The sequence below is a fragment of the Poecile atricapillus genome, chromosome W (assembly GCF_030490865.1).
Source record: "Poecile atricapillus isolate bPoeAtr1 chromosome W, bPoeAtr1.hap1, whole genome shotgun sequence".
In the NCBI taxonomy this organism is placed as follows: domain Eukaryota; kingdom Metazoa; phylum Chordata; class Aves; order Passeriformes; family Paridae; genus Poecile; species Poecile atricapillus.
This window is the reverse complement of record NC_081288.1, coordinates 3,580,917-3,724,457: the sequence shown is the minus strand read 5'-3', so window position 1 is coordinate 3,724,457 and position 143,541 is coordinate 3,580,917. Positions and strand designations below refer to the sequence as shown.

The following is a 143,541-nucleotide window of genomic DNA, read 5'->3' as shown; positions in this document are numbered from 1 at the left end:
AATCCTGTGTTGCCTCTCGAAGTTACAGTTCTCCTAATTAATTGGTGCATGACACTTTCTATCCAGGGTCTACATCCCCTTCTTCCCCTGCTTTTTGCTGATTATATTCTGCTTTTTATTTCTTCTCGCTGCTTTCATCTTGCTCTTCACCCAAGATGAACACCATGCTGAACACATGAGTGTTTTGGGCATCCTAAAAAAACCTCTTCCTCTCAACCTTGCCTTTTCCACTCAGGGGGCTCTGTCTCAATGTTTAATCCCATTTCTCTCCACAGCTTTGGGAAACCTACTGTGCCACCAGCTGCTGTGTCTCTCTTCGGGTCTGTTCTCTCAAATGCTGTTGCAGGTGATGTTCACGAGGCTGTGAACAGCCACCAACTTCCAGCCCAGTGATAAATATAATTTTATCTGTCATAATGAGGCTTGAACCAGTTGGCTCACATTTGGTGCAAGACCATTTGTGTCAGAAATGATCTCCTTTAATTTTGAGAAGGCTTGGAGATGTTTTTTCTGCTGGCTTCAGGAAACTTGTCTTATATCTGACTCATGCTGATGTTCCTCTTAACAACAGTTGCATTTTCTGTAATGTGTTATGAAGATGAACTTATAGAAAAGTTCATTTGACTTTGTTCTTCAACTCTGTGACCCATGTTGATTCTCAGGTGCTACAAATACCTGCTCTTAGCTTGACTACAATCAGCCTGACTTAATTTTAAAACTGAGAGGGTGGAGAAGTTATATGAGCCAACAAAACCGAGCTTCTAATCATGTTTTACCAATAAATCTGAAAGAAACATTGAGGCCCTTTTTCCTCTCCATTTCTCTGTCACTGTAAGGTAAACAACATCAACTCTGCTTGGTAAAGGGTCCTGAATTTCTTGGATGTGAAAGGCTGCAGAAATACAGGCAGTTACTACTGCAGACTCATCCTCGTAAAAGGTGTTCTGGGTTTGGAGAACATTCAGATCTAGTTTCCCTTTTAAATAAACTGGCTCACATGATTACCTCTGTAATGAGCTGGGACCTACAAAAAACACGCTGTAACTACCAGAGTTCAAGAGAGGCATTAGTACAAAAGAGCTCCTTTAAATGCCCCGGAGCCAGATTTACAAAGACAGATAAGACACGGCCTGTGAAAAATCAGACACCGAGTTCAAATCTCAATTCTCCTAGGACTCATATGTATTCATTTCTCCTCCCTCCCTCCCTTTCCTCCTTCCCCGCTGCTTTTGCCAAAGGAGATGAGCTGGTTACTGTTAATGGCATCATCCCGAGCGTTTCTCGTCTTGCAGCAGCGAGACTTGTTAAGGAAAATCCCCGTGTAATGGCATTACTTGGCACTTTTGTACAGGACCTGCAGCTGGGAGCTCCGACACCATCCACAGGCACAAACTGATCCAACCCCACAGTGCATCACCCCCCTTTGCCAAACACCATGCCAGGTCCCGTGGTGGAGTGGGAGAAGAAAGCAGCGGCTGGTTCTGCCTTTCTGACTGCCTCCATCCACACCCTGCCTGGGGGTGGCCAGAGGAGCATTTTTTGCAGCCTGTGCTGGTGGGGCACAGCTGCAAAGCGGGGGGTTTGTATGAACCCTTCTCCATTTGGAATATTTCCTCCTTCCCTCTCCTCCCAGTCCAGTGCTCTGAGAAGAAAAAAAAAGTGATTATCCATTGCTAGAGAGATTTCTGCCTGTGCATCCCAGTGGTGGGAATTCAACTGTGCAACAGGTTAAGAGCTGGACAGCTCCAGTCAAGGCAAAGGTGACCAGGCTCTGTGGTCCCACCTCTGCACACCAGGTCTGCCAGCGTGGGGGAGAAGCATTTCCCAAAATCCTGACCCTGAGGCTCTTCTCAGCTACTGAGATCCTTCCCTTCCACCAAGCAGCAGAGGAAATGCTCATGCCTCGTGCAGGAAATGGTGCAGCTGAGCAAATCCTCCCTGTCCCTCCCTTAAATTATTTAATGTCCTACAGGAGCAGATGACCCCTGCTAAGCAGACTGTCAGGAGAGCAGCAGCCTTTGATGCAGTAATTGGAAATTTCCATTCTTTGCTTGCAGCCCTGAAAAACAGAAGAGTCTAATATACTGGGAAATCTCCATGCTGAGCTAGGAAATTTCCATGATGGAAATTTTTAATATATTCTCTGGCTTTAAACTAGACAGGTTGATGAGGCTTGGGGTGTTTGTTTTGTGTTTTGTATTGTATTTGGGGGTTGTGGTTTGGTTTGTTTCTCTTTCTTTGTTTGCTTTGCAATTTGCTTGAAAGAATCAATGAGTGGCTGTGGGAAGGGTTGGAAAAAGCAGCCTGACCAGAGGAAAGTGATGCATTTGCAGGAGAAACACGTGCAGGCCCAGCAAGGCACCTGTAACACTCCTGGCCGAGTCAGAGATAATGGGAGCCTGTATTTTAACGAGACGGTCACTGCCAGAGGACAGAGATGACTCCGCAAGAAGCTCTGCAGCACAGCTTGGAAAGGTTGGAGCTTTTGATGCTCTTTCCACAAAAAGCCCAGGAGCCCAGAGGGTGAATATGTCTTTGCCCCCTTGAATACTTCGCAGACTGCACAAGGCAAAAAGCAGGTAAATAGTGGAGAAACAGCTCTTAAGGGGAACCTGTGCGAACCCTCCGTATAAATACCTGGCAGTTCTTGCCAGTGCTTTGAACAGAGAGTTCTCAGGGACAGAAAATATGGGAGGGAATTGTCAGCTGTGCTGTAAAAATGATGATGAGGAGCTCGTAGGAGCGAGGGTGGGAGGACAGCAGAGGAAACACATTGGAAGCAGAGCTGCCTCTTTTCCTGACTGTAGCACTGGGACTCTGCACAGGCTCCGTGGTGGCTTCTGCAAATCTATCCCAGGCTGAGGCTCTGCCAGAGCTGGAGCCAGCTCCCTGTTCCCTGTCCTGTCCATATGGGTGGTGGGGTGGCTCCTGTTGATGTCAAGCTGCAAAATGCAAAGTGGCCCTGACATTTCAAAATAATGACGTGAAAACAGAATTCTACCAAGTCCCAAGATCCCTCAGCATGCGAAGCCCCCTCCATCCAGTGGGGCAAACCAGCAGAAATGGTTGGTTTTATCACCCACTGGACTATTTATTAAGCAGAAATTCGTGGAGGTGGAGACATTGCAGCTTCATTTTGTCAGGCAGGTCCTCGTGAGCAGCATGGGTGGGGAGGAAGGGAGGGAGCTAGCCCCACACCAGGGGCTCTGAGTTTGGTCCACATGGGCCTTGTGGGGCCAGTGCAGACACAGAAACCTGCACAAAACCAGCCTAATCCAAAGACAATCAGAGTTCTTGGCTGGCTTCTTTCTAGTTCCCCAAAAGGTGTTTACTCCCTTCAGCCCCGTGCTTTCAAGTGCATTCAAGGTGTTCCTGCCAGTTCCCAGCATGCAGGATCTCAGAGGAAACACTGAACTGGGATGAATGGCTGGGTGAGCAGTCAGTTCTTCATGTCCAAGCACACAAAACCAAAAAGCAAACTTGTGGCACAGCAGGGAACTTCACCTCTCTTCCAGCTGGAACAGATCGTTGCACCAAAATCTCAAAGGCTTTATTTAACTGTTCTCCTACAGGGCCCTTTGAGTACAGAATCACAGAATCATTTGGGTTGGAAAAGACCTCTAAGACCATCAAGTCCAACCATTAACCCAGCACTGCTGAGGCCAACACTAAACCATTTCTCCAAGTGCCGTATCTACATGTCATTTAAATTCCTTCAGGGATCATGACTCTACCACTGCCCTGAGCAGCCTTTTCAGTGCTTGACAGCCCCTTCGGTGATGAAATTTTTCCCAGATTTCTCCTAGTCTGGGAGAAGATGTGTTCAGGTGTCAGTGAGTGAGAAGAGGTAGGACTGGTCCTCCTGAGCACAAATCCTGTTGCTATTGGATCAAGTCATGAGAGTATCGTGAATTTCCTCTTTGCTTGTCCATCACTTAAGCCAAGACACTAAAACAAGTAATCTCAAATGGGGCAATAGACAAACTGTTGAGTGTCTGCCAGGGATGTGTTGACTGAAGATGACAAAACAACAACTAAATCCTGCTCTGAGTTTGCAGTAAACGCAGAGAAGGACAAACCCTTAGGGTACAATCCATCTCCCCATAAAAGAGACACCACACTCCACCATCAGCAGAATTACTGAGCTTAGAGTCTGGCTCCACAACACAAGTGGGTGGATCCAAGCCTCACGGACTCCAGAAGTGTGTGACTTTGGCTGGGCAGATGGCTTTGTCACTGAGATCTCATATTCATTTATGTGTCCTTCAATCTGAGTCCATCTGCTGTCTCCTGTGCCAAACACAGGAGGTGGAACCACCACTGGGGTGAGGTGGGTCCTTTGCTCTGGGTTTGTGTTCCTTGCACAGCCCATCCTGGTCCATACGTACAGTTCCAGGTACAAGAAGAATCTGAACCATGTGCTGCTTCCCTCTGAGTTTGGTTGTTCACCTGGGGGAAAAAAACCCACAAAAACTCTGATGGATTTTCACTGTCCTTTACTAATGATGGTATATTTTTATTTTCAAGCATTTCTTTATTATTTCCTCTTCACCGCTGCTGCCAAAGAGTCACTTGAGTCATTTCCTCCATCCTGGAGCTGAGCCAAGCTTAGGATCAGGTCTCCAAAATCAGGACCACATCTTTGAGTGGGAGAAGAGCCAGAGCCCAGGACCTGGTGTCCTAAGCCTGGCACACGGCTGGGGCACTGCTCCGGGATCAGGGCACTCGGGCTGTGATTTCAGGCTGCTGCTCTCTGGGTTTTTCCACTTTGCCAACTCAGCTTGACCTTAGAGCTCAATTCACCACTGGCTGCCTGAACCCAAGCCAGGCTTGCCACCAAATGGGGTAACACCTGAACTTTTTGGGCTCAGGGAGTCATTCAGCCCAAGGAAGGAACACATCCCCAGGCTGGCTAATTGCTGCTTCTCGCTCCCTGCAGATGGAGAGGCCAGGAGGAGGGCGGGTCGCTGCTGTCTCTGATGGCATAGAAAGCAGTCTGACTTTTGGACCTCTCCCTCAGGGGCTTTATTCCTGAAAATGATTTATTAGGATGGTCTGTTTGATTTAATATGATACGGACGTGCTTTATGGGTTGCAAAACTGAAATCTGATGAAGAATCTTCAGCAAATGCTGCCAATAGTATTTTGCCTCTGTTCCCTTCCATATTCCAAGAGGTTTGCTAGATTTGTGTTTGAATGGGTGGGATCTTTCAGCTCAGTAACAGTTTTGCCAGTCTAGGTGAAGTTTTACCAGCTTATAGAAACTGCAAATCAAATTTACAACTGAATATTCACAGCTGAGAGATTTACATCAAGGCTGAAGCTGTTGAAAGAATCAGTCAGTCAGGAGCAGCCATGCTTTCTGGCCAGCCAGAATGATCCCACCCAAATGGAATCAGCTCCAGAGCGGCGCCGGTGCCTGGTCCGTGCAGTCACACCGTTGAACCCAGCGACTGCGAGCGCCGAACACCGTCAGGAATTGTGATTCCTCCATGTATAATTCATGAGCATAATAAGGAACCACATTTGTTAAAGAAGCTGGTGCTTATGAATGATGCACTTATCGCTCTGCTCTGGTTCTCTTAGCACTTCTCCCAGACGCTGGAACATTATCCACATTATACATTCAACAGAATTTGTTCCAGCCGTTTTCCAAAGAGAATTTTTACTGTTCCCTGTTAGCTTGGGTTCCCAAGGAAGCAAGGCTGACGTGCTTGGGCACCGTTTATTTGGAGCCACACTTCCATACCTGCCTCTCCAGCACCTCTCAGAGCTGTTGAACTTGGTGGGTGTCTTCATCTGAATTTAATAGATGGAGAAGTGAAAATTGCCCAGAGAAGCTGTGGCTGCCCCATCCCTGGAAGTGTCCAAGGCCAGGCTGGACGGAGCTCTGAGCGACCTGGGATAGTGGAAGGTGTCCCTGCCCATGGCAGAGGGCTGGAACTGGATGATCTTTAAGGTCCCTTCCAACCCAAACCAGTCTGTGATTCTGTGAGATTTTGGAAGTTTAATTGAAGCAAGCAAAGTGGAGCAGCGAGGAAAAGAAAGATTACAGGCTGACTGCAACTCCCCTGGGAATCCAGAGAGAAATGAACTCTTGTAAGACCTTTGCCTGCAAGCAAGGTGAGCCTCAACCCCATGAGGCACAAGAGAATTCACACTCAAAATGCATCCTTTTCAGGAACCTTATCTGTTGCTACCATACCTACTTTAGGGAGTTTTAAAATTTATTTAAAAGTTGTTATTTTAAAGGAATAAGTACCTTGTGGTGCAGCATCAGAAGAAAAACACAGTGAGAGGCACCATTAGCAGGTGGAGCTGAGCAGAAAGCGCTGCCTCCCATTGTGATGCTGTGTGGGGCTGAGCAACAGAGAAAGAAAATATTAAACAGAAACAGGCTGTGATATTGGCTGACAGCCTCAGCACAGGCCCGGGGGTTTGGAAATCCAGGATCAAATCATGTCTGCGATAACAACTCCTTTTATTGCCCACACCGACTTGGGGGTTTGGCTGCCTTAGTTAAAAGGAGTGGGGATGATGGAAGCTGTCTCACAGGATCGCTCCTGTCCAGCAATATGAAATCACTTGATGTGCTCGGAGGTTGAAAGCACCCTGCAGTGAAATAAAAGGCACCAGCCATCACTCCTGTAGGCATTCAACGCTTCTCCCTACCTTTGACAGCTGCCACGCTACGGCAGAGATTGTTCTGCTCAGCCCCAGCTTCAGAATCCAAATTTAGAACGTGTCCTATGACAGGAATCATTTACATGACAAAATCTGCCTTTCTCCAGATTCCTCTAATTAAGTCCTGCCTCCCTCGCAGCTCTCACGCTGGTGGAGCGTTGCAGGGAAGCCGCCGTGGGAAAAGCGGCGTGTGTGTCTGCAGGATGCTCTCCTGAGCCCACCAGGGTGTAGCTGGTGCTGCACATCCATCTGTGGGATGCTCTCCTGAGCCTCTAGTTCAGGATCTGGTTCAGTGCTGAGTATCTTAGGGTCAGCCCACACAGCCAGAAAAGGGGTGAGGGCTCCTCATCCTCCTGCCCTGGCTGCAATCCCACCATCAAGCTGCAGAGGTGACAGGAGAAGACTTCCCTTGCAACAGATTTGGATGTTTTTGTAAAGCCTGCTGTGGGTGCCTGATTAAGAATGGATGTTGGCAAATTTTTGACATCACCTGGGTCTCCACTGAGTACCTGTGGTGGAAAGATGCACCGTGGTTAACAGCAGTTTCTGTGCTCCAAAGGATGTGCTGAGCGGCTAACATGCCTGGCAGCTTGGAATCAAAGCTACATGGCCACGCAAATAGGAGGATTTTAGGAAATCCCACATATCCTTCAACCTATTCTAGAGAAAAAAGTCCTTTCTTACTCATCATGGGGTCATTGAGGATGTCTGAACTCCTTGCAGCAGAGTGCAGTTTCAAAGACTTCCTCCTTGAATAACTGCTGTCTTCCCTGCTGGGAAGATGTTAAGCGTACCCAGCAGAGGAGCTTCTTCCTCCCACGGGAGGGATGTTCGTGGAGCCTTCATGGCACTCCCCACCTCTGCAGCCCCCAGGAGGGTCAAACCTCCCTTCAGATCTGCCAAAGATCCCTCAGCTGAGGCTCCCAGTGCTCTCCCAAAGCTGTCTGGGCACTGCTCAGTGTCCGCACGGCACTGCCTGAGTTCATGGCACAGATCAGAGGGTTCAAGGTGCCACCCAGGCTCGGGGCACAGGGACAGGGTGGCCACAGTCAGTGAAACACAAAGGAAGGAAGGGCGGCACTGGCAGCTCCGAGTGCTGCAGCTCATCTGGCTCCAAAACACCTCCCTGGGATGGGTCAGCGTTTGTTTTGCACTGGTGGCACTCGGCCATCCCTGCGAGCTCTGGGCGGGATTTGGTGTTGCCGATATTTCTCCAGACAAGGGCACGTAAGCAGATGGAGCAAGAGCGGCAGGAAGCTCCAGGAACCACAAGACCATTTGCCAGTGATGCCAATGGAAAAGCTCTTCCCATGGAGCAGCTCTTCCTCCTGCATGTCAGGATGGATCATTTCAGAGGAGTCACAGGCTCCATGCCTTCAAACCCAGCACCAGCTCCAGGAGTGATGCTCTCATGCTCCTCATGAGGACAGTGTGTGACCTGAGTCTTTTCCCACCCCTTCAACCATTTCTCCATCAAATTCTATGCAGTGTTGCCATGGGAGAGAACACACAGGATGTGCTGGCCACCAGCAACACCTGGGACAGCCATTATTGGGAAAAGCCCTTGAATCTTCTTTCCATGAACCTGCAAACCCCCCAGCAGCACCTTTTGATGATGCCAGCAGGTCCTCCCTGCCTTTCCTCCACAGTTCAGCACTTGGGGCAGGTGCCTGAGCTTCCTTGGGCACAAAATTCCTGCCACAGGGAACCTGTTATCCCAAACAGGAGCACATCAATTCCATACTCTCACCCTCTGTGCAGGAGAAGGGATCATTTCACTCAGTTATTCTGGCCAGATTCCACCAAAGCGATCACAATTCAGGGTCTGTTTCTGTGTCCGATGCCAGCCACATAATGCTCTTAATCGTGGTGATTGTAGTTTATTAAGGATCTTGGAAACTGGGAAAATGGCTTTCTGAGGAATAAAAATAAAAATATTTCCCAAATTCCAAATCAGGGAGGAAATTCCCTCAGAGGATCATGGCTGAAAACAAACATGTTTTTGTGCTTCCAGAAAATCAGCAAGACTAACAGTGCCATTGTTTGTGTAAGGGGGATTTCCACATTTCAGGGAATAGCTTGGAAGCCAGCACAGCAGCTGCTCTCAGGAGAGCAGGAACTGTGAACCAGCACCAGGAAAAATCACAGCAGGTTAAAAATCATGGGATTTTTTTAAGTGTTCATCCAGATTTAGGCTGTGTTTTGGTTTTTCCTTCCTTTCTGTGCCTGCTTTCCAAACCTTTAGGGGGCATATTTTCCTGCTTCCCTCGTAGCATGAGGAGCACAAATACACCAGACTATTTTTGCCCCTTATAAAAGCTCCTTGTCACAGAACCATGTGACTCTGGCCACCCCTGCGTCACCAATGGCATGAAATTTCACAAGATTTATAATAAAATTACGTGAGTCAGCAGCACTGAAACCTACCATGAGAAGCAAGAATGCCATCCAGAAGGGAAAAAAAGTGGATTTCTAAAATCCATGCTGGGCTGACCATTAGGACAATCCACACTTGGTACCTAGGATTCCTTTCCAAATGAAGAACCCCATGGAGACCTCTTCTGTATCACCCTGGAAGGGCCAGGAGACAGCAGCAGGATTATTCCATTTGCAGTGGTGAGACCAAAAAGGGACAGTGTTTGCAAAGGTCTCCTTTCCTGGTGGGAAAGGAGAGAGCCATGAGAAGAGCAGGAAGGGAATGACCGGAGGTGTGGGAGAGAATCTGAGGGAGCCAGAAATCTCTGTCTTGTCTTGATGGCCCGATGATGAGAAAGACCTTGAAGGGCTGGAGCACGTCCAGAGAAGAGAACAGAGCTGGGGAAGGATCTGGAGCCCCAGGAGAGGCTGAGGGAGCTGGGAAGGGGCTCAGCCTGGAGAAAAGGGGGATCAGGGAGTTCCTTGTGGCTCTGTCTTGTCTCCCTGACAGGAGGGGACAGCTGGGGGGTTGGGCTCTGCTCCCAGGAACAGGGACAGGAGGAGAGGGAACGGCCTCAAATTGCAGCAGGAAAGGTGCAGGTTGGATATTACGAAAAATTTCTTCACTGAAACATCGGTCCAGCACTGGAGCAGGGATGTGGTGGAATCACCATTTCTGGAAGTGTTCAAAAGACTGTTGCACTTGAGGCCATGGTTTAGTGGTAAACACAGCAATGCTGGGTTCATGGTTGGGTTTCATTATCCAAGAGGTCTTTTCCAACCTAGATGGCTGCGTGATTCAGTGACCTTAAAGACATTTTCCAGCCTGAATGGCTCTTTGATTCCATGGGGATGGATGCTATCACCACAAACACTGCAGGGAGATATCCCAGCCTCAGCTGATTGCCCTGTCTGATAGCGTTTGGAGATTACCATATCCCTTGGCTGGGCTGCCTGCCAGGAAAACATGACTGAGAAGGCGATAAGAAGGGTGCTTTACGGAGAAGGCGATGGCGTTGCTGCTGACACGGGTGTTACCTCATCCCATCTGAGTAAGCACCGTGTGACCACCCTGAAACTGAGCAGGGGAGGTGACACAGGGGCCCTGCAGAGCGAGGGCACGGTCACCTTACTCCAGCCACCACGGATGGACCGGTGACAAATATTTGGTGGGACGGGGAAGGCGCTTGGGATGTGTTTCTGGAACATTTTCTCTGCTTTGGTGCCCATTGGGAGTAAGGAGAGTGGCTGTTCCTGTGGGTAAAAGAGTGTGGCTCTTCTTGGGTCTGCCCTACTAGGGGATGCAAGGTCCTTCTGGAGCATGGGAAAGAAGAAAACACTGATCAATTTTAGTACTTTGTGTCACATATTAGATGAAAATCTCAGCAGAGAAAACTCCAGACATGCTTGTGGTGGGATGCCCTCACCAAGCAAAGATGAGCAAATGCAAGTTGGGAAGACCCTGGCTTAAAAATATCCCTGCAACCTGCAACGATCCCCCTTGTGTGGGTGAGTCCTGATGGCCCTTAATTGAGCTATTTTTTGCACTGAGCTGCTGCTTCATTTAGTGCTCAGGATGTGCTGTGCTCAGTTAATGAGCAGCTAATCAGTGTTGTTCTTTGGCTGCTGGAGGCTGAGCCCCGCAGAGCCGATGGACCTGGCAGCCCCGATGGAACAGGGATCCTCCTGCTCCTTCTCCAGGTGCGGGGAAGGCTCCTGGTGGGCTTTGAGTGCACTGGGATTTCAGTTGCTGTCATCAAAGATGTCTCATCTGAACGCTGGCCAATGGCCGGTTTTGAAGATGATGGCATTCACGGGAATCCAAAGAACAATCAATCCCACTCCACAGCTGAAATCCACAGATATTTTCTTAAAAGGGAGAAACATCTTACTGTCCCCTACCCCTGTTCTTAGAAATGGCTGCCTGGTTTTGGCTGAAGGCTGAGCATTAGTACAGAACACTCAGCACAGAAAAGTTCTGCCCAAATGTTCCAGAGTTCACAGTGTTAAAAGCAAGGTAATACATCTTCTAGTGGGAAGCTCTGGGTGATTTACTAACCCATCCTGGTGTGCTACTTAGAAGTTAAAAAATCATATGTCTCCATCACTCAGTGGAATTAACTGCTCCAGAGAGCAGCTTAGCTCAGCTGAGTGCCAGGCAGGAAGGGGAACACTTTGAAAGATCCAATTTCCAGATTAAACCCAGCCATGTTTGGCTTGTTCTTCCCCAAAAAACACTTTTAAACAAACAAGCCATCAAAGATACGAGAAAATCATGGCATTTAGTTTCCTTAGAGTTTCTGAAGAGTTCAGGAGACAGAAAGTAATTATGGAACTAACAATAAATTATAATCTCAGCCTGATGAGATGAAAGACAATGAGGAAATACTGAAATTAGAAATACTCATGATAAGCACAGAAACAAACACCTTTTATTGTTCCACACCTCTTGCAATCCCACCAGTGCAGGGTCTGTTTGGAGGGAGAAACTTTCATGAATGTATTAACTAAGGAAAACAAGACTGAACAAAAAGGACAGTTGATGTGTTATAGATTGCCTGAATAAAACCGTTTTAGAGGGTACCATAGCTCTAAAACTTGATCATAAAACCCATTTGTGTACTTCCCAGCATGTCGGATGTGGCCCCTGAGAGTCCTGCAAGGTCCACAATCCCCTTCCTCCCCATCTGATGTGAAAATGCAGGACCAACAGCACTGCGACAGAGAAGATACCTTGGTCAAATTGAGAGATGGCAGCAGAACATCTTCTTGGTGACTCCCCACTGCCCAGGGTTCCACTGTGTCAGAGGCAAAAAACAAAGCCCTGAAGGATATTCAAGATCTATAAGAAGTATTTGGAGCAAAATACTGAGAATGAGACCTTGAGATGTGGCTTGCACAGAGCTCTCTGGCGAGCCAGGGTAGGACAGGCTCATGGACTTCCTGAGTTTTGCTCCATATCCACAGATTTTGAGCTGGCTGTTGTCATAATAAATGAGAGAAGCTACTTCCCCAAGGCATGAAAAGCTTTTGTAGGGATTAACTTTTTATTATCCTGTGAACTCAACAGGCGTGTGGTACCCTTTAAATGGATGCCAGACTTTGACACATTAAAAGACATGGACATGTTTATAGAATCATTTATGTGAAAGGTCAGGTTTCGTGGGTGGACTGTGGAGTGTCTCACTGAAGCACTTCATAACTCACAAGAAACAAAGATCATAGCATTACAAATGCTAATCGCAGCAGCAGGGGCTGATTTGCTTCATTTTAAAGTTGGCATCAAGGATGACAGACCAACCTCCAGGTGCAGCTGCGTCTCTCCTTTAGCAGGTGACTGAAGGGAGCCGAGCATGATGAGAGTAGCAGAAGACTCCTGGCTACCCCCAAAGTCAGGGGGGTATGTTGATGAGTGTCGTCCCTTTCCCTGGAGTCTGGCACAGTCCTGCTGGACAAGGAAGGACAATCCTTCCTCACTGCGCAAAGGAAAAGGTCCAACCCTCAGGCTGCAGCAGATGCCACCCAACTGTGTCACCGCCAGCTACAGCGCCAGGCTTGGTCCCCGCTGCCTCTGCCAACACCCAGACACTGCTGACTTGCACAGACTGCCCAGAATGATCCTGTTCTGTTGCCAATCACTCATGTCTAGACACTGAACCTTGTCCTGGACTAGCTGCAAAGACAGGGCAGGAGTAAAGTCCTCCCTGTCCTGCTCAGCGTGACTCCATCGCCTTGGGATGTCACCAAGGAATCGCCTTCATGTGACCGCAAGGGAAGAGGCCATGAGGGACAAGGGGCAGTGGCTCCACAGCAGAGGAGGAGCCTGGAAAACTGGGATCCCCCTCTGCTGTGCCTCTGGCTGGAGAGGAGCTGACGCACCACTCCGGAGTCACTGCTGGAGATGGAGTGACCTTTGGCCAACCTTGGGTCCCACCGGTTCATCAGCCCAACACCTGGAACCTGTGCCTGGATGCTTTGAGGCAAAAGCTGATGAATTTAGTCTCTGCTTCTCCTGGATGAAGACCAAAATTCAAAGCCTGGCAGCAGGTCAAGTCACGAAGAACATCCAAGTGAAGAGCTGCTCTGCTGAGGGAAGGAGGAAGGATGGCTTCATCTCTGGGCAGGTGTTTGCTGGAGGTGCTGGAGAGTGATGCCCTTAATGGCCTTGCTGAGTAGGGCATGGGCTCACACAAGCTGCAAATTGGCATCAAGTCCAGCAGTTGTAGACCTGTTATACATCACTGAGAGGGAGATGCTTCCCAAGTGACTCACAGGAGCTCCAGGTATTTCATTTAAGTTGCCAGCTGTGCTGGAGTATGGTTGGTTCATTGTGTGGAGCGGAGCATATTTCAGGATTTGGAAGATGGCAGCGTTGTGCAGGTGTTGGAGGGAGGATTCACACTCTAGCCCACATGGCATCTGTGGGTGAACCCACACTGCAGACAACACCTCAAAATTCTCCACTGAAATTTTGCCAGGATTGTGGCTGTAGGACACAAAATTATTCACACGGACAGGGCTTAATGTATGATAGGGAAAAAAGAAGGATTTTATTTCTGTGACTCCAGTATTTATAGATTCTGGACAATGACCAGGGATTGGATATTTAGGTTACCACCTTCCCAACCACACTGGTCATGAGAAATGTCCATCAAAAGAAGTTTCTTTAAAAGAATGTATAAACATCTTTATAGATGTATAACATCTATAGTTACTTTCCTGGGAAAGTGTCTAGAAACTATGAAAACAAGATCAGAAGGTTTAATTTTCAGGGCAACACAGGACAGACCCAGCCTAGTCAAGAAATGGTGCCCTACACAGTGGTCCAGCATCTCTCTCAAGATGGCCACAGTCAGTGCCATTCTCTGCATCCTAAGGGATGTGCCATGCTTTTGGCCATTTCTTGGGAAAGGACACTGTATGTCACCCAATGGTGGAGCCATCCCACCCTGCAAGCTGTGGTTAAGGCTTTTGGTCTCTCTTGCCTCAGTTTTCCACAAACAAAACAGGTCTGGGTATTTTCCTATCCCTGCAGAGCTGCATGAGGATGAGTATATTAAAAACTTGGCTGTTGTTCAGGTTCTGGAGTACTGGGAGTGACTTAGATAGATGGTTTAAAGCCAATTAAAGCAAAATCTTTGCTCTGACCATGGAGAGAGGGAAAATATGTCAGGTCACCCAGCCCTCATCCCTGCCAGTGTAGAGTTCTATTTATTTTCTGATCTTCAGCCTTGTCCAATTGTACATGCTGGAGGCAACTCACTGTATTTCCTCCACGAGAAAATTCAGCATTTAATGTAAACACTCCCTCTCTTCATTTCACCCCTGTATCCCCATTTATCCCCTTGGCAATCCATCGTAAAGCTTGTTTCCAAGCTAATAACAGGAGTCACAGCAGCAACCAGATAATGTCATGTTAAAGGGATGAGTCTGTTTGGCCTGGGAGCATCATCTGGGTGAATTAAATGCTCCCAGGTGCCTGAGATGATGCAGAACGGATTCCTTGCATCAGGTCCCCTAGTTGTTCACACCTCTCTTGCACAAATGTAGGGTTTTCATCCATCATCAGAAAGGCCAGTCTCCTCCAGGTTGTGCTTGAAGGTGCGAAGAGTGTGATAAACACATGCAAAGGGTAAATGTTTGTTGAAACACTCACTGCCCTGAAGCCCACTGCAAAAACACGGTGCTGACTTCTCAAAGTCCAGCCCTCACCTCATCCCTTGGGCACAAATCACTCTCATATCCAATCCGTTTATTTTAATTTGCCTCCTTGTCTCATTTTTACTCTGGCTGTACAGACACAAACCCATTTGTATTTCACGTCCTTACAAGTGGTGTTTTATTCAAAGCTTTCAGAAGGTGTTTTTTGTTCGTGGTGCTCCCAGGGGGCAGCTGGGATGATGCTGTTCCAGCACCACGAGCTGCTGAGGGCTTGGCTGCATTGCTTTTGTGCAGAAGATCCTTCACTTCTACTTTAATTACAGGCATTTCAGAACAATGGTTGAAAACAAATAGGGTATTTTTGTAGGCTTTCACTCTTGTAAAATTAATAAACTCCTCAGCACCACCCTGGGAAAGGATTAGCTCAAGATGCACAAGAAAATATGCACAGGCAAAACTTTTTGTTGCGAGTAAACTTTTCTCCAAGCTCCCTGTGCATGTTCATGGAATCATTGAATTCCAGAATGCTTTGGGTTGGAAGGGACCTTAAAGAACCTCTAGTTCCAGGGACACCTTCCACTATCCCAGGTTGCTCCAAACTCCATCCAGCCTGGCCTTGAACACTTCCAGGGATGGGGCATCCACAACTTCTCTGCACAATTACTCAGTTACTGTTATTTAAGCCCTGGGTAGGACTGTCACCAAAATAACCAAATCATCACAGTCTACAGCTACTGGAGGACTTTGATCACAGCACAGGGGCACAGGAGCAGAGGTGAGGGCAGGATCTGAGCCTGTGGAATATGGCTGCTCCATGCTGTAGGCTGGATTCCCCTGTGTGCTGCTGGTGATGTTGAGGAGGTGGATGGGCTCTGAGGATTCTTGGTGTGAAGAGCCTTATTCTGTCCACACTGATGCCTTTTACCCATGTTTTTATTTTGTAAACATCAATCAGTCATAGAATTGTTTTATTTTAATCGAAATCTTTTCATGCCCTCTTTGTGCAGCCTTAGGAATGCCAAGGCTCCGTTTACCAGAAGGCACTATTTTGAGTCACTCACCATCAGTAGGGCTTTTGAGAGAAATCCCTTCAACCACTAGAGTGGAAATAATTTTTAAAAACAATTTGACTTGTCACCATTCTCTTTGAACTCCCTGATGACTCCATCCATTTGTCTCTATTCAACCCAGCCAATTCCTCACACCTTGCGAGGTGCTTCCATCAGCTCTGGTGACAGCAGCAGGTCCAGCTCCTGGCAGTGACAGCATCTGGGGCTGCAGGAGGCTGTGGGCATCCTAGAGTTGGCTTTTCTAACACTGCCAATGCAGGTGATGCATTTGGGGCAGCCCAGATCAGACATCCATTCCCAGGTTGCACATTTAGCTCTGAAATCAAAGAGGGTGGTAAAACACGGGTACAGGCTGCCCAGAGAGGTGACTCCACCTCTGAAAATACTCAAGGCCAGGCTGGGTGGGGCTCTGAGCTCTGATCTAGTTGAAGATGTCTCAGCTCATTCAACCTGACCTGAGATGTTTCCATGGATGAGACATTCATGACCTCTCTGGGCAACTTGTGCCAATATTTCATCACCCTCATGGTAAAAAAAAAAATTCTTCCTTACAACTTATCTGAATCAACCCTTCTCCAGATGAAAACCATCAGCCCTCATGCCAGGAACTTCTATGTGCATCCCACTGTTTCTAGCCTGTCCCACAGGTCTTGGTGGGCAGAGGGACAGTGGCCTGGCAAAGCAGAGCCAGTGCAAGTGAGCACTAGTACATGTACATGATTACTAAACTAGTACATGATTAATTAAGGCTTCCAAAGCATGTTAAGGACCATAAAAATCTCCAAATGCATTCGATTTAATATATGCATGGCATCCTTCCCCATCTCTCTTTTTTGCTATTTCTCACTTTCTCAGGAGGAGAGGAATGTTTTTTCAGTGTAGCAGTTCAGGTGGCAACTCAGCTGGCCCGGACCAAAATCAGTAGTGAAGGAAATAAAAGCCCATCCAAAAACAAAATCCTGACATCTCCAGAAAAGTTCCTCAGCACTGCAGCTGCCCCATGCCACATGTCCCCCTTCTGTGCTGTCTATAGTTGCAGTTTTTTGGTTTCTGGACTGTAAAGAAACAGGGGGAGAGAAGAATTTTTCCTCTGTTTTGCTCAGCATTGACACAGGGGTGGTCTAACAGGGATTTTGGGTACCCCAAGCCAGCATCCTCAAGGAGCAGGAAGGTAATGGTTTTCCAGTCCTCGTTTTTGGGATGGTTTGGAGCAGGACCCACATTTACCACAGTATTTCTCTTCTTTGGGCACAGTGGTAACAATGAGAGCACTGGAAGTAGGCTGATGCTTCCCAGTGATTAAATCGAGTTTTTTGAGGTCTGACCATCCCCTGTTCCTTCTCATCAGCGCTGGGTGGTGAAGGAAGGGCTGTTGTGCTTCATCTGCAAACAGCATCTCCTTGGGCCCCCAAAGAGCTGTGCTTCACCCCGGAGAGGGGCTGGAGGGGCTGCAGAAGGGCTGCTGACTGCCAGAGGGAGCTGCGATGTGCCTGAATATCCACAGCCACCGTCTCAGCTTCCCTGCACTCATCCTGGGCCAATTCTGGGGCAAACGCGAGGTCACAACCAAGCCAGAGTCACTGCTTTGCCCCTCTGCCCCTGTCAGCACTTACTGCTTTTAGCTACGCCCCATCCTCTGCCTCTCGCATCCCCACCAACCCCGCTTCTTGCAGCGAGAGCTTTTATTTTCCAGCCTAACCTTTGTCTCGTTGAGCCAGTGACTCATCTCACTCATTAGCTGAACTTTGAATATCTCTTTATCCGCTGGATCCCTTTCAAGCTCGTTCCCTGGCAGCGGAAGAGGCTGCTCGCCTTCGCTCTGCTCTGGATTGCAGGGGAACCGCCTGCCTCGCTCTTGCAGCGGCATCTGTCTCCCCGGCAAAGGCAGGAGAATAAACGCAGGGCGGAGAAGGGATGGACTCCAGCCCTTCCCGTGCCCTGGGGGTTAATAGCAAGGACACAGCCCTCAGCGTTTAGGAAGCCACCCCGGTTTTTGGCTGGTACCCCCATTCCTCCCCCCGCGGTGCTGTTGCTGCAGTTTGTGTTTGCAGAGCGCCGGGGATGCTCTGCAGCCGCTCCCGAGGCCAGCGGTGCTCAGTGCCAGCAAAGCCGAGCGGAGCTGCCTCCAGGGCTGCTCTCCTTGTATTCCCCCCAGAAAGTCCAAATCCTTCCTCAGTGGCCCCCCTTGCTCCGTGCAAGCGAGAGCAAGGGTGGCCACCGGGCAAGCGGAGGAAATTTCGGCTCTTGCGATTGAGCAATCTCCTGGGAAGAGCAGGGGAGGGGATGGCTCAGGTGTGATAGGGCGTGGATGACTCAAAGGGGTTCAGAGCAGGTTGGAGAGATGTAGGTGACTTCAAATCACTGCTCCCGACGTGCTCCCGCTGCTTCAGACTTGAGGAGCCTCTCGCCTGATTAAATAAATAAGAGCACTGAGGGTGCTCGATCAGAGGGAGACACCCCATCCCCATTGCCCCCTGGAAAGTGAACAGGAGGTGACTTTCTCTCGTGGAGAAGACCAGCAGCCTCCTCTGCGTGCTTGCTACCTTTCACCCGGCTCATTTTCCCACTGAAAATTCAATTTATTTTTTTTTCCTGGTTAGCAGCTCTAATCGTCTTCCCAAATTGCCGGGCACATGACCGAGGGCATCTCCGTCGGCATCTCCGCTCTCCTGCTCCTGTTTACGTGCTGCTCCCTGGTAATTTGTGTCTCTCCGAGCCGGGGAGCTGGAGAGCCCTTCCCCGCGAGGAGCTGATGATTCACAGAAAAGAGAATCAATAAAGGATGACTAAGGCAGCCCTACATCAGGATAGTGATTAGAGGCTGCCTCCGCAGCTTTGTCCACAGTGGCAATTTGCAGATTGTCTTTACAATTTTTGTCTTGTGGGGTCTCCACCAGGTTCCCAGCAGCACTTTTTACTTATTCATTTATTTTTGACTCTGGTGTTTCACTGGGATTTGCTGCCTTGAGCTTTCTGGGGGTGAGAAGTTGTGCCAACCTGCAAATTTCTCAGCGAGAACAGTAACTCAGGCTGTCCTAAACCAGCCCAGAGAGATGGGTGCTATTAATCACTGCTCTGGGGCCTCTTGGGGATTGCTTGTCCACGAAAGCACTTTGGGACAGAAGAGTTCGTGAGAGCCTTTGATTTATGAACTCTCCACCCAATGCAGAGAACACACAGACACAATAAGTGCACACTGGACAGGAAGTTAATTACATACTATCAACTGCTCAACATCCACAAGAGGGTAAAACAGTGCTCAGCCAGGAGACAGAGGATATTTTACACCTTGTGCAGCCCAGCTCCCAAGAGTACACACAGGTACTCCAGGGTCTGGAGGTCGGCTCTTGTTCCATGTTATTCCTCCAGTTCACTGTGTGCTGAAGCCTTCCAGGAGTAACACAGGGCTGCTTCTCATGGAAGGTGTCCCTGCCCATGGCAGAGGGGTTGGAAGCAGATGATCTTTAAAGTGCTTTCAAACTTAAACTATTCTGTTATTCTTTGGATGCAGGGATGTGCCAGCCTCACTCTTAATGTATCCTGGAACATTTCTCTCGCAGCCATGCTGTCCAAGCATGGCTTGGAGGGTTTTTTTGCAGGGTTATTCTGCGCTGGATCAGTTCCCCAGCTGAGATCATTGTGCAGCCCCATGGCAGGGAGGAGAGGGATTTGGGGGCTGTTTGGGGAATGGCAGCCTTAGTGACAGGTAATGTGAGGATGGTGCTGGGGACACCATCCTCCAGCTGAGGATGGTGCTGGCTGGTACAGGAGACAACAGGGAAAAGTCTTGTGAGGAGGAGCTGCTTAGAAGACCCTCGAAAGGGCAAACTCCTGGAAAGGGGAGTGGAGAGATGTCACTCATTGCTTGATGGTATTTCATTGGCATCTGGGCTCCAGAGACCCTGTGTTGGAGCAGTCCTCAAAGCCTGCCGAGGTGATGACAGGGAAGAGGAAAGCCAGGAAGGAAGAGGCACTTCCCTGTGCTCATGCCAGGAGGATGCAGCACATAATTCCTGGCACAGGGATGGCTGTTTTCACAGCAGTCCCCGAGGGTCAGCCTGACCTACCTTACCACAGGGAGTTAAAATACCTCTCTGATCTTCCTGCTCGAAATTCCCATTAACTTCGAGGTGCCTAATGGGAGAAAGTGCTCTGAGATGGATGAGCATCTATCCTGGGACACGCCTCGGCTTAGACACTGGATTTAAGTCCTGGCTCATCCCATCCCCAGTCCAGCATGGTCCCATCCATCCAAAAGAGCTGATTCAACACACCAAAAGTGCATATTTCTGCCTACAGCCCTTCAAAGGTGCTCAAACTTCTCCATCAGCTCATCCTCATACTTGTTGCTGCCAGCATCGTTTTCATTGCCTCAATCCAAGTGCTTGGGGCCGCCTCCAGGGGGCAAGCCAGGATGCCCAAATTTGCTATAGGGAATCTGTGGAGGTGACTTTGGTCTGTCCTGGAGCAATGAGGTGTCCACCAGGGAGAACCCAGGTCTCCCTGCTCTGCTCAGCTCACTGGAGCCCCTGGCTCATTGGGATGCCCTGGGTGAAAGCATCTCTCCACCTGCACAGCTCCCACTGGGTGAATAAGGAGGCAGAGGAGATACCAGCAGTGCTGAAGCATGTGGCTGGTGCAGATCTGTTTATTCCATAGCCTCAATCCCCCCACTCCCTCCTGTCCTCCTTCTAGTTTCATGGATGATGTTCCAAGAAAAAGGAAAATAAAAGCCAAATCCCAGCCAGGTGTCACAGGTGTGGGAGCACAGCTGTGCCCAGTGTTCCCCTTCCTGAGTGAGGAAACACTTTGGGTTAGAACCCCTGGTCCTGGCTCTGCATTCTGCTGGGGATGTTGATGCCACAGATCCCAGCAGGAACGGTGGTGCCATGGGTAAGGGTCTCACTGGGGATGGTGATGCTGCAGGTGAGAGTTCCACAGTGGAGGGGACAGTGATGCCACGACTGAGGGTCCTGCTGGGGACCCTGCAGCTCTGGCAGTGCTGCTTCCTGCTTGGGTGCAGGTCCTTTTCTCTGCTTGCCAGCAAGGCTCCTGTTCCTGGTCAGTTCCCAAAAGCCAGTCAGATGACAGGGTTATTTACTAAGGCTGGCAGGAAGGAAAAGCCATAAATTCCCCAGATATAACAGCTGAGTCAGAGAACAAGGTGCCTGCGGCCAATTCCAGCATGGCCCAGGAAAGCAGCGTGAAGGGAGGAGACAGGGTCAGCTGTGGTTTGTGTTGTCCCTGCTGAGCCAGGAGGTCCCTTGGAGGCTGGGAGGGACAAGGAGGTACCAGCAAGTCCCACCAGCTCCTGGCAATCCCGGAGCTGCTTTCCCTGGGAAGGCCACCCTGCTTCCCGTACTCAGAGGCAGCAGTTTTGTTTGGTCTCCTGCCCTGCTCGAGGATCATGGCTTGGTTGGAGAGCCTTGCTGACAGCCTGCCCTCCCACCTTAGTGCTTCTCTGGCAGGAAAGCCAAAGGTTCAGCCTTTGGGGCTGAAGCCCATGTATTATCTTCTGCAAGGTTTTTGCAACCCCTCCCGGCTATGTTTTTTAAAAGAAAATCATTCCTAAAATTAGCCCTGATGTGTTGCAAACATAAAATCCACATATTTCATTAAGAAAGAAAAAAAGAAGGGAAAAAACCCCACACCATAAGGAGACATTTGGATCCATTCACATGCATTTCTTTTTCCTCTGTTTGTTTGGTTGTTTGGGAGTAAATTATCCAGCGGTTTCAAACAGTCTCAAACCAAACTGGATAAATACTGTGTCTCCAGAAGGTTTTACCCCACACTGCCTGCTCCTGCCCTGTGCAGGGTATGGCCTCCACAGCTGACCCAACCAGACCCCATCTCTGGTAATTTTGCTCATGGTCCCCTCATCAGTCATTGTACCCATTATTTCTGCTCTCTTCAAGTTTCTTCCTCCTCCACCTCAGAGGCGCTCAAGAATTCCAGTGGGTGATAATAGAGTTTGCAACCCCTACCTCCCATTTAAAGTTTTATTAAAGGTCTGGAATTGCAAAACGCACCTCCTGAGCACCAGATCCCACACCTGTTGACCTGAGGGTGTCAATGTTTTATGTCCTTCCCCTCTTCAGGCCTTCTGTGGTGCTGGTGTCTGAGGCCACGGTGCTGCAGCTCCAAGGACAACTGGTCATGCTCTGACCAGGGCATCTGCCACAGGCAGACACAGCCAGGAGAGAGAAGGAGGTTTTGGGATCATAGAAAATGTAGGTAAAAAACACTTTTCCTGCAATCCTCACGTCTTCCCTCTCTCCCTTCTTTCCCAGCAGGTCCTGAGAAGATTGTCAGATGAAGGAGTCCCCATAGTGACTCCTGATCCCCTTAGTGAGGCTAACAGTTTTTCTTATTCCCTTCCACCACTGAGTTTGTTCTGTGAGAAAAGACAAAAAGCTGTTAAATCCTGCCCAGAAACATCCTGTGTCCTTCTAGCCTGCTTAGAGAGAACACAGATGCTCCCAGGTCCCTGTCCCCTGCTGCTCCCTGTCTCCTGATGGCCCAGGGAGCTCAGCTCAGCACCCCAAGGACCTGGATCAGGCTACCCAGCCACTCACGGCTGTTGCTCAAGCCCTCACGGATGGAAAGGTCTTGAGCAACAGCCGTGAATCACCCAAATAGTGCAAAGAGGAGGCGGCCAGAGGAACACGAGGCCAGCACAGACCTCAGAGCCTGCTGGGGGGACCAGTTTAAGCCATGCTGTGTCAGAGCACTGGAGGAGAAGTGGGGTGGGACACACGTTTGAAGGCACAGTGTTCATCATCATCATCCTTTCCAGCAGTATTCATTGCAGGTGGGGAAGGAGAATGAACCTGGAGAAGGTGGCTGCATGTGCTGGGCTGCTCTGCTTGCTCCCGAAATGTCTCTCTAAATATCAACCCAGGGCTGGGTCTGCAGCAAGGCCTGGAAAGATGTCTGTAAGTAAATTGGAAGGGTTAAAAAGAGACACTGAGTGGGCTAAGTGGTGAGTAATGGAGATGTCACTCAGCCAGAGGAGATGTTTCAGTGTGCTCAACACCCCTTGATATTAGATGGAAATTTCCAGGTGTTTTCGAGAAAACCAGAGACAACTTATTATTTACCAAACTGCTGCAAATTGCCCATCCTCCGTGTATCTCATTTTATGCATTGCCCTTCCAGATCATTAGCAAAGGTGTTAATGAAACTTGATCTTTAGTCATGACTCTTACTAGTTCTGCCCCTGTACGTGTGTTTTGTAGCCCATTCCTGTTCAGGATTACTGACTGCATCCCAATGTGTTTTCAGTTTGTATAAACCACATTTCAGACCAAGGATTTTTTTCCCCCTAATTTTTGTATTTCCTAAGACAAAGAAGCAAAATACATTAGTCAAAATAAAAACACATGTTCATAAAAGGCTGCACTGCTTTCATCCTCTGGCCATGCTGTTCTCTAACAGCATTTCTCTTCGCACCAAAAAAAGTTGGAAAAGAAGAAAACTGGCAGTTTTCTGTGCCCATCATCCCTTGAGTCTGTCTGTTGTCTCATGGTAATTTTATTCAGCATCTGGCTTCTGCAAATTTTCTCCCCATTGACACTATTGTGTGGACAGAACCAAGCTCTAAATATTTCATCATGATTTTTTAGAGAATATTTGTTCTGCTACTTTTATAGGCTGGTGATTGCCAGAATTATATTCTCCTCTTCTTTGTTTTAAATCACCACCTCCTTTTCCTTCTTCTGCCTTTCAGGATCACATTGTCCAAGTATTTTAAAATGCAACCACCCAAGGATCAATATGTTCATTAAAGAAACCTCTTGTTAGCAACTGAGAATGAATACTGGATGTCTGCAACCCACACAGATTGGTTCCTTAAATATAAAGTTTCTCAAGAATGCCTTTTTTCTCTTTCTCCCTGCACTTGGAGAACAGGATTTTAAGGATCACTCAGAATATTGGCTCTTTTGGCTTGTCAATAGCATCTTTTTCTTCCTCACTTACCTTCCTACTTCCTTTTTGTGTGTAAATCCTCTCTTAATCCTTCAATGATGACCAACCTGTTTTCCTGCCTGGCTCACTGTCCTCCTCCCAGCAATTCTTAGCTGTCTCAAAAGGCTCCCACGTGGTTACCTCCCTATATTTTCCATCCACAGGCAGATGTCCACCCTGCAGAGGGCTGTGCCAGCTGGAAATGTCATTGTGCCCCAGCTAATTATTACAATCCCCAGCAGCATAGGACAGTCTGTGCCACGGTGTCCATGGAAGTATCATTCTGACCCCAAATCTGCTCCAAGGAGTGATGCTGCTCTCTGAAAGGGCTGGAGCAGCTGAGGGGTGGGGAGGAGAGGTTGGAGGAGGAGCATGTCCAGCAGCACAGCTGGATCCAGGAGCACACATCTGTCCAGGGCTCCCCATCCCTGAGGAGCCTCTTGAGACTCAGCCTTGGAAAACTTTTATGTTGGAAAAACTCTTGGACTTCAGCCCTAGGTAGAGCCTTCTTTAGGATTTTCCAGCCTTCTCCCTCACCTCTGGCTTTTGCTGTCCCTTCAAGCAGAGACTTAAAACTCCCCAAATCCCTGTTTTATTTTATTTCTTTCTCTATGCAATCCTCACTGTGGCCCAGCTGAACTTTCACAAGCTGCATGTCCAAGGTTTCCCATCCATTTCCAGCCTAGAGGAAGCAGGGTTAGGAAGGTTTTCTGAAGTGTAACTCATCACATGAGTTCATGCTTTGGACCCTTGCATTGGATCCTCACTTTGCGGTGAGCAGCTGAGTTGGAGAGAAGAAGGGACTGGGTGGAGGATTGGCTGGAAAAATGTAGGAGCAAAGTGCAGCCTCGAAGCAGCAAGACAGAGCAACCCAGTTTTTGGGAGGTTGGAATGGTCCTTCAGCCTTGTAACAGGAGCCAATGATCCACGGGCTCGTTTTTTAAAGCATCCAAGGAACATTCAAAGCAACTCAAGCTCAGGGCAGGCAGCCGTAACCAGCTGTGGCAGCTCTGGTTTCTCCTGTACTTGTCAGGCTGCCTCCAGGCTCTGCCCCATCACCCCAGGAATTGGTCTTTGCTGGCAGCTTCCTCACCTTGGGCTGCCAGGAGCATGGGGCCCTGAGGAGAGACACTGGCAAGGGCTGCTTCCAAAATAGCAGGAAGGCTTCTGGCTTTGCGTCAAACTGTGCTGGCCTTGGTGGGGGGACATGCTTTGCACCAGTGTTTCTACACTCACCACCCAAGGCTTCTGTCTAAGGGGAAAGGATGAGAGCTTCAAAGGCAGAATCATTTCAGGGAATGCCCATCTCTGCCTGAAATACCATTCCTGCTACATAGAAAGCACCAAAAAGGGAAAAAATATCCCACTCTAATCACAATCATGATTAAATTGATATTTCAGTATCAGATTTCAGCCCTGCCATGGGGAATAATTGCTAAATCACACGGACTCAGTGGTCATCGCCTCACTGGGCAAACAGGTGCGGTGATGTCAGCCTGCAAACTGCATTTCCCTATGGAATGGTTCTCTGCAGGCTGTTCTCCTTCCCCAGAGCCTGGCTGTTAATGGATTTCTTTGAAAGTGACTCAGTACACAGGTGTGATTCTGGCTGCATGCACCAGCAGATCCCAGCCCATGGCACCCATGAGTTAACCCTTGAAGGAAGGTCTTACTGTTTTATCTGTTTATTGTGTGGCTGAAGGAGACAGAGCAGCGAGGGAAGGACACAGATTTATGGGATCCTGGGGCTGGCAGGGACCAGCCTGGAGATTCACTCACCAGAAGCCACCCCCATGAGGAATCGCCAGGAATCGCCCAAGGAAGGATCTCTACAGCCTTTTTTCTCCTGAGCAAAGAAGTCATTTCCCCATGGGAATACAACCCCCAAATACCCCACTCCTTCTCCTTACACACTCAGCCATGGCAGGGATGCTGTATTATCTTTCAAATCACAGTGATTTGTCTTTTCTCTCCCAATTTCATAACAACAGTTGGTCTTTACAGGGCATTTTCCCTACATTAACCCCATGTCAAGGAGTGCTGTTTGTAGAAGGAAACTGAAGCAGAGAGACAAAGAAAATGCATTTTTCAGAGCTAGAGCTCTCAGGAGCTGCAGTGCCTCTTGACCTTCTCCCTTGCCAGCCTGCCAGGGCTGAAATCACTGGGAAACAGGGATTTTTGGGCAGAATTTAAGATGAAGGAGGGTAAGTTTAGATTACAAATTAGGAAGAAATTATTTACTATAAGGCTGGTGAGGCCCTGGAACAAATTTCCCAGAGAAGATGTAGATGCCCCATCTCTGGAAGTATTCAAGGCCAGGCTGGATGGGGTTTGGAGCAACCTGGGATAATGGAAGGTGTCCCTGCCCATGGCAGGGGTATGGAACAAAACTATCTTTAAAGTCCCTTCCAACCCAGGCCATTCTATGGTTCTATGACAACTTCCCCAAAAAAAGTGTTAAATCCTCATCCTACCTCCAAAGTCTTTCCTGCTGCCCTGTGCAAGCCTGAGTCTCTTTGTGAGTCAGAAACGCTGACACCTCGTCACTGAGCAGCGTGAGGGTGCAGGAAGGGGAATATTGCTTAGCAGCACTAAATCCAACCCCACTCCTATTATTGCTGGATTTCTGAACCTGCTTCTCCTTTGCCCTTCTCCTTTGCCAACTTATTCACAGTTGCTGTTTATGCAGGAATTATTTAGCAGCAAAAGCTTTCTTAGTGGTGTTTTGACATCCACCTCTTCTCCGAGAGGTTTGTATCTGAGGTGCAGATGTGCTGGCTCCAACCAGCTGCCTGCTGTCCTGGAATTGCAGGAGATTCAGATGGAGCAGCGTGGATCTGTAGAGCCCTAGGGCCCAGTCTACCCCACCCGTATTACCCAGGCTGGAACAACACAGTTATTTGTACTGAAATCAGCAGTAAAGTTTTCATCCCTCTCACTACGCTGAATCAAGACCCTTGGATGGCGCCGAGCCACAACATGATTAATGGTTTTCCAAGTGCAAGCCAAAGGTGGGTGGAAAATACATCTTGGAAACCAGCTTGGTAGCACTTTGATGCCTTCTGAAGTCTTACCAGAATGTGAAAATGTACCTGGCATTTTGCAGCTGTAAATACGGGCTTCACAGCCACATACGACGCTTCCAGCTGCACAGATGCTACTTATTTTTGTGTTCTCCTGGAACAAAACCTTGCTTTATTTTTCTCACTTCCAAAATAAACTTCCTTTTCTGCACTCCCACAGAGAATCGCCACCAGGAAGAAAAGCTGTGCAGAGTTCTCTATCCAGCAGATTGCCTCTCTGTTCCCTCTACCCTGAGAACCTGAAAGCAGAGCTGGGCTACTGTTTACAGAAATCCAAAGCACATTTAAAGATGTCTTGTTTCTAAATCCATCCCTTTCTGATTGAAAGAAGCTGAGCTAGTCACATTCGAGGAGCTCATTAAAATGTAAACAGCGTCGTTTTTAATTGCCAGTGCTAAAAATTGTCATTATTTATTTTAAATGTCGAGGTGCACAAGAATATGTGTTTAATTGCAAAAAGAAGGAGGAGGTGAATTTTAAATGCACTTTGGAGATGCTGCAGCTTGAGCTCTGGCTGAGTGTTTCCACAAGCAATTGCAGTCAGTCGTTTCACCCTGCAATTCCTTCCATGCACACACTTTTTGTGCTTTTTTTTTTTTCTTTTAATGCATCTGTTTGCTTGGCCTTTCTTTTTCAAAACCCTATTTCCCATCTTCTGCAAATTCTCACTCTTGAAGAAATCTGGAAATCAGTCCAACACTTCCATATCAGTCATTATTGGATGTTTTTCTGTTCATGCTGGTAAATAGTTCGAATGTGTGTAATTAGTTAAAGATGTGAAGTGCCGACTGAGTGCTAAGAAATGTTACATAAAGTGCAATGTATGGCAGACCCAGTGTGCCATGCAAGCCATGGCACTGTTCTGCACTGAACCAGCACCTTTCCCCCAGGTTGGCAGAGCTCCTCACTGTTGCTGCCGGAGGTTGTCAGCACCCAATAAATTAGCAAATTGTTTTAATATGCATTTACAGCCAAGAAAACTGAGACACAGAACAGTGAAGTGCCTTGTCCCCTTTCCCCTGGAGACTTAGCAGCAAAGCCAGGCATCCCAAATTCCACTGCTAGTTCCAGTTAGGGGTGACACTCCATAACCCCTGGCTGCATGGATGCTGCCACACACTGTCAGCAAAACCCTGGGGTCACAGCCCAGGGATCAGCTGGGAGCAGAGGAGAAGGATATTTTGGATGGGATCTGGAGATGCTGCAGCCCACCAGAGTTTGGGGAAAGGCCCACAGATTTGGTGCACAGCCACAGGGTGTAGGTGTGCTGACATGAACAGTTTGTGTCCTCAGAAAGGCACCCATCTTAGCAAAGGATGGAGACCTCATCTCTTCCCTTTCCACAGTCAAGCTCTTCTGAGAAGGATCAATTTCCTTGGGAAGTGTCAGGGTTCTTCTTCCCACAATGCATTTTTGTAGGGCTTGCTACACTGAGGAGGGAGAGGAAGAGCAGCTTCATCCCCTGCTGCCCAGCTCATGTAATTTCCCATTTCCTGCCCATCCCATGGACACATGTTGGACCTATTGACTCAAGGATTTTCCCTGTGAAACCCAAGCAGCTGTATGGTGAGTATGGGACATAGCTGAGCCACGGAAGGCCACTGCTCCATGCCTAAAGTCACCAGCCAGGAGCTGGGACATGCCAAATCCACATGCCAATCCTGGGATGCAGACCCAGACAGATTGTCCCTGGAGGGCCTTGGACAGGATATGCATCATCCCTGCTGCCTGGCACTTTGGTTCTGTCCTTCTTCAGCAGCATCACTATGTTCCCCCCACTTCCTCCTTCTTGCAGCCTCTCCCTCTCCAAAGCATTTTTCTTCAATTGCTTTTATAACTGTGCTCTCTTTGGATTTGCAATGTCCTCTGGAAAATTTGATTTCACACCATATTTGTATGTTTAACAAAAATAATTCCAAACACCAAAAACAAGCCGTGCCCTGACTGGCGTTACGTAGCGTTTGTGATAATTGGATTCTCAGAAAGCCAAGCACTTTCTGGGTTTTAATGAGATTCAGACTTTAATTACTGCGGCCCTTTCCCAGGCATGCAGTGGAAGCAGGGAGGAAAATGACCATAATCAGGACTTGGGCATGTTGCAAGAGACAGCCTTGATGGATCGTGTTTTGGTTTCTTAATGAGGGGCCATTCTTGCCACACAGTTGGAAAGCCACTTTCTCTTGCAGTGTGGCCCATATTTACACCCTGTAGGATTTTGGCCACAAACCACTGCTGCAGCCTCTCAGAAGACACTCCTTCCCTGATGGAAAACCAGCAGAGATGGCTTCTGGTCCTGAAGAAGAAGAGAGGGAGCCAAGGATAAGGTGGTGACTGGCACATGGTTTTGCTGAGTTCTGCATGCAGCACAGGATGGACATGGATTTGTTGGAGCAAGTCCAGAGGAGGGACACTAAGCTGATAAGAGGGATGAAGGCCTTCTCCTGTGAGGAAAGGCTGGGAGGGGTGGGATTGTTCAGCCTGGAAGAGAAGACTTTGGGGTTACCTAATTGTGTCTTTCCAGTACCTTTTCCAGGAGCCAAGAAGAAAGATGGAGAGAGACTGTTTAAAAGGGCTTGGAGTGACAGAACAAGAGGTAGTGGATTAAAATTGTCAGGGAGTGGGTTTAAATTTGATACTAGGAATAGATTATTCCCTTTGAGAGTGGGGAGGCTCCAGTAGAGGTTGCCCAGAGAAGCTGTGGCTGCTCAGTCCCTGGAAGTGTTGGAGGCCAGGTTGGATGGAGTTGTGAACAACCTGGTCTAGTGGAAGGTGTCCCTGTCCATCACAGCAGGGTTGGAACTGGATGATCATTAAGGTCCCTTCCAACCCAGGCCACTCTGTAATTCTGTGATTCTATAATTAAGGTGATGATGATGATGATGATGATGATGATGATGATGATGATGATGATGATACTAGCACAGGGTGATCCTTGGGAAGGGTCCAGGATTCCTGCAAGACCAGCACCAGCTTCCTGCAAGCCCCTAGCACCGCTCTTCGCCTCCTGCACAGTGCAGATCCCAGGCAACTCCTGCCCGTAAGGCTGCGATGAGTCACTCGCTGGCTTTCTCGCTTCACGCCTCCATCCTGCAGGATGCGGTGTTTTGTTGAGTCTTATCTGCACTGAGGTTGGAGGAAGCAGATGAATGCAGTGGTTTCATGTCTGCAGAGCGCCAGCCTCAGCAGAGGGGTGGGGTCATTAACAGAAACACACAAACTTTATCTGGGAGGAATCAAGATTCCGCATGGTCATATCTGAGAGGACCTTTAGATTGCAATGTTCAGCCTGCGTGACAATGTTCAGATCCAAGCCAAGTTAAATTAATTAAAAAAAAAAAAAAAAGCCTTTGTTAAACACTACATCAAACTTTTCACTGATGAGTTGATTCATTGCCTTAGTGTTCCCATCGTATTTTACAAAATTATAAGAAATCTCTCAATTTCTGCATTCTCAATTGCCCTACTCCTTAATTTTTGTTATCCCGTCATCCTTTTGCCAGTCAGAGATTGATGTCAGTCTCTGTCTTCCTCCTTGCTGTGTTCAAGACCAAAGTCAGAATTGCCAGGTAAAAATTTCCAAGATTGCTCTTTCCATTTCCTTTTCCACGTTCCCAGCTATCTGCCTGGTTTTCCATCACTTCTAAAAGGTCACTCTCCCAGCAATCTGGAGTACACTTTGTCCTTGCTTACCACACACAACCATATTCTTGAAATTACCTTCTTTTTAACCACTTGCTGCTTCCGCATTCAGCCACACACTCTGGATGCCCACACAGCTGTGACTGCTGCTCGCTGGCAGCAGAGGAAGCCAAGGTCTAAGCGGGCAGCAGCAGTGGGTGGCTTGAATGACTCTTGACACAAAGTACTTCAGCACCCACCACGGGCAGGTTTGGCACCTCCATTCTGCCCAGTGTTGCAATCTTCATTTCACGGGATGGGGCAGCCCTGAAGGACACACGTAGGAGCTGAGGAGGAGCTCAGTAGGGCTGGTGCTGTGAGGGGAAAGCCTTGCACCAGGCTCAGAGCATTTCTGGGAATGTGGTTTTTTGTGGCCATTCCCTCCAGCATTACCCAGGCAATGTGACAGAGCAGGGACACATCTGCCAACCCTTGTCCTCTAGAGGCAGACCCGTGTCTCTGGTACTTCTTGAGCTTCAATGCCCCCTAACTGCTCAGTAGGATCAACCCCCAGCTCAGAATTGTGTTGTTGCTCATCCCCAACAACCTTCTTTTTTCTCAAGAAAACCTGCTTGCTTTGCCCTTTTCCATTACCAGACCTGTTATTTTTACCACTATTATTTTTAGCATTTACAATAATTATTATTATTATTCAGAGCTCTGTATTCCCAGGGGGAGCCATGTCTGCTGCTACTGTCCTGCTGGAGGAGGCAGTGCTGTTCTGCCTCTCCAGGACTCATTTTTAGGACTCTGCAGATCTCATGGGTGCTCCCCAGACATCCAGGACAAACGGGGAGCTGGGAATCGTTAGCCAATCTTTAGCTTTGGGGAATGTATAGGGACATACTCCATGAAGTTAGAACACACTCTTGAGCTTCCTTCAGTTTTGCATGGAGCCAAATTTCTCATCATTGCCAAAGATGACTGGATTCAAGGCCAAGGGCAGAACTAAGGGTCTCACGGAAGATAAAGAGGGTGAATTGGAGGCCTCTCATGGGATCAGAGCCTCACCTTGCAGAAGGACACAGCCAGACTTAGGCCCCATTGAGACAAATCCCAGGAACAAGGTGTCTGCACAAAGCCTCTTAACGTGGTGCTTATGCAGAGCAAACTGCTTCATGCCCTGCAGTGACCAAGGAACTGGAATTTCCACACCTAACTGGGCAAACAGGAGTACATCAGCAGGTAATGTGGGATGACCTGTGCAAGAAGAGAAGTCCCTTGCTAAGTGCCAAGACTGGAGAAGGGAAAGTTGCCTTTCAGTGTCCCTCCTGTTACACCAGACCAGGAGATACTGGCATCTGCCTGGCTTGCAGTGTGCAGCACCACTTCAGGATGGAACTTGAATGTTGTTGTGTCCCAGTCTAAACCAGCAAGGGAAAACCTGTGCCAGATGGAGTTAGGAGGGAGCTTGTTTTATTCCAGCACATGTTGGATACTCTCTGGACTGTGCTTATCCAGGTGCTCATGTTTAAGGATGTGGTGATTTGGGTCATACTCCTGTCTCTCTTCTCTGACTTTGTGTTGTGTATCCTTCTCTTCTGGCACCTCTGTAGAGGGAGTCCTCCTTCTCAGCAATGTGGGGAGACCCCTGAGCCCCACACTCAATCCATGGATGTGGGGGCAGGTTAGGAAAGTAGCAGGGGTGGCACTCCCACACCCCACAAACCTCTGAGCTCCACCTGCCAAGCCCACAGAGACGACTGCCTGTAAGCACCAGTCCATCCCAACCTCCAGCAGTCACAGGACCGTTGCCTGCCTCCTTTTCCCAGGAAGCAGATTGCAAACCCATGTGACAGCAGGGACCAGCAGAGCACAGAGGGCTCAGGCGTCAGTCCACGCTCATCTGTGGCTCCTCCAAAATTGTTTCTGAAGAGGCAGGAGAAGCTGAGCCTGGGAAGAAGCAAGCCTCCTGCTGGGTGTGTGGCTCTCCTCTCTTCCCGAAAAAAATGAAAGCACTGTCCTGCAATGGACTAAGAACTGGATCTGTAGATAAAAACAGCCCCAGACCATGTGTCACCCCAGCCCCTCCCAAAAAGCCTTTTGTTGGTGGTTAGGTTGGGCTCTGGACAGAACAGAGGAATCAGTTTGGGTGGATTTGCTGCTGGGGCAACAGTAAAATGCAGCTTGAGAGCCCTGAATGACTTGTACTGAGTGAAAATGCTTATTCTTCCATAGAATATTATTTCTCTCTTAAGTGGAAGAAAAATTGATCTCTCTTCATGGCAGCAGTGTGTTCCCCTTATTTTCCACTTGTGCCTGAGTGCCAAAGAGGGTCTGAAGTGGAGCATCTATGGCCATGGAGGGTGAACTTGGTGAACAGGCATATCCTTCCCCAAGCCCTACCCTTCCCAGAACTGCTGCCAGTATTTCCACCTACAAAACCAGGAACAGACACAACAGGAAGCAGCACTCTGTAATAAAGCAGCTTTTCAGAGACTTTGGAGACTGGGCACAACCTCTCCCCAGGAAGTGCTGGGATGGGTTGTTGGGTTTGGTGTGTGGATGTTTCATGTGCGTGGCCGTATAATTGCATTTCGTCAGGCCTGGGAAGTGAAAGGATGCTTTCCTTTTCCAGAGGTCAGGCATTACTGCTCCTTATGGATCTCTGTGCGAAAGATCAGAGAACACCCGTGGTGGAGAGGATCAGTTCCAGGTATCTGTGGTTTTTCCTCTCCCTATTCCTGGCTGTGGAGATCCCAAGTCAGATGTCTGTACAGGATGCAGAGCAGTTGGCAGAAGCTGCTGAGATGGTCTGCAGCTGGCTAAGCAGTTCCAGGGAAAAGCGATGGGAGCTGGCATCATCTCCATGTGGCCTGTGGCTGGACACTCCACAGGAAACAGGGAGAGACCAACAGCCTCACTGGAAAAGTCATCTTCGGCACAGATCAAAGCATGAGACTGTCCTCAAGAGGAGAAAATAACTAGAGAGTGAGAAACCTTGGGCTGTTTAGAAGAGAGGCAGAGGGAGAATGTTTCTCCCTGGATTGGCCTGGCAAGAGTTGGGCTTGTAGAGGTGGGACAGAACATCCTAGGAGGCCACTGGGGGAGCACCCAATTTTATAACTTTCATATGAAATCAGAACAGGTTAAAAACCTTCGTTTGCAAATCCACAGCACAATTAGTAGTGAGTCATGGAAAGTGGTGTTCCAGCTACAGTAAAAAACAAGCTGGCACTGAAGGGTCTGCTGGTCATTTGAAAGCACCAAGAGCCTCAGCCCAAGATTCCTTCTTTTTAATTGCACCACTCTTGGCCACTCATTTAAATTAAGGAGACAGGAGCACAAGAGAGCTAATGCGCTGCTCTGAAAGGCAAACTATTAACCAAAATGTCTCTCAGATTTTTAACTTCAAGGAGGTGTGATTGAAATCTCATCAATTATGATCAGTGGGCATGACGAGGGCTTGAAGTTCAACCATAACGTAATTTGCAGAGTAATAAAAATTAAAGATGTGAAATCTCTGCTGGGCTGAGTCTGCTTCAGTCCCCTGGGTGAATTAGATGGGTCCCTGTACCATGATTCCCACTGTGTTGCCTGTGTGCATTAAGTGCAGTGCAAGAAAAGTTCATCTGATGTGCTTCTGTTACTCAGAGGATGTTGATGTTGAATATTTACACCACACTTAAAAATGTACGGACTTTCTGTGCAGTCTTGGGCATATTTCCTGCTTTTGGCTTCATTGGCAATTTTCTCTTTCTAAAATTCACCTAGTTTTTCTGACAGTTCTTCTGGACCACAAACAGCTTTTTGTTGTCCCCTCGAATCCTCTTTCTTTAAACATTTTACCCAAGTTCCCTGCCCTCAGCAAACCAGTTAACAGGAACAATGGGCTTAGGGGAGACTGTGAAATTCCCGGCTGAAAAACAAGATTTGAGTTCTTCACTTTCCCACTGTGCTGACAGGACACTACTTAGCACTTCTACCGGTATGACATATTACCCAAACATTAGTTAATTATCCTGCCTGACTTAGAAAGTAGGCAATTAAGTACTTAGCTTCTTTCTCCTTGTGAAGAGAACCAGGCACAAAAGAAAGAGGCTAGTGGGGGAAAGACCAATCCTGTTCTGTAGGGTGGAGAACATCCCTGTGGCTGTATCAGAGAACGGTTTGGGTTGGAAGAGACCTTGAAGATCATTTCATTCCAACTCCCCTGACATGGGCAGGGACATCTTCCACTGGGTTGCTCCAAGCCCCATCCAGCCTCTTCTTGAACACTTCTAGGGATGGGGTAGGCACAGCTTCTCTGAGTAACCTGTGCCAGGGCCTCCCTACCCGCAGAAGGAATAATTTATTCCTAATATCCCTTCTAACCCTGCCCTCTGGCAGTGGGAAGCCATTCCCCTTTGTCCTGTCACCCCATGCTTTTGCCCCAAGTCCCTCTCCAGCTCTCCTGGAGCCCCTTTAGGCTTTTAGTGCCTTTAGGCACTGGAAGGAGTTCTAATGTCTCACCAGAGTCTTGTCCTCTCCAGGTGAACACTGCCAGCTCTCTCAGCCTGTGTCCAGAGCAGAGTTGTTCCAGCCCTTGGAGCATCTTTATGGCCTCCTCTGGACTTGCTCCAACAGCTCCATGCTCTTCTTATTTTGGAGGTCAAGAGATGAACACAGTACCTTAGATGGAATGTGACCTTCTAGTGAATTCCAATTGAATTCTTCCCGTTTAGAGGAGGAATGCAGAGCATGGGGCTTTTCTTACCCATCTCAGCCATCTGCAATAAAGCTGAGCGCTTCTAGAATGTGCTTAGACAGACCAGCACCTCAGGAGAGTGATTCAGCTTCACGTAAGACATGTCCGACTGTGGTGGGCTGAATCATCCTCTGGGAAGAGCACCCAAGGAGTCCACCTTCTCCCTACTGCCGGAGGAAGAAATGGATGCCCCAAGCAGACAGTGTGACTTGTCTCCAAACCACAGACCGCAGTGTTGCCAGGACCAGTGCTCAAGAGTTCCTGTATTCTGGGAAATGTTTTGGTGTTGTCATTTGAGCCGACTTTGATGAGCATTGTGGAGCACCATGACAGAAAGTGGGCTGCAAGCTCTCTACTATCAATTTGATGACCAGCGCTCTATGAATTTGGGATATTTTTGTAGGGAGAAAATGCTGCAATACATTATTTCTAATGCAGAGAGAAAACGTTTTAGCAAAAATAAGAGCTTTTTAGCAACAGAAGGCGCCCAAGTCTAGTAACAAGAGCTCTAGCCATTGTGACTAAGTACGCCATAAAATATGTAATTAGGCACTATAGCAACTATTGAATTCCATGGCACATTTTGCATCTGAAACATGGGACAGATCTCTCTTTGGGTGATTCAGAGGAATCATCACAACACCCCAGCGCACAGTGTACAATAAGCAGCGAGTGCTTGCTGTGCAAGAGCATCCCTGTGGGAGCAGTCCTGCCTGGGATGAACACACCTGCCTGGGGGAAAAGAGATGAGTAAATATTTTTAGCCTGAGGCACAGCTGGGAGTGTCTCGTCTGCTTCCTACGAGTGCTGAATTGTGGAGTCGAGCTGAGCGTGGTGGCGCATCACATCAGTGGGCAAAGAGAGAGTGGCACGGGGGTGATGTTGGAAAACTGTATTTTCCAAAAAAGAAGGACATAGTATCGCTGGAGCAAAGTCCAGAGGAGGGCCACAAAGTTGGCAAGAGGACTGGAACATCTCCCTTAGGAAGACAGGCTGAGGAAGCTGGGGCTGTTCAGTCTGGAGAAGAGAAGGCTGCATGGAGATCTCATAGCAACCTTTCAGTATCCAAATGGAGCCTACAGGGACATTGGAGAGGTCCTTCACCAGGAACTCTAGTAATAGGACAAGGAGTAATGGGTACAAAGTAAAAGAGGGGAAATTTAGGCTAGATATTAGGAAAAAATTCTTTACTGTGAGGGTGGTAAGGCACTGTAACACCATTAGGAGGATGTGGATGACTCAACCCTGCAAATGTCCAAGGCCAGGCTGGATAAGGCCTTGAGCAATGTGATCTAGTGGAAGGAATCCTCTGTTCATGGAAGGTAAGGTTGGAACTAGATGATCTTTAAGGTCCCTTCCAACCCAAACCATTCTGAGATTTTATGAAAGGATGGAGAGTATGAGTGATTTGTACTGTCTTTCCCTGCCCTCAGCTGCCCTATTTCAGTTCAGACAGGGCTGAGCATGCAAGGGTACCAAGGAGATCTTCTTTCCCCAGTGTGGCTCAGAGCCACTTGCATCCCTTAAAAGGCATCTTCTGACTCAGTTACACTCTCCTCCATTGTCTGGGGCATGTTGTTTTGCAGCTGGAGACTGGTGAATGAAGCTGAGTTACTGACCTTGATTCGAAAAAAATGCACACTTGTGTTTTTCAAAACAAGCCTTTTAAAGCTGGCTTTTATGCAGAGAATTATGCCAATGTGTGCATGGAGGCACTGGCATTTTGGGCCCCTTTCAATCTTCTGGGTTGTCAGCGAGGTCTTTCACTGATTTAAGCCTTCAACCAAAGGACGGATGCTGCAAGAGGCAGTGAAGAGGACTCAAGCAGGTATTGGAGTATTTAGCCCAGGAGCAGATGCTTGGATCAGGGCCTAGATCAGAAGAGGTATTTTATTATGCTGAAGGAGGCATTGTTTTACTGCATTGTAAGGAGGCACAGATGATCCCTCTCTCTATGGGGAGAAATAAAACATCATCTGGTTTTGAGGCTTATTCTCATCCCATTTTGGTGTGGATATGCATGGCAGCCCAACAGGAAATGGGTCTCAGTGAGCTTTGCCACTTTTCCATCATGTCATCAAAATGAGAGATGAAGACGAATGAGGCCAGTTTGAGGGGTTTTTGGAATTCCTTCTGGTCCTGCTCCAGCCTTGTCCACAGGTTAGAAATATTTTTCTTTGAAAGTGCTATGGGAGGCAGCAGGCATTTGGCTTGGGAGGCAGCTCTTAGCATGGGTCTGGTGCAGGCAGGAGGTTTTGTTCCCTTTGCACCATGTCTGAGTTAAACGAAGCCCTGGCTTGCAGGAGGAGCTCGGTTAGGTGAGCACCGCCAAAATCTGGTAGGACAATACTCCGCCGGGGCAGCGCTTCGTTTCCGCTCCCTAAACAATAAGAGTTTACACAACTGCAGCCCACTTGAGGTTTCTGCCTTGCTTCATGGCTGAGCAATGAGACCCCAAATGTTACAGCTCTGCCTAATGTCCTTGGCTCTGTCCTGCTTTGGAAGGAAACATGCAGCGGCCTGTGCTGCCAATGCTATTTCCTCTCTCGCTTGTCTTTAAAGGTCTCTTTTTCCAACAGCTGATCGGCCCCGCAGCTCCGGGGAGGACGTGAGATCCGGCTGGCCCATGAGCTGGCTGGTATGGCTGTGTGCCATGTTGTTATTTGTATTGCTTTCATTTTTCTGGCGTTACTTGGCTCTTCCACGCAACTTGTTTTCATCCTGAACTATGTGCTCATTACATATCCAAACGCCCACGCGAGGTTTTGCATGAGGAAACTCAAAACACACGCACAGTAGAGGAGCGAGTTTCTGATGGGGGGATGAGATACTTCTCTTGAGGCTGACACAAACAATTGTCAAATCCCTGAGTTTCCTGCAGTTGGGGTTCCAGCTCACTGATGACAAGCATGTGAACACTGTGTGTGCATCCTCCTGGCAAAGAGACGTGGGGAACATCTCTTGTGGTCACCTTGGCCTTTCCCAGCAACTCCTGCTACTGTCCAAGGCACACATCCAGGGACCTCCGAGCTCTCTGGCAGGCTTGTCCCTGAACGCCAAAGGGACCTTCTGCTGCTAGGAAAGCTCTCACTTCCCTTCTGCGGCCCCATCCTCAGAGAGCAGCCAGCCACAGGCAGCACAGATTCACCCAGCCAGCTCTGGGCTGGGAGGCACCAAAACGTGCTGGAGGGTTCCAGTGAGGTCCCAAGTAAGGGGGGCAGAAGCAGGAAAACTGTGCACGGGGTTTTCTTCATAAGGACAAGGAAGCTTGTCAAAGGCCTGGAGCACAAGTCTGATGAGGAGCAGCTGGGGGAGCTCAGCCTGGAGAAAAGGAGGCTCAGGGGGGAACTCTTCACTCTCTACAGCTCCCTGACAGGAGGGTACAGCCAGGTGAGGGTCGGTGTCTGCTCCCAGAAACAGGATGGGAGGAAATTGGCCTCAAGTTGTCCTGGGGGAGCTTTACATTGGACATTATGGAAAATTTCTTCACTGGAAGTTTTGTCAAGCACTGAAATAGGCTGCTCTGGGTAGTGGTAGAATCACCATCCCTGTAAGTGTTAAAAAATCCTCCAGATGTGGCCCTTGGGGACATAGTTTAGCGGTGGGTTTCACACTACTGGGTTAGTGGTTGGACATGATAATTTTAGCAGTCTTTTCCAACATTAATGTTTCTGTGATTCTATGTGTAAGTGCCCTTTTTGCAGCACTTCCCTGGAGCAATGGGTCTCAGTCACTGCTGGAGGCAGGATGGGGCATGTTGGTGCCATTGGGTTCCCCACATTCCTCATATCCAGTGTTACATTGGCAGAGCAAGCACAGTACAGGCCTGGACCAGCACAGTGGGGTTCAGATATTCATGTTTTCTCCCCCTCTTCTTCCCCTGTCACCAGCTGGGCTCCAGCAGCTGCCCTTGTTGGGATACAGAGCTCATTTGGAGGCTGCAGGCTGTCCCAGTCTGCAGCACAACACTGCCCTGCACATCATGCTCCTCCCCATCGTGCTCTGTCCACTCAGAGTGTGGAAAAACCCTCTTCTCCAGCAAGCACTGGTAACTGCACAGGACTGAGCAGGCTGTGCCAGAGGGACCGGAGGGCTCAGTTTGCAGCTTTGGATTGCTCTGCTTCCTCACAGTCTTCCCTGCTGCCTCTGCTGCAGATGAATAAAGATTTTCCAGGGCTGTCAGTACTGCGTATTTCACCAGCATTCCCTTCACTTTAAGTCCAAAATGTGCTAAAAATACGCTGTCTTGGCATCCAGGTCTTGATTCAAGTGGTAACACAATATTGGGCAGAGAAATCCTGGGGTGTTTTCACTGTGCAGCAGCAAGCTGCTGGTTCTTCTTCCTTTTCCTGGCTGCTGCAGGGCTGTTGCCCCCACTCTCAATCTCCTAAATTTCATATTCAGAGGTCACAGGTTTCACATGACACTGCTCCCCTTGGGCTGGTTGTTAGTGAGGCTCTGAACACTGAGGTTGCATCTCTTACTCTGGGGTTGGGAATATATTATCAGCAAAGTATTTGTTTTATTACATCTGTGGTAATTTTGGGAGGGGGATGGCTGCGGGCTGGAGCTGGGATAAATGAAGTCTGAAATGCCACGGGAAGGCCACAAACTTCAAAACACCTCGTTAGCGAAGCAGGAGGGAGACGTGAATATTTGTGCCTCATCCATGGATTTTGTTGTGTTGTTGCTGAGCCGTGTGGCTTTGATACCAGTGAAAACACAGTGAACCCCCTCTGGGAAGGGGTCTTGAGATGAAGTGCTTTCTGCTCCCCCTCACTTTTGAAACACTCAGTTGATGTTCAGCCTTCAAGGCTGCTGAGCGAGTTTTTCATCCGCAGGCAGATTTTGCTGCCACATTCTCACTCACTTTCCTAAAATAAAGGGGAAAAAAATAAAAGAATCCTTGTGCTAATTTAATCTAGCCAGGCATCCTGCTGTCCTGCCTCATAATATCTCTCCAATCTGTCATTTCCAACATACAGTGGTTTACTGGTTTGGCTTTTTTTTCCTCCCCCTGGTCTTGAAATATCTCCCCTTCTTTCTCAAGTAGCCCAGAGCTCCCCCAGGGGTGTCCCAGATTTCCCCCTTCCTTTGGTAGGAGCTCTGGATGAAAACATCTCCCTCCTCCAGGAAAAACCCTACAAGAACCTCAGCCAGAGAGAAGCTTGTCAAAGAATCCCCAGTTTATGTGCTCATCCTGTCAGTGCTGTGTTGATGGTTGGACTTGATGGCCTTAAAGGTCTTTTCCAACTTTAACAATTTTATAATTCCAGGAGCCGGTGTAGGATAAAACCTCATTGGGTTTCTCTTGATCCCTTTCCCAATCACCCACCAGCGTGGGGCCAGGGAAGGAGCATTTCCTTTGATAATTAACACTCCCCAGCCCACCTGAGCCCCTCAAAGCATCTCTCTTGAGCCCCATGGGACACCCCTGAGCCACTCATCCCCACAGCGCCTTCCCCAAACTTCTCAGCTCACCTCAAACCTTTGAGGCATCCCTTGAGCTCCTCAGGGCACCTCCTCAGATCCACAGCTTGTCTGAGCCCCACGGGGCACCCTCTGAACCCCTCACGGCACCTCAGCCCCATGGGGCACCCTCTGAACCCTGCACAGCACCTCAGCCCCACGGGGCACCCCCTGAACCCTGCACGGCACCTCAGCCCCACGGGGCACCCCCTGAACCCCTCAGCCCCACGGGGCACCCCGTGAACCCCTCAACCCCACGGGGCACCCCCTGAACCCCTCAGCCCCACGGGGCACCCCGTGAACCCCTCAGCCCCACGGGGAACCCCCTGAACCCCTCACGGCACCTCAGCCCCACGGGGCACCCCCTGAACCCCTCAGCCCCACGGGGCACCTCGTGAACCCCTCATGGCACCTCAGCCCCACGGGGCACCCCGTGAACCCCTCACGGCACCTCAGCCCCATGGGGCACCCTCTGAACCCTGCACGGCACCTCAGCCCCACGGGGCACCTTGTGAACCCCTCAACCCCACGGGGAACCCCCTGAACCCCTCAGCCCCACGGGGCAGACCCTCAGGCGCCCCTCGAGCCCCCTCAGACCGTCCCCACCGCCCCCCGGCGCGGCCCCTTTAAGAGCGCGGCCCCTTTAAGAGTTTGGCCCCGCCCCCCGCGGTCGCTGCCGGGGCCGCTGCTGACAACAAGATGGCGGCGGCGGCGGGGCCGGCGGGCGCTGAGAGTCGCGTGTTGGGCTACAGCCTGCACCGCTGGAGCAGCTTCTCCTCCACCTACCTGCCCGAGTGAGTGCCGGGCTCGGCACCGCGCCTGGAACGCGCTCCGGGCTCGGGTCTGGGGATGGCCGGGCGGTTGGGCCTGTGTGGGGCCTGCGAGGGCCCCGCGCTGAGGCCTGCGCGGGGAGGCCGCGGCGGGGGGAGTGGGAGCAGAGCTGTGTGTGAGCGGCGTTCTGTGTGTGTGAGGGCTTCGTGCAGCAGATTTTGGGGGGCCGTGTGTGTGAGCAGGGTCTCTGTAGGAGAGTTTGGGGTGGCTGTGTGTGAGAGGGCTCTCTGCAGCAGGGTTTGGGGGGGGCTGCGTTTGACGGAGGTCTGTACTGCGAGACTTAGGGGTCTTAGCGGGGGAGGGGGCTCTCAGCAGGGCTGGAGGTTCAGGGACAGGGCACCATCATTTGGGGCTGTGTTTGGGGAAGTGGTTCATTAAGAGATTTGCGGGGAGTTGCGTGGGGCAGAGGATCTGGGCTTCCAGGTTTGGGCTGATGAGTTAAATGGGGAGGGCCTTGAGAATCAGGTTTGGGGGTAGCTTTGGGTAGCTTTAGGTATGGGCAAAGGAAAGTTTTAGCTAAAGAGAAGCCGACCCCAGATTTTGGGGAAGAACAGGTGCCGGTGTGAGAGAGGCTGGTCAGTTACTGGGTGAAACGGGGAGAAGGGTCAGTGCCCCTCCTTCCCTGCCCTCCCTCTGTCAGGTGCCTGTGGCCTCTGTGTTTTTTGGCAGCTGGGCATCCTCTCATGCCCCTGACCTCTGGAATGCTGGGCTGTGTCACCTGCTGTGTGTGGTTTTAGGTGAAAGGGGTCACTTGCTGCCATAATCACCTGCTTTTAGGAATTCGAAGGTTGGCAGGAGGTGCTACAGCCATAGGTTTGTGCTTCAGCTGACCCCATCCTCTGTTGGCCATATGGCATCCAGCTGCAGCCTGTGGAATTCCTCTAGTTGGTGACAGTCAAGTCTGGAGTGACCTCAGCGTGGTTTAGGTGTGATGTTTTTGGTACACCTTTTGGATAGATCATCCTTGGTGCTGGAATTCGGGAGGACTGCTGGGGTCACAGCACAACGAGGTCATCATGGGCTGTCGAGACTCATCCGATCATCGATTGTGCTGCATTTACTGACCTTTGATTGATGTATCCTGAACTCACCCGCTATCAACAAGTGACAGAGTTGCCTTAGTTGTTAATTATTAATATCCTCAATTATCTCCACTTTCCAAAATGAAGCAAACCTCTAAAAACAGGTTTTGAACCGAACTCCAAATTGTTTTGTTTTTCTGTATATTTTCTATGCTAGATGTGAAAAAGAACTGGTTTCTTCTCTAGTTGGTAATCTTTGATGGTAATTAAGCCATCCCTTTACCTTTCCTGTTAAAACAGCTTGCCCTTAGGGTGCCTCTTCCAGATCTCTGATGGTCCTGTAGTTATTTCTACTGGCATTTCTGGCTTTTAAGGTCTTGCTAAAGTGTTGGTCCCTGAAGAGAGGGGTGACAGTGCATTATTGATCTCAGTGATGTGATATAAACACAGAGTATTGTCTTTCTCCTTGATATTCCTTTCCAAGGCTCCCATTAGTCCCTTTTGCTACAGACTCCAGTCAGGAATTAATGTTCACGTGGGATCTGCAGTGCTGCCCAAAGTCCTTAATGCCTTCCCTGATACAAATTCCCATTCCTGCGGCTGGGCTGGTATTTTACAAATGCGTGACCTTACATTTGGCTGTTTTTAAGATGTTGTTTAAAAGTGCTTGTCATCAGTGAAAACAATTTTATCTGCTTTTAAGCACTGTAATCCCAGCAATGGGGTTGTTCTCTGGTGTGCTGACCTTGGTCTGAGTGATTTTGGTCCTAAATGCTGTCTTGCTATGGAAGTTTTGGTTTTTGCTTGCTTTTATTCTCATGGTCTGGGAGAGAAGTGGAATACAGTCTGAATTGGAAAGGAGAGGCTTTGACCTGTGATTTAAGATCAGCCTCTCAAAAAGAGAAAGTTTAATAACAAGTATACAGGAGGGTTGGTTTTTGGGGATGGACTGAAGATGGAAATACTGAAAATTGCTGTGACAAGCCCGTGATACCCTGTGGGATGAACATGCATGTAGAACTAAAAGTTGTCTTAGAATTTAATACGTAGAACAAAATGATGCTTGTCTGGAAGAACTTGATCTTAGAGGATATTTTCCAACCTACACGATTCTATGACATTGGGAATTCTGGTTATACTGTAGTTTAAATAAGTTTGCTGGCAGAGCTAGAAAGAAACCACTTTAACCTTGAAGAAGAAAAGGGGCTCTGCCCTTATGTATGTAGGAATGAATATACAGCTTATTAAATATTATTGCTTATTGTTGGGAGTTCTGGTCTTGCAGGCAAAGTGCTTGGGGAGGAGCAGAGGAGTCAAACATGGTTTAATCACATGCCTTAAGTAGTTGTATGGTTTTAAATGTAAAACAAAGTTATGGACTGTAAAAGTTTAATCATCGCTGACCAGGGAAGAAATTAGATGTCTAGTGACATCTCACCTGCTTATGTGGTGCTGAACTGACATCGAAACTTTTCAGAACAGTGAAACCATCTGATAACCTCTCTTTTAATTAAAAAAAAGCCTCAACAAAGCAAAATGAAAAGTGTTTTTCAAAGGCCTTTCTGGTCATGCTCGAGTTGAGGATCACTAGTTTATTGAAAAACACTCATTTTCTTCCAGTGACAGAGAAGCTTCCTGTGCTAGTGCCAGCGTCTTTCCTCTTGCATTTGGTGGTGGTACTGGATGATTACTTAGTGCTGGATCCAGTTTCTGGCAGTCTTACCAGTGCTGCAGCTACCTGCGTGTTTGCCTGGACCTTTCCAGACATTAAGTGAAGATTGTCATAATGAAAATAAATAGTTTGCCTGTTTTTTCAAATCAGTGGAGTTGTTGTCTATTGTTTTTTAGCAGCAAGAAGACTGAGTTGGATATTGGTCTGGTGATAGTGGCTGGCTCGGTCTGTGTTGTAGGGGAGGTTGTGGCTTTGGGAAAAGAATTGGACCAGGAGGTAATTTGGTATTGAAACATCTGGTGTTTTCAGAGATGCTCTAGTTGTGCAGAGGCACCGGTGCATTGAGAGGCTTGAGCTTATCCAACTTGAAAAATGATCAACCCAGCCCGTTGCCTGAGACTGCTCTGTCAGATCCATTCCTTGCCCTCTCCGAGGTTCCTCCCTGAAGGAATGGAGCCTCAGGGGAGGCTGCTCCCTGATGCCTCACATGGGACTGGCCTAGGGATTGTCCCAGCACTGGCAGTGGCTTCACTGCAGTGACACAAATGAGTGCTGGTGTCTTTAGACATGCACAGAGATGGGGAGATGGACTTTATTCCTCTCCCTTCTCTTCCCTCCTGCAAGAAGTGATGAGCTCAATCACTTCGTTTCTTTCTGCACAAGGAGGGAATAAACAGTTATAGAAGGTAATGCAGGCCTTGCTCCAACTTGGGTTTGTTTGGTAGAGAATAGAACCAGAAGCTCTTGCTCTACAGTGGGAGAAGCACTTCATTTACTGACTTTTTTAGTGGTCTGCTTTTGTACCTGCTCCAGTTTGAACTTCCTCGTGAGGTGAATGAGAGTAGAAGTGCTGTGCTCTGTGTGATGGCAGCCGTGTACCCTTTTTTTATTGCCTGATTACTGTATCCTGGGGCTGAGGGTTCTAGTGGCTGCATCAGCCTCATGATGGCATTTTGTATTTGGTAATGCACTCAGGTCCTTCTGTCACTGTTTTATGTGGCTGAAATCCCACTTCAGAGACTAACAAGAGCTTTTTGCTGTGTTCCTCTGTTCACATACTTTAGTGAGGAATGTTCATCCTGCTTCTGTTGCTCAAATTTTCAGTCCTTCAAGTTTCCCTGTATGGAATCTCTGTAGAGGAAGATCAGTATATTTCATATGTTTGACTTCAGGATTTTGAATTAGTATATTGTTTATTTCTTGTGCTAAGGTTGTTATTAAGAATATAAATTAAGGTTGGTTTCTTAGCTGATAATTAAATACCATTAACAACCTCTTAGAAGGTGTCACTTTTTCATTGCAACTCACTTTTATCTATTTGACGGTCAACTTCAATTGTTCAGAGAATTCCAGTCTTCAGTTTGATGCCTTGAGTGGTGTCCTGTGCTGAAGGCTGAATAACTCTTTTGTCCACTTCCTAAGACCTGTCCTGGAGCAGGGAAGGATCCAGTTGTTTTGTTAAAATACACTCAAAATAATTTTATTTTTTCATTGGTTTTCTGGATTTCCATCAAACTAGGGAAAGAAAACTTAATGAAAAATACTTTAATAGTAAAATATGGGTGACTCATAGGCTTTTAAAGTGAGAATGCAAATTTTATTTTTGCTTTCTAGTTATGAGGGTGTAACAGCAAGTTCCTGGCCAGACTAAAATGTACTGCTGTAGTGGTCCACTCTGAAAGAAGTGTACTCTTTTTCAAATGTTTTCAAATCTTGCAAAACCTTAGCAAGAGGGTGAAGAGAACACATCTAGCAAACTTTTTGGGGTAAAGTCCATAAGGATTAAAAACAACAGACCTAAACAAACAAACAAAAAACCCCAGGTAGAAAATAACCCGAATTCCAGCTCCTGTGCTTGCTGAGATTTTTGTAACAGGAAAAAACATGTTTGTGGCCAGTGAAATGTGGTTCTCAGTTTCTCCTCCAACCACATGAAACTGATGACTCAAATTTGTACCTTAGAGGTTCATAAATCTCCTTGAAGATGCACCCAGGTCTTGAAGAACTTCATGTTCAAGCTGAGATCAGTCATGACTAATGAAAAGGCTTATTTTTAATATTAAGTTCCATGAGCCCAAGCCCTGTTCCCTTTACAAGGTGAGGATACCTTCTGCTGAGGTGTAAGCAGTTTTAAGCCATCTAAACCAGACCCAAATGTGTGGAAGAGTTGTAGAACTGTGACTTTGGAGTTTTTTTGCAAAATAATAAGTATTAGTGTATTTTTTAAAATTTTTTTTAGCTTAGGTTGTCAGCATTTCTATCTTCAGTATTTTGACATAGAAAATTGACTTTCCTTGTTGTAATTGCTTTGCCTTTAGATACGGGAAGGTGAGCAGAGACAGGGGCTGGCTCTGTAACTGCTGATGACTTTCAATATTGATCAATACTTCCAACATTTATTGAAATAAGCAGGGGATGCAAACTCTAGCTAACCAGTGACCCACTCCTTTCTTCTTATCTGAACCCTTTGTATAGAAATGCTCTCATTTTTAATTTTTTTCCTGGCCAGTGGCAAATATTTTTTTCTTCTCTGCTTGTTTGTGTGGACTTTCTGGATGTTTCTAGACAACCTCATGTTCTGACAGGCATTTTCCTGCTTGTTTACATCGCTTCTATAGCCTAGGATTTTTCTGTGAGCGCTGAGATTCAGTACTTAAAGAGCAAAATATTTTTGTAGAAAATAAAGTTGCCTACAGATTGAATACATAACTATAAAATGCTTCTTTGGTGTCTAATAAAATTAATTACTGAGAAAGAAAAATGTCAAGGTGGAGAGAGTGAAAAAAAAATCACAAAATTATGAAGTATTGAGGAATTACGAGTTATGATATCTCTTGCTCCCCAGGTAAAAGCACAAGTGCTGTAGTATCAGGAGAAATCTCTTTAGGCTCCAGTCAAAATATAGACATTATTTAAGAGATTAGACAGGTTTATTCACTGGCAGGAGGAGGAGGGTGAAATGCTAATTGCTCAGGTTCCCTGGTGTGCCCAACCTGGCAGAACCTGTCGTGCTCCGATGTTCAGCCTATTCTGGGATGGCATTTTACAGGAACATTAAGAATGTAAAATTTTTATGGGAGGTGTTAACATCATCAGATTGTGGATCATTTGCTGTGAGTTTAATGAAAGTTTTCCAGCCTTTAATTACTAATTACTGGTTTGAAGACTGACTAGTTATTGAAACAGAGTTTTCCTTATGGTAAATGTTGCTCAGGCATCATGTGCAGTCTGCTTGATTTTTTTTTTTTTTTCATAGCAAAGAATATGGTTTTTAATTCTGTACATTCATTATGTTTTTATCAGATTACTGGTAGAATGGTCAGGTTTATCACCACCATCAATTCTGTGGTCTGATCCTGATTTTTCTGCTGAGATGAAGTGGTGTGGGTAGCACCGATCCCATCACTTACATAGATGGTGACTTGTTCCAAAGCAAGCCAGTGCTTGATTTTAATTGCATGGTAATATAAACTTGTAAACCCAGATGCAGTTTTGCTTTTTTTGCCTGTTCAATTTTGTGGGAAGGGTAAGTTCATTGGGTCTGAATTCCATAATATACCAGCTACTGGAAGGGGAGGAGGAACACTGAAGATGTAGAGTGGTTTGTTGCTTTAGGTAGTTGCTATTTCAGTCATTACTTGCAACTCAGTTTGCATAATCCTTGAGAAATTATTTCCTGTATCAATTTAAATCAAGGAGCACAACCATCTATTTAAGTTGAGGACAGCAGCCTGCACATCTGAATTTAAACTGCAGGAGCAGACTGGCTGATAGCACTTGCTCTTCCTCTGCTGGCACCTTCTGCTGTTCCTGGAAAAGGACAGGATCTTCATCATAGAGAAAAATTGTGCTCTGGTCAGTTTGAATTTGGTGGTGTTTTCCTTGGTCTTCCCTGCCTTTCCTCCTGAGACTGGCTGGGTTCATAATGTCATGCTCAAGCTCTGGGAAGGTGCCTGAAAAAACATTGAAACTCTGTTTAGGACATGACCTGTATTTTTCTGGAATACTTTTCTCTCAGTACATAGTTTAAACAGCATTTGGCTATTATGGTAATTATATTTAAACAGCAATTTCCTAGCCTGTTTTACCCTTGAAAGTTTTATTAGTAAAGAGATGCTTTTAACATAGAGTGTTAAATTGGAGATAAAAATTTGGGTTAGGTAAATTGACCCGTGAATAAGGAATTGATGAATGAATTCCCACTCCACTCTTATGTGACAGTGTACTATTGCTAGCTTTCAGTTTTGTCTTCTAAGAATCCTGGTTTCTGCTACAGGGTTTGGAAGCTGCCAAATATGAAAGTAATTTTGGCCTGGGAACTGCTGTATCCTTTAGCATGAATTATGTATATTGATTCAAAATAAGGAATTATTCCTTAATGTAATCCAGGGTCAAATGTTTGACCTGTACTGCATTTCTCCATATAACCAGCACTTCAAAGGCTGATACTTCCTTATCTTCCCAGATCAGTGTTTTGTCTTCTCCATTCCCTGAGTTGCATTGTCAGTGAGAGAAGCTTAATTTTGAAAGGAAAGCTGTGAAAACTTTCCCACCTGGAACCAGGAGGCATTTTCCATCCAGTTTTGGTGGAAAAAACCAAACCTGACATCAGTTTGGGCATGAGGGTGCTTCAGTCTGTTTTGTTGAACATAGTCTGCTTTAAATTCTTTTACAGGCATCAGTTTTTTGGGTGAACTTTTACTGGGTGTGAGGTTACGGTGCTGATGAGTATTAAAGATGTGTTTATGGCTTACATTAGCAATGTATATCTTCACATGTAATCACTCAGTCTGGTTTTGTGGCTTCCCTTGAGTGGAATTATCACAGATTTTATGGAATAGAAGAGCATCCTTGCGCTGTTCTGAAATCGTGGAAGGCCTTGATCTACTTCCTGGCCTTCGTTAAGTTTTTCCATATGTGCATTAGTCAAACAGAAATACTCTACTGAGGTTGTGATGCTTCCAAAATACAGCACAGGGAATTTACATAGATGTGTGCTAGACATTGCTTTCCTCAATCTACTTGAAAAGGATCTGTCCTGTCCCAAGAAAATGCTTCTGGAAATGAGAAGTGAACAGTGTTGAAGTGGGCTGCTCCACCAGAACTGTGGAAGATTTGGAAAGTCAAAGGTCAGTGACTTGTCTAGTGATTGCTGGCAGTAGAAATCCCTATGTTCACACACCATCCAAACTATTTTCAAGCTAGATACGAAATTTTCTAAAAATGAAAACTGAACGTTGTTATCCAGTGGTTGTGGGTGGTGGTGTTTTAAACCGTGGAAGATCTTACTCAAGTATTTTATCTGTTGGCTACAAATTCTGTTAACTGAAGAGTGTAATCTATTTATCTTTTTCCTTGAGTCTTGAAGGGCAGAATTCATGCTATTCTTGGTCTTTTTATTAAGCCAGGGATTTATTTCTACTCAGGCAGTCTTCTGGTACCTTACCTAGGCTTGGTTAAAAGCTGGAATTCAGATATCCCTGTGTGCTCTAATATCTGTATTCAGGATAATAATATGTACAAGAGGACATGTACAGGTGAACACAGAGTATTAAATGAATAAAAGAAACTGCATCAGATGATCTGATAATCACTTGAGTTCACTAATATCACTGGCACTTTATTTTCTTATAAAAAATCAGATAGATGTTAATTAAACTCCACAGGAAAGATCTGTTTTAGTGATCTAACAATTCTTAAATTTAAACCCAAAGTTAATGCAGGGAGAGGATGAACTTGGTAATTTTTCAAGCTTAGAAGATTCTCAGCATCACTTAGCAGTGAAATTGCATCTAAACTATAATCTGTAAATGTTGGGACAATTAAGCTGGTAATCATTTGCGATGTGTGAAGTTACTGTGGGTACCAACCTAAGTAAATAAGCCTGACTTCATTTTTTCTCCTGTTCATTTTTCCTCTGTGCTAATACTGATATTCCCAGCCTGGAGCTGGGAGCTCTTGTTACCAAGGATTTGAATCTCTCAGTGATACAGTCAAAAGTTTAATCTGTGATTTAGGGTTGTTGAGTGTCACTGGAATAGAAGTTATTTACCAGGCTCTGATAACTTGGAAATGACCTCAAGTTGTGCCAGGGGAGGGTTAGATTGGATATCAGGAAGGGATTCTTGAGCAAAGGGATTTTCCGTGGCACAGCTGCCCAGAGCAGTGGTGGAGTCACCACTCCTGGAGGGATTTTAAAGACATGTGGAAGTGGCACCTGGGGACATGGTTTAGTGGTGGCCTTGGCAGTGCTGGTTTAATGGTTGGACTTGGTGATCTTAGGGCTTTTCCAGTCCCACATGATGCTGTAACTTCCTGTGCTACACTGCTGTAGTTTTAGTCACTATTGATACTATTTCATTCCTGTCATGTCTTGAGAAAGATCTGCTGAATCAAAAAAGTCTTGTTTAAAAGTCTTAACTAGATGAGGGGAGTGAAAAAAAAAATACTTCCTAACTTGCCTTACTGGAAATGTCTGCAACAGCGTCATTTAGCATTTCAGAAGCAGTTTGGTTGGTCTGGCAGTGATGATAGGCATCTTTTAAAACAGAAGTAAACTTTTCATTGAAAAAAATTGAGAACCTGATTTTAATTGGGCTGTTTCTAGGCCAGAGCTAAGTAATGCCAGGTTTGTTGTCCAATATAGTAAGCTGTGATCTGATGAATATATATTTCTATAAGATTTCTAAATTCTTCAGTTTATTTCTGTAATGCTGTATTTACTAAGCTATTTTATTTTTGATAGAAATGGGTTTGTAATATACTGGAAAACAGTGTGAGACTCCTGAGGAGATGAAGCAAAATTGAGCAGCAAGTTGGCCAATCTTGTGACATTATTATATTTCAAACTGTGCAGTCCTGTACATGTTCTACTCAAACTTTGTTTTGCTATGCAGGGGGTTAAGAAATCATGTGTTGTAAAAGTAACCCCAAAACCCTCCCTTTTTTCCTGAATGGATCTGCATAATAACTTCCCGTATTTACTGTGTTTAAATCAAGATGTTTTCATGTCTTTATATCCTTCTGCCATTCTGAGCAGAGAACTTTTCCAGTGAGGAGAGAAATTGTAGCAGAATCTAAAAAGTGTTTTTTGACTTGCTTTAGGGGACAGCCATAGGTACATGCAGGTTTTCAAACATTGCAGCCAGGTGGTTCAAAACCAGCATGGCTTGCACTGAGTTATGGGAGTTTCAGGAGAAAAAAAAATAAATCTGTAGTTCTTTCCAGATCCATTGGGTATTTAGCTGGCAAGTCATTTTTTTCCTTGTTTTTCTTGGTTAAGGCTGTGTGTACATTCCAGTGTCTAGGCTAGGTAGGATTATCTCTGTGGATGCTCTCTGCTGGCTGCTGTGAGGGTTCTGTGTGTTTGGAATGGTTCAGTCCACCACGTCTTACAGTGGACTTAGTGGAAATTCTAGTATGTGTATTCCAGTTGCTGTGTTCTTCTCAATCTCTTTTGGGATGGTTGTAGGAAAAACTGAAAGAATTATCACGTGGACAACCCTGGAGCAAGTATTTAGTCCGTTTCTAGCCAGTCTGTGTTTTCCAAGCACTTCAAGTGCATTTTTGCAGTGTAATGGCGTGGTAGCTCTGTGGTTTTGAAGGAGAGTCTGAGTTCCAAGTCCTCTCTTAGTAAAGCCTGTGCCCTTTCCTGCACAGCTGCTCTCTGAAGAGCCATGTGAATGTGCCAAGCAAAGAGAGTGTTTGGGATTTGTTTATTCTTAAAGACTCTTTCCTAAAGTCATGGATTTCCCTAATAGCAGCTCCATGAAAATATTTAGGTTAGATGCAAATTATAGCAGCCTTAAACCTAATTTGCAGCATATTTTGCAAAGTCATCTTATTTCTCTCTTCCCCACTGGAGCAAAGGAAAACTCTCCCTTGGTGATTGTCATGCCTGAACTCACAGAGCTCTTTGCACAGAGAAGTCCCAAGATGTGGTGACATCTCTGTCATTCCAGCAGAGATCAGCCAACAGTTGGCACCAAGGATACGATGGTTTCTGGGTTGGTAAAAGGAAAAATTATTTCCTTCCAGCAGTTGTGAGACCACTGTCTGCCTGGGCAATAAAAAGAAACTTGCACTGTACTCTGCCAAGAGCTTTCTGCATGGAACCATCCACTCTTTAGTGCTGGGAATGCTTACAGTAAGGCTTAGCTGCTGATAGCTGTGCAGGCAGGCAGGTTAGGAAATGAGGCACAGCAGAGCTGCCTCTGGAGTTGCTTGTGGTGTTAATAAAATGGCTCCCTCCTGCCTTGCTTCTTCTCATAGCAGAGGTGCCACGTCATCTCATTTTCTTAGTAGTTTCTTTCCAGTGGGAAGGGGGGATTGGGAGTTCACTCCAGTGGGAACCCTTTGTCCCAGTCCAGCTGCTCATCTTTTAGTCTCAGTCTGTGCTGGCCCTGGTACGAGCCGAACTGGAGAACTGATGTGGAGTTATTTATGCAAATCTTCATTATAGCTGCTGGTGTAGTGAGGGGGAGGATCCTTTGCGAGTGGGTGGGGTGGTCCCTTTGGCAGTGTTGTAGATTCCTGCTAGACTTGATCTTGTATCCACAGCTGATGAAGTTATCTCAAATCATGTTTAATGGGTTGCTTTTTTTGCAGGAGAAGCTTGCGTAAAACCATTGGTACTTGTGGTAGCTCGAGGGCTTACAAATACCTTTTTTTTTTTTTTTTTTAATGTCTTGTGAAAACTACATGGAAAGTCATTGTGTTAATGGAATTTTCACTTCTGAAGTTTCTCAGATTTTAATCTAGGTGTCATATCTGCAAAGCCTCCCTCCGGGTACTGCGTAGGAGTTTTGTGATGTCCAGAAAAAGGGCTTTACATGGAAAAAGGCATCAGCTGTTAGGACATGCATTTGTTTGTTTCTTATTGCCTCACGGCTGCTGCAGTGCTTCAATTCACACAAGTCCATAAATTTTCTTACACTGTTACTTTAAATTGGCTTTGTACACACGGACTACTGTCTTCAGTGTTTGTTTAATCTTAATAAATTAATAACCCATGTATTTTAAACGTTTTTAACTCCACTGATACTGCTATCTTTATCTTTCACATTTCTTTTTAGCCTTTATTTTCTGTGAGCTGCCTGTCCCTTTTCTCTCTCTGTGGAATAATTTTAACTTGTCTGGCTGTACTGACTGAGATCTTCGTTGGTTGTGGCAAACTGATCTTTGACCTGGAGGAGCAAACAAATCTACTTCTAAAAATACGATATTTGGGATCTGTCCCAGGTACAAAATGCCTCTTTCCAGCTGGGCATTATCTGACCATGCAGCAGTGCCAATTCCTGCGAGTGTTGCTCAGTGTATGAAGAGCTTATTGTCTAATGTTTAAACAAATGTAATGGAATCATAAATAAAATTTATTCTGTAGGGTTACTTGTCATCTTGTGTTCCAAGATTCGGATAAAGTTCCATAAAGGAGAAAAGCCATGCAGCATTATCTAGTTTTATCTGCCTTTGTATCCCTAAAGTATTTAATATAAGATATATATCTTTAAGTTTAGCATTTTTTTTTTCTCTCCAGATACTAACAGGTATTAAGAATTTATTAGATACCATGTCTTGGCATGGTATAGGAGACTGCAGGTGATTCTTCTCCAAAGCAAGTGTCATGTGGTTTCTAATGGTGACTTAGCTTTCAGACTGGCAGCATTTATTAGAAATTTGTGTCTCAGTTCTCAAATTCTTCCCTTTGCTTAGACTGGTTTGTTTTGTCCCAGTTGTAATTAAAAACAGGGCCAGGTTTTCTTTTGGAATTGAGTCTCTTTGCACTGCAGATGATATTTGTAGCTGGATGTTGAATTATGTAGAGCTGTGTTTTTTGTTTGATGGGGTTGGAGCAGAGGGCAGTGCTGTTCCATTGCATTTTCCCAAATGGGGATGGGCAAATAAAGCAGCCACAGACCTGGATTGGTGCTGGCATTGCTGTTAATAAATGCCGTGCTATGAAGAGAATCAGCTAAAGGGAGGAGGAACTTGAGTTTTATTCCTACACTGTGTGAAAATCTGGAGGTGTTCTCCAAGCCTATGGATAGACACAGCCACTTGGCCAGCTCTCAAAAGTATTCAGATTTAAGAGGCCACCCTGGTGTGACTTCTGGCTGTGTCCCTTGTCTCATCATGGGACTGCCTGGATACCATTGCTGCTGCAGTGATTTTGGGCTGTCCAGTGTGGAAAGAGCCAGCTAATTTCTGTCTGGTAATGCTCAACCTCTGACTTAACCTCTTTCCCTTCGGAGCTTTCATTGGAGCGCTTTTTCCTCCAGTTCTTTGTAGTAATCCAGATGCTCGTGTTCTTTTCCTCCTACACAGCAGATGGAGATGGCAGAAGCCTTTTGATGACTGTTTCCTTCTTTTTACATAAGTTTTATGAGCTGACAAATTCGTTAGTTGGAAGTGGTGGAGCTCACAAGCCCTGTCCAGCAGGTGGTGCATTGTCACCTTGCCAATAATTATATATATTTTAGGGATTTTTAGGGGTTTTTTTTAGTTTAATCTGGCACTTTACTGTATGGTTATAGGAGCTTTACTGCATGGTTACAAAAGAGAAAGCAGATGTGTCATGTAACTGTCATGGTGAATCTGTTTCATTTTAGCCAAAAAATAACTGTTTTGAATTTATTAAATACCTAAGTATTGTACTATTTCCAAGTGAAGAAAGCAACTCAATTTTGGTGGTTGAAGAATTGAACTGTTTTTTTGTGTGATGTTCTGGGATTGTAGCTCATGAAAAATACTTTTTAAAATTTGGCGTGACTCGAATGGTCATCTCTCTATGCTCCAGGATCGCTTAAGTAGGTTAGCAGCCCTCTCTCTCCCTTCCAGTATTGCCTGTCTACTAAAGGAGAGTCTTTGGCTAGCTAAACCTCCAACTGCTCATCATTTTAACCTTATGGAAAAGTTCTTACACTACTGAGATGTATAAGCCCATTTTTCCCCACTTCATTACAGACTCAAGCCTATGTAGATTCATCTGTTTTACATTTATTTCACAATTTGAATTTTTTTTATTTCTCAACTTGGAGCTCTGTTTCACAGCCACAATGCTCAAAGGTGTATTTTGATGGGTCCTGTAAAATAGCAATGTAGAAAATCTTTAATAAAGAATGGGGAGTGTACTTAAATAATAAAGAACTTGAGTGTACCTAATGATATTGGTCGTTGCGTGAGATTGTTACTGATCTAGACGTACAACACATTTATTGGAGATGTAAAATATGCAACAGTTATTTAAATTACTTTTGGCTTCTCTTTTTTAGGAATATCTTGGTGGATAGGCCAAATGATCAATCCTCAAGATGGTCTTCAGAAAGCAATTATCCTCCCCAGGTAAGCTCCTGAATCTGTGCTGCTCTATAGCTGTTTTGTACAATTTAATGTATACCGGGGTTTTTATTTTAAATGTGGGCTGCTGCTATTGACATCGACATATTTATAGGCTTCCTTCTCTGAGTAAAATGCAGGTTGTTGGTACATGAGATATTTACATTTCTAGCAATTTTTGATCCTTCTAGAAGTGCTTCATTGCAGGGGAAGTTTCAGGTTTCCTCCTTGGCAATCGTGGTCATGCTGAAAATAATCAAACCTTATGGTGAGATTAAGCTGCTAATGAGGCGTGCAGGTCCCCCTTTGTCAGCACTACTGGAGGCTGTTGTAGATTCTTGGCCTTAAATCCCAGATCTAAGGAGCTGGTGTTTGTTTCTCCTTACAGCACATTCAGAAATGTGGCCTCTGGTTAGAGACACCTCTTCTGCTGGTTAAGCACCTTATTAAAATAAGATTTGTATTGATTTTAGCATCTAATTTGCTTTCTCACTATTATTAAGGCTGTTAGATTATCCAAAATATGCTTTTCCACTTTTTTTTTACTCCAATGAATGTTATCCTTCTCTCTGTGTTAGATCTGTACCTTATTACTCTGATATGGTTTGATCAGATTCTATGTCTCTTGTGCTGCTTGTTTTCAATTCTTTTAAGCACTGATGCACAGCAGAGTGACTTGCACAGTGTCTCTCTCATGCAAAGTTTTACTTATCTGTTTATTTAATCCAAGTATTCCTCATGAGTGAAACCTCATGGGATTTTTCTCCAGGTAAATCTTGCTGCTTTGTCTTGGAGTTGTGCTAAAAATCCAGGGTCTGCACTGGTGGCTCCCTAGAGCAGCAGATCATCTGCTGCAACTGAAGAGATTTCACCTGGATTTTCTGGTCAATCCTTCTTTGTCATTGTGTCTGTAAAATTATGTTTTTGGGTTTTTTAGAGGAGAAGGTATCCTTTGTATTCCATTAACATGTTCCTTAAACCTGATTGTGAAGACTAATATTGATTCTCTTGATGCCTCTGTGCATCTGCTGCTGTTTGAATTTGATTATTTTACTTATTTATATTTTGATAAACAATGTAGACTTTTAATCTATAGCCTGAAGCAGTTTAGTCTATCTAGGAACTATGGATTTGCAGAGTAATGACTATTGAGCATGGATTGTATCCCAGTCTTTTACCATCTTTTACTTTCTTTCGTGCAGGAAGCACATGTTTTTCTTGGGGTGCTTTTGTTCCCAAAGAAGGGTTGGCTCAGGGTGTGTCTTTGGACTGGGTTTGTCATCTGAGATGTGCTCTTAGTTGTTGCTTAAATTCACTCTTTGATTTTCTGAGCCATGCTTTGAAATAACATTCAGTCCTTTTAAAAATCTGATTCTGGAATGGAAACACCTCCTGTAAGTCGATGCTTTAGAATATTCCAAATTTATACTTAAGGCTTACAAGGAGTGATGCAGGTTATACTCAGACATGTAGATTAAGCAGGGATTAATTAGAGTGGCAGACTTCTGTACAAACCACAGGAGCTTGTTAAAGAGATGTCTTCCAAAAATTTCATGTGTATGAGTCGTGACCTGAATGGAGATACTGTTGCAGAGTGACTTGACTCCAACCCTGGAGAGTTGGGCGCTGCTCTGCATGCTAAGCAATGTATTTAATCCAAACTTTTTGGTAAAAGAGAGATGAATTAACACTGGCATTATCTACCTGTGTGTCACATATCAAAACATATGTTAAGTATCCAGAATTAAGGCCTGGCTGGCAAAAAAAACCTCCTCACATAGTAACTGAGATTGGCAAGACAGTATTTGAGTTTTATTCTATTACTTAAAGACAAAACTAACAGAAAATGTGGCCTGACTGGAAAAGACCATGTTGCTGGATCCTCTTGCTTGAATCTTTGTATCTAATAATGAGACTGTAAGGTACTATGTCATTGCTCATGTGTTCAGCAAGCCCAATGCTGAGCACTGAGTATTTGCAGTTCCTTTATACTGTATAAAGTACTATATACTGCAGCAAATTCTCATGTTTCTAAGCTGACTGTTTAATTATTCATGTAAAACATTTTTTATGGTTTAATTTCTCTGTTGAAAAATTAGTTGGAAAGAGGAAGTGGGGAATTAAAATCTGCAAAAGAGTCCCGTGTGCAAAGAGTGCAGTTTTTGTTATTTCTGTGTATATAGAAGCTGTTGCCATTTGTGTTGTCTCATACATGACAGATGAAAGAACTCCAGATTTGGTTGCATTTTGGTCAAAATAGTTCTTGCACCTTGTCCATTGAAGGACTGCCAAATTAAATGCAGGAAAAACATTTATATAGGTGTTCTGCTTCCTTGTTGTTTTTTTTTCCCAGTGGCTGAAGTTCTTACAGCAAAATCTTAGCTTGGAAAACTTCGGTTGAAACAGTGCATGACTGAATTATAAATACGGTGAGGAGAGAATTTGGGGGAAAAAAAATCAAGTTGAATAGTACATATTCCAAAAAATGTTGATTTATACACATGACTTTTAATCTCTGGAATAAACATAGTAGATCCTATAGAAAATGAAGCTGGAAGGCATTTTCTAGGTGTTGTGTTGGCAGCTCTTCAGTTCAGAACTGGTCACTCGTGCGGTGACGCACTTGCTCAAGTGCGTGGGTGGCCATAATGGTCTGGACAGGAAGCAAACTAAAACTCAGGGAAATAAAGCTCTCCTTGTTCCCAGCTTTATTAGCTGAAAGCAGGGCTAAGGCACAACACTAGGACTGATGTCCAGCGTGCTCAATGTGAGATACTTTAATAAGCTCTGCAGCCCTGATCGCTTGTGTTTGTCTCCTCAGTGCCTCACCTTAATGCTGGGGTTTAGTAATTCCCTGCCGAGGTGATGATGCTGTGCTGGCTTGGAGGTAAAAATATGAGTGGGTCCCTAAACATTGGTTTATTCCCTTCACTCATGAGTGAAACAAAACCTTTCCAGGCACCTTTTCTTTCAGAGCAGGAATCAGAGGAACTTAGGTAAAAACATCAAAAATTGTTCAGAAGCTAAATGAAAATGCAGTAAATGTGCTAAAGTCCATATGAAACCTTTTTAAAAAGAGAAAGAAAATGAAAGTGGAAGTGTAGACAGTTGAAATACTGCCATGTGACTATATTTAGTAAAGGGTTTTCCTGGCTTCTTGGGTATGGTAGAGTTAAATAATTCTTGTAGCCATGAAAGCCACCAGTTGGTTATGAATGAGTGCCAGTGAAAGGAAATATATCTGACAGCTGTTTTTCTGTTTATTAAACTAGATATCTTTCTTGAGTCTTGAAATAGATGACCCAGAAATTATATATTTAATAACAAACCTGCTATGTAGTAACCTATTCAGGCAGGAGAGGGCTGATGGTTCTATTTTTAATGCCGTTCTCAGCTTACATTGGAAGTGTGAAGCAATGAGGCTGGTGATGCTGAAGACCACGGCCCCGACAGAAAGGCTCATCCTGATGATTCCAGTGATGGTCTGACGTGGAAGACTGTGAAGAGCATTTAATTCCCTTGAGTGGCTTGATTAATAACATGGAGAACAGAAGCATAGATTTTTATTTAGCCACCAACTTAATTTTAAAAGCAATCAAGATGTTTGTGTTGTGGACAAGGGCAGCCCTTGTTATTTTGCTATTTTGTGGGTTTTATTTTTACATGCAATTCACTATTCCCTAATTAAAAAAAAAAAATGCCTGAGCAGAATTGGTTAAAGAGAAAGAAACTGATAAACTATGGTGTGACTCTAACTGTACAGGCAGCTTGTGTAGTGCAGTTTGGAGTCTGGTTCAGCATATTTGATCAGAGAATCAATTAGGTTGTAATAGACCTCGGAGATCAGAGTCCAACCTTTGACCAGTCACCACCTTCTCAGTGCCAGGGTCCAGTTAAATGCCACATCCAGTTGTTTCTTGGACACCTCCAGGGATGGTGACTTGGCCACCGGCTCCCTGGGCAGCGCATTCCGGTGCTGTGGAGGTGTGAATTTTGAACAGCTGAAGATGATACACATAACGTTAGTGGTGTTGTCCAAACAATCGGTGTCAGTTTTGCGTCTGAAAACCAGTTTTCCTCTGACTCCCATCCTGCTGTGTAGATTGTATCAGGAATTAATTTAAAGTACATTAATAAAATTTACACTTTGTTGTGTGATACAGCAGCCTTCATATGGTTGTCATCAAATGGTAGCACAGACCAGAGCTTCAAAAAACTTCGGAATTTGCTGCAGCTCCCAGTGTCACAAGACTGGACTTGCTCTTTTTTGGGAGTGCGCTGTAAGCAGCTGTTTGGGTGCTGAAAGTCATATGTGAGTTACTCTGCTCTTTGTGCATATTTACTTACAAACGTGTTTAATCAGAATCCAGAAGTTTTCTTCTTCTAGTGTTTTGTACCATCTTTTTTGTTAGTGTTGTGATTTGAGGCCTAACAACTGGGCTGAGGTTTTTGCTCAGTTGTGCCAGTTAGTATCTGTGTGCCATGTTCTAAGGGACAAACACCTCAGTTGTAATTTGGATTTTTGGAATAATGCATGAATACATAGACATTAAATGTACTGATGTTGCTCACAGCAATAAAATGGAAAAGTGTCATATATCTTGGTGTATTTGCCTGAAATATCATAGGCTTGTTCTCCAGGTTGAATAAATCACTTGATCCTACAGATACTTTTAGAGCTAGAGAATAGTCTGTCATAGCTAAAATCCTGGTAGGAGTCCAAAAATATCCATGCAGCCAGCTGTTAGCAGCTCTAGAGGCAGTGTGTTTTTTCAACATCAGTGAGATTCATAGCTGGTACCCACACAGCGGCAGCGGTGTGTGTAGAAACCCAAAAAGTACATCTCTGTATTTTTACATATATCATATAATTATAGAGTAGTTTGAGATGGAATGAGATGTTTAAGGGACTTTCTAAGCCCCCCTGCCATGGGCAGGGACACCTTCCACTTGGCCAGGTTGCTCCAAGTCCTGTCCAACCTGGTCTTGAACCCTTCCAGGGATGGGGGATCCACAACCTTTTTGGGCAACCTGTGCCAGGGTCTCACCACCCTCACAAGTAAAGAATTTATTCCTAACAGCGAATGTAAATTTATCTTTTAGTTTGAAAGTCTTTCAGTTTGATGTGTATGTGTATGCATTATAAACCAGAAAAACACATATCTAGGCACAGGGTTTTATAGCAAATCTGTCCTTTGTTTCCATATCAATCAGCAGATAATTCACAAAAAAAGGTTGAGTTTAGCTTTTGTGCTTCTATTTTCTGTGAGGTCTGCATGACTCAGCAGGTGGTGGGATGTGTGGAAGTGGGAAGGAGGGCGGCAGAGTTCCCTCTCTGTCTGTAGGGTTAAGAAATCACTGCTGTCCATGTGGAGTAATTGCTGTGCCTTGCTCCCTTCCAGGCATAAAGGATTTAACTGCAGTCCTGGTTTTCTCTCCTTTAATTTAGGGTAAGAATTGAATAATACAGGATAACATTTGTGCCAAGTTTTTGCAAATCTTGTGTGGTACTTGAGAAAGTATGTGTTCATGGCCCAGGCATTAGGTTTGGGATTCCAGCAGGATTAGGAATTGCGATTGCTGGTAGGGCTGGCTTCATTTTTCCAGCTTTGGGAGAAATCTGCAGGGAAGATATGATGGTGTAGGAGGAGTTCTTAGACATTGTGTACTGTCTGTTCTGTATGGGAATTTTGGCAGCGGGCTGTGCCATGTATCAAGTGCTGCCTTGCTCATTAAAGGACCGTCCTTTCGCTCATCCTTTCCTTTCTTCTGCTTTAGAAAATCAGTTTTCTCTATAGAATTTTAGTGGGGCTTTTTCCCCTAAAATTTGGGAAGTGTTTTTGAGACAACAGCATGTCTTGCTGCTGCGTAAACAGTGGGTTCTTACATTTGGATGGACAGAGTTCTTCACAAAAGTAGTTTTTCATTGAAAGTATTTGGAAAAGCACCAAAGTATTCTTCTGTTCTATCCTCACAGTGCTGCTACTGATTTATTTTCTTAATTTTGAAAAAATTTGAGATGCTGGAAACATCTTTGACAGTAAATCTGCTTTTAATACCTATCCAGTCTTCATCCTCATCTGTAACTGCTCTGTATAAAAGTATTTCACTTAATCTATGCTTTTTGTAAATGTAGTAGGAACGAGCCATTGAGGTCAAACCTTTTTTCATCATACCTTTATCCTGGTGCTCTCCAGAACAATATGAGTACTGCTCCTAGACTGAGAATTATTTGCTTTATAGGGCTGGGACAAAAAAGAGAAAAAAAGACTGAGAACTAAATGGATGAGCAAGTATTTTTTGCTGCTCTCCCAAAAGTTACCTTTCTGGGGTAAGATTGCCCTACTGAGGGAGCTGTCTAGGATGGTGGATAAGATGTTTAGCATAGGACATACTACTCAATCTCTACTCAGGATCTACAGAAAGCAGCCACACACATGCACATAACTCTGTTTGATGCCGATGAACATCAGGCATCATGTCTGGCTTGTCAGTGCTGCTGCTCAGAGGACAGGGCCACCAGCAGAGCCTGCGGTGGGAGGTGGCCTGCAACGTGCTGATCTGCTGTGCTGGAGTCCTGATGACAGGGTTTTGTAACAAAATCCAGCACCATGAGTAATTGTCATTCCGTGCTTTGCCTCTGTGGTGCACTGCTTAGTTCTGAGAAATCAGGGAAGAGAGTGAAACCTGTTTTTACATATAAAACTCGATGCATTCTGCAAAACAGGGTGTCTCCAGGCTCCCCCCAAGAGCTCTTTGGTAGGGGAAGGTACTCAGTGGTCCCTAATGAATGGTGCAAGTGCTTCCCTGCACCTGCTTTTCCATAGGAGCAGACCTCTTTCTCCAGCAGTGCTGGTAGAGCTGGTAGCTGTGGCCTGAGTATATATAATTTGACTACTCATACACAGACTCTGTCCACCTAGTGTGAGAGGGGAGCAAATACTCATAAGGGAGAGCATTTTCATCATTTTCTGTGTAAAGCTCCTTTTCTGTAATTAAGTGGCTCAGTTTTATTTGGGATGGTTAATAAGCAGTTGGTTCCTGTGTTCGCCACACACCAAACTTTGTGTTCAGTGGTTAAACAGTGTCAGCCCAGAGAGGAAAAGTAATTTGATGTTCTCTTAGCATGTGGAACATACTGTATTTATCTAATTGTGTATTCAGTTTAGGTTTCATTTCAGGCTCTAGTGGGCGTTTGAATCTTCACTCTGTAGTTTGATTCTGTTTGCCAGATTTCAGGAAGTCTTGCGTCCAACTTAAAAGGAATGTATGTAAGCTCTGAATAGAATTGCTAGGCGTAAGCAGTTAAACCAAATCTTTTTCCTAGATAAGCTGGTTTTAAAATAATATTTTAAAGAAACCTATCCTTCATTCCAGGACCAAATGAAAAAATACCATAATGGGGAGGTTTCAGTTTCACTTTAATTCTCTGGCTTTGTAAACTGAATATTTGTAGGCTGTAATGTTTCTCCCTTAGTGTGTTTTGCAGCCTTAGCTTTAATATTCAAACTCACTGTTTTCTCTTCCACAGTATTTGATTCTGAAGCTTGAAAGACCTGCCATAGTCCAGAGCATCACATTTGGCAAATATGAGAAAACGCATGTCTGCAATTTAAAGAAGTTTAAAGTCTTTGGTGGGATGAATGAGGAGAATATGACAGATCTCTTATCCAGGTAAGATGTGATTCTGTCAGCTCTGGGAATCGTAAAGGCTGGACCAAAATGCTCTTTCCCCTTCTTCCCAGAAGACACATGGCCAGCAGTGGGGCAGAGCTGTGGTTGTGACCCTGCCATTGGTCCTATTTGTGGTCAGGTCAGTGAGCAGCAATCCCAACGCTCTCTCCAGAAGCCTCCCTTATCCTGCTCTGACCACAGAGGGTTTGTGGAGAGCGAGCTCTTGGGGATTTGGAAGAGCTGAGCACTGGGTGCAGCGTTGCTGGATTGCAGTTCCTTCCTTCCATGAGCTTGAGGCACTGGAGAAATGATTCCCCAGGTGTAAGGGGCTTTGAAGCTTTTAAAAACCCAAGTAACCTCCCCATATCAAAACCCTTATTGCAGCCTTAAAGATCTGAACTAGTCAGCTTCTCTGCCTTTTACAGATGGGTAAATAAATCAAATGGGCAAACGGAAACCTACATTTGTTTAGTTGGATTTGGTAGAGTTGTACTGATACGGACTAAAAAAAGGGCCTTGTGGCTGTTCAGGTTATCCAGAACTTCTGAGTAGTTGGTAATGTAAATTTGCAAGGGCCTTTTAAGGAGTGTGCTGTTTCAGAAAGGGAAAGGAGAGGTAAAATTCAGGAGTACATGCAGAAAAAGAATAGCAAGAAGCAGTGTATTTTGGGAGGCCTACAGAAGAGAGATCCATCTCCAGGGAATGTATGAGGTACATCATCTGTAGTCAAGCAGGTAGCCATGGACAAACAGGGAATTCTATGTTGCAGTATCATTCAAGACCATATAGAATCTATCCGCAACCCTTCCCACACTTTTGCCCTTGTTAGATAGATCAGTCTTGAAATTTGCCTTTATTGCTGTTACAATTGTGGGGGAAGAGGTCTTTTAGTATCACAGTAATTACTGACACTTAATATCATTTCACTTCTGCTGAAGTTTAATAAAAATCCTCATTTTGGGACCTGTACTTGTATTTTCAGTAAAAATGGACTTAAGATTTTTTATAAATTATACTAAATATTTGATATTTTTAGAAAGCAATGCCCATAAATGAATCACAAAGCACTTTGTCAGGGTGATAACTTTGAGATCTGATCCATCTCCCTCTTGAGAATGGAAGAGTGCAGTTCAGCACATCAGGAGCTGAAGTCTCAGGGTTCCAGGTGCAGAGGAGCAGCACTGATCCAAAGCCAATTCCCTCCCCAGATCCCAGTGCTGCCTCCCAGGCAGGCACAGGTAGGTGGAGAGCAGCCCAGGCCTCGGTCCAGCACGTGTACTGATGATTCAGAGTGGTGTGAAACAAGCTGCGCGTTTCAGGCGTGACCTAGATTGCATTTATTAGCTAGTCCTAAAATACAAGGTAAGATTTAGTAACCTTATTTATTTTTTCCCACAGTGGCTTAAAGAATGATTATAACAAAGAAACATTCACCTTGAAGCATAAAATTGATGAACAGATGTTCCCCTGTCGATTCATTAAGATAGGTAAATGCATTTTTTCAGCATTCTGAGTAGAAAATAATCTCTTCTGATACTTGTGCCTGTCTTGGCACTTGTGACTTCATTGTACTCAGGCGAAGTATCCACAATAGCTGTTCCATTTCATCATCTTTTAGGCTGGTTAGATTGGAACACAGTGAAGTCCTGTTAATAAGAAATAATAGGTTCATAATTTAGATCCTGGGGAGTGAAAGCAAAATAGAGCAATTTTCAGAAATACAGCTGTTGAGTCAACTAATTGCGGGAGAAGCTGCTTACTGTCCTCCTATGAATTGCTATATAGAGCTTTAAATAAATAACTAAGCTAAATACCTGTAAAAGTTTCAGCATTGACACATCTTGAGTCTGAAAAAGCTTGAAAAGTTCTGTTCTCAAACACGCTCTCAACACATAAAGCAACAGCAGAAGCTTCCCTTGTTCTCTCCCTGCTGCTTTTATCATGATGTCTCACCTCTGGCTAAGGATGAACCCCAGGGGCAGGGAAGGGTTGTACCCCCTCATGTCTTGTTTGGTTGGGGCAGGGGTTGGGAGGTGCTTCCAAAGGCCAGATACTGGGACATGTGATGGCAGCAGGTGGGGATATCTCTTCCTTGCTTTCTGCAGGCCAAAGAGAACAAGAGCCTTACAGTTGTTGGATTTAATCCAAGGGTTTGGAGTCTTTCAGCTTGCTCAGTAAATTTATCTTTCCCTTCCTACCTACTGAGATAGTACAAGAATGACTGGATTTAAGCTAGCTGTTTAAGGGTAAAAATAGAGCAGGGAGGTAGTTGCTGAAAAAGGAGATAAGATCCCGTTGACTAATTTAGATGAATTTAGAATTGTTTTATGTGTTGAGTAATTCTTTTGCCAAGACTCTGATGATAGTGGCTATTTAGGGGCTCCCCTCAGAGCCCTTTGCTCCAGTGTGTTCTTTCTGAATCTCCTCATGTTTGTCAGGAACTGAAAGCTTCAGGCTGGGAATCCAGTAATCGTTTGTGGGGTTTCCTGTTCTTAGAGAGGCAGAGGATTTGATTGTTCACTGGGCTGGTTTCTGGCTGCTGCTTTTGGAAGCAACTGTAGCACTTGGCTTTAGGAAACCTCAAGAGTCGCAGAGGAATCAAGTTAAAGGTTGACTACATCAGGGAAGTTAAATGAATTTTTAAAAACTTTACTTTTTATTATTTATTTTGAAGCTTCCAGCATTAAGTTTTTGGAAAATATTATTTTTCAATGGCTGAAAAACAGCAAGTAGTTCCTGGAGGGCTAAAGTGGCCAGTGGAAAGATTTCAGGCTGCTTCTTTGGATGTGTAAATTGTATTCTAGGAAAGTGTGTTCTGATGAAAAGAAGTGTAGCTGTGAGCTCATACATGTTATGAAAGTGAAATGCTTATTAATTTCTATTACCAGGATGTTTTCCTCTGTAGTTACATGAGTACCTTGTTTTCTTGGGATGGGATCTTTATGTAGCACTTTTCACAGGGGCATGTAGTGATGGGACAAGAGGAAACAGCCTTATCTGAAGGAGAGTAGATTTAGATTAGATACTAGGAGGAAATTCTTGAGGGTGGTGAGACTCTGGCACAGGTTGCCCAGAGAAGCTGTGACTGCCCCTGGATCCCTGGAAGTCTCCAAGATGAGGCTGGACAGGGCTTGGAGCACCCTGGGAATAGTGGAAGGTGTCCCTGCCCACAGCAGGGGGATGAAGGGATGGTCCCTGCCAACACAAACCATTCCATGAATAAACATTATTATCTACATTAATATTAGCTTTGCATTGAGCTGTCACTTCCTCACTGGTTATGATTTGAGATGAGTTTTCCTTTATCTGTAGCCTTTAATTTCCTGAAACTGTCTTCCATGAAGAAATTCCTGTGCTAAGATAGAACTGGAAATGATCTTTTCACCCAAACCTATGAAAGCCTCTGGTTGATAGCTGGTGTCATTTTGTTGATGAAGTTGTGAGAGCGTTTTTTGCTGTGAAACAACTGCAAAACACTGTTACGAAATTCTGTTATTTTTCAGATTCACAGCTTGAAAGTGTTTTGAGTTTGTTAAAATTTCCAAGCTGCTAGCCAAAGTAACTCAAAATTTCAAGCACCGTGCTGTGTTCCTTGTAACAGTGCCAGGAAACAACGCCAAAATCTGCCCTTTTGGACTCTCAGGGACTGACACGGTGAAATCCCGCTATCAGTGAGGTTTGTGTTTGGGGGTTCACAGCACTTGCATCAGGAATTGGCTTTATGATTCCACAGATCAGCACCTACAACACCACTGTCAATAACACAATGGTGGTGTTTATATGGGGGCATGGGGCAGAAGGAACCATGGGGACATCTGGGAGAGGGGAAGGTTCCTGCTCCAGCCTCCATTTCTCGTGTATCAGAGAAATTTTCAGGCTCATAAAATACAGGAAGAATAACCTCTCTCCCTCTGTCAAGAAAAGCCTTGCACTTCTGCTAGTTTAATTACTTCACTTTCAGTTCCTGAGCACTGAAATGCCCAGTTGTGCAGGCTTTTGACCTACTTGACAGGTAATTTTTACATTTCATGTAGCACCTCATTAAAGAACTGGAGAGAGGGAAGAAGATATTTATCTGGACAAAATATCGAAGAATAATCTTTTTCATGTCTGTGGGCTTTGTTTCTGGCTCTGTTCTTGTGATTCCTCCAAGCAGAGATTTTTCTGTGCTGTGTCCTTGAAAGCAGAAGGTGTAAAGACTGATTGCCATGAAAGAACTTGAAAAATGCCAGGTGTAATTCTCATTCCAGTTTGTTACTAGCATGAGATTTGGTAACTAGGCTTCTAGATTTTTAGGCTTTGATTGAACAAAAATGAGGGTTACTTTTTAAATGGATATTTTTTTATTTTTTGCAAGCATACCTGTTTGTATGTGTGCCTAGACAGATGAGGGACACAGAAATTAGCTTGAGAGAGGTATTTAAAATTACTGTGTTTAATGCCTTTGCTATTCTCTTCTCTACTGTAGAGTTGCAGTCCTTGTCTAGGTGTAGCTATTATTGAGAAGTATCCTTTAAAATCATCTTTGTATAGATTAAGAAGTGTTAAGTGACTCAAATACCTTCTGTTTCTCAGAAGAATATTGATGTTTTTAAAAATCATTTTTCCTCTGCTGAGCTTTTCTCACTGTGGAGTGACAATTCAACTGTACTGAACAGTTGCAACTTTTAGGATGGATTGCTCTGGTACCTGCAGAAAAAAAAGCATGGTAAGGTGTCTTTATGATGAAAAGCAGAGGAATTATATAGCTTTAGGCTTTCAACACCTTTGATAGTGGTGCATTTCCATCTCAAAGGTGTGCAGAAGAAAGTGCTTCCACGCTGCACTTAGTGCCTCCTCTTTCCAGGTATAAGTCAGATTGTGGGTGCTCTAAAGGAGATTTTTCTGAAGATCTGAGCACTCCTTTGGAGGCCTCAAAAAAGAGAGGGCAGAAGAAAGGGTAGGAAAGGGTGAGAGGTGTCTCCTGGGAGCCAGAGAAGAAGTTCAAAAATGAGGGGATGATCCAGCAGAACACTTCAACTTGCCTAACTGGAATAGAAATCACATTCCAGTCTCAACCTCCAGCTTTGTTTCTTTTCCTGCTCCTATGGAGTAGTTGACAAAGTTCAGGTTCACTTTTCTCTGCCTGTGCAGTGCTGGGGAAGTGTTTGCTTTCCCTTCCCTATACAGCTTAATGTGTTTTCTTCAGAAAAGATGGTTTCACCATAAAAATCTTGCTGTTAAAAAATCACAGTTTCTGGTGTTATGTTCCTTTATTTTGGTAAAAAGGACTGTTGGAAGCTCTGAGTTAACTGTGGGGAAGACAAATGTCAGTGTGGATGGCTTTGCTTTTTCTTGTGGTGAGAGCTGCCCTGGATTCTTCTGTACATCTCAATAACTTCTTAGGTGTTGTAGTTGGCTTCAAAGTTAAGAGAGTGAATTGTTAATTATTTCTGAGAGAAGTTCCTATAAGTTCTGAGGAGAACTTTGCTGAAAAGAAACAGAGGTGGCTAGAGAAGGTGGTAATACTTTAGTTTGGAAATTGGCCTCAGGTTTACCATCAGGAAATGTATGGTCTTGGCCTATTTGAGGTGGTCTGTGGTTGAGTGTTTCAGTTCAGTGAGCTGGTGGATAGACTTTGATGTTTATAGATGACCAAATACCAAATTTAACCTCAGTTCGGTCTGGTCTGTGTGTTCAGGTCTGAGGACAGACCAAGGATGTTACCCTTAGATGTCGTGGTTTTTCAGACTGCTGCAGTAACGGGTAGGATATCTGAATTTAGCAGCAGTCATGTTTTATGGTGTTAAGTTACCGTATTGGCAGCACTCAGCTTGTGCAGAGGATGAAAGTCAGCAAGAGGGAAGTTTCCTGGGCAGAGTGTGGCATGTGGGTGGGAGACAGGTGACTCTTGGTTTTTCTGACCACTTTGCTTCTTTCTTGTCTCCACAAACATGCACCTACAAGGAACTGCTCTGAAAGCATCACACTGTGTGCTGAATGATCAAGTTTTAAAAAACTGTTTGAAAAGATGGTTTGAGTGGTGTAACACAGAAAGTACCTTCTTAGGGATATTAAAATCTGTTGAGAGTTGCATATACAAAGTCTCTTTGGATCTTGACTGTTCCCAGAAGAAGTTATTGTGAGTCTTCAGCAATAGGTTTGTAAATACACCCTCTAAAACTTAGAAAATCATGTGTTTGAACATGTGCCTTGTGCCCAAACACATTACAGACAATCATAGATGTAGTTTGTTTGAAGTATAAATACTTAAGTTCCTGTAAGAGCTCAAGAACAACTTTATGATGAGTTGGGGTTTTTATTTCCTCAAGGAGTAGGTCAGAAAAACATGAGTTCAACAGGTTAATCTCAGTGGTATTTCATGGTGGTTTGAAAGACAACAAGCAATTTCTCTGTGGCAAAAATAGTGGAAGGGAGGAGGTAGTGGACTCCTTGCTGTTGCTGGTAACTGCTCATTCAACTTTAATACTGTCTTTTCCTGTTTATCAGTTACAGTCAAATAAAAAGGAAACAAAAGTATTTGAAATGAAACCACTTGATTTCACTGCAGTTTTAAGGAGTCAGAGTTCACACACAAGTTTTCTGGGAGCTGGAGTTGCTTCAAAAAGCAGAACCAGGTCTTAACCTGCAGATTAACCACAAAATCAGTGCAAGGCCACAGATGTTAACCCAGAGTGGTAGAGAAGCCGTAGGTAAGAGGCTGTAATGTGTTTCATAGGTCTTTTAGTATTTCAAGTCCATTTGTTCTAATATTCAGATAAAATAGTATCAGCAAAGAAACTGCACAGATTAAAGCTTAAAAAAAAAATAGAGTTTTTAAGTTGGAAATTGACAGTTATCCCTCCCTCCCTCCTCCACAACTTGCAGATGTTACTAATTTTGTAAAATGTAAAATACCCAAGCTTCTTGTCTTCACCATTAGGGAAAATAATTGTTGCTGACAAATGGGGAAATAAATGTACTATGAGGAGCAAATACTGTCGCTAGTATGCTCGTGATTCCCATGCTTGTCAAAGCTTGTTGCCTCTTGGAGCTGTTTTTAATGATAGTGTTTTTGCTCTTCTGCTTAAAGCAAGCTTCTGCTTTGTAATGATCTGCTGTGTTAATGTTGCTCAGCACAGGTTGCTTTAAATGACAAACTTGAACATGATGCATTTGGTAATTTTCCTAAGCTAAGTTAAATGAGCTAGAACTTAAGTCAGAAGCTGAATTTTGTGTAAACTTTAAAAACATTCTGTTGCAATAGTGATTGTTTGATGTTTATGCATACTTTTTCTCCTTTTCCTTTCTTCTCCAGTTCCACTCTTATCCTGGGGACCTAGCTTCAATTTTAGTATCTGGTATGTTGAACTAAATGGCATTGATGATCCAGATGTGGTCCAGCCGTGCCTCAACTGGTACAGCAAGGTAGGCCTGCATTTTAGATGCCTGTTTGTTTGAAGATTCCCAGTCTCAGAATCCTGTGAAACTTCTCTTACTGGAGTGATGTGACCTTTTAATTCCTTGAACAGCAGCTATTAAAACAGCAAACATGCATAGTTGAAACCACATGGCTGACTTTGACCCTAAGGGAAACTTTCTGAATTTTATCTGCTTGTTCTCTTTGAAAAACCAACAAAACAGCCCCAAGAAACCCCAAAACCACCAGCATCACCCAAAAAACCTGCCAGGTAGACATGACAAGAAGAACATGAAAGAAGGGAGCACTGAGCCGAAAGGGACAATATTAGGAGAGTAGTATTTGTATTGGAAAGTAAATGAATCTTAACAAAACCAGATTCCATTTCTCCTTCTTCTTGCCTTCTGATTCTTTTAACTCGAGTCCCTGGACTCCAGAGCCTTTTGGGTTACAGATGCAGCTTTTGTTACAGGGTATAAAAATTACCTTTTTTTAAAGAGAATCCATATTGGTGTCTTACACTTTAGATGTTTCCCTCTTACTGTCTTTTTGCTGAATACCTCAGAACACAGTGGGGCTGGTGCCACTGGACTGTGGGATGAGATGATTTATGCCATTTGTCATTTGATAGACAGAAAGTTCAAAGGGTTCTAAACTTTATTTTTATAACCCGTGTTTAATTAAATATAAGATAGGCCTCTCCTGTGGGAGGGAAGTGCACACTACGAAGCAGAACTCATCTTATTGATACATTTTGTGCATTGGATCTTCTGGAACGATTAATGAAACTCATATTGTGTTGCAGAGAAGACATCCTTCCCAGCTGAGTAAGACTGAGTAGTGGAGCAGTGTATCTCTGCTTCCAGAAGGAAGAACTTAGAAGGAGATAGATATTGTGTGTGATGAGTACTGAGACTCCCTTACCAGATCATGATGCTGTCAGAATGGTGAAGAAGCCATGTGTGACTGTGGTGCCTGGCTCGTGCTCATTTACACCAGCATCATGAGCTGCTTTGTGGAGGATTTAAATAACCAGCACAGTGGAAGTTGTCTGGAGCTGCTTTATGGTCCAAGTGGTGTTGTGGTCATGAATCAGCTGATGATGGATGTCCAGTTCTGAAAAGTCCAGTTGACAGAAGCTGCTAATGGTTTTCCTTTTGCTGGCTCTGCACATGGTGGTGTGTCTGGCAGTTTGGCCCAGTAGCTACGAGCAGGAAGCTCTGATTTTTTTTGATTTTTTTTTTGGTCAGGAGTCATGCAGTGATGATGTTTGTATCTGTTTTGTTCCATCTTAGCCCGTGGAATCGGCAGTTTTCCTGGTCAGCATTGTGTGTAGGGACGGCTTCTTCAAGGGGTGCCAGCATTGTTCTCCTAAAGCTTGGAGCCCCAAAGCAGCAGTGCAGAGACTGAGTCATGATGGTGTGGGCTCTGCTAGGATCCACTGCCAAGTTTTTGGTGATGAGTGCATGTGTCACTGATGTCACTGTCTCACAGGGGAGAGGCCACTGTTGCTGGATCCACAGAGAGGGATGTGCTGTCCCATATTTAGGGAAAGGCAGAAAGGTTGACCTGCTTTTTCCAGTTCTTTCAGATGGTGGGAATATTTTCATGTGTGTTTTTGGAAATCTCAGATTTTTTGGAGTATAATAATTCTTCACTGCCTGCGACATCAGATGAGAGGAAAGTTCTACACCAGATTGCCCTTCCTTTTTGTTTTGTGCCAACAAAACCTTCCTCTCCTGTGGGGAGTGGAGCTGGGGATAATGGATAAGGACTGAAACATTCCTCAGCACTTTCTCCTTGCTGTCCAGCTCAGCCTACTGCCTCCAAAAAGCCTTGCCCCTTTTTCATGAGGAGTGGACATAATTCAGCACCTGAGAAGGCGTACTTTATCACTGGGTACCACTTCTGATAATGGGCACATAAGTATTTTTAATTCTACGAGTTTATTTGACAGTGTTGATGTCTTAGTCTCATGTTCTTGTTACGTTTTTAACCATAGGAATTATTTACAGCTTCAGATCAAAGCTATTATTTGGGTTGTCATCTCTTTAAACCTGTATGACAGCATTTTAGAAGGAGCCTTTTATATAGTTTTTATCCACTTTTTTTGCTTAAAGCAAGTTTTTACATTTAACTTCTGAAGTACCACTGTGGAGTCGCTTGAATATAAACTTCTTTACTGCATCAAGTGGCCAAACTCCATCTAAGTTGTTCCCTGCTTTCTAAGTCAAATCATATCAGTCATAAGAGGCTCAGTGGAAGGGAGGAGGTACCCTCTGTCCCAGGTGTACATTTTGTCTAATTTCTAAACTGAGGGATCTAAAAATCTGGAAGCTGGTAGTTACTGATGTGCAGTTCTCCTTTTGCTTGCTATCCCTTTGTACAAAAAATTTGATTTGATTTTGGCCTTGACTCATGCAAGTGAAGATTTGCTTAAAGAGAGTGTCTTAAGCATCTCTTGGAATGAAAAAAAAGGAGTTGTTTTTTGCCAGTTGTGCTGTAAAACTATTTTAGCTTTAATATTCCTTTGCTACAGCCTTGCATTCTTATCGGTACATGTCCTTGGCCTTTATGTGGGCTGGGAACTGGTTTTCTAAAAATGCATAGTTCTGGCTATTTGCAGCTGTGAAATACTGATGGATTAAGAACTAAAAATACAGCTCATGGCCGTGTTTCTTTTTAGCTGCTTCAGTTTATGAGATTCTTGCTATTGAGCCATTATTTTGAGAGCACAAATTTTTGTTGAATGTCGGTGTTAGTTCCAGGTTTTTAGAAAGATTCTATTCATTTAAATACTATAAACTTCACTTTTTGCAGTAATGTCCATTTAGGTCTAAAATCTTTTGTCTGTAATTCAATCAGTCTTATAGATGCTTAAAGTTACATTTGTTTTTTACCACAGTAGTTGTGTATTAAAGATGGAAATTGAGATTTCTTTTTTTCTTTAATGCCTTAGAATTTAGGCTTGAAAAGTCTATTTAAAAAAATTGGTTCTGCTACTTACCAACTTAAAAATCTGTGTTTCTTATGCATCTTGTTAGCAGCTTTGAAAATTGTAGCTCTTACTCAGAGTTTACTACTCCCTCGTGTGTCTGTGCCAGGATGTTTGACCCAGTGTGGGTTTTCTCTCACCTTTCTCACCCCTTCCCACAGCCGAGTGGGAGATGGGCAGCTGTGCCTCCATCCGTGGTGTAAAAGCAGAGGTTCTGCTTCAAGATGCAGGAGAATATTTAGAAGTTAAAACTTTGACGTGCACGTAAATCCTTGGTGCTGCTGATCCCAAACCCTCACAAACCCGCAGGATTTGGGGTCAGCCTTCTGCCTTTCTGTAGCAGGAGTGCTGGTCATTGCAAGTATTTCCATTCTCACAGCTTTTTTTTTTTTTCCTTCTGCTTCTAGAAAAGCTGTGACCTACTTACTCTTCTAAATTATTTTGTTATGTAAGAGTCATACAATCAAATTATGTAACGCTGATAGCGAAGGCTTTTTCCTGCTCTGTGCTTCGTGTAGGCCTTGAACAGCAGGGCCAAGCAGATGGGGGGGAAATAATGGTCACCCCAGAGATCTGGGACACTGTGCACTCTCTCCTTGTATGCTTATTAAATTGGATGGTACCAAATTGTATAATTTCTATACTGTTGGAAAGTAAATGCCTGCACAGCCTGTAATGCCTCTCATACGGTGCTCCGCCGTGAGCTCGCGAGTTGTTTGTGCAGCGTGGATAAGACATCCTGTCTCTGGGCAGGTTCACAGGTGGTTGCCAGCAGTGCTGGTCAAAGGAAAAATCTCCATGTCTCAGAGGTTTTCTTGTGTTCCAGTAGTACCGTGAACAGGAAGCCATTCGCCTTTGCCTAAAGCATTTTCGGCAGCACAACTACACCGAGGCTTTCGAGTCGCTGCAGAAGAAAACCAAGATTGCTCTGGAGCACCCCATGTTGACAGACCTGCACGACAAACTGGTGTTGAAGGGGGACTTCGATGCTTGTGAAGAGCTGATAGAAAAAGCTGTGAATGGTAAGAGAATCAGAGGAATCTGATCCATGAATTTTAAAAAAAGCGCAGTGAAATATTACCTTCTTTTGAATGTTAGTGTGCCTGGTAGTAGAATTGGCAGGTCCATGTGTTGTTTCATTTCTGGTGTGCTGTCAGCTTTTAGACTTGTGAGTGTGTGTGTGTTGAAGGATAAAAATTCATGAAATCTCTTACCACTGCTACTTTTGGAGTCTCTTTCTCCCAGAGATGACTAGGAGGTGCACTTGAGTGGGTAAAGACAAGTTCTTCATGTAAGCGTTGGCAAGCTGGGGGTGGGCTTAAACTGTCAGGAAAGTCACTGGAATGGTGAGCAGGGAAGCAGAAGACCAGGGTTCTCAGTGGTGATCTGGATCATGGTTTCTGGTTGGAGCTCACCACCAAGTTGGTGTTCAGGCAAAAGTTTTCCGCTGTGTTTGGATGAGGAAGCTCTCTTTGCTTTTGGGAAAAATAATCCTTGGAGAATTGTGTGGAAGTCAGTGACTGGAGGCAGAACCTCTTTTCCTTTGTAGAGTGGGACCTTGGCAGGGCAGTCAGTTTCATTGGAACTGCTATTAATTTTTTACTTGGAAGCTTTCTGCTTAAAAACACAGTGTATAAACAGCTCTCAACTCCTAAGAGGGAGATGTACTCTCTCTTGGTCGAATAGGATACACAAAGAGTGGGGCTGTTGCACTGAAGTGACTCTAAGGACCTGTGCAGCAGTTTTGGATTGCAGTCTGATAAAACAGAGGTGCTCTTGGTTGTGGGTGTAGAGCTTTTTGACTCTGGGCAGTCACTCATTATGGGAGGCTTGTACTGGTGTAAGAGGAAAACTTTGTGTCTGATGCCAGTAGAGTTAGGGACTTAGTGAACCAATTTCATGGATAGCTGGCACCAGAGATGTTACTCTCTAGTTCTGGGCTAATCAGTCATTTCGTAATATGTTTGGAAAGATGCCAGTGTACCTGCTTGACTCCCATCAGTGTGGATTGTACCAAGGAAGCTAGAAGTGGTTCTCAGAATGTGATGGAAATGATAGCTTGAAAACCAAAGGTTGTCTTCCATGAAAACCAACCATCTTTTTGTGATTAAGCCATTCAGTTGAGCAGTTTTAAGGAGGTTATTACAACAGGTCCTCCAAAACTGCAGTGAATAGTTTTCTATGGGTTTGGCTCAAGGTTTCTCTTCCGACAGAACAGTGCAGACCTGCCCTGCGCTGAGCTCCAGGAGCAGCTACACAAGCACTGGGACTGAGAATTGCCATATTCATCGTCATCCTCCTGAGACAGCAGAGTGTTGGCTGGGCTGGGAGCGTGAGCAGCTTCCTGCAATGCAGGGGCATTTTGCAACTGGCAGCTTCCTCCTGAACCGTAATGGCAGGGGAGGATTGCAGGCTGGAAAAGCAGCAGGGAGCTGTTTCTGTCTGTGTCTCAAAGACACGAGTGCCTGGAGGGAGCTGATGAGCCCACCATGACGTTGCAGCAGCCAGAGGAGTGCTGTGTGCTGATGGTGATGATTTTATCATTGCCTCGCTCTGCTGCCTTGGCCATGGCTTAATCTCAGTGCCTGGAGGCTGTCCTCTTTCCACTTCATTGCAGGCTGGAGTGGAAATGATTTCTTGAATGGAATTTCACTCAAAGTCTTAGAATGTACTGAAAAAATACTCTCAAAAATGGAATTTTTTTCTTGGACACTAATGAAGTGAATGTTTGTAGCCTCATTTTTTGAGCTGTTATTTATTAATTTCTTTTATTACTTAACGTATGCTGAGAGTGGGGCTGCTGTCAGCAGTGCTTTGCTTTTCCACTTGTGGAAGTACTGTCAAAGGACCAGCCTGGTAGGAAACTGTAGGTCTTGTATTGTCCTGTCTGACAGACACTTGTTTCTTGTCAGATTTGATGTGGATAATCCTCCTTCCCTGTTTTTTTTAATCATGTCCCTTTTTAGAGGCTGAGGAGCTCAGCATCACTTAGGTGAGCTGGAGGAATATGCTGTAGCTTGTTTTATTAGCCTTTTTATTGTTGCAGCAAGTATAAGAAGCAAGTCATGGTAGTAACAGACGGTGGATAATTTAGCAGGAGAGTCTTAAAGAGCATCATTAGGTTTTGTCACTGCTTCTGAGGGACAGAAAAATATGCATGGGGATGTTTACTTTGCTTCATTTTAATCCGGCACCTGGCTAGCTGAAGTGAAATGTCAGTGTGCGCATCTCCCATCGCTCTGTTGGTCATCCTTAATGATTTTGCTTGCCTTGGAATACATTAACCTTCCTTCCCCCATCCTCCTGCCATTTTTTATGCTGTCTTCAGCTTTAAATGTACCCATTTAAAGCTCTGTCGCCTCCCAGCACCCTTTGGAGAGAAGTGCTATCTATCCCGAGACACCGAGGCTGCATCCCATATTTGCTTTAAGCTGACAAGACTGCGGGTTTTCACTAACTGGGTCAATCCTGCCCTTGCTCAGGACAGTGTGTCCCTGGCACTGGTGCTCGTGCTGCCACATGGCCAACCCAGACAGGGAGCTGATCAGGCTGGGGTGGGGGAGAGAACAGGAAAAACCTCTTCTGATATCCACAAAACCCCCTCAAACTGCAGCTGGAACAATTTGTCTGAAGTTGTGGCAGTCAAGGTGCTGAATATTAATGGTGTTTAACAGCTGGATTCTTCTTGGTAGGATGGGAATAGTGGTTTTCAGCCTTCAGCACATTCTCCTGCAGTATTCCTATGTATTCCTACTTGCTCCCTGTGATCTTCCACAGTTACCTGTCCTTACTCTGTTCTGCATTTGTCAAGCTTCCCAGCATTTTCTGAGCAGCCTGATCTGGTGAAAGGTGTCCCTGTCTGTGGCATGGGGGTTAGAACTAGATGATCTTTAAGGTCCCTTCCAACCCAGGCCATTCTGTGATGATTTTTTTATCATTTTACTTTCCTAGCAGCTCTGTTGTGAAGTCTCAGTAGCTTGCTGCTTAGTCTCTAAGGTGTGGGTGTTCTTACCACTGAACTCCTGTCTGATGTGTTGTTTTTCCAAATAAAAGAGGATTAACTTTAGTCCTGTGTCTGTGTAGTGTAGCTGAAGTGTAGAGTTAATTGAGACATACAGATCCTTAAATTATCCCTGAAATCGTTCAAAGAGCAACTGTTCTGTTGCAGACTGGGCATGAATATGTGAACTCCTGACCGCTTGCTGATCTGGGAGTTCATTGCCTTAAAGGCACAAACAGAAGTGCAGTGAGGTTGACAGAGATACTGCACACTCAGTGCAGCCTAAAATGTCTTCTGGAGAGTTTGATATTTGCAGTGGTGGGTATTGACAAAGTGCAACGCTCTGCATCTCTCGCGGGCTATTTCCATAGGCTTAGTCATGTAGAAAAAGAGTAGGTGGTCAAGAATTAGTGCTGGCAGAGCTAACTCTTGTTCTTTTGCATTGCTAATGATGAACGCTGTCTTCCACCTCACATCACCAGATGATTTCTTTTGAGAGCTCGGTGGCAGGCAGCCACACTTTTCCCACTGATTCTTTTGACTTGTGCGTTACACTTAGAAAATGGGCAAATGGAAACTCTGGCAGCTGCCTGACTTCGTCTCAAAAAGAAAAGGTTCCCTAAATCTCAGCTGGTTCACAGACTCGGTTCAAATGCTTCACATTTGGATCCATTCCTATAGCTTTCGGGCCTATATTATTGAAGGAAAAAATCTGCTTAATATTCCTACAGAGAGTATGTGGAGTGCAAATTGCTTGGTTGAACTGCTCACAGCTCCTGTAGACGTGGAAAGCTGCTTGGAATGGGTAGAAGAACTGCTTGTTTCCTATTAGTATTCCAGGGACTGAGGTGTTCTTTCTGGCACTGCTCATGTCAGTATGTGACATGTGTTTATCTGGTGACAAGTCAATCCTGTGTGACAAACAAGAAGTTTTGATGCTCAGCCTGCAGGCTCCCAGTGTCTCCCAGAACTCAGGATTCACAGGAACAGGATGCACAGGAGCAATTGTATTCCCCTGGAAGCTCTAGACAGACACGTATACCTGAATTTTACCATCTAATATTGTTTGGATTTGGTTTTGAGAAAACTGTTATGTATACTGGGATATGTGGAGGGGAGATGCTGGATAGGGATCCAAAGCCTCTGGGAAGTAAATGGTAGAGTTTGTGTAGAAGAAGGATAACTTACATGGATTTGAGAGCAAACCTTGTTTCATTTTAAGAAGAACAAAGTGCCAGAAAATATTACACCTCTGAGGCTGGGAAAAAAATGGTGTTTCCTTGTTTCTCCCAAATCTTGAGGAAATTGTCGAGTAACAGCTGGATTTTTATCTGCTAGAACATCTCTCTCCTTCAGGTTTTCTATAGAAGGTAGCTTGTAACTCAAAAAGCTTCGAACTGTTTAGGTATTCTGGCTACTTTTCTTTGGTTTGAGAAAAATATTGAAACCTCAAACCCCAGCTCCCAGAAATTATGGGCTAAATGTCACTCTGAAGGTTTTTGAGCCATTGGCAGTGAAGTGAATAGGTTTCAGCAACACTTCCTGGAGATGTGTGTTGTCTAAAAACCCCCAAACTTGATAGAACTTGCTCCTGAGTGGCTTCAGAAAGTTAAATATTTTTGTCCACAATGTTTGTCCTAATCCTTTCTGAGTAACCTGCAATTGGCTGGCAAAATAAAGACTTGGGTTATCGGGGAGGCAGAATTTACCGAGCTTTAATCACAGTGAACTTCGTGTTGTTACATCCAAAATGCGTCATGACTTGCTGCAAAGGGCTTGAAAATAGTACAAGTCGTTTTTTTGGCTGTAATTTTAGTAAACGTGGACATTGAAGTGAGAGGTCTCTGGAGCAAAAGAAAACACTTTATTTAAAAACTTCCACCCGACGCTTTTTTTTTTTTTTTTTTGACAAGAGTCTCAAAATTTATTTTAAACTCCTGATTCATTGGGAACAGCTGACAGACCTGAGCAGGCCTAGATCTGATCCTCAGTGCCTCACAGGAGCTTTGGAGACCTTTTGGTCAGCAGTGCTCTCCTGACAAGGAACATAAGGAGTGCGCTGGCGTAGGTCTGGCGTCGGGTACAGAATCCACCTAGAAATCCTCCTTTTTTTTCCTTGGTGGTGTCAGACAGGTGGTGATTCAGCTTCCAAAACAAGCTGCTGCTGGTTTGCAATGCAAGTAGAGTGAATGTGGAACTGCTTCCAGCAGAAGGAAACATTTCTGGGAAGCAAGCTGGAGTATTTCCAAACCGATGTCCCATGGAAGACAAGAAGCATTATTAAAGGAGGCTGAAGGCACAGTAGGGGAGAAGCGTCATATCTTGACAAGTGCAGCCTGTGGGTGTAGAGCATGGGAGAGAGGTTAAATCACCCTTTCAGATCCTATGTGCTGTAATTCATCCTTTTGAGCTATTTATGTCCAATTATCTATTGGCTGCCATCGGGATAAATACGGTTTTGGTTTCTGTCTTGCAGACCCAAGGCTGTAACGATAACCAAAAAGCTGCATTTCTGTCTGGGTTTGTGGCTGAGTCACTGTGGGATTTCTTACAGCACATGCATTTGTTCTATTAGGCCTGGCTTTTCTGAATCAGAATTTATGAGATCTCAAGCTTCGAGCCTCTCATGTGTTGTCCCAACTTCATAAATGCTGAAGAAGTGGGAGTTAAGAACCCTGCTATTAAACCCAAAATAAACCACTTTTCTTTCTACATACATTGAGCAAACTTCTGGCTTTCCTCGATTACCTAATGTGGGGGGAGAGCTGCTGGTTTTGGCACTGAGGTGAAAGTAAAATCTGCCATGTTTTCAGAGTATTTATTTGGAAAAACTTGCACAGCTGAGTTTATAAAAGTTTTATATTTTCAGACCAAACTCATCACCTTTCAGGAGCTCTTGAGTGCCCTTGTTTTCCTGTTAGATGGTCTCTAAATAGAGCATTCATCTTCTCCAAGGAAATACTTGCTGCTGGCTTGGGTTTTAATTAAAACCTGGATTTCAGTCACGACAAACTACAGGATGCCAGGAAACACTTTAAAATTTTCTGTGAGTCTTTTGTCATGCTTAACAAAGATTTTTACCTTTTTCTAAATAAATAGGGATGTGTTCAGTGAGGATCATTCTTTCTTGCCTATATATCTACAAAGGGCTTTTGTATAAATAAGCAGAGGCGTTCATCGTCTATTAAATTCCTATTGTTTTTTTTTCCAGGTAATGCAATAATACATGAATACAGCTGAAACATTAGTCAGGAAGAGATTGTGTTGAGATGGTGGGTGATGGGTGAATTGTAGCCAGGCAAGCAGTGCTCAGGTGCTCTCATAGTTTGTTGTGCTACAGAAGGTGAGGTAGGTGTTTCAGAGGAGACATTTGGAGAACAACAGCACCAAGTTCCCCACATGCCAAGCCCTTGCCAGAGTGGAGAGCAGTCCTAGGGAGTGTGGGTGTTACAAGTCTCTTTTACAGAAAATTGGTGTTTATGTGACGGACTGATAGCATCTGAACAGGATTAGGAACTGGCCTCTGGGTGCTGAGGAGTGTGGATAAAGTGCTGGAGCTGGTGCTGCTCACAGAAACGCTGCACTTAGCACATCTGGCCTGGGATCCAACACCTCCTCTATTGCTCTTCTTGCTTAACTCTCTGAAGAGAGTGTAAACTATTGTTTTGTGTTTCATCCAGGGCTTGGTTGTCCCATATCACAGCATTTAGACAATCTGCTCTGCTTCCCTTCTCTTCTCAGATGAAGCTCTAGAGATGCTGTCTGACCTAGTTTTAACTTAATGTGCACTAAAATGGCTGAATTTTATATGCACTGGCAACTTTCCTTTTGCTTAAATAAGGGGGAGGAATTCTATTCTTAATTAAATTCACCACACTGGAGATTTATAGACACTTGGCACGACCTGGCAGGCAAACTGGATAATTCCTGATTGATCTAGTAGCAAGTATTCTTTTTATTTTAATGCTTGCACATTTAGTTCGTTAACAAACTAACAAAAGTTTAACCAACTAACAAAAGTTTAGCAAACTAACTGACACATAATGGAGAACTCACTGAAAATGGAGGCTTTGGATTGGCATACTGGATTGAGTTAGGCTGAAGTTATCCACATTAAAAGTGATTTTGCTATAATGGAAGGATAAATGTTTTATCCAGCAAAATTTTTGTTTTGCAGATGGCTTGTTCAATCAGTATATCAGTCAGCAAGAGTACAAACCTCGCTGGGGGCAGATTATCCCCAAAAGCACCAAAGGTAAGGACATTTCTTAAGATAGAGCTCATGTACTGCCAGTTCTGTCTTGTTCCTTTGAGAATGTGGAGCAAGAAAATGATGCAAGAAAGTCTCCTCTAGGAGAGTTCTAGGGAATGGTTTCTTCTCTGAAAAAGTTGCATTTGTCTGCAAATTCAGTGAAATTCAGCCTGCTCTCTGGTTGAGTAAGGAACACTGCAGGAATACAAGTGGTAACTTTAAGGATAGATCATCAGTTTAGTAACAAATCCCAGAATATTGGTTAAACATCAGAACAGTTACCTCTGTTACTGGATTTAGCACAAGGAGTTGATGTAGCTTCAACTTAAAGTGGAGAGTTGGCAAATAAATACATTATCTTAACAGGGAGTGTTTTAAATGAGGTGTATCTTTTGAAGTCTTGATCTCTTACACAGTATATCCAAACTGCAGAATCTTTTCCATTCCTGTCTGCCTTGAGAGGAGACTTGTAGCAGCATCTTTAACTGCAGAGTACAAAAATCACTGTCATAGAGCAAATGTAGGCTCCAAGGTGACAATTGCCAAATGTGGAGCAGAGTCCCCAAGCCCCTTGGGAGAGGTTATCTGTGTCACCTGTCCTGAATGCCTAAGATATATAAAGTAGTTGGAAAGCTGCTTTAATTGGGCAGGTGGAATTCCCTTAGAAGTGAGAATAGTTGGTAGAAAGACGGCTGTGCTATGTCTAGATCACCTCCTGCTGCCATCCCAGGGGTTCATTTCCCTGTCATTTGAGTATCTGTTCCCACAGCTCAGCCCTCAGGCAGCTCTCAGGTAGGGAGAGATGGAAGGGGAGCCAAAGGGTGGCTGTGTTGTCCCTGCTGGAGAGCTTCAAGGACAACTCAGAGCTCTTCTGTGTGCCCCAAGTGCATCAGGAACGTTGAAGCTCCTTTCCCAAGGCACTGGGAGTTGCACTGTTCACTTCTCTCTGTACTGTCAGTCACCACATAATTCAGTATAAAACTTTGTACAGTTTTTATAATGCACAAAAATAATATTACCTGGAAGAAGTGATGTGCTAGTGTTTAAAGAAGGGTGAGTCACTCAATTCCTCTGCTTCCATGTTGAGGCTGTATCTTTCTTTGGTTTAAAAATTTTACAATGGAAAACTCCATTCCCTTTTTTTTCTGAAGGTGATGGGGAAGACAGTCGGCCAGGCATGAGAGGTGGCCATCAGATGGTTATAGATGTGCAGACAGGTGAGTAATTATTACATTTCTTAACTAAATTATTTAATCAGTTGTTTTCCAGATAAATATGCAAATGTGTTTTTCTTCAGACACTGTGTTATGTTTTGAGGAAAAAAAAAATCACGCTTTCTTGTAGTTGGATTAAATGCTCTGTTTCCTCTCTGGATCTATATTCCAGCTGCCTTTCCCTTTCTTCCCTAATAATTCTGTGTTATGCCTTAGCCATTGTCTTGTCTTAACTAAGAAACCAAGAACAATTGATTTTAATTTTTTGTTCCTCCTACCATCTTGGAGCAGGAATTCAAACAAGAGAAGAGAAATTAGGGATAATTTCCCTTATCTGCTACAGGCTGTGCTCAAGCAATAGATCTGATGTGTTGAAACATTCCTTGTATTTTGGTTGGAGTGGCTTCTAATTCCCACAGTGTGCAAGAAACTCCTGTTAGATATAATTCTTTCGACATCTCTTGCAAAACTGTTTCCTTAAGCAGTTTAATGAATGGCTCAGCCTCTGTTTCAGAGACCCTGCAGAGAAAAGAAAATGGGGTGGTGTATCAGGAGCAGTTCCAGTGATTGTTGTTCTGCATAATTTTCTATATCTTCGTCTGTTATTTAATCAGATTTCTGTGCTACGTCAGTCGTTACTAAAATAAGGAAAGCATCTGCCCAAGTCTTTGCTGTATGAAGGAAAGGATTTTTCTTGGGAAGGGAGAAACAAGATCGGGGTGTGGGTATTGGATAGGAAAATAGAGTGGCATTGAAGGAGTTGGCAAAAAAAATGCCCATGGCCATATCTGTTGTGGTCACAGGACGGAGACAGAGCATGTGACAGGATAGGACCTTCCAGAGTAATTTGCTAAGTCATAGTGAACAAGCAAAAATCCAGCAGTAGCTGCAGCCTCTGGCTTTTGCTCAGAGTAGTTACTGCTCTGGAGGAAGCACTTGAGCTATTTGGTGTAGGAGAGTAAACTTCTTTCGTTTGGTGGGAGAGGTTTGAGATTGATTAGAACAAAACGCTGCTGGAGGATTTGCTGTGTTTGTGCAGAGGCTGGGAACGCTCCCTAGTGGCCTCGGGAATTAGTAGTGAGTGTTTCACAAGAGCGTGGAAGAAACATGATCCGTGTCAACTTGGAAATGATAGTCCTGCACACCTCCTGAAAATAAAATATCCATGATAGTGTGAGCCTTCCTTTCCATTCCTCTTGCTTTTCCAGCAACAGTAAGGTTTTCAGCTCTGCCTTTGCAGTTTCACTCTGCTTTAACAAGGCAGTGAAACTCATCCATATATTTTTTAATATTTCGTGATAGATTTTGTATCTATTATATACATATATTTTGAATATATTTGTGTATTTATTATATATTAATATTTATTTTATGCATATGTATATAACATGTATATTAGAAATTTATCAAATATCTACAATTTATTTTATTACGTATAATATATAAATTTTATTTTATTTGTTTTACTTGCACAACAGTGGCTGGACAAGACCCACCAAGGTGGAGTCCTGGATCTCCTTCCCTCTGTTATGGTGGGCATTTCTTGCTGTAGCTCTATTTAGAGGTGGTGGGATACCTTCCCAGAGTTTCCCTGTGGGCTGTTTGGGAAGTTGCTGTCAGTTTTGCATCCAGGTCCACTGAGGCTTGTAATAGCTGAAATGTTTTTGAGATGATCAGTTTTGCCATTTAATTTGGCTCATGACAGGCCAGGGGAAGTTCTTGGGGCTGTTTCCCATTGCTGATTGCTGGAGTTTTCCATTTGAATATAGGTGGAGTTTAATGAGCTGGTGGGAATTTAGCCAGTTATGTCAGGATGCATTTTACAGACTGGGGCTGGAAAGCTCCCTGGCTAACCTTGGACAGATCCAGTGTTAAAGGAAAAGGGAGCAGTGGTGTTCTCTTCCCTTCAAAGACATCCTCTCCTGCCTTACTCACACACCTGCTGAGTGGGTTTTTTTAAGAAGACTTTAGCAACTGAAGAAAAATCATCTCAGTTTGCACTCCTTGAGTGAGGAGTGAGGTCCTTCTCAAAAATGAGTATTTTCTTCAACTTGAGTCTTTTGGAAGTGAAGTGAAACAAACAGCAAAATCATATGTACAAGGAGATTCTCAAGTTTTATATCACGTAGATTTAAGTGTTGGAAGCAGATTTTAATCTCTGGTGGCCAGACCTGCTGTATATGAACCACCAGCTATATATGAACTATATATGGTTTGGCATTTTGATTAACTTCAAGGAGATTTTAACCACTTATTACTGACTAGGAAAATAATTCTAACTTAATAGTACTGAGCCTGCTGGATGCACGTGCTGGTGTTAAGATAGAGGATATGGATTGGTGAGTAGCTGAACTAGATCTTAAGTTGCTGCTAATGCATGGAGTCACTGAGACTGTTTTTGTCAGTTTCAGGTAGAGCATGGATTAACTTGGTCTCAGCTGCCTTTTAGCATGGTTTAACTTTCACTTAGAGTAGGCTGAAAGTAACTGAAAGAGAATTTAGCATCTCTGCTGGCAGCCAGTAACTTGTGCTGGAGCTCATTTCCATCTGACACTCCTGTTTTTAATACCTGCCACAGCTGACTGAGTAAGTGCAGTGTTCCTGATGCTTTGGGAAGCTCTTGAAGCATTTTGAAATGGAGCTGTAGGCATTGTGGGATGTAGAACTGAGAATGCAGCCTGATATCTTCCTATATATAAGAAAAAAGAGAAATTAAAAATGGGAAGTTAGTGATTTCCACAATATCCTCCATCATTTTAATCACATTAACACTCAGATTGGAATGACTCTGAATGGCAGAATTAGGAAGTTGAATTTGATATGTATGTGCAGAAACAAACTAAGAGAAATTCACAGTTATAGCAGAAACCGCTGTTAGGTACTTTAAAGCTTTAGGCTGCAAATGAAAACAGAAAGCTCCTGTTATTCCTGCTTTTCCCTGCAAGGTGCATTTCTCATGCAGCTCTCCGTGTGGGAGGCTGGAGAGTTCTCTCTGCTTTTCTACAAGGAAGGGGAAGTATTTTAGTAGTTGCAACAGAGGTACATAGATTAAAACAAAATTATCCCCCAACCAACCTCAAAACTACACAAGTACACAGTGTTGTGTGCTGCATGTCAGACATGAGAAGCTGTTTGTGCAGGCCCTGGGGAAATACTGGGGCAGTAACACACAGGCTCTAGTGCAGAACAGTGTTCCCACGAAATTGAACCCTAATGCAGTTTTGGATGAGGGTATCAGCATTTGGCACTGGTTCCTTATTAACAGCTCTTTGAGTCTACCCTTCCTGGGCTCTTTATGGGTCAGATATGCCACATGTTTCAAAATTCCAGTGCTTATTCTGGAAGAAAGAGGGAATGGGTAAGTGAATTGCCAAGAGCCAGTTTTAAGGAGTAATGTCGGTACTTATGAACAGTATATGTGTTGTGTTTGGAGATGTGGTTTATAATTCCATAGGCAAGGTGGAATTGATCTCTTCTGCTCTTACAGGGCAGACACAGTGAATGACAGTGCAGTCCATAAAACCTTGTAATAGTTTTGCTAACAATAGAAATATGGACCATGTAGAAATCATTCTATTAAAAAAAAAGATACTTGGTGTTATATCAGGCTTTCTTAAATGTTGAAGTTTTCCCTTGAGCGTGCTTTAGAAATAAAAGCAAAGCAACCAGGATGATTTTTCTTCTGTCTCCATTTCTCTTCTCTTTGGCAAGTGAAACAGTTTTTTGAGGGAAAGCATTAGTGAAATTGTCTTTATTGATGTGGTACCTCTGTTCTCTCACTGAAGTGCAACTGTTGTGTAATTTTGGTTGTACATCTTTTTGCTTTTCCTTTCGTCCGAAGGAATTCTGTTTGCTTCCTTCCATTAGATAAATGAGGACAGATCTGTTGGTTGGGAACAGAGGGAGATTCAGAGCACTGGGCCCAGCGTGCCCATTGTATACGTGGGCAGCACAGCAGAAATGACAAGGCTGGTTCAAAAGCAGCATGGAAAGATGAAAAAGACGAAGAGAGAGCAGCAGACATGAAGGATTCTGTTTTGCCTGAGGAAAACACTGCTATCCATAAGATATTTAAAGACAAGACTTGTGTACAGGATGAAGGGATCTCAGAAACAAAACACAGATGGCTTCTAAGCTCTGAAACACAAACAGCTGCTGAATCCTGGAGGTTACTCAACTTCATGGGGCTTTCACATTTGAGACTGTATGCTTATCCTTAAAAAAACCCCTGTATTCAGCCAGCTTCTATCCAGCTGAACTGTGGCTCAAAAACCAAGGGGTATGATACCTCAAGAAGATTTAGAGCTGGTTTTATATTTGTGCTCTTAAATGCTTCTCTCAAAGTGGGCAGCACTGCTGGCATGTAACTAAAGGTGTGGGTGCTACTTGGGGAAGTGACATCCTTTTGTAGAAGGCTTTTGAGATGTCTTACGCCTTGATTGTTTTTTTTATTTCTGAGAGGAATCCTTCAGAGTTTTAGGGACAGTGATGCTCCAGTACAACCCCAGCAAGTGTGTGATGGCAGCTGGCTGGGAGGGCAGTGGCTGATGAACTGGGGAACAGGACAATGAGTCCAGGGGAGCCCAAGGGGCTGCAGGGGAGCATTGTGAGGTTCTGACCCTGCCCCTGGGATGTGACAGCTGTGCAGGACAGGCTGGAGACTGACTGCATGGAAGGATTTGCCTGGTGCTGGAAGCGGAATGTGCATTGACAATGTGTCCTTGTGGCATTGAAGGCCACTCTCTCCTGGTGGGCTGTACTAGGGCCAGCAGGGAGAGGGGAGGGTGATGTTCCTCTTTTGGGTACTCGGGAGCACATCTGGAGTGCTGTGCCTGGCTTGGGCTCTCTGGGACAGTAAGGATTGTGTCAAACTGAACTGACCGAGGTGGTCAGGGCTGGAGCGTGTGATGTGTGAGGAGATGCTCAGGGAGCTGGTTTTGTTCATCTGGTAGAAAAAAGGTTCACAGGAGGATCCTAGAGCTGTCTTCAGCTACTGGTGAGAATATGGAGAAAGCCAGGCTCATTTTTGGGGGAGCAGAGGGATAGGATAAAGGACAGGAAGGGAAAATCCTATTAGATATTAGGGGGAAAAAATTGTAATGAAGTTAATCAGTCATTGCAGCAGGAATCCAGTCTGAAATGTCCATCCTCTGAGATACTCAAAGTATAACTGAATAATTCCCTGGGCAACACGGTCTCTGCTGAAGTTAGCCCTCCTGTGAGGGATTTGGGGATGACTGATGGACCTTGCAGAAGTGCTGTAGATCCACAATTCTTTTGTATTCCATGGAGAACTGTTCTAGTAGAAACATGGAAATAAATACAACTTAACCAAAGAATGTAGTTAAATATGTCACGAAGACTGGAATGTATTCACTGAGGAAGACCTCCTGTACCAGAATCCCACCAAGGATTTCATAATGTGGAGAAAATTGAGTTAACAGGAGTTAGAGAACTGTCCTTGAGAATGTGTGTGAACCTGGACTGAAACCACTCCTGGAATTTCGATATTTAATGGGTTGGAGAGGGCTGCTTTGCTGCTTTTCTGAGAGATAGAAATTAAGGAGAGGTTGACAGGAAATATATTGATTGTTGGGAATGTACATCCTCTAATTTGACAACTTCTCTGGCACCTTAATCATCTAGAGAGTAAAGGAAGAAAAGAACTCAGACATTACAGAAAAATTTTTGACTGAGCAAGCAGTTTAGAAATACTCACAGAACATATTTAATTCAGAGTGTTGAATTTGTATTCAGAAATAAATGTAGAGGAAATAAGCTGAGGATGCTGGAGGAGAAATTTGACTTCCTAAACGTATCTGGTAAAAGCTTTGGGTAAATATAATTGCTTTCATGTTTTTTCTTGTTGCCTTGCAGCTAGGTTTGAAAATTCTCCTGCTCTGCCCCTAAAGCTGAATAGAGACTTGCTTTAATAAAGCAGCATCAATTTTGCTGTGTTCCATATTGCTTGGATGCAGAGGGAGGATCCTTTCCTCCTTGAGTTCCCCAGTGCTACCAGAGTTATATTGGTGTGGGACTGCTGGGCTCCCCTTGAGCTGCCCCACTGCTGCTGCCTGGGATTTGTGGCCTCCGTCCTCTTCTTTCAGTGTTGGCCTTGCACATCTCTCCTGGTTGGGTCTCTGCATGCAGGGTGAAAAAAGCTCCCTCACATAAAATGTGAATTAACAGCTAGAATACAAGCAATGATGCTGGTTGGGAAATGGAGTGAAGTCTGACTTCAAAAAAAACCAAAAATCCTCAAAAAACTCAAACCCAACCAAACAAAAACAATCAAACCCAACCCCAACCAAGCAAGAACAATCCCACAAACCACCAAACAACTATTTTTTTGCTTTATACCATGGGAAAACAATTGCAAATTTTAGGAGAACTATAAAAAATTATTTACTTGACATTACCAGCAACAGATGCATTTATGCATTAAGAAATACTGCTTTTAGAACATGGAGCCTTCCTCTAAAATATGCATATACTTCTGCAATCAGGCATGAAACTAAAAAATTTTCATTGGTTCTAGATAGTGATGGAGCCCTTCTTTCATGTGAGTTACAGTTTTACTTCATGATGAAAAATGGTTCTGGCACAGAGTTCATGTCCACTTGTGTTCAGGGTGTTGCTCTGGGGATGCTCAGCACCAGCTGGCTGCTTGTGCTCCTCTCTCAGTGCTCACATTTAATTCTGTCAGCATGGGTTAGGTAACTTCCAAAATCTGAGTTTTCATCGGAGTCATTCAGGTTTGCTATTAAATTTCATGTGAGCCAACAAAGCCTTTCCAGGCAGGCCTGACATTTTGGCAAGGCCCCAGTAGGATTTTTAGCTGGTGCCAAATCTTTTATTTTTCTCGGCTATCAATGAAGCTGTTGTGGTAATGTGGGTTTTGTGAGCTGTGAGAATTTATGCGCACAAAGGGACCTGCTCTTTGCAGGGAACACAGGGAGCCCTGAGTCCAGGAGGAAGGGTAATTAAAGTTAATGAACCAGGGTAACCTTTCCATGGTGATGACCACTATCCTGATGGTAGGTAAGGGTCAGGGACTAGTCCCATTTTATAATTGCGCTCTAACTCCACGCTTTAATTGGCGTTGGATTAAAAATTAGCCATTACTTCCATAATAGAAGTGGTTTGTAGATTTTAAAGGAGTTTTTCAAAGCTCTGCAAGTCTTGAGGAACTTGTTCTTCTTGGACTTGGCTTTGTGTTATGTTTTAATGCACTCTAAAAATGAAGTATTTTTAGTATTTGAGACCAGATAGTGCTGTTTCTATAATGGGAGCAGTTTAGTTATCTCCCCATGGCAGAACAGAAACTCCTTTCTTAAATACTTCCCCTCTTCAAAGGCTTCATCTGGTTTTATCAGAGAGTCTAGGAAGTCTTAGAACTTGCTGTACACAGAGCAGTTGTGGGTTTGAGGTGACAGCCCTGAAACACTGACTTAAATTTGTGACTCTTCTACTCACTGGCTTTTGTGGCATCGGGTAAGTTACTTTATGCAAGACATTTCCCTTGAAGTGGATTTTTTAGTTGATTTTTCTAAGGGATGGACTAGACAGAAAAACTTTGCTGCTCCTATCTCTGAAACCTCATTGATACATAAATCCTGCACCAAGCAGGGCACAGGCTGAGATGTCATTGATAGACTACATGCACAGGATCCAAAATGTTAAATATTGTTCATTTGTCTGTCTGGAATTTTAATCAGAAGGCTGTGGGTTTGATTGCCTCTTATGTAAATGTAGAAATAGAAAATGACTCTGAGAATTGGCTGCCTATCAATCCTAAAATCTTCCATTACTAAACCAAACCACATTTTTGTCTTGATGACTAGTTCCATTCAAAAAGGAGTGGTGTTTTAAGTAAAAAAAGAGTTTAAATTTCTCTTCTAATAGTTTGTCACAGATGTTTTGTAGGCATTAGCCTGTTTAAACACATTCTCTGTTTAAAATAAAATTAACTTTTTTTTTTAATAGAAACTGTTTATTTGTTTGGTGGCTGGGATGGAACTCAGGATCTGGCTGACTTCTGGGCGTACAGTGTGAAGGAAAACCAATGGACCTGTATATCCAGGGATACCGAGAAAGAGGTAAGTTCTGCAAACATCCATATTTTTAAAAATACATCAATGGTTGCCCTTAAAAATGCCCCTACTAAAGTACTTGTGTTGAAGTGCAGTATAAGGTGAGAGCCACAGAGTTCAGACCTTCAAGTTCTGAGGACTTTTGAAATGCTTACATGGGGAAAATATGAGCTGGAGGTAGCTTTGAAGTGTTAAGATTCCTGGAGGGGAAAGGTTTATTTCTCAAAAGCAGGAATGATCAGCCAAAAAATCAGCTCAGCAAGTAGAGCATGAGTTAAATAATTTTGTGTGGCTGAACAACCAGATTTATCACGGAATGTTTTGGGTTGGAAGGGACCTTAAAGATCATCCAGTTCCAGTCCTGCTGCCATGGACAGGGACATCTCCCACTGGAAGGTTCCAAGGACTTGCTAATGAACATTTCAGGCCTGATCCTGGTGTTTGAGCTTCAGAAACAAATTGTTTATTTTTCTAGCTTCTGTCAAAAATGAATAGAAATGGACAACTACCAGATGGAAATCTAGAGGACAGGGGTTACTGCCAAAGGCTACACAACCCCGAGAGCTTTCGTGGAATTCACTTGAACCATTTTCCTTGGCCTGTTTTGCTCAGTATTTGACGTATGAAACCTGAAATGAATGTAGCCTGGGTTATAGGACAAGACAGAAAAAGTCCAAGGCCTTTGGCTTGTGTAAATCATTTCACTGTACACCGAAATCCTCAAGTTCTGTGTGGTTATTGTGTTTTGAGTTCATTACTTATTTGTCAGAGGAAAATTCATGCCACCTATTCTTGGAGGTATGAAAAGTTTGAGATCCCACCACTTTTTGACAAATTCAGGCGTTGATTTCCTCAGCTATTTGAAAACGGTATAAAAATATCTCGTTTCTCATTTGTATTTCTCAGTTTCTTGTCATGGCTAATTTTGTGAGCTTCCTTACCAGATTAAATAACACTTCAATATTCTCATTTGTTTCATGGCAAATGGTTTTTAGAGGTTGTAATCAAATAGGACAAATAGCCTGAGCTTAAAAAAAAAAGAACAAAATCTCACAGGCATTTCCTGTAGCCCTCAAATCTCTGTGTCGTGTACTTGCTGATTGGAACATCCTTTACAAAATGGGCAATAACAAAACTGAACGTGATATTCTGGTTTCTGTCATAACAGAGCTGTGGGGAGGTGAAATTGTTATATTTATGTACTGTTTAGTCAAAAAGGGGCTGCTGTGTTTTCTTCCTGCACAAACCAATGTCTGGTGTTTAAGGGATTCATTTCCTTCTTGCTGGGGTCATGCCACATCCAATAGAGTTTCTCTAAAGCTTAGGAAGCCTGGCTGGGATGTTTTCCCTCCAGGTTCCTCATGTCTGACTCCAGCAGGGTAAGACTGGGATGGGAGGAAGAACAGATGCACAAAAGGAGAGCTGTGGATGAGACACAGTAGAAGAGTTGTGAGTTGATGGGATTAAATGATTATAAAGGGATTTTGGAGGTGAAAAAAGTTAGCAGAGTGTTATGGAAGCTCAGAAAATAAGGTGGGAAGGGTCTAGCTGGGACAGGAAGAAAGGAATTTTTAAAAAGTGGAGACGTGTTGAATATATGAGGAGTTTTGAAGAAGGGATGTGCTTAATTAGAGAAAAGTGTGGAGGAACGTGGGTGGCTTGTGAAAGGGAATTCTGAAAGGACTCTCCATGACAAACTTGTGAGCCTCGTGGGCTTCAGTAAGGCCAAGTGCCAGGTCCTGCACATGGACTGGGGCAATTGCAACAATAGATAGAGGCCAAGCAGAGAATGGATCCAAGAGCAGCCCTGAGGAGGACTTGGGGTGTTGGTGCATGAGAAACTTGAAGGTCTCCATGATGTGGACTTGAGCACTTCTGCTCTGGAGCCAGGCTGGGGCTGTTCACCTGGAGAAAGTTCCAGGGAGACCTCAGAGACCCTTCAAGGTGTACCAGGACAAGGGGGAATTGCTTCTCAATGCCAGAGGGGAGTGTTAGATGGGATAATGGGAAGGAATTCCTGGCTGGGAGGGTGGTGAGGCCCGGGCACAGGTTACCCAGAGAAGCTGTGGCTGCCCCTGGATTCCTGGAAGTGTCCAAGGCCAGGTTGGACAGGGCTTGGGAGCAGCCTGGGCTAGTGGGAAGTGTCCCTGCCCATGGCAGGGGTTGCAGTGGATGGACTTTAAGGTCCCTTCCAACCCAAGCCATTCTGTGAGTTTGTGATACATTCACAGTGTTCAGGAGGCCTCCTGAAGTATAGTTCAGGGTTTTGATGACTTTCAGAGGTACAGTGAGCTGGCAGCTGCAGTACTTGGAAACCAGCAGTGGGTTGTGGTTGTTTTTTTTTTTCCCAAAAAGATCTGGATGAAACCTGCTTTAGAAATGGAAAGGTCAGTCTCAAATGTTGAGAAGTAAATTCAAAAACAAAGACTCCAGATGTTTCTCTAATAGGGACATCAACTGCTCACAAACAATTTGCAAAAAGGAAATGTCTGTTGACATGGAATTTTAAAAAATATTCAGAGAAGATTCCAGTAGAGCTTAATCTTGTTTTGTTGTATTGTGCTAGTTCTGCTTCTGGCTTTTTTATTCTAATTAATTGGTGACAGTGGTTAAATTAGCCACTCAATAATTAAACTTGGATAAGAACAAAATATGGTGAAAGTTGCATCCTGTCCAGTGTTATTGTAGGGATAGTGCACAGTAATGCTTTTGGGATAAGGGTACTGGGAGCTTCTGCTGCAGTGCATTAGGAAAACGTGTGATCTTCTTAGAAAATGATTTTGCTGCTGTTTTTCAAAGTTTTCCAGTGAGGTGTCTCTTTGTCACCTGAAGTTGCATTTGTGTTTTTTAACAATTAGACCACTAAAGCTGCTTTTCTGTAGCTCTTTTGCATAGAATCATTGAATAGTTAAGTTGGAAAAGCCCTCTAAGATCAACTCCAGCCGTTCTCCCTGCACTGCCAAGGCCACCACTAAGTCACGTCCCCAAGTCTCACATCCATGTGGCTTTTAAATCCCTCTAGGGACAGGGACTTCACCTGTGCCTTGGGCAGCCTGTTCCAGGGATGGACAACCCTTTCAGTGAAGAAATTTTTCCAAATATCCAAGCTCAACCTCCTTTGGTGTAACTTGAGGCCATTTCCTCTCCTGCTGTCCCTGTTCTGTGGGAGCAGAGCCTGACCCCCCATGGCTGTCCGCTCCTGTCAGGGAGTTGTGCAGAGCCACAAGGTTCCCCCTGAACCTCCTTTTCTTCAGGCTGAGCCCCTTTCCAGCTCCTTCAGCTGCTCCTCGGCCTCCAGCCCCTTCCCACACAGCTCTTTCCTGGATACGCTCCAGGTCCTTATGTCTGTCTTGTCCATCTGGACAAAATGCTCAGGGCACTGCTGGAGTAGCTGATCACTTCCAGCATGAAAAACAGTGTCTGGAACACACCACCACTGCTGATGGACAAACAGACCCCACCATCCCTTCAGTGTATAGATCCAGCAAGACTCCTGCTGTGCTTGTCAAATCCTCTTCCTCAAGCCTGAATCCTTCCAGGGAGATGCTCCATGGAGCAGCTCTGGACCCCTCAGCTTACCCACAGCTTCTGTCTCTGGAGTGTGTGACAGCCCTGTGAATCAGCTGGCACAAGGCACAGCCAAAATGTGTTCCATTTAAGAGCCCTTAAGAGTTTCTACCCTGAGTCAAGTGGAGTGTTCTGATAAATGCTATTGTCTTCAGGGATTTTTGGAGTCTGTAGATCAGCAGACCTCTTCAGGATTAGGGAATAAATAATTTAAAAAAACTAAACCTTGTCATTCCTTGGACAATTTTATTCTAGGCCAGTGTCAGTTAATAGAGAAATTTAATGTGTGTGTTTTGATGTCTATTTCTAGTTTCCAAGCAGCAACTTTCTACTTGGAAGGCTAATTTATTGAAATTCAGCGCAGGAGGACAGTTTTAAGTGTAGGAAAGACTTCTTCTGGTGTAAATTGATAGTCAGGGGATTTTGAAATAGGATCAAAATGCTGAGGGATGTTGATGCCTCTGGAGATCAGATAAATGAGACTAAAGCAGTGTTATAGTTGGCATATTTTGTGTGTCTCTGGTATTCCTGTACGTTGTCTTAGCATTTCCTAGAGACAAGAGATGGGGGGAATCTCCCTTCAAACGATGTCATTGCACTGATTGGTACCTTCTGTGAGATGCTTCTTGGAAAATACATTGACTCATCCTCATTCTAGCTTCTTCAGAGGAAAACCCTGCTCACAAATCAGCTGTGTGAAGGATGTGGAAATTGTGTAAATGGGTTAGGTTTAGGTGACACTGTGTTTCTCTAAAAAGTTGTTGAAGTGTTTCCTTACCAAAGGTAGTAGTGAAGGTCCTGTCATGGTTTAACTGCTTGAGAGGATAAATCTTTGCTCACAATGAAGACAAGTGTAGGTCAACAAGTGCCTCCTGTTCAGTAGGTTCAAAATGATGTAGAAAATGGGTATATTGTGAGGTGACAGTTTGCTGTGAACACCAACTGCTTTTCCAGGATGCTGAAAGTAAAAGCTGACAAGTGTAGAAAGATCTCCTAATGGTGAGAGCCAGGGGGAATTTCAGCTGCTATTGTATTTCCAGTTAAATTTTCTCCAGTCTCTGCATGCATTTCTTTGCATTTGTTGATGTGGATGAATTTACCCAAAGCTTTCAGTGTCATATTACCACAGAAGCATTTTTTGTGGGAGTTTTTGACACCTCTGACTGTTTTTTTGGGTGTGATGGAGCAGTACATGAGCTTAGCAATGTAAAGCTTTTACCCTATGCTGTTTGAAGTGCAGGAATTGAACTAGTCTCAAATATTGACTTCTTCCCACAGATGGTGATACAGTTTGGAAGACACTTCAAGTGACTTGAGGGGCTTTTTGTTGCAAATATTGCGATGTTTACGGACTTGAGATCTAATACAGTGAATGTGCCACGTCCTACTGCTGAGCAGTTCCAGTGGTACAGATGCTCAGTTATATGAGATGCCTGGTGCCACAAAAGCACATAGGGAGAAGGCAGCTGTCCCTGAAAGAAACTTGGATACTGCAGACGTACCTCGGAGCCAACTTCCTAAATAGTGCAAATGCCTACAAAAGTAGGGACAAAGACGGCAGATGCTGGAGTGAACCAAATGAAAAGTATCCTAGGCTGATCCTAAATATCACAGGCTAATGGTTTATTTTCCTCCCTATTTAGTAGCATAATGATTTTAAAATGTTCTAAGCCAGCATTCTTTCACCATAATGTTAGAGAGAGACTTTAACATATGTCTGACTGACATCCCCAGTGATTTCCACTTAGGCAGCCTAAGGCAAAAAGACCCTGTTAAGGGAGTAGCACCTCAGCTTTTTAAAATAATTTATTTTTAAATAAACATTTTGGAAAAGGTTTTCTGCTTTTCAAGCTAACTTGTGTGCTAATACTACCTTGTGTGCCTCAAGAGTTCTGTCCTCTTAAGCCCGGTTTATTTGTCTTTTTTTAACTTTGACATTTTTTTAAGGAAAAGATCATCCATATTTGAAAACAGCTTCGGGTCTCAAGTTGTTCAGCTCCCTCACTAGGTGCCTGTTTCTTGCTTCCAGAATGAAAAAAAACCCAGACAACCAGCCAAACTTCAGTTATTCCTCGTACCAGATGTTTGAATGTGTGGAGGTCCCTTTCCCCCACACGCTGCTGTTCAAGTCAGTCTCGTGGAAAAAGGCGCATTAAATAAATGCCTTGTGCCCGATGTTCTGGAGGCTGCACAACTCTGGCAGCCCTGGAGCTTGTGCGTGCCAGTCTTCAGGTTATGTTGAATTTCCAAGTCATCATAAAGCTTTCAGTTGCAAAGTAAAACTACTTTCGGTCCTTGAAGTAATGCATCAGGCGGAGTTGATTTGTGGCGTTTATGTTCCGATAAAAATCACCACTTCAACTGCAGCTTATGATGAGTTTAATGCTCTGATCTCTGGTCTGGAATGGAACTTTATTTTACTTACATGGCTTTATTAGGACATTATTGCATCATCCTAATGCATTTTGCGATTCCCTGTAAATTGTAGATGAGGCAGTGTAGAGTCATTCTTGGGTGGCTGTGGATGCATCCTAGGGGATTACAGGATTTTCAGGTAAAGATTTAGTGAAGAGGTTGATGTTGGTACAAGGAATTCTGATTTACATCCTTTTGGCTTTTAAAGACGCAGAAATATTCACCTGAGCATAAATGAGCCTGCAGGAATACCAGGACCCCAGCATTTCACACTGAAGATATTAAAAGAAAAGGATTTTAAAGAAATAGGAGAATATGTAGAGGTGGAAGGAAAAAGTACTCTTTTGCCAGGGAGTGAAAATAGCTTCACACACCAGTTAACTTTGCCTTGGGAGTAGAGTAATTTCTTATTTCAGCTACACTGAGAGACTTGTTACATTAATGTTGCATTAACATTCCTCAATCTCTACAAATACAGAAATCCCTGAAGAAATATCAGTTATCCCAAGGTGGTAACATAGGGGAAGCAGTCTCAAGTGGTATCGCAGACAAATCTGTAGCTAAATTGTCTGGATAATTACATGCTTGAAAATGTAGTAAGTTTTTGTGGACCTTGCTACTGAGGTATTTCAGCAGCTGGGTTTTGGAGGTAATTGAGAATTGAGCTTTCTGGAGCGTCTCAAGAGAACTTACTGGCACAATGGCTGGTGCAATGATGTGTTGAATTCATACCTACCTGAAAGAGCTTAGTATGTTCAATAGGACTTAATCCATGAATTTTCTGGGCCATGCATGTGATGGAGACGTTACTGATACTGGGCTCTAGGAAATTAAGCAGCCGCTTTTACAGCTTGCTAACACCTTCAGGTGCAAACTGCTCTTTTGTCACCTGTTCAAAACTGTCTTCACTTTCTCAGAAACATCTGAGAGCCTGTGACTGTCAAAGGATTTAGACTTAGAATTTCACGTTTGTCTGTCACTGGCATCTCAAGGACAGTTAATTACAAAAAAAATCAACTTCTGAAAGTGTAGCCTTGCTACAGCCTTTGTGGCTGAACAGTTTATAAGCAACCAGTTAAATTTTTTCGGCTTTCTGGTCTGCAAGTGGGGCTGTAGCTCAGCTGAGTAGTTTGTGTCTATGGAAAAATCTCTCTTGGCTGGACCTTCGCTGACCATTGTTACTGGTAATGAGAGGACAGCGTGAACTTGTGATGCATGCAAAAATGACCTCATTCAACATCCTGCAATTGTTAATGGGGTTACTTAAATTCGGCACACGAGGGATGTTGTCCTGAGGGCCCATCTCAGAGCTGGTGAAAGCTCTGGTTCTCTGGTGGGTTGTTCGTTACATTTCACCAGTGTTGCTGAAAGCAAGGCTGAGCAGTGGATGTGGAACAAGCTGACAATTTACTTGGTAAAATTTAAGAAGTTACAATTTTTTTCACATTTCACCAGTGTGAGCAGCGCTTTGTTTGCAGGTGAATTGTGCCTTTTGTTAGAAATAGCAAAGAATTGATGTCCTTTTGCTGCAAGGTCACTCTGTACTGGGGTATTCCTTCAGTACTTCTCTTTTTTGCATTTGTCAGCTGAATCACAAAGGTTGGATGTCTTTTATTTTTGACTGTAAACTAGAGCCTGCACAAGACCTTCATACACATTCCTACAACCTCCTTCACATAAATTAAAGAATCACAGTGGTTTGGGTTGGAAGGGACCTTAAAGATCAACCCTTTACACCCCCTGCCATGCACTGGGACACCTTCTGCTATCCCAGGTTGCTCCAAGCCCCATCCAACCTGGCCTTGGGCCCTTCCAGGGATGGGACAGCCACAGCTTCTCTGGGCACCCCTTGCCAGGGCCTCCTCACCCTCCTGAGCAGAGAATTTCCTTCTAACAGCCGATCTAAATATCTCTTCTTCCAGTTTAAAAGTGTTCCACCTTGTCCTATCACTATCTGCCTGTGTAAAAGTCCCACTTCATCTTTTTTATAACCTCATTTTAAATAGTGAGCGGCTACAAATTATTTCCCACTATTTGAATGCTTGAAGATGTGGAAGCTTTTTCCCCTTTCTACTGTCCACTGGCTTGTAAGATGTCTTGTTTTACTGCAGCATGATATCCATGGTGTTATGCATTGCTGGAAGGCTTTGATGATACCTTGGTGTGAGAGCAGAGCGCTCAGGAGATCCAGGAATGTGTCTCCTCCACTGGCAGTTCCTCTGGCATTGGCTGCCAAAGCTGTTTCTGCACTGTAGGAAAACTCAGCAGCACAGCTGTCAAAGCACGATGTTGATGCTTTCGAAAGTTCAGCTGAGAGGACACACTTGGTCTTTACAGGTGCCTTGATCAGAGCGCATCAGAAAACAGAAAAACATGTATTAATTAATTCCTTTATGAAAATACTCTTAAATTAGTTATTTCTGCAAGCAGGCTGGCAGAGAGGCTAATAAATAATAATTTCATGAGAATAGAACATTATCTTTTTTTGTAACTATGCTCATATGCTGCACCCAGTCTGTGCTGTGGTAAACCTGTGCTGATCCCTGAAGGATAGAGCAGAGACTTGGAGTCAAGTTCATGTCAGACTGGAAGGGTTGGGCTGTCAAGGGTCATCAAATCCAGCCCGCCACTGTCATAAGGAGCGTGTCGTATGATCTCTGAGCCTGATCATTTGACTTATAAGCTCATTGAACCGTCTGTCAAAAATAGAACATCAGGCCATTTATTTTTTTAATTCTAATTTAAGCAGGGAAAGTCTCTTCGTGGCAGGCTCAGCTCAAGGCCACGCAGCATCAACAGTGGGAAATTAGGACTGTTCCAAATGTGAGCGTGCTTTTAGGAAGGGGAAAAGGAACGCTTCATCCTGTTTAATTTTGTTGTTTTCCCACCTTGAAGAGATGTACACACAAAACTGTGTGCTAAAAGCTGCCTCTGTCTTTAATCTGCTCCATCATGTCTGAGTCAGATGCCCAGAAAGGACTTTGCTGGTAAATCTATCCCGTGGCATCGCTGTAGGAGGGCACTGGTAAGCAGATTAGCCATAGCTCAAATTCTGTGTCAACTGCCTGACTGAGGGTGCCTTCCAGGTCTTGGCTGTGCCTGGACTTATTAATAGTTAATTATAACTTTTTAATATCCAAACCTAATATTTATCATAAGACATTTAACTTTCTTGTATGAAAAATTGTGTAAATTCATGGCTTCCCAGTACTGGTCCTGAGGAGTTTTCAGCATCATGACTCTTAGATAGATGCTGGTCAATTTCTTAGGGTAAAATATTTATTGGCAGAATATATTTAATTTATATGTAACAGTTTTTTAGAGAAGCTGTGGCTGCCCTGTCCCTGGAAGTGTCCAAGACCAGGCTGCATGGGGCTTGGAGCAGCCTGGGACAGTGGAAGGCAGGGAAGTGGGACTGGATGAGTTTTAAGGTCCCTTCCAACCCAAAACGTTCTATGACTAATGAACTTGCATGTTCTCAGAAATATTCTTTATAACTGGTAAAGCAGCCTTAAAATTAAGTTGGAATATCAGTTACTTTTATAAATACTAGCAAGAATCATGGAATGTTAAAGGTTGGAAGGGACCTAGCAATCATCTAGTCCCAAACCCCTGCCATGGGCAGGGACACCTTCCATTAGACCCAAATGCTCTGAGCTCCATCCAGCCTGGCCTTTGAACACTTCCAGGGATTATTTGCAGAGTAATTTTAAAAATGGAGTATACATTGAGTATCCAAAATATGTTTTTTGGAGCTAAACTCCCATCTTATAGTCCTAGAAATATTCAGTCATTTGCTCTGTCTACCCTGTGTGGCATGCAAAGGTTTTTAATTCTAGTGCTGGAACTGTCAGGTGTTTGGCATCAAATGACACGGGTGGCACTGATTTCTGCCATCATACAGAGTAGGAAGTTGGGATGTGCTGTTTGAGGGAGAGTCTTTCATGCTGAAGAAACCCTTACTGAGGGCTCTGAGCCTCTGCCATGTGCCTGTGTTGGGCTGCTCCTGTTGTGTGACTGAATGTGCAGGACCCTCCCTCTGGTGGTCTGGTGTTCCTTGCATATGATGGGTGATTTTGTGGGTGATAGGAACGATACATCAGCCCCCAGCTCCTTCTGTTCTGTGTTGAGGGACCGTACAAATCCTCCATGCAACCATAAAATAAAAGGAATAGATAAATGATTATGTTTCCTGGCACCTTTAGGTTATGATAAACTTAAAATGCCTTCTGTAACTTGTATGGGATGAAAGTGATTTATTTTGTTGTATGGCTGCAGTTGTTTCTCTTACTGAATTTAGTGCTCATCTAGAGCAAAGCAAATCTTTGCTGGAGCTCAGATTAAACATTTTGGGAGCGCATTAGCTGTAAACTGGCATTGATAAAGCACTAACAAGCTCTAATCTTAAAGCACATGGACTTGAATTAATGCCAGGAATAATATGCATTTCCTTTCATTTTCAAGTTTGTGGATAACTTTCCCCTTTTTTTGGGGAGGGTGGTAGGGGGTGGAGGAGGAAATGAATTGCAATCCGAAACTGGGAAATGAGAGCAATTAATCTCTGCAGTTGTGTGCAGGCAGGAGGGACTATTTGTTGTCTGACAGGCCACTCTCAGGACTGGAAACAAAGTAGGTTGTTTGTGTCTTTTTATGTCCTCGTCCTAGTTTGCTTTAGGACAAGAGCATTTACCTCATGACGCTTATTTTTGAACTTCATACTGGAGGCAGTGTTCACATTCCACTCAGTCTTTTACAGGACCAAGAAGGGAGAATTAGTCAGCTGTTCTTTGTTTTTATTTCCCTGACTCTTGAAAAAGATCCAGGCTTGCTCCTGAGGTTTTTCATCTGGATTGGTCTGAATAAAACAGATTTTTCTTGCAACTGAAACCCCTTTATTTGCAAAAGGTTATGATAACCAGAAGAAGCCAAGCTCCCCCAGTTTTTGTTTGGGATGGGCAGTGGAACCGGCTTCCTGTGGTCATGTTCACATTAAAGGAGGTTCATAGGACATTTATTTAAAATCAAAAAAGTGAAAGCTGTCATGTTTGTGCCTTAGTGTAGCATGCCAGGATGCTGTTGCTAAGATGATGCCTGCTGATTCTGGCATAAATAGTGATTTGAGCAGGCCCTGCCCTAAGGAGTTGAGTCCCAATCCTTTCTCCCTCGTATAGGAACAAATCAATTATTCTAAGGAGGCGGTGTTGTCTCTCGGTGCTGTTGTGTTGCTTTTTGAAAACGTTTTGTAAGTTAGTCCTTAAGTGGGATAATTGCTTTCAGCATTTGCAAGTTAAATGAAGAAAGCTCTAATTAGATTTTATAAAGTGGCTTAGCATGTTGAGAAGGCTTTTCATAAAGTATACTGTGTATTCACTTGGCGTTGCACAATTGAATTTCGTGTAGCACTGACGAAACCTAAAAATCCTATTTGGCCCTGGGTGCTTAAAGGATTGAAAGCCTGCCTTAAGTGCTCCTGGCCATACAGCCTCTCTTCCTTTCCCCACCATCCCACCCTGACCGGGGCGTTTATCTGTGTTGTAGAGACTGGAGGAGTTGCGTCAACACCAACCTGTTTGAGGAAGAGCCTTGGAGCTGGGCATAAAGCTTGGTGTTTTGTATCGCTTCCAAACAGGACCCTGCACATGCTGTTTAATCTGTTTTAGCTGTTTACTGTGCTGTGCTGATTGTCTGGTGGGGCTGGGTGGCACAGAGCCACTTTGTTCAGGTCAGTCCTGGCTCTGTGCGGGCACTTACTGAGTCCCACACAAACCCAACAGTGCTTGTGCTTAGCAGTTTTTGGTATTGTTTGGTGTCCTGTAGGTTAGAAATGTGATATGCTAATGCTTTCCTCTTGCCATCACAGCCTTGGCAGCAGCTGAGGCACTGGCCAAGGCAGCCTGACACACTGCTTGCCATCTGAATAAGGACTTAGTCCAGTCACAAGCCCCTTTCACGTGTGGTTTCTGCAGTGTGTGTGCCAGGAGCTTTCTGATGAGAATTGGAAGGAGTCCCCAGAGCCAGTGTTGTTCAGGTCATTTGGGTGCTGTTGCTGGATGTGACTTTGAGAGTCTTATGGAAGATAGGCTCTGTCTGAGAAGTGGCACCTCTACTGCCTCAGTCAGTCAGGTGATGAAGCTTCATCTGCAAAAATGTGGATTCCACGTGTAACAGCTTAGAAAAAAACAGATCTAAAGTACTTAATTATAAAATCACAGAATTGTTTGGTTGGGATGGACCTTGAAGACCCTCTTGTCTCACCCCCCTGCCATGGACAAGGGCACCTTCCACTAAGCCAGCTTGCTGAGAGCCCCATCCAGCCTGGCCTTGGACACTTCCAGAGATGAAGAGTTTTGCATGGATTTGTTATGAGTTCAGATGATCACAGAAACAATTTGTCAAAACTGTGACTTGGTGATAAGGTCTGAATTGGAAGAAGGGCATAGAGATCTCTAGTAAGACCCTCTCAGCCTGGGACATTAATTAATGGATCATGACCAGCCTACATCCTGGCAGAGGGACAAAAGGTTGTTCTTTTGCCCTCTAGCCATGCTTGATCTTCAACCTTCAACACTGGGTTAGAGAGTCATCTCTGTCATGGTCGGTTTTTCTCACTCATTGCTTTTAAAGGGTCAGATTCTTTGAACACTTGTGGAATCAACAAACTTTCTCATTTGAATTTACTGGATTGCTGTGTCCATGACAAGTTGTGGCACTGTGTTTTTTGTGTGAACAACAGGCTGCTGTTGTAACCACATGGAGCACACGGCTTTGGATGAACGTTCGCAGCCACCCACGGGCACTTGATTCATCACATGTGCCTCAAAGCGTTTTACTCTTTTGTAGTGTCTTTGTAAATGGATTTCATGTCCCTCTTTGAAGTACTTATGAACTGCAAGGGCTGCCATGGTCAAGCTGAACTCAGAGGTGAACACAGATTTAGACATTTCCCCTTTTCTTCCTTAAATGTCAAACCAGTGTGTATCACTGTTAATGGAGTTACTCATTTTGGTAAACATATAGGCTAAGGAAGAAACTTTGGCAGGTTCCTTGTGATCGTGTGAGTGGTGTGCAGGCAGAACTCCAGTTTTTTTTGAGAACAGATTTCAAATTGGATGAAGTTTCCTGTATTACAAGAGATAGTTCATGCTATGGCAGGCTCTGCAGTTTGATGGAGCTGAAGTTTTGGAGTGAACTTGAGGTGATGAAGATTCTGTCTCTGTAGAAATGAAATGTTAACCTTAACTGCTCTTTAAGAAAGCAGATATTACTGTGTGAGATGTGGCCAGGACGTAGCTAAAGAAAAAAGGCATTTTTCCTGAATTCTTTTCTTATTTTAAAATAGTCTTGGGAAATCTGTATGTTGCCTGTTTAGTGTAGCAAGTGTGTTGTTGGTGCCAGTGCCTTGAAATGGGTATTGAGTTGTGAAGTGTCTCAGCCTTGTATCTGTGCTCAGACAAATTTTGGTTGATTATGTAGCTTTTCGTGACAAGGCAGATCTGGAAATTGCCAAATAGATTTACTCCTGAAAGTGCTAAAGACATTATGTGAACAAATTTGGGAAGATTAAATTTAGTCCACCACATAGAGGTGAGAGATTGAGGGGATGATTCTTAAATTGTCCAATTCCATTAGAAAGATGCAGTGACCTGCCAGAGGAGAGGGTCAGGAAGCACAGGTGAGTCCTCACATCTCACCTACAAGGGGGCTGTGCCAAGGCAAATAGGTGCTCATTGGTAGGGGACTGGTGCCATATCCCTCAGTGTCCCAGCTCCATGGCTTGGGGTGGACTTTGCACACTGGAGTGATTTATTTGTCAGCCAGGGGCTGCCTTTGTGAGAGCACAGATTGGTGCTTCTCCTGCAAAGGAACTCCCCCATGTGTTTGGAACAGGGTCCTCTGCAAGGTACTGGTTTTGTATTTTTCAAGGAACAAAATAAATTGTGTTGTTGCCTTCTGTGTCATCTTCCTTCATGTGACCAAAGGCAATCAATGAATTTTTTCTGCATTTCAGGATTTTATGCTAATGTTTCACTGCTATCAGTACTTTTTTTTTTATTTTTCAGAAAATAAAATTATCTTAATTACCCTGAAGTAACTAATCCTCAAAGCTGTAATCATTGCCGACATAATGCTTCATATTTACAAAATACAAACAATTCAGTTCACCTCTTCATGTGGTCTTTTGAGTTACTCTAAGCAGTTTCCTGGAACCATTGCTTAATCAAGAAATTGAATTCTGTAACATGAATAGTAAAGGCTTTTGACAACAAAGATGTAATGCTTCCTTTCTTTTTTTATTCAATTTAGTGACGTGCATTCCATTAGTGTTTTTTAAAATTCCACTTTAAATTTCAGTAGAATTTAAGTGAAAGGGTACAATTATGAAGATTTTTTTATAAGGCAATACTTGGTAGCACACAAAGCAACTGTTTATTATTAAACTGTGATTATTTGGTATGATATTCTACTCCTTAAGTCTTCAATAACAATTTTAAAGATTTGCTATATCCTTGCCTACTTGCCTGTTACTTACTTTTGAATGTTTTTTAATGGATTTTTTGGTATAGAATCCCAGAATGGTTTGGGTTGGATGGGACCTTAAAGATCATCCCATTCCAGCACCCTGCCATGGGCAGGGACACCTTCCACTATCCCAGGGTTGCTCCAGGCCCTGTCCAGCCTGGCCTTGGACACTTCCAGGGATCCAGGGGCAGCCACAGCTTCTGTGGGCACCCTGTGCCAGGGCTCAGCACCCTCACAGGGAAGAATTTCTTCCCCATATCTAATTTAAATCTGTGCTCTGTCAGTGGGATGTCATTTTCTGTGTCCTGTCACCCAGCTGTGACTACAAAATAAACTACAGTATTGATCTACACTCTTGATGTTTTTCTTTTGTCTGATATTTTGGACATAAGACTTTGCAGACTGTGTTTTCTAGTGTTTTGGTGTACCAGAACATCACTCTCATGCTTAAAGAAAAAGTGTATGAAATGTATCTCATCTTAAAATGAGATTTGGGAAGCCAAAAGGAAACTGCCCAGATGACTGCAGTCATCATTGTAATGTCATTAAATAAATTACTCCATGATTTAATTTGAGCACTCCTGGATGGCTTAAGCCCATAATAATTTGACATGGGGCACTCTCTGAGTTTCTCTTGAAGATCATAACTCAGGGCAGTTTTGTTTACCGTGGGAAACTTTCTTTCAGATGGAGGCTGGGAGGGCCATATCTATTTGTGAAGGACAGGGAGTGCTTTTGTTACCTTCCCAGAGCCATTACAGGATATGATTGCTTGGGGGAGTGTCTGCTTATGATCTGTTAGAAAACAGCCTATTAATAAAACAGAGGCTCTTGTAATAGAGCACTTCTTAATCTTCTTCCTGTGTAGTTATTTATAGGTTGTGACATCTTAATTTGCCTCTCATGTGCATCGACTTCTGTTATTTTAAAAGATCAAGTAGTTTTCACACGCCTCTGAGAATCACTTCTGGGAGAAACTGTCTGTTTTCTAAGGAATCTGACAAAAAAGGTTCCAATCATAAGTTTGTTGTGACAAGTGCATTAAGGTTTTTGCTGGTGTCTTTCTAAAGGACAGAAGTTATGGGATGTGCTCTTGTAGTTATTTCTATATTAATCCCGTTTTCGATTTCAAGCAGATTTTCCTAAATTCCCCAAGGATTTCTAGTTGCTGCTAATACTTACTTTCCCTTAGCGACCTACCTGGAGCAATATTAAATCCACTATTCTCTTCATTTTTGTGGTCTTTTGCTTTCTCAGAGTGGTCCCAGTGCCAGGTCCTGTCACAAGATGTGCATTGACATCCAGCGACGGCAGATCTACACCCTGGGGCGGTACCTGGATTCCTCCGTGAGGAACAGCAAGTCCCTGAAAAGTGATTTCTACCGCTACGACATCGACACCAACACCTGGATGTTGCTGAGCGAGGACACCGCAGCAGATGGAGGCCCCAAGCTGGTGTTTGATCATCAGGTCAGCCACACTCATCCTCCTCCTGCAAATTCTCTGTGTTTAAAAGTCAGTTTTGATTGTAGTCTCTGTGATTTCGAGGTGCTGTACCAGGTAACAGAGCAGGGATGAAGAGGGCATGATCTGCACTCAGTTAAATCCTAATAGCATTGCTGCTCAATGCCACTGGCTGCTGGTTCTCCAATCAAACCGAGTCAGAAGAATCATAAGAACCTTTGCAAAGAAATGCATTTTATTAAGACACATTTTATTAAAGCTCAAAGCACAGTTCATCTGGTTTTAATCAGTCTCCTTGAGCTGGGTTTGCAGATCTGCCTTGCCTGGAGGGCCTTGGGGAGCAACTTGCAAAGCTGTGTGTGGTACCTTTGGAAGAATACTCCAAGCAAGCTTCTGGAATGAGACCAACACAGGAGCAGGATTCTTTCCAAATTGGTTACCTTTAAAAATTGTAGAATGTGCTTTCTTTGGAGAGCTTGAAACACTTTAGAGGAATGGCTGCTAATCCTTTAAAAAGTCACATCTCTCCATGTGTTCAAATTGAAAACAACTTTACTTACGTTGTGTTCAGTGGCTTTTGGTTACTTGAAAAAGGTATTTTGTTCTCAATTGATTTTCTTTTTATGAAGCATCGCCAAGAAACAGCACATCAGGACTAATTTTTAAAGCAGCCCAAGATCAGCTTTTATTGGTACTGGCTGTTTTGTAACCAAAGCTGTTGTTTGCCAGCACAATGTGCCTTTCTGCTGACACCGAAAATTAAAGATATGCCATGTCTGCAGAACAAAAGCCAATCAGTCTTTCGGTTCTATTAATAACCAATGCCAGTCTCCCAGGTGTTGGGAAAGAGGCACAAGGAAATTGTCAGCTGGCAAGGCTACTCTGGGTACCTTGCTTGCCTCTTGAAATGATTCCTTTTTTCCAAGTTCTGTCTCAGGGAAGAAGGGCCTCACTGACTTCTGTCAGTCTGCAGCTCTTCCTCTTCTCTCCCCCAGCACCTCCCTTAGGTTTTTATTTAACCTTCAGAAATGCACTGCCCTAGAAGTGTTTTGTGTAGGCTTTGCTGAGTAGCATCTCTATCTTACTGTAATCTTGTCTGTTTGTTGATTTGCTTTTTTTTCACCCTCTCTGGTATTTTGTAACCCTCTGCTTTGCACTTTGTCTGAAAACATCACCTGGAGTCAGGGGGTTTGGTTTGATTTGTGCTGCAGTGCTTCTCATGTGTGCCATAACCTCAGTTTAGGTTTGGAGATTAAACATATTTCTGCTGCACTCCCGTGAGGAATCATTGGCCAGGTTATGCCCCCACTCTGTGTTCCAGTAATGGGGGTAGCAGTAAATGTATGCTGGGGATGGAATCTCAGTGACAAATCACAGGCTGATTTTTGCATCAGTTCATTGGTGGGTGGTGAATTAGCAGTGATTTTGAATTTCTCCCTTGCACAGCCATTGCCAGAGGTGATACTGTATTAACTCTGGCTATGGGGATGTAGCTTGAAAAGATCCCCATGGATTTTTTTCTTTGGAATCTATGGAGAAGAACCCTGTGAATCCTCATGAAAAACCCTCAAGTACTTTTCCCAGTGGGTTTTTTAGGTGATGAAGGGTACATTTATTCTATTCTTTTGCATATTAAATGGCATATAGAAATTCAACTTGTGTTTTAAATTTCTTTTATGAGATTAAGACCTGACAACCATGAAGATGTGTGTCTTTTTCTGTTTGTTGGAGGCTCAGGAGCTGGGCAGAGCACTGTCTCAGCTTAGTGGAGGCTGTCGTGCTTGTAGGAGAGGGGTGTTCAATGTTAGATATCAGAGTGTTCAGGTCTTAGCTTGCTGGCTTAAACCTGCTTCCCTGCTTCTTGCAGATGTGCATGGATTCTGAAAAACACATGATTTACACATTTGGAGGCCGAATTCTGACCTGCAATGGCAGCGTGGACGACAGCAGAGCCAGTGAGCCCCAGTTCAGTGGCTTGTTTGCTTTTGACTGCCAGTGCCAGACGTGGAAACTTCTGAGGGAGGATTCCTGCAACGCCGGACCCGAGGATATCCAGTCCCGGATAGGACACTGCATGTTGTTCCATTCTGTAAGTATCCACACCCTGCTTTGATTTATGATGGCTGACTTTAATGAGAACATCTGGTTTTGTTTTTTCTTGCAAATTTTGTGCTCTTTAATCTCCTTAGTGATGTGTTGTCTCAGTTAATTCAATGTTTGCTGACATTTTGATGCTGCTTTGGTAAATGCAGGAGGTGCTAATTCAAGTTTTGGAACTTTCATTTCATGGAGCTTTTCCAGCTGAATAAAATTTCAAGTAAAAATCAAGGTGAATTTAAGAGTTGGTCTTAATGAAATAATAGTAAATAGACCCAAAGACTGGTTCATTTTGACCTAAAAATTAATTCTTTTTAAGTTAGTAGAGCAATTTAGAAGCTTCTGGTCTGGTAGATATTCTGTGTTGTTACTGGAATGGGATTTAATGGGTATATATTGAATTGCACAGGCCTCAGAGCCTTTGGTGCTGGAGCATCCAGCTGCTCTTTGTTGTCCTGGGCAGCTGCAAACAGCTGTAAACAGCTGGGATTATGAGCACTCCATCCAGAGCCTCATGGAGAAGCAGAAAGGTGGGGGTGAGGTGTATATAGCATTTTACTTTATGTTGGGTATTAGAAGCCACCTTCCATTGCCTTTCCAGTTGTGTTCATCAACCACATGTGTATTTAAGAGAACTAAAGAGAATTAAAATTAATGTTGCGACATTTAAATATTTACCGATACCATAAACTCAAAACCCACCAATTTGAAGAAATTGCTGATTTTATTTCTCCTACCCTTTCAAGTGAAAGATTAGAATTTTTGCAGTGAATACTGGGCTTTCTGAGCTTTCCATTCTATTTTTGTTTTAATGGTTCTTTAAAATCTGGTGGAAAAGCATATTGCCACACAAAATTCTGCATGAGGTCTTGAGGATCTTTCAAGTAGGTGTCTGTGATAAATGGAAGAATACAGGTTTCTGTAAGCACAGGTCATGGAAGTTTAAGTCCTTTTCTGTTTTCTCAACCATTTGAAAGAAAAATAATCTGCCTCTTACGGACTTTCCACTTGGCAGACTTGAAAGAAGCAATAAACCTGTTATTCTTGGCTTGCTCCTTGCCATTTGCCTTTACTGAATTTATTAGTATGCTGGTACCTGTATTTCTCCTATAATCTGTCTTTTGTTCCTGTTGTGTTTTTAACTGTGATTTTATGATGGATTTTGGAGATGGGGCCTTTTAATTCTTTAATAATAAACTTGAAAGATGAGCTGCTGCTTTAATGTTCTAAAGTTAAAGCTGGGTGAGGCAGGGCTGCATCAGTTACCTGTGCACAATTATGTTAAACTTAGTAGAGACATCTCTGTTCCTCTTTGATTCATTAATGGCTGCCCCTGGATCCCTGGAAGTGTTCCAGGCCAGGTTGGATGGAACTCAGAGCAACCTGGGATAGTGGAAGGGGATAGGAACTGGATGGGCTTTAATGTCCCTTCCAACCCAAACTACTTAAGATTCTATGATAAATATTTCTGTTAATGATCACAGTTGATCAACATACTGTCTTGAACTTGTAAAGACTTTTTCTCTCCCTCATTCCAGAAAAATCGCTGCTTATATGTATTTGGTGGCCAGAGATCAAAGACTTACTTGAACGACTTCTTCAGTTATGATGTGGACAGTGACCACGTGGACATTATCTCAGATGGCACGAAGAAAGATTCAGGGATGGGTAAGAGGATAACTACATAATAATTTCATCATTTTTCATTTCTTTGGTACAAATGAGAAATACACCATGAAATACTGTGAAAGGGGAAATGTGTGGGTGAAAGGCCTGGTTCAACCTGTGGGATCAGGTTGGCATCTTTAACTAACCCTCCATACCCAGGTAAACTCCACACTAAACAGATTAATCTTATACCAGCTCTTCTGTCCCTTCTGTCATCTGACACTCTCCATCTTGAGCACAATACAAATAATTGATGCATGAAACCACAAGGCACCTCAAAAGAAAAAGAACGAATAGCAAAATAAGAGCTAAGAATACTTCTTCTGGAAACTCTGCCAAAGATGAAAAAAAAAGCTGAAAAAAAGCCTTCAAACCTGGAAAGGAGAAAGTAAATTCTTATTTTTCTGATTTTCACCAAGTGAAAATTACCGTGAGATAATCTGCACAAAGGCAGGTAGGGTGCTCAGAGGTAGAGAATTGGAGTAGAGGGACAGAAGTTATTTGACCAGAAAGATGAGACCAAGCTGTTGTCCTGTTATATTTGTAATAAATATCAGAAAGGAGCAAAAAAAATGGAAGAGGAGGGAGAGGGCTTCAGTTCTGTGTAATTCAGAGCACTAGAGCTACATATCCTGTGTGTAGTTCTATATGACAGAAGTCTTTAAAAACACCCAGAAGGCCTGTGACACAACCATAAAGAACTGATTTCATGCCTTTTCTCCTTAAATGACAGAGAAAAATGTTCCTTTCTTCCTGAAAAACATTTCTGCATGTATAAGCACATCAATTTCCTGTTAAAATACCCTGCTCTTCATCCAACAAGTCAGAATTTAAAATTTGAGTTGCACTGTGTACCACTATGGGACAGAAGTTACAAGAATTTCTCAGGTTTTGTATATTCAGTCCTAATCTCTCCTTCCAGTTACTAAAAACCTCAGGAAGGTAATTAATCTTGAATTTAGGCTGCCCTCCTCCTCTTGATCAGGCTTAGCTTTTAGCAAGTAATTTTGCTAAATTTTTGAAGTGAATTATTGGTGGTGATGAGTTATTGTTTGCTCATTAATTTAGTTCTGCCAATAAGAGGGAAAAGTACCCAAGCTCTAATTCTCTGGAGTCATTTATTTACTCAGGTGCTTCCAAGAAAGAACCAGCTCATACTGTTGACAGTCTCCTTTATTCAGGTGTGCATTGCCTGATGCTGCTCTGCACACACCCACGTTCCCTTTGTTGTCCTTAGAGCTTTTAAAGAATTGATTTTTTTTTTTTTCCTCCAGGAAATTAGTAACATTCTGCCATTTTGATCTTTTCAAAGATCATGTCTTCATAGCCAGAAGCTTGAAAACATGTGGCTTTAAGCTGACACCTTTGTCTACTTTAGATTTAAAGGTACTGAGTTTGTCAGGACACTGAGCTCTGCTTTTCATACATGAACTGCAATGTTCAGTGAAGTAAATGAGAAATTAAGTAAATTTTTAGCCCTTCTCTCCATTCCCACGGGCCCTGAAGTGATGAATAGAGGAAATTTTTTTTATTTTTTTTTTTAATAAGAAAATGACTCACTGGAAATAATTCACAAGTAGATTTTTTTGGTTTACTGTTCTCCTGTGTGTGGAAAGTAAACAAACAGATTTGAACGTTTCCATTGCTTTTGAAAGAAAATGCTGGGATAATTTGCATTTTAACAGGAAGAGAACAAAATGCTTATTACATTCAGACAGCAAATGTTGACAGCACTGTTTTCACCCCAAAAAAGCAAGTCTTTATTGTGCTCTTGTTAGGTAGTGATACACCATTTTGATCTGTCTGAACAAAGTGATTGCCTGCCTGGTCGCTTGAAGTTTTAAGCTGCTCAGTGTGATGAGTCAAGTTGAGGATGCCTGACCTAAATGTTCCTATAAAGTCCCATGATTACATTTTGTTCCTGGCTCGCATGTGGCATTCAGTTCTATTCTTAGTTGAGCTATTTTGATTTTTACCCTTTCTAAAAGAACTTAATTGTGCATTTGTTTAAATATCTTGTGGAGTAGGGAGATTTTTTTTAAAAAGTAGTGAAGTGGATAATAAGGATTATCAGTAACACAGAGTTGTTGCACTGCTTTAAAACCATGGTAATGATATGTTGGTTTTGCTGCTCTCATCTTCTGAGATATTTGTGCTGTTCAGCGTTTCTTTGCTTTTGTTTTTGCCTCTGATGTTGATCCTATGACCGACTCCTTGGATGGCTGATGTGTTTGGGAATGATGGGTGATAAGTATCACTTAAATTTTCTTAACTTGAAGTAAAAGACATAATTTTAGCAAATTTAGACATGCAACTGTGGTGATGTGTTGGATGTGAAGAAGGACAACAGAGGTGCAAATTAGAGGAATTTTAGTTCTATTGAACAGAGTTTGTATTTGGAGGAGAGGCAGAAATGTTTATGTTGATGGACACACTTCTAGAGCAGTTTTATATTTTAATTGCTTTAAAAAAGCACATAAACAACACTCAAGCAACAAACCGACCCCCCAAGCAGACAAAAATAGTGTGTATCTGAAGCATACAGGTGGTCTGGAGATGCCACCAGTCCCAGGTGTCCCCAAGGGCTGGACTTGGAGCTTTCCTGAGTCCCTTAGTGCACAATCCATGACTAATCATGGGCAGTCATTCCAGCTCTGAGGGAGCTTGTGGCAACACTTGTGGTCAAGGTTCCTGTGATAATCCCCTCTGGCCCTGACTCAGGTGGTGTGTCAGAGCTGCTCAGAGGGAGAATTCCTTGTGCAAGAGGATGTGCAGAGCATCTTATATCCCTCGGCACTGAGTAACTTCCAAAGTCAAATGTGAGCACGCCCTAAAAGTTCTTGTGGTCTGTTGTAGTGGTCAGGTGGTTCTTAAGGGCAGCCTACAGATGGTTTTTGAAGCTCCCAGTGAAGCTCCCAGGTCTCCTGTTGGGCAGGTGCCCATTTCACATACAGAACTGTGCACCTGATGGATGGGGAATTTCATGGATAAGTACCACGGACAGAGGCAACACAGCCCAGCCCAGGAAACAAGGCAGTCAGAAAAACATGAATCAAAATAGATAGTACAGCTGGCTCAGCATGGCTGGCATCCAGCTCAGACAGGCAGCCTCAAGATGCCATTTTCATCACCTCTTAGTGACACCTGGCATGTTGTGCCTGTGTTCAGGTAAGGTCTTGCTCAGTGGCCAGCACATTCCCTTGCTGTGGAAGCATTTTGTTTTGTTAGGGACCTTATGTGCTTTTCATCTTGTGATCTGCTTCTCAGAACTAATCCCCAAATCCTTTCCCCTACCTGTGGAGGTGAGGAGGGGGACAGGTAGTCACCAGATCCTAGGGATGCCTTGCAGAGCTGCCATAGCTCAGAATTCCCTTCACATTTACTGACTGGTCATTTTTTTCCCAAAATCTCAGAGACCTGAGTGTTGGGCATTGGATTGTTGCTTTGTCAACATGACAACCAAACTGTTCAGATGGTCTCCTTAGCTGCTCCTTGGCAGACTGCCAGATGCAGTCTCATCAGGAAAAATCCAAGAGGATAATCATTATCTTGCTGTGTCAACAGCTGGCCTGGTGCTATCACTCACCATGACTTGCTCCATTACAGTCTGGGGGAGGTGCTACTTCCGCTTTGTAGGAGCTACAAGGAGTAGCATGGAATAATTTGCAGACCTACCACTTTTTAAATATTAATCCACTGGGAGGTGCCAGGTTCTGGTGAGCAGCAGTATCCATGTGATGCAGTTCTCTCCCAATTTTGTAATCACGAGGTATCAGAAGGAGGGATGATACTTGTGAATTGGTTGCAGTGAGACTGGCAGTCACATGTTCTGAGGGTTTCATAACTCAGGTGGCACTAAAACCCTGTCAGTGAACTTGCTTCCCTTATTTATCCTTCATTAATTCTTCGGGCATGGTCCGTAGATTATAAATTTATAGGATTGTTTTGCCATTGTTGTGTTTCAAAGCGTGTTGAAAAATTTGCTGTAGTAACTCCTCAGATGTAAGAGACGAGATTTAATTTCCAAAATGCTGTCCAGTATGATGAGAACCACATCTCTGTAACCATAAACTTGACTTCACGTTACCCAGAGAAGCTGTGGCTACCCCTGGATCCCTGGAAATGTCCAAGGCCAGGTTGGACAAGGCTTGGAGCAACCTGGGGTAGTGGAAGGTGTCCCTGTCTGTGTCAGGGGGTGGGACTGGATGATCTTTAAGGTGCCTTCCAACCCAAACCACCCTAGAATTCCATGAATTTAAATTTTCTGCTTTGCAAGCTCTGTCTCTGCACAAGCTGTTTTCTTGCTTCGGTACTGGCAGCAGCCAGGGCCGTGCTTGAAACAACTGTAGCTGTTTGCACACACAAGCCAAAAAATATTCAGCTGGCTGAAATGATCACTGTGATCCCATAAACTCCTGTAAGCAGGGACTGTGGTAGTGGGAACTACCTGTTCCATGATTAGGTGTCTCTTTGGAGAAAACCTTTTCCCATGTGTTGTATTTAAATGGAAATTACACTGTACAGAGCTCCACAGCATCTCCTCAGAGCTTGCTCAGGAATTATTGCTTGTTTATGGAACTGGCTGTGAACTCCAGGCCTGTGTGGCTGAATATTGTTTTTAAATACTGAGGCCATAAGCTTTTAAATTTTGCCGTGTAGATGAATGGAAATACTAAGTTCCTGATTAAGGATTCAGTCCTTATTTTCAGGTAATTACTGCCTTTCTACCCTGGGCTGGTCAATGAGATTAAGGGGGAAGAAAACATTCTAGACTAGATGGGAAGAAAACAGTCTTCTAGACTTTTAGGGATTGTGTTGTGTCCAGTGATTTCTCTGAACAGCTTTTCCTCTTCAATAAGTGATGTATTGCCATAGGAGCCAAGTTAATACCACGTAGCCACAGACCAGTGTTCAAAACACCCAGGGCTAAGTCCTCAGTCACTGCTTTGTCCTTGGAGCTGTTTGCCCACAGCTGACCCAACAGGTGCCCTGAAAGGTGTGGAATTGGTGGGTGTTTGCTCCAAAGCTGATGTTGAATCTCTGTGAAGAAGCACAAGTGAGGGAACTTGCATGGAGCCTTTCTTCCCACTTCTTTCACCCCTTGGATCTAGTACATTGCAAATAACAGATCTGGAAGTGCTCTGGTTCTCACCCCTTGTTATTTGACTTTTTTCTCCCAAGTCCTAAAATTTAAATAGACATGTCCTTAGCAATCAATTATTGTCACTATTATAGACCCATTTTTACAGGTTCAATTTTGTTGCCAATGCAGAATTAGATTTCCTTTCCAGTGTTATTTTGTTACCTAAATGTCACAAGTATTTTTCCGATGATTCCAGCCTGTGTCCCTCTCTAATACTCTGACCATTCTCGTTTGAATTCTGTCCAGCATTTCCTGCCAGTCTGCTGCACTTGCAGATGATGAACCTCTCTTACCCCCTAGTGGAAGTATTTAAGTGCTGAGGTTTTTATGGAGCCTTTTTGCTCTGTCAAGGATCAGACTTCCTTGGAAAACATCTTTTTGATGTTTCTGTTGGGTTTAAAACATCACAGCCTCTCCTGCTCACTGTGTAGTATCTTGTCTTACTGTCTTATTTATTTTCATGGACTTGTTTATCAAATTTGTGTTATGGGTTGTTTTTTTAATGACACTGCATCCAACTTCCTCATTTTGTCCTCCTCTGCAGAAGACCAGATGTCAACTCTTTCTTGCCTAAGGCACTGCTTAAATGCAGTTTCTACACAGTTGCTTAGATAGGTCACAGAGTTTATGTAAGTTACTCCTTGTCTTCGGCCCTTAGTAAATCTGGGGATTTATATTTCTGATACTTTTCTAGGCATTCTGCATTTCAAACAGTCTCAAGAAGAGATTGATTTACAATTGAGGGAAGCCTGAAATTACTTGACTTGAATCTGGGTTTGATTGCAGTTGCTGCAGATGAATTCTATTCTTAATATCAAGAGGAAAAAACCACCAGCTCTGAACTTTGGCAGCTTTTCCCTCCTTCATTATTTAAATAATAATTTCAGCTTCGGGAAATCGAGCATAAACGAGATACAAAATTAATTTATTTAACAACATTTCAGAAGGAGGGATGGGACTTCCACAGACAAGTTTCAGATGCTTTGAGTATCAATGGTAATAGAGCAGCTATGTTCCTCATGATTATAATAATTTTCATTTCAATGAGGTATTAGTGCTCTGAAGATTTGCACAGGGTTTCTTTTTTTTGTAATATTCCCGGCATGGTCTCAAATGTTCAAAGCAGCAGATAGGGTTGCAAAGACATTTTCCATGTGCATTAGCATTGCTGATCAAATTTAGATGGCTCTCCTGCCAGAAATGTCTCAAACAGGCCTTGAATTTAATCCTTTTCGGTCAGTAGCTTAGTCCCTGACTATGCAAACAAACACATTGCATGATACTTTTCAAAAATTAGCAATTTTTCATCTATAGTTGTCTTTCTGTTCTCAATTTCCTTATGGGGCGACTTTGACAGTCTTCATTTGCCTTATTTAAAAACAAAGTTCTTTGTGGTTTGCAACTAAAACAAAGTGTGAAGTCATTGTTGTGTCAGTGTTAGTCCCTTATTTTTTTTCTCTTTTCTACCATCCATTTGCTTATAAACTGAATTAATTTTCCTTTAAAACTTCATGGCAAAATTGGAGGTCAAACTAGACAGGTTTATGCTGATAAAGGCTCCAAAGCCTCTTCCTCCTGTGAAATCGTAAGGAAGGATTTTGTCAAAGGGAGTCTGATAATGAGTTATCCACATATATTCCAGTTTCTATTTAAATTTACATGAGAATTAAGCATTGAAATTTTTTTTTAAAGAAATGCTTAGTTTTTGTGGTATTCCTGAGTTCTTCGATAGGAGCTAAAATTGTGGAAGACCAAATTCTACTCAGAATTTTTTAATTCCTTTATTGCTTTCCTGGCCTAACAAATGAATAGAGTGAAGTGTGAGAATTAAACCAGTTACAGAATGGATTTCCAAAATACCATTTTGTGTATTCTGCAACGGCAATATTAAATGTTTTATTAACGTAGGGCTCGTTTTCTAGGCTGTGGGTGCAATTCAGTTAATTGGAAGGAAGAATTTGCAAAATACAAGAGTTCTGAGAATTTTTCGTGCCAAAATCTTGACCGAAGGCCAGGAACCTTTACCAGCCTTTGTAAACTGACCCAGAAAGAGAAAGGAGACAAACAGGATCTGTAAACAAAGATCACGTGCCCTTCACAAATACATTTTGGAAGGATGGTTGCCTAGGGAAACAGGAAACGGGGAATTACACAACAAACAAAAAGGACTGCCAAACAAATTTGCTGACCTTTTTTTCGGGGAATTATGATGAAAACTATTGGAATCTGCAGGATTTCACCATATTTCTAAATGCGAAGGTGGGACAGAAGAATAGCTTGGTAATTATGCCACAAGTATTCAGAAAATACAAAAAACTTCTTTGATATCTTTGTCCTGCACGATTGTGAGCTATAGAATTGTGAGGTCATCTCGAATTTTTTGGAGTTTCCCAGCTTTTGCAATTAAGCTTTCTGGAATCAATGCTTCCTTTTACAGATGAGATAATGGCAAAATCACTCCATTCATATTTTTAAGGGTCATCTGGTCATTTAGCTCTATGTTAGGCAGTTTAATCCTCATTTCTGAGCTGGTAGTCTCCCAAATGGCTCTGTCCATATCTTTTCCTAGGAAACAGCAGCTCTCAGAATGGTTTGTTTTTTCTTCCAAGAGTCAGAGATAGAAAGAGAAGAACTTTCATTGGACTTGGCTTTAACAGGGAAGAAGTTGGCCTCTGGATGATGATCTGCTGAATTGCAGGGGGCAGGAAGCTCATTTGCCTGATGTTTGGATCCTTCCTGCATCATCCTCCGTTGTTTCCAGCATGTAACTTTTATTTTCTTTTCTCAGTTCCAATGACAGGTTTCACTCAAAGGGCCACCATTGATCCTGAACTGAATGAAATCCATGTCTTGTCAGGGCTCAGTAAAGACAAGGAGAAGCGGGAAGAGAACGTAAGGAATTCCTTCTGGATTTATGACATTGTGAGGAACAGCTGGTAAGTCCTAAGTTCTGACTTCCACACTGACTTTATTTAGGAAGCAATCCTGTCTCCCTAAGGTAACTCTGCAACCTCTGTTAAAATTGGAATTGTTGAAAGTTGTGGAAGACAGCTGAGTTCCCTTAAGGTATCTCTTTTTCCCATTGTCTTTAGAGGTACCGTGGCAATAATCCAAATGAGAGAGACAACTCATGTGAACATCTTTATTGGAGCCAGGTGGAGGGGATGAGGGGAAGTGAGCAGTTACAAAAGGCTTTTCCTGTAGGAAGGGTTCAAGGCCAGCATTCAGCACCAGTGCAGCAAATTCAGTCCAGTGTAAGTTGTTAATAGCAGTGTACATGGCTCTAGTTCTTAGAAACTGAGGAAACTGATGAATGGTGATGGGAGAAGTCTCCATGCCAGATCTGATATTCTGAGAAAATATCCCCTGGTTTGTTCACTGTGTTGTACTTAGTAGCCCGTTGCCACTGTTCCTTTCCAGAGCTGGCAGAGATTTTGTGTTCAAGGCTTCTTCTAAAGTGGGGTCAATCACTTCAAAAGGTGTGAGTGTTGTTTTTTAAAAGTGAATTCTCAGTTATAACTTAAGTCTGCTTGGAAATCTCTGACTGAAATGCCACCTCTGCTATAATCTGTGGTCTAAAGCTCCGCTGGGTCCAAGATGTTTTTTTCCATAATAAAAAAACACCTCATGCTGATGGTTCTGTAGACAAATAATGTAACATCTGAAGACATCTCCAAAGCTCGTGACAAATAATTTTCTAGAATTTTTTCTTTGGCTTGTACTTGAGGACTGTTTTGAGCCAAGGTGACCTCTGATTGCTGGCTGGGTTCTTTGTAGAGCTAAGAATGGGATGGGATAATAGAGGACAACATAGAGAGAAGTAAGAAAATCTTTGGTGTTTTACATCATTTGTACCTTCCAGCGTTTCAGCAACTTTTTGTGCTTCCTGTAGGTACAGCTAATAATTCCTTATTGCTTTGAATTTCAGGTCTTGTGTCTATAAGAACGACCAAGCAGCAAAAGAGAATCCAGGTAAAAGCCTTCAGGAAGAGGAGCCCTGCCCAAGGTTTGCCCATCAGCTGGTGTATGATGAGTTGCACAAGGTATGAAGTGATTTTTTTTAAAATCTTCTTGCTCTTAAAATGTAGCTCTTTCCTTAAAGATAGTACAATAAATATACTTTTTAAATGTTTGGATTAATATGGTAACTCTCACTTAACTTCCCATATTTTGAAATAAGGTGCTAAACTATTTTTATATCATCAGGGATTTAATGTCACCTGTTGGTGGCTAAATGAGAAAAGATAGTTACCAAAATTTCCAGGAAAATACGTGTTTGAATGAACTAATCACAGTTAAGAATCTTCAGAACCAGGGGTGCCTGACTTTGCCCTGCGTGTCAGAAGCAACTGTCATTCTTTAGCACTGTCAGCCTCCACTAGATGCATTCATACTTAAATAGACTTAAAAATTGCTTTAGTGTATATGACAGCTCAGTGAACTTAGGGCTTTGTGCATATTAACCAACAAACTCACAGATCAGGTTCATAAATTCATTAACTCATGAATTTAAATTACTGTGACACATTTACTGATCCTTTCACGGATTTTTCTATAATTTTCCCTAGTCTGAAACAGTCTGAGTTAAAGAAAAACATATTTTAGTCTTGCATTCTGTGGGATGTTAATCAAGTTTGGGAAACCCAACTAGCCCAAAACTTGACAATAAGAGGGATTTTGAGGAGGAGTGGGTGCAGATTCTGTATGGAAAAATTGCATTGCTTGTTGTCTTCACTGTAATGATACAGTAAATAAGTAAATACTATTCTGCCTTTACTGCTAAGTGTAAGGCACCATGAGACAGAGTAGTATTTTCTGAGTTACTCTGAATAAATCAACTCAGTTGCCCAGCTTTATCTGAGGAGCTGTTTGATGTGCTTGTTTTGAAGAGTCTTATTTTTAGAAACCTCTGTTCCAATGACCTTTCTAAACTCCTCTGATATAAATAAGGAGAGCCTACAGCAGTGGGATGCAGAATACATTGTTTTGACTGATTATTTTTAAAGCTGTGGGGAAAGGTAGCTTGTTGGACTTGTTAAACTTCAGTATTTGAAGGTCCTTTGTAGCATGTCTAATATCAACAGTTCAGAGTCTGAAATTACCACACGATGGGAAGAAAAATGTAGCAAAGAAATAAACAGCCCTTTTGTGATACTTCCACTTTTCTGGAAATCGGCCTCTCTCTGTAAGTCTAGAGTATGCTGGACTGGGCTTGGTCTCACTTTACTTTGGACATCTTGAGGACTTCCAACTCGCTTTGTCAGTGCTTAAGGATTTATGACACTCATAGGTTTTTCCTAAAGAAAGAGTTTGCATGAATGTTGCATGTTTATTTATAGATATCTCAGGTATCTGCTAGAGGGATGTTCTAACAGTACAACTCTTATTATCTTAAAATGTAAATGGTTTAAGAGAACTTCTTTAATCTCCAAGGGGACAAAGTAAAGGTAACAATAAGATGGAGCAACTTGTCTAAAAGGCAGAGTTTCTCCCACCAGAATAAACCTCTGCAAAGCTGCTGACATAGTAAATTGCCTTTGTTCAGTGGATTTACACAAACAATCAATTTTTTTGATCTGCCTCTCATTTCCTTAGGTTCATTACTTATTTGGAGGGAATCCTGGTAAATCCTGCTCTCCAAAGATGAGATTAGATGATTTCTGGTCTCTGAAGCTCTGTCGACCTTCAAAGGAATACCTGCTAAGACACTGCAAATACCTCATCAGAAAGCACAGGTATAGAAACAAAAGTGGTTTGCAGTTTTCTTTTCCAGGTGTCTCTTTTTTTTTTCAAGTTGCTGAGACTCAAATCTCTCATAAACCATTTTGTGAAATGTCATTTTGTTGATTATATGGAACTAGATGATCTTCAAGGTCCCTTCTAAACCTTCTGCAGGTTTCTTGATTATTTTTAAAAATTATTGTCGTAAAAAGCAGTGGGCCAGGGCTAAACTACAAAATTAACTTGATTTATTTTGCCTATGCTATTCTAAAACTAAAAAATCTGGTTATTGTGTGGGGAGTCATGGGGAATTTTTAGATTCCCTTTTCACTCTGCTGCTCATCAACATGTGTTTTGGTGCTGTCACCTCCCAAGGAAATGGAGTATGTTTTGGAAACACTGTTCTTGGAGATAGTAACAGCCTGCAAGGATGCTAATGAAGTCTGGGGGCTGGATGCCTTTGCACATCTGAGACTCAACCGTGGTGAGGTCATCAGAGTTTCTCATTCAGAAACTCCTGAAAGAGCTCACTTAGGCAGAATTCAGCTACTCTGCAGTGCTTCCTGCACTCTGGATGCTTCAGAGCTGCTTTATATTTGCCATTTAGGGCAGCAGCTTTTCAAAATCAAACCTATGGTGTTGCCTTAGTCAAGAAATTGCAGCAGTGAGAGAGCCTTTCAGGACCCAGCAAATCATTTGAAGGCAGTAAATAGCTCTCCCTGCATTCTGGGGGAGAATACTTTGTTATCAGGCTCTGCCAAGAGTTGGAAGGTCAGGTTTTCCTGATGGTATTTTATTTCTGAGGCAGCAAGCAAATTGCTGTACTCAACTCGCAGCACTGTGGCTGGGTGAGACATAGAGATTAGCCACACAGTAGATGTGAGCACCTACAAGAATGAATAAAGGCCTTGCTCAGTTATCTTGGGAGGCTTTTTAAACCCAGATGCAGTGGTATGGAAATGCAGCTGTGCATTTCCTCCAGTGACAGCTCTGGATTATTTGTTTCTACTTGTTTAAGTTGCTCTTGAAGGAGATGTTGTTGTATGTTATCTGGCAGAATTTTGGGGTTTTTGCACCGTGCTCCCAGTTTTTGGGTCTGTGTGAGGGAGCCAAACCTGAGCAGCAGGGATGGTGGGATGGGTGCCTGGCTGGGGCTGAATTGCTGTGGAGTCACTGGCTGTCCTTTACCTGCACTCCCCCAAGCTCTAGGTACCAGAACAGGTGCTGGCCTTGGATCCACAGCATCAGCTGGGGTCCTGTTTTTCCTATGAACTTATTTAGTACCAGCCAGCAAAGCTGGGCAGGTGGAAAAGAGCACAGTGGCCATGGTTCCAAACATTTAAAGCACTTCAGCTCTCTGGACCATGGTGCTGTCACCTGAGAAAATCTATGGCAGTGTTTGAAACCACGTGTAGTGACCAGAGTGTCAGATGCATCAGGTGGCAGACAAGGTCCTTGTGCTCCCTGTGCTGCTCAATCACTGACATCTTTAGGCAGTTTCAAAATTCAGGCTACACATGTCCAGTGTGGTATAAATAGCCAGCTAGATGGCTCAAATGAAAAAATAACAATATGAGAAGATGACAGTGTCATGCTGCACTCACTGGATAGGTGAGAGGAGGAAAGAGATGATTGTAAACCTCATCCTTTCTAGGCTTATGCAACCAACTCAGTGCTGCAGGGAAGTAGCTCTGCTCACTGAGGATGCTGAGCCCAGAATCATTTCCTGAGGGCTCTGTTCGCTTCTTGAGGGAATTCACAGAAGTTGCAGTTCTTGTTCATTAAAAGAAAATGAGGAAATAATGGTGGTGGTGCAGAGGATTTTTATGGAGCTGTGCTCTTTCCAAAGGTGGGATGTTAATATCCTAGGGACTGAAGTGCTCAAGGCTTGCCTGTGTCTGATCTGTGAAGTGCTGCTCACACCTTACTTCATTTGTGGAAAACAAGCTGTACTCAATATTTTCTATTTATATATTAACAGCTTTCTGTGCATATACTTTTAGATATTTTTAGTACTAATGTAATACTTTGCCCTTTTACCTCCTTTACACCCCGAAAAGACCCTCTTCCATGTTTCAGTCTGGCTTGAAATTCCAGTGAACATGTGGCTCAGCTGCCATTAACGTGGTTTTCTTTGGAAATACTGGGTTTGTTAGATGGGTTTTGCTCTTTGTTGTACCAGTAGTGTTTAGTCCTGAAGGAAATGGCTGTGCTCAAGTTTTCTGTCTCTTCTCTGCAGGTTTGAAGAGAAAGCTCAGACTGACCCTCTTAGTGCACTGAAGTACCTGCAGAATGATTTATATGTAACTGTGGATCACTCGGACCCTGAGGAGACAAAGGAGGTGAGGATCAATGATCCTTGTCCTAACTCACTGAAAGTTTTGAGCCTCTTAAACCTGGTCTTTATTCAGTTTGTAAAACCTTTGCATGTGCCAGACACTTTGCTGTGTCATGTATTTCTCTGCACTTAAGTCACACTGTTTTGGAAACAGTCATTTAACAGCTGCAGGTCCAGATAAAATAACTTTTGTACTCCTAAGAGTGAAGACTAAGCCTTTGTTTTAATTCCAATGTGCTGGTGTATATTTTGGGAGCTTTAATTGAAATGTAAACTCTCTGAAATGTCACCAGTCTGTAGTTGGTTGTGCAGTAGAAAGGGAGTAGAAACTTACTTGTGCTGAGGCCTCTCAATATTCAGCATCTCTGGGGAGGGAGAGCTTTTCCAAAGATGATCAATACTTCTGGAAGTAGTTTATACCTATTCATTGTTTGCTACCCTTAAAATCTTATTTCCTTTGCCTTTTGAATATTATCCAGTTGGCATGTTCTTTATTTATTCCAGGAATTTGTTCCCATTTCCTGTTTTGATTCCAGTACCACAGTGCGTGTCACTTTACAAAATGGATTAAAGAAATAGTGAGAAGTGTCAGATAAGGTGGTTGATTTGACTCTGGTGTTTATTTCCACATGGTATTTGGGGCAGGCAGCTGAGATGTGCCAGCGTTTAGCTCCTGATGGGTAGATAAGGAAAAGTCTGTGGTTGCTGTCTTCTTTCCTTAATGACTCGGGAAGGGATTTGACAGCTCCTTCTATAAAATCATGATAGGAGCAGGAGCAGTTCTGTTCCATGCTGAGTCCCTGGATTAAATCTCTTAATCTGGTGGCTTTAACTTGCTACTTTAGCTAAAGAGAAGATTATACAGACACTGAAAGGTCTTGGAGAATATGCTTCTTGTGTGTGCACAGGATGGAATTGTAGGGTTAGAACTAGGAAAAAAGTTTAATTTTATCAGGATCTTGGAAGTGATCACATTTGTCATAAATTCTAATCAGCCTTTATAAACATGTGATTCAACAAAACATTTAAGTGCTGTGTCTCTCTGTTCTCTGTAAATGGTTTCTTGTTCAAATTGTTCCATACCAAGTAGTTTCACATCCTTTCTAGTCATTTCTTGCATAGGAAAGACAACAGATGATCATGCTTTTCAAAAGGTAGAAAAGGAGACATTTTTTTTTTTTTTCCAATAAGTGCCATCTTCCCAGTGTGGTAACACTTCCAGAGTCTTGGAGGTTGGAAAAGACATTTAAGGTTGTCAAGTGCAGCCATTGCCCCAGCACTGCCACGGCCACCACTAAACCATGTCCCCAGGTGCCACATCTATATGGCTTTTAAATCCCTCCAGGGATGGGGATTGCACTTCCCCAGGCAGCCTGTGCCAGAGCTGGACAACCCTTTGTGTGAATTTTTTCCTGATACCCAGTCTTAACTTGAGGCCCCTTCCTCTTGTCCTGTGTTTTATTACTTGGGAGTGACACCCCCACCCCAGCTGTCCCCTCCTGTCAGGGAGTTGTGCAGAGCCACAAGGTCCCCCCTGAGCCTCCTTTTCTCCAGGGTGAGCCCCTTTCCCAGCTCCCTCAGCCTCTCCCTTCCCCAGCTCAATTCCCCTCCCTGGACACACTCCACCCCCTCAGTGACTTTCTTGTTATGAGGGGCCCAAAACTGAACCCAGAATTCAAAGTTTCTTCTTCCTGTTTGAGCCTGTACTAACCCATACAGTATAAGCCCTAATTCTGATGCTCTCTTTTCCCCTGCTGCTCCCTCCCACTCCTTTAAGATGTATCCTGTGTTCTCTGAACTCCTTTTTTGTCCGTGTCACACCTGTGTGCTGGTAGCTTGTCTCTCCTCAGTTGGTTATTCCTAAGGAGATCTTGCATCTCATGGCTGGCTGGGCCTTTGTATTATACCCTGAGCAGCAAACATCTATGGTGTGATGAGCAAGCTCCTCTCCTAGTTCCTGCTTCCTCCTGTCGCCCACAGACCAAAGGAGCTGCTGCAGAAGCTGCACGATGGGCACATCTGGCACAGGAAAGCCTTTAATATCCCTCTTTTCCTTTTCCCAGTTCAGTGTTCTTCTTGTCCACCTTGTAGGAATGGAAAACTTACATGACTGCAAGGGCTCCTCTGAGATTTTGGGGGAATGTAGAAGAATGTATCATGCCAGGTAGAAATAGAATAAAAATGTTTGAAAAAAAGTAACTACCCCTTTTCAGAGAGCACACTGGTGTTCTGAACATTAATGATCCAGCAAATGAGCTTACATAGCTCAATCCAGCTGAGTGAATATACTGTGGGTTCTTTCTCTGCAGGCCTAATGTCTGATCCAAACAAAATCCAATAGCTTCTGTCTGTCGTGCTGGGCCGTCGGATCAGCACGCACCATTCAGCACAATTAAAGCTTCCATCCATTTCAGCCATCTCCAAAATAATTTAACAGTTTCTGGGATGCTTTTTTGTTTGGGTTTTTGGTTGTTCTGTTTTGTTTTTAATTATTATTCATTATGCTGGTTATAAAGCTTTAACTTGCAAAGCTTTTTTACCCTGGGACAGATCTGCCAGGGCTGTGGCACAGAGCCAGCTGCTGGGCTGGTACTGACTGGGTGCATTTCCAGTTGACGTCAATTTACCTTCCGGTTATCACATCGAGTTGGCTTTTTGCTCTGGCATTGCATCTTCAAATAGCTCCTGTGCTTTCCAAAGGACTGACGCAGGCATTTTGGATTCCATATCGAATTTCAAGCACCAGTTTGATTGTGTCTCTCAGCCCAAACACCTCCATACCCTGCCTTTATTTGATTTGTATCTTGATTAATAGCAAAGGCAATAGATGTGATTGGCTGCAGCCACTGAATGCTGTAAGGCTTCTTAGAACTTTAGGGAATCAATTCCTATCTGTTTTCTCTCTTTTCAGGGCAACTGTTAAATTTGGGAAGGCCCAGGCTGAATAGTTTTATCCCCAACTTTGTGCAATAGTTCTGGAGACTGGCCTGTATGGCTTCATGTTCTATGGATGGAGATCTGGGTGGTGTTATATACCATTACAAGCAGAATTTCCCCTTGTGGTGAGGCTTGCTTGCTTTGTAATAGAAGTAATTCCTTCTAACTTACTTAGGCAAGTCTGTTCAGCTGTTTGCAGTTGGATGCCAAGGAAAACAAACAGACTGTTCTTGAAACTTACTTTGGCATTAGTAACCGATTTTGTTTAAAGTAGCATGAATGATTGATAGTAGGACCATACCCCAAGATTTTCATTCTGTTGCTGTGAATTTTAGAGATGCTGAGGACTATGTTTTTTATTACTCTGAAATTAAGTAGATGCCTGCACGTAGCAGGTATTGCACGAGTGCTTGGTTTAGTAGCCACAGGCTGTGTGCCAGCAATTTCTCTGCCCACGAATGCAGATCCAGTCCCTTTTAACTGTGATTCTGCTTGGCATCACTTAAACCTCTTCAGTCAGTTCAGTGTTCCCAAATTAGTGGATCTTTTTTACTGGCTGTGGGTTAATAGCCCTGACACTGTAGGAAAAGGAGGGTAAGTCCCTAGAAAATGGGGAATTTTTCCTGTGATTTAACAGATTAAAAGTTGTATAAAAGCATCATTTTCTGGTGTAAAATTTTCTGTTGGTGTGGCTGTTCTTCTCTGTCACACAGATGTGAATTTGGTGGAAGATTACAACAGCAGGCTTTTAAAGATAAAAGGATGGTCAAAATAAATATCAAATTGAATTCCAAATTTTGTACTTAGAGAAAAACAGGTGTTGTTAGAGCATAGAAACATCAGTAGTTTATGTATAAAAGCTAAAGATGCTCCTTGAATATTGCAGTAATCATACCCAGAACTTTGCTGCTGTTAAGTGGGCTGCAGTAGAAATCAAGATGACACAAAAAATGTCCAGTGCTTTCCAAGTATGGGAAAGCAGGATGATTTTGATTTTGTACATGGAGATTCAGCAACTGATGAAGCTCAATCCCGTGATTGTTGTAAAACAGATACAAAGCACAAGGAAAACTCACAGTATGTTTTTCTTGGAGCATGGTAGGAGAAAGAGCAAGGACCTGGAGGTCAATCCGAGGCCTGACTTGCTTGTAGACTGAGCCTGTTCGAGGCTGCTTCATACTTTCCATTCTTAAGACCTTGTCTTTAATAAATTTGACAGATAAAGCCAGCAGGGCCCAAAAGTATTGTTTGAATATGCATTAGACTGATATTTCTGGGAAAATTGAAGCCCAAATGGGAAAAAATAATTCTAGGAAGGAGCTAAGAAAAGGCTGTTTCTCTTCTTTGTGTCCTGCTGTGATTCTTTGTAAAGCCTCAGCGGCTGAGTGCTGCAGGAGCAGAGGCTTTGGAGCCAAGGAGCCTTTACAGAAACAGCGTTCAGCCTTCCCAATTTCAGCAACAGCTTCGTCCTCAAAGGATTTGAGTCTCTTTTTGCCTCTTTAAGCCTGTGCTGGGAGTCACTAGCCCCAGAGAACTGGTCAAAGCTGAGGAACTGGTTTATGCTGTGATCTGGGAACTCACATGCAGACATTACAGAGGAGGAGGAGGAGGAATTGTGTCTGATTCACACAACCTGCCAGGTATCCCAAACAAGAGTTACTCATTCCCCCTTAATCATTTTGTTTGTGCAAAGGCAGGGGTGTGCAGCAAATATATAAAAATAGCATAGTATAACCTTTTATTAGTTAACCAGACGTATTTATCTCCAAGGAACCCCTGCCCCTGTTCAGAAGGTTGGTTGCATCTCCGAGAGAGAAGTTAATTGTGTAACAAAGGGAACTGCTGTCTTTTGAGGCTTAATTTGGAATGGATGAAGCCAGTGAGCCAGAGGGATTGTCGGAAGAAAATGGGTGGTGGTGTGATTAAAGCAGTTGGATGCTTCTGCTGGATAATTGAATTCTGCTCTTGCCTCCATAACAGAGTTGCTATGTGATATTAAGCAAATTGTTTTTCCTAGATGGTCATTAATTGGGTGTTTCATTCTGGTGCCTGATGGGAGAGATCTGAGGTGTGATTTGCTTGAGGGCTTTGCTTTTTCTGTGTTGCATAACACTACATATTTTGAAAGATCAGATACTGTTAGTTTCAAATAAACCCAAAATTAATCAGAGTTTGAAGTGCCATCTGTTAGAATAACAATTAATATGATAAGAAAGTCAATGAAGAAATTAATTCCTTCTTTAGAGCAGAGCTTGAACTTCGTGAAGAAAATAGTACATTGGATATCTGCTGGGAACAGTAGGAGACCTGGTATTGAGTGAACAGTAACTGTCCTATGCTTTGGGGAAAAAAAATAGGGATTCTTTGGGAGAACATTGTAGGGTTTGGGATTGTAATACAAAAGCAGAGTGAACCAGCTTAGGCTCAGCACTGTCCTTAACTGATGTTCTTAACTCACATGCTTGACTTTTCCATCAGAAAGTGCTTTTCAAGTGTGAGCTGATACACAAATTTAATTTCAAACCAAACAAACAACAGCCCTCAAGGTTAACTCAAGTGTGGTACCATCAGCAGAGAAGGAAACAAGATCCTCCTTCCCTGCAGATCTGCAAAGAAACTCATAGCCATGAAAATCTATCATGTGTGGTGCAGATGAGGCTGGAATAATTGGCAGAGGTTGTTTTCAGCAGTGTTTTGGTCTCAGGTCAGCGAGTTCCTGGCTGAACCCTGCTCATCTGGCCTCTTAGTTGGGCACCTGAGCCCCAGTGTGGCTTTGTGCTCCCAGCAGGGCATTGCTGCAGGAGCACAAGAACCCCTGGAAGCTCGTGGTGTCTGCTTTGTCCCAGCTCCGTGTGGCACCAGGCAGCTGGCAGCGGGCCCATGAGGCAATTGTGTGGGAAGGAGGGATGGCCAGAGCCTGGCATTTGCTCTCAGAAGCTGCACGGATTTAGCCACGGGTTTTATTGGAACTTTTGGAGCTATTTATGCTGGGCAGCTGTTTAAGTACGGTGCTGCTGGGAAGCTGAGCTGCCCTCACAAATGAGGCTCACGGTGGAATCCACGTGTGGCATTGCAGTGATTTTGTGTAACCAGGCCTCACACGCAGGAGGGCACTTTACACCCCCTTCCCCCTCATCTCCAGTTTGTCAATCTTGTATCCTTCCCACCATACTGTCCTCAAAGGATGCAGACTTACCCTAGAACACTACAATCCTTATTTTAGCCTGTTTTTTCCCTTGATGTCACATTGAAATTGATCTTACTGAAGTGTTTTTGTAGCTTCTTGCATTTGGTTGTAGATCTACTTCTTGTAGCAGCCTTTTGCATCTGTGACTTCTGGCAGTTTTGTGCTTGGCCATTGTTCTGCAGCCCTGACTCCTTTGAGCTTTCTTCATAGAACTTGTTTTTCAGAACACTTAATTTTTTTTCTAGTGCTTTCCTCATATGTTGCTAACTGATACAGGGCATCCCAAAATGGGTGCCTTATTGTAGAGGAGACTTTAAAACAGCAAGAGTATTTTATTTGAAGATTCTGCTCCTTTTCATGCATTTGTCAGTTTTATAATAAAGTGATACTGGTCTGTTGTAGCTCCTAAGTGCATTTTCACAGAGCCTCTGCACCTGTTCCGTATTGCTGATTTTTCCTGTTTATGTTGATTTGCACTTGGCCTTGGTGAAATGCACCTCAATCCATCATCATAATTTGGATTAAGTGGAAAAACAGTTGGAAAGCTGTCTGTTCCATGCTGGCAGTCAGTCTGAGTGTGGTGTAAGGTCTGGTGATCCTGCCCTGTTCTGCCAAGCAGGTTATCACTGAAAGTCCAGGGTGATGCTGACCCTGGGGCACAGATGAATCATTCCTGATTCGAGGCTCCATTTTGATGTCAAACCATTGATGGCCACCCACAGTAAAGTTATTTGACCTGTTTGCCTTTCCCCGTTGGCTTAATCTAAGTGATGCCTTGACAACGTGCCTTAAATATCATATAAAAGTGTTAGAATTCCTATGAATGTCAGAATGGACAAGGTCTATTGCCAAGTCCCATCCCTAGGGCCTTCTGCCTCGTAAGAGAAATCAGATTGATGTGCTACAACTTGTTGTTGCCAAATTCACGTTGGCTGCTACTCATCACCTTCTCCACTCCTACATGCCTACAAATTGTCTGTGTTCCCATTTTTTCTTGAAATTGAAATTAAACTGATGGATATGTAATGCCTGGCTGTTCTTTCCACTCCTTCCCTGAACATATTTGCTTCTCTTTTGGCTTTTTCCTCCCTTCGTTTCCTTCAGGCTGGGTGCTGAAAAGACACAAGGGTAGGAGACACAAGATTCCGAGGCTTTAAGAAATCAACTCTTTCTTTGCAGGAGCATGACAAAGCACTAAGCTTTGTTGTTCCTTGGGTAACTGGAAACAGCGTTCAAGGGGCAGAGGAAGACACTGTGGTCACCATCTATCAGTGAAACATGAAGGGAGAATAAAACCATGAATGTGTTAATTAAAATGTTTTTATTCATGGCCTTGATGTTCCCAAACAGAGAATTTTTATTTTTAGTTAAGAAGATACTGCCTTAAATTTGTGATATGAGATCTCTGGCACTGCAGAAGGGTTGTTGTCATTAGAACCATAGAGTGGTTTGGGTTGGATGGGACCTTAAGGCCATAGGCAGGGATGCCACCTGTTAGATCAGGTTGCTCAGTCCAACCTGGACTTGAACACTGGCAGGGTTGGTTATCCACAGCTCATCAAGGCAGAACTTACTCTGTGTTCAAGAGATTCATGCTCACTCCAGCAATTACCCTGTTTTTGTGCCATCTAATCCTTGGCTGCTGAGCCTGTACCATGTTAATCTCTGGGAATGTTATTGTGCGGAGGAGACTCTACCTTCTGCCAAAGAGGCAAAAAATTATATGTGAAAAAAAATAGATTTTTAGAGCTCTCAGTCAAATACCTTTCATTGCATCAACACTGCTCTAATTCTAGGAAAAACCATCTAACTTGTGCCAGGATGACAAGTTGCAATGCTCGTGTGGAAGTGCCTGCTGCTGTTATTCATGTGTATGACACAGGAGTTACGAGGATTGTATAGAGAAAACACAGCAACTCTAAAGCTGTGTACTTCTAAAGCTACTTGTACTTCTATGAATCCTTTGGGGTTTTTGCCTGCGTGGTTAATAACACTTTTTTCTTTCTTTGTCCCTTTACCTCTTCTGTAGTTTCAGCTTCTTGCCTCAGCATTATTTAAGTCTGGCTCGGATTTCACGACTCTTGGTGAGTATTGTGTGTCGGAGGAATTACATGATGTTCCCTTTGATAATTACTCTTAGTTTCTACTGGTTTTTATATCAAATGTTATAGTTCCTATCAACATTTCAGGCTCTTTTCAATATGCAAAACGCCACTACCCAGACATTTGAGAGGTTATTTATAATGACCAGTGTCCAGTGCCTCAAGCCCATATTTAAAACATCTGTCAACATCAGTGGTTTTAAACCAATGCCTCCCGGGATCATTTTGTGTCTCTTATTACATCTGATCCTTCGCTGTTACCCAAGTAAACAGAAGCTTTGGTCAGAATAAAGCACCTCCTGTCATGTCACTTTGGAATCTCACAGCGTGGCTACGGCTCTGTTTGCTGTGATAACTGCAATTCCTGGAGTAGTTTGGTTCGCTCTGTTCTCTGCAGAACGAGTTCTTTGGGCAGAGTGTCAAGAGCGGAGAAAACAGTGGCGTGAAGGGCTGGAAACAGGAGGGCTGAGCCAAAGCCATGCTTTGTTTCGCCGCTGTGTCCAGTTAACTCTTTGAGTGGTCTGAGCCCCATCCTGGGCAAGCTATAGGAGAGCTACAAGCAGAAATTACATCCTTGTACTGCTGGGGTATCCTCAAGTCACTGAGCTCTTACTAAGAGAATGGATGAATTCAGTTTTTGATGGAGGTATAATTCCCAGTCTAAGAAACTTAGGGAAAGCTAAAGCCCACTGCAGTTCTGCCCTGCTGGATGAGGAAGCTCTGCGGAGTTCCTGTGGTTTGGAAGACATCAAGTTGACCCTGTAAGATGAACTTTTTTTAAAGAAAGAAAACCCAAGTTTCAGAAAAGTTGGGTTTTCCATAGGCTGGTGAAACTCATGGTTTGGGCTGGAAGGGACCTTCAAAAATTATCTCGTTCCAACCTCCTCTGCCATGGGCAGGGACACCTTCCGCTATCCCAAGTTGCTCCAAGCCCCATCCAACCTGGCCTTGAACACTTCAGCCATGGGAATCCACAGCTTCCCTAGGCAACCTGTGGCAGTGCTTCACGCCCCTCAAAACTTTCCCCTACTTTTAAGCATTTAAAAAGATGAATTTGTTCTTGACTCAGTACAATACTTTATCCAGATTCTGAGTTTACAGATAGGAGGGTATGTACATCAAGAGAGGCTTTGAAAATAAAAAACCCAGCCCTCCTTGTTTTGATTAACTTGGTTGACTTTGATTAACTGAAGAGTGAGTTCACTGAATTAAAAAGCATTCCTTTGAGATAGCAGCAATGGAAGTAATCCAAAGCGGAGGAGATCATTGTGTGCCTGCCCTGTTGTTCTTGGTGATGGTTTTAGTGTAGGATTTGGATAAACAATGCAAACCAAACCCTGCGGCGTTGGAGGCAGCACTCCAGAAAACAGTTTGCAAAGCTCCTGTGTGCCAGGATGCAGCCAGGTGCAAGTCCAGTGAGTAAATACCAACTCTGAGTTGGAACTCCTGCTGTCAGCAGAGCTTATCTCAAGGAAAACTCCAAGCAATCCAAGGAACAGTTCTGGTTATGGCAGTGACGATAATGAAGAAAGCCTGAGGACAGAAGAAATGAGGCACCAAATAAAAATAGCTACATGGATTTTATTTTCTGGGACATCAGAGCAGTCCCCTGAGAACTCCTCCTTCCCCTGTTTCTTCAGGGCTGTCAGTGAGCTTGACAGGCATTTGTTTATTACTTTTTATGGTATTTTGATGGCAGTGATGGCTTGGGGTGACATAATCTCTGTATATGTGCTCACAGGAGTGGGACGGAGAGCTGGCAGCCTTATTAGTGGAGACAGAGGGAGCTGTGTTAACATTTATCCCAAATGGACAATTCCACAGCTAAACTGAGTGTTTGGGATTGGGAAGAGTCACTTACTTTCCCCTTTCCTTCCTCCCCCAGGATTTTCAGACGTTGACCACACGTATGCCCAGAGAACTCAGCTGTTTGACACGTTAGTCAACTTCTTCCCAGACAACATGACCCCTCCTAAAGGCAACCTGGTGGACCTCATCACGCTGTAACGGAGCAATCACTGGACACATGGAAGAGGGGAAAGGCATCCATTTTCAGTATTTTAATTTTTTTACTGCATTGATTGACTGCTGGGATGAAGTTAATATAGTAACCCCTAGGTGTTTGAAAGGGGTTTTATACTTGTATGGTGAATCCCTGGAGCTTTTCCCTTGGAGTAGGTTAATAAAATGTAACTGACATACTTCTGACTAAATATATATATTTTTTCTGACTTTGGATTTTGAGTTAGCAAATTTAAGATGAAAAGGTGGGGGAAAAAGAAATAAAACCCAGTCATGCAGTGATCTTTTTTGCCTATGGGGGAAAATTTGAGATTTGTGAGTTGTCTGGGATTAAAGATGATGGGTTTTATTCTGCGTTTCCTGAGGAAGAGGGGGAAGAGGTTTTTCTTTCCTCATTTGTAGCTAGTCATGATGTATTGCTTTATCCTACAACTCTATCCTCAGCAGCTGAATAACTTGATGGTAGGACACTGGCACATGTTGAGATGATGTAATTTACGTCCTGAGTTTTGTACTCACGGTGTGTCATGGGAAGGCAAGCGTGTGTTCCAAACCGTCTGTCTCCCCTTCCTGGACTTGTGCTGACAGTCATGTCTAATTGCTTCTGAGACTCCATCTAAACTGACTACCTGCATCCCTCTCTCCTGTTCTCTGGAGCCTTCCACTTAAACCTGGCAGGCAAGAGGGAACCTCAGAGATACAACCAGAAAACGGGAGTGCAGTCGCTGCCCGCACGGATCCCTTTTCAAAGATTGTTCTCTTTGCTGCTGTGCTCATCCACTGAGAAACCCTGTGGGTCCTCGGCGAGCCTGGCAGAACTGGGTCTTCCAACACACACACCCCCAACCTCTGCAACCTGACCTCAGGTTGGGTGTAGGATTTCTGAAGCAGGTTGTCTTCGTTTCCATGTGCTTCTGTGTGCGTTTGTCCGTGTGTATGTGTACAGGGCGTTGCTCCCAACAGCTTGTCTCCTTCCCATGTAATGCAGCTCCCTTGTCAATGCATTTTAGACCTAGATCTGAATGTGAGGGAGGCCTTCTTAGCATAAATCTCTGAAAATGAGCTGATGCATATATATATAGAAAATGTATTCTTCCTTTTGCTGAAAGCCTTCTTTATAAACACTGTAAGGGCTTGGTGCTGCACTGTGAGGTGGAATGAAGGACATGCATACCCAGCATTAGAAACTCCGCATTCGGTCTCCGTGAGCATTCAGTACACACTGGCAGATGTAAATATTTATATGAAACTGCAAAACTCTGTCCAGCAGTGTTCATGCCAGTTGGGTATTGTTGCTGCACCCACTGTGGCTCCTGTTGAACTTGGTGGAAGTCCCGTGTATGCAAAGATGATTTGGACTCTTGAAATAAAGAGTTAGTCAAGTGTCTTTTTCAGAGTTTGAGTGTCTGCTTGCTTTGACTGTATTGCCTCTTTATCATGTTCTTTGTGTGACTTTTGTAGTCCTGGTGCATTAGCAATAAATTTCAAAACCTCACACTGGTGTTTAATCACTTAGAAAGGAACAGTATGTCAGAGGCCAGGCTTGTCTTCAGGGAGGACTGTACAAGTGAAGTGTTTTTAACCTGTCACTTGAGACTGTTCAGACACTGTACTTCAGTGGATGGCAAATCAGATGTCTGCGGAATAATCCACTCAGTGTGGGAAATGAAATCTGATGAAATTGTTTCTTTGGAACGTGGCAGGTTTTTTTCCTATTGACATGGAAAGTTTTACATCACTGCTGGGCTTTGTGGTGTGCTACCTGTGCTGAGGCTTTGTTAACTAATGTAGAGTTTATACAGTACAAATGTCGATACTGGGGCAATATTCCAGCTGAGTTGTTGCTTCCATTGAGATCGAAATGAGCACTTTTAATGCAACCAGCCAAAATTCTGCAACCTTTTAGTACTTAAATTTAGTGGTGCTGTGCTCCTTTATCACCTGATCTCATTGCTTGTGTATCCTCAGCTTCAGTCAGAGGATTAAATGCTCTTTGTGGTGGTTCTGTAATTAACCAAGCTCTTCATAAGCTGTTGTGTGTCCACCTTGGATGGCTAAAAGAACCCAAAAGATACACCTAGGTGGAGAAGCCCTGGCGAGCAGGCAGGGGAAGTTCAGGAACATCCAGAGCTGTGAATGGTGTTGCTGGTGAGCAGTGCATCGTGTCAGGTCTGATCTGTGTGACAGGAATTCGATCCAAACTCATTGTCCTCTGCGTCGGGGGCGCGCGCGGAGCCCGGCAGCCTCCTCTCTGTGTTCTGTAGCGTCGTGCAAATCAATGATTTGTTTGAGCAAGGGGAACGTTGATTCTGCAGGACTGACAGTCCCAGCTAACGAGAGCACTTCAGGATGATCAAATATTGACCTGCCTTTGTCCCGAGCAGATCGATGCCGCTCGCACCAGCACAGTTCATGGATTGCAGCTGGTGATTAACCAGCAGAAACTTTGCTCAGCTCTGCAGTATTTGTTGAGCAGCAGAGGCACCGTGTGGCCAGAGAGGTTAATCCAAAGGGAAAGCTTTCTGTGGCTTTGCCAAGGGTCTTTCCTTTTTTTTGTCCTTAAGGCTAGGAGTCAAATGGTCTATTTGCATTGGTGTATGCTACATTACCTGCTTTAAATTTTTAACCAAAAATTCTGACTGAAGTATAAATTTCCTTTCAGCCACTTGTTGTCAGGCAGCAACACAGGTAGTTTGCATTTCATTGCATGCTGATCTTTAAAGACACTGGTGATATTCCAGGAAAGCATCTGATGTGCTCATTACAGAAAGCCCAAAATACAAACAGTAAAGAAACCCACTGGATCTGAAAACAGCCACCTGAAAATGTTTCACAGCCCAGTGCATGCGAGGTTATAAATATCCGAGCTGTGCTTGAAAAGTCTTGGAACCTCACCATCGTTGCTTGTAGGCTGTGTCTGAGGCTGCTCTTTAGCTTAGACAAGACAAACATACTCTATTTGCCTTTACTTTAGATTATAAGGTGACTTCGTGTATGATCTTGACACCACATAATCTTTGCACTACAGTGAGTAGTTTAATCTGTAAATTCTGTGTTAACTTGTAAATAAGATATTGCGAAGGAAAGCATCTTTCCTTGTCAGAGAGGGACTCATTCATCATGTTTTGGGTCTTTAAAGCCAAAGTTCAAGGTTATGGTATGTCTTTTAAAGCTAGAGGAAGTGAGGGTGGGGTAAACTTGATACAGATATCCAGACTTCACTCCTGGTTTAGCTTTTTTTTTTTTAAATATCCTTTGAAATCCCTGTGTTTGGTTCTTTACTGACTCTGACCCTTACAATACCCTTCATTGGATGATCTCCTTGCAAAACAAGAAATTATTCTTTATGTTGTTCCTGTCAAGTGACACATTTTCTTCGAGAAATAAAGCCCTTTGGAATTAATTTTTTTGGTCACTTGGATTAGGTAGAATTAAGTGAGTTTGTTAATGTTTGTTCTACACAACCCCTCATAGTCACGAGGTAGACGTTGTTAAGAGCTCTCCCAAAATGGCTTCTCCAAGCATGTTCTGCTCTTGCAGTGTGACCCAAAATGTTGTCATGTGGCAGAAGGACTTTGTTACATGTTGTTAAATGAGATTATAACCACTTTAGCCACCTTTTTGCCTCTTTTCTTTTGAGGATCTCATTAGTTAGTATTCGTCCTGGGAAGGCCTGAAGGGTGATGCAAAATGTTCATTGAAATGAATTGTAGTTGTTATCTTCTGGCTCTTTTAAAGATATTTGTGATGTGTTTATTCTTATAATATCTTCTTTTTGCTGAGCATAATGAGGAAGGAGAACTTTGTCTTGGAAAAGTTCAGTTTGCCTTTTCCCTAGGTGGCATCTTGCATGGGTAGTTAAAGTAGTTGTACTCAACTGTGTAAATAAACCTCTGGAATTTGGTTTTTGTTTGCCTGGAATGGCTCTGGGTGTACACAGGTACACGCTGGCTCAGGGATCATGCTGGAGCTTCCTATCAGAACTTCAGTTAGCAAAACCTTATTTTGAAGAATCAGTGTGGGAACACCCAGTTGGAAAAGCTTTCCTAAGGCATTGCCTTGTGCAGTGGCAGCTGGAGTGAAATTAGGAATTTTCCTAAAGAGCACAGAAAAGCTTCCCTTTGTGGAGCGACCAAGTTAAATGAAATTGCTGAAACCTTTTGGATATTGATTATAATTAATTACCCAGCCTGAAAATTGAGTGATTTAATGATTACAGTTTAAAGATTGAGGAGTCAGTAAGCAAGTTAACTGGACCCACCTATTTGCAGGAGGGTGGCAGAGGTGTGGGAGTGGTGGCCAGGGATTGCCACTGCTCATCTGTGTGTTTCTTTACTTGGAAACCACAAGTGTCCAGGGCTCCATGAGCTATTCCTTCTTCCAGAAGAAACTCCTTCCAAAGCTGAGTAATGACTCTGGAAGAGTGTTTTCCATAGGGCTTTGTGGAACAGCTGTTTGCTGAGCCATTTTCCTGATGTGTGCAGATTCTTCCAGGGGAGTTTTCTCTGTCCCAAAGTTTTGTGCTGTGCCAGCCTGCGCTGGTGAGTGATGGATTCAGAGCAGGGTCCTGAGGAATGCTTCAAACTTGTTTGCTGCTCTTACTGTGAGAAAGATGAGCATTAATGCTGCTTGTGTCAAACTCAGGAGGGTGGTAGATACTGTAACACAAATACTATCAGCTCTCTTGCTGCCTCCTGCATTTCAGAATCGAGAAATAAATACTTTTGTAGAGCTTATTGAGTGAACTTTAAGTTTGAATAATGTGAGTACAGCCTCCATCTCTGTACAGGCAGTAGTTCTGCTGATGTAATCCTGTGCCACTTCTGGGGAGAATGGCAAAAAATAGTAGATACGTTTCAATTTGGTCCTGTTGTTTTTAAAAGTGGAAAAATGTCTTGTGAAACCTTGGGTCCCCGTGTATGCTTTGAATTTTAGATTATTAGTTGGCTCAGAGTTAAGGAATGTTTGGCTATTGTCAAGTGAAGTCCTGACAGTAAAAGCAGTTCATGTACGTCTCTGGAAGTGTTTGTGTTGTTTTATAGCTGTACTTATTACAGAAACAGAGGTGGACCCAGTTGAAAAATTAAAATTATCGGTGTTTTGATTTAGGGGGAAGATTATAGAAACTCTGAGCTTGGCCTATTTTAATAAGTACATGTGTTAATTTGGAGATGGGTCTTATTTTGTGAGAGGAGAGTTTAAGAACAACTGTATTACTTGTTCTTGCTATAGATTGCTCATAGTATATAAGCTGTAAATACTGTTGAAATGTAAATGTGCTGTCAGAAGCTTGTTAGTGTATCTAAATGCCTGTGGGAATGGGAGACCTGATCATATCCTGTCATGGAAAAGGTTATCCTGGAGATTATTCAAGTTGTGGTAATGGCTTATAGGCAAAACCCCTCTTTTACTGAAAGCTTCTAGTATAATGAAAAGTTGGAGTGGAGAAAGTATGTTAACTGTACTGGAACCAGGATAAGAGTCCATGGCTCAGTGCTTGGATAAATTGACTCCAGATGCTTTTGTCCGTAGGCAATGGATCCAAATGCAGTTTTGGAGTGGAAGGCAGTTAATGACCTGCTTATTGCTGCTGGAGAGTCCTACAGCAGAGCCTCCCAGGGACGCCAGCAGGTGTCCCCTTGGCATTCCAGGCAGAGGTCACAGAGCTGGCTGGAGTTTGGGATTATCCACGTGTGCTTTGGTGATATCCGTAAACCTCCGAGGAGGATGCGGTGTGGGTTGTGTGTAATTCCAGCTGCGTGGCTGAGGTGTGGAGCTCTGCAGGGCAGCACCTTCCTCAAGCACAGATCCTGAGGATAACACATTGCTGCTGTCTGCTTTGCTTTCATGGGCTCAGTTTGATAGGGGTGAACTCCAGATATTGCTGTGACCCAAATTCAGTGCTCTGCTTCCAGTGGAGCTGCTGTCAGTGCATCACCTCAGTACCCTGAAATCTCAATTTACACTTGGTGCAGGCACAGCTCCACACTGCCTTGGCTTCCAGCTGTTTGCTGTAAGTCAGCACAGCTTTTACTGATGACCTGGAGAGTGTGAGTGCTGTCAGAACTCACTCGACTGTTCAGCTCCAGCGTGGAGTCACAGTTCATTCCTGGAAACAGGGATGTGAGTGAACAGCTCAAAACTGGCTCAGTCAGATTAGATTTTTGGGTTTGTTGCTAATTTGAAAGGAAAGTCTTATCACTAGCAGATGTGATGGTTAAAGCACAACCCCTTGGTTATTCCCCCATTTATTCTGAATTTTCTTTCCCTGTGTGGCTGTTCATTGCTATTAAAATGCTTCAGACTTCCCTGAGTTTAATGGGCACTTACAGAGGAATTAAAGGTTAGACCTGCACAGTGGTTATTGAGGCATCAATTTCTCCACATCGTACTCCAGTTGCTTCCTTTGCAAAACTCCATTGTGCTGCCTCTGAATCAGTCAGGAAGGTTCCTTGTGATTTACATTGTTCTCTCCAGGGCTGTTTCTCATCCCAGGTAAGGACAGGGAAACATGGGAGATGATTTCCCACTGCAGCACACGCTTACTTGTGCTGTATGGAATCATATTCAGTGCTGTGATTCTTCTTCCCTCCCATCTCAAGGTTTATTTTATGTGGCCCCAAGAAGAAAAAGGTGATGATATCAACCCTCAAGTTGTCCTAGGTTCCTGCACCTGCTCTAATCATCCAGAACTTTCACAGGTATTGCGGTGTTTGGTTTATTTCTGCAGTGTAGCAGGGCAGAGGGAGTGAGAAGAGAAATAGTTTTGGGGTTAATTACAGGGATGCCAGATGTGAGTAGGTGTGTAAGGTGTGGTCTGTCTTTGTGAGAGGACTTCATAGAACTCCTAACAGTAGCTTTGCTGTTCAGAGCTGATTTTACAATGTGGATTCTCTGGCTCTTTTTCAGAGAGAAGTGATACAGTATCAGGGTCTCCTAATCCTGGAGCTTCACCTCAAGCTTTGGCCTCTCTCCACCCTAAAGATATCAGATATTTTTCGCTCCACAGCAATTGCAAGGAAGCCAGTTGGGCTTAACCCTGCTCAAACAGACTGGAGGTGGTGCAGCACCATTGGCTTTTGGATCAGGTCTGCCTGCCTTAAGGGATTGTTAAAACCTGAAAATGTTCTGAGCTTTCTTATGAAAGCTTCCAGTTCGATTGAAGGAGATTAGGTACTTTTTAATTAATATGATGGTGGGGAGGCTAGACCATAACAGTGGCTCCAGTGGTTGCAGTCATCTCCACATCCCAAATAGCAATGGATAGGTTTTACTCCCCAGTGATAGGAAAATATACTTTAAATATCCTGATTTAGTAACCAAGGGATTCAATCAATTACTCAGTGTTTCACTAAATAGAGAAGTACTGCAGTGTGTGAACAGGGTCTGTTCATTAAAATAAAAGCTGAGGTTGAAAAGTGGGTTTTTTGTTGTTTTTGTTTTTTTTGAGGTTTTGACAAAAACTCAGCTCTTAAAAGGGGAAATTGGAGGAGAACTACTGTGCTGCTGACTTGTTTTCCCCTCCTGTCTGCTGTGGTCATCGGGAATGCAAACTAGCAGTGGAGGGTGAATATTGCCTTCATCTCTCCCTCCTCATTCCTGTCCCCTCCTGTTGATGTTTTGATGTGCAAAACACTCTTCACTTCAGAAGCTGCTGTGCAGGGTAGTGGAAAGGAAAACAAACCCCTCGTTATTAGTAGCTGTTGCCATTTGCTAAAGCTGTATTTTCTGCTGTGTCTTCCAGCACTCCCTCCTCCACAGCAGGAAATGAGGGGGTGCTGGGGAGACCTTAAGCCAGAGAAAAGAGCTTAATTATACAAACAAATGTGTTCATGGGAGTCTTGGGAATTGGAGGCCCTGAACCACACAGACCACTTTGCTGAGGGGCAGATGGAAAGTCTATGGGCTCATTCCCAGTTAGCTGGAGGTGACATTCCCATCCTTGTGGGCTGGTGGTGTTGTACATGTGCATTCAGGTGCTGAGATGCAGCGTGTGTCATTTTTGGGAGTATTGAGCTTTGTTAAATGTTTGCCCTTTGAAACTGCTGTAATTGCCCCTCTAAGGGGAGTTGGTGGCATAGACAGGACCTGGGTGGCTTGGGGTCAAACACCAGTGAGCTGTCTGGGCACTGATTGGGGTGGGGTTTCGAGCTGGTTGTTGAGCTGTTGCCTCTGCTCTGATGGTATCACTGTGGTGTGTGATGGTTTGTTTGTCTGGACTTTCAGTGTTCATTATCTTGTCCTCCACGCCCCAGTGTGGTCCCCAAAAGCTGGTTCTCCCTCCCTAGTGCTGGAAGTGTGAGTGTCCACCCCCTGTCCACAATTTGGCTTCTCTGTTCTGTTTTGGCACCCAGCTTGAAGCGTTTGCACCTCCCTAGCAATCCTGCAGGCTCTGGTGTCCGTCTGGATTCCCTTTGGTGTCTGTCCTGCAGCTGTTGTCTGGGACACCTGAGCACAGGAGAGCTGAGCTGAGAGGTGCGGACAGCCCTGGGCTGGAAAGAAGCATCCATGGGGTGATGAAAGCTGTGAACTGCTCATGTGTTTCAATAGGCAGGTCAAATACTGCTTCTGTGCTGAGCCCATGGTGGGTACAGGCATCTTCCCTGGACTCTTGTGATTCTCCTTCCCTCCCCTTTTCTTTATGGATGATCTTTGTTCAGCCTGGAGTGTTAATTTTCTTCCTTGGCATAAATCATCTTTGATGATTTCTGGGTTGGTGTGTGAGCCCCATGCTGTACATAAATGAATGAGTGACACGAGGAATAACTACAAATGTAGTTATGTTGTATGTAATGTATATAAGGAGAGAATGTATTTTGTTCATTTTTTTCTTAATAAAAAAGTATATGCTAGCAAGGGTGTTGATTTAAGATCTGTTTATTCTCACATTGTTTCGGAGAGTGGAAAAATGCCTGTGAAGGTCTTTTAGTGCTGGAGAAATTGTGAAACTAGCGGTGCATTATGTCTGGCCCTGTTTCCTGACGTCACTGATAAGCTCAGTCAGTATCCCATAAATCCAGCATATTCCCAACATTCACAGGAACTTTTTCTGGGGAAGAACACAGAGTTAGAACACAGGCTGTGCCAAACAGCTGATTTTTAATATCTGACTTCAACCAAATTACTTTTTTTTTTTTTTCCTTTACATAAGCAGAA

The 143,541-nt window shown here is 43.8% G+C and overlaps 1 protein-coding gene across 1 annotated transcript; it reads left to right on the top strand.

Annotated features, from left to right (window-relative positions):
- The first annotated feature begins 41,386 nt into the window (after window positions 1-41,386).
- LOC131592175 (muskelin) lies at window positions 41,387-134,576 on the top strand. Its single transcript, XM_058863502.1, has 18 exons — window positions 41,387-41,512; window positions 55,514-55,583; window positions 63,109-63,251; window positions 64,650-64,738; window positions 70,549-70,658; window positions 74,475-74,667; window positions 81,823-81,900; window positions 83,049-83,114; window positions 91,098-91,210; window positions 106,964-107,176; window positions 109,038-109,259; window positions 110,806-110,935; window positions 118,867-119,014; window positions 120,007-120,121; window positions 121,674-121,813; window positions 124,039-124,141; window positions 132,291-132,345; window positions 134,249-134,576. Exons 1-18 carry the CDS (start codon window positions 41,418-41,420, stop codon window positions 134,368-134,370), a joined length of 2,205 nt encoding a protein of 734 aa, XP_058719485.1. The 5' UTR covers window positions 41,387-41,417; the 3' UTR covers window positions 134,371-134,576.
- Window positions 134,577-143,541: the final 8,965 nt, after the last annotated feature.

Excerpts from the sequence above, each read along its gene's own strand:
- LOC131592175 (XM_058863502.1), top strand. The coding sequence starts at position 41,418 with ATGGCGGCGGCGGCGGGGCCGGCGGGCGCTGAGAGTCGCGTGTTGGGC. Across the intron at positions 70,659-74,474 it reads GCCTCAACTGGTACAGCAAG|TACCGTGAACAGGAAGCCAT; the intron begins GTAGGCCTGCAT and ends GTGTTCCAGTAG. Across the intron at positions 124,142-132,290 it reads ACCCTGAGGAGACAAAGGAG|TTTCAGCTTCTTGCCTCAGC; the intron begins GTGAGGATCAAT and ends CCTCTTCTGTAG.